Raw genomic sequence first — 112231 nt, forward strand, 5'->3', positions numbered from 1 at the left:
AATGTTAAAAGTTATATATTTATATGTTAATGCAAACATTTAATGTTTTGTATTAAGCAATAAATGTTTTCTATTAATTTAAATAAATATTAAAGTTAATATAACTACAAAATGGGTGTTTGTGCACATCTGACAACTGTATATAAAGAGTCTACTGTATCAGAGACGGGTTCTGTATCAGGAGTAGATTACAGATTTGTAATAGGGGACTGAAAAGGAAGCTTGAAAACAAAAAACCTTTGATAACCTGCTTCTGATAATATGCCAGATGTAGAGGCAAATCCTGATCGAGTAGATGGGGAGACATCTGAGAAAACAGACTCAATTTTCCTATTTTTCCAAATTAAAAGCTGAACTAAGAGCTTATTTCTGATACAAAAGTAAACAAAATAGAGCAGAAATGGGTTTAACTTTTATTTCAAATATTCAAAACTTTAATTTAAACAATGCAGTAGCAGAACATTAATCATTTCCTTTTTAGTAAAATACATTATATATATACATACCCATTACCTGTCAGATGTTTAATTCTCAAGAACAAAATATGAAACCTCAATTATCTAAAGCACAACTAAACCAAATACAGCAGTGAAGATTATAACAAAGAAATTCAGGTGTTTTAAAGATAAAATTCAGAGTGAAAAAGGCATGTGACAATGCGACAAAAATTAAAGCACAGTCATTTAATAGAGAAGTCACCCTTTATAGTGTCTGGTTAAAATGCACTTTTTGCCACTGTTCCCAGTGAGAGATTTCAGGCTGGGCTGTTCATTACAGACTGTTTAGTCCTTGATCAGACATTTGACAAGTGATTAATCAGGCAGGTGGCCTCTGTGGAGCAACTGAAAGTTAATTTCCACACTTCTGTGTGCGGAGATGAATTGAAAGGATGTTCAGACAGGGTATCTGGCTTCGTCATGCTTTCAGGGTGGCCTTTGGCCTTTACTTTGGCAACGATTACATCCACCATGACAGATCCGCTGCTCTCTTCATCATGCATCAGTACACAGCGCACATCTGAGCAACGACAAAGAGCTAAGACATCAAACTGAGAAAATATTGTTTTTGGAAACACAACATCCTCCCTTACCAGACCAAAATGGGTATCTGTGAGAAAGAACTGGGCAATTTGTTCACTATGAACGTGGCAACTCAGGTGCACAGCCACACTGGTGTACATCAATAGCTGCAACTCTCCAAGAGCGACTGTCGCTTGATTGATATTACGATGAATAAGATGAAGCAGATCAATAAGACTTTTCTGAAATCGACAGTAAAGCCTTAAACCAGAGTCCAGCTGCATGTCGGGCACATGGACCTTACAGTCTAGGGACAAATCCATCAAGTTATCATGCAGCAATTGGTACTGGTGGTCCCTGCTGTCCCCAGAACAGACAACACTTACTATGTTCCAGCACAGCTCTTTGGTTTGCTTCTGGTTGTGGGTATAAACACCCAGAATGCTTTCCTTTGTAGTGCCTATTAAACGTAAACTTTGGCCAGCAAAGCCTATCAGTACGTCCCTCAGCTGCAACAAAGGGAGGTGATGGAACAAGACCAGGGCCCCAGAGTTGGCAGTCAGTGTGTAGAGATCTGTTTTTGTAACAATCAAGAGGCCAGGCTGTGGATCAAGTTGACTACATTTGGCTACGTTCAACCAGTGAAGTGCTATGATCCTCTGGGAGGAAGGCACTGAACGAGAGACTGACTGTACAACACCCATCAGATCTCCCGGTGGCAGAGTCTGTAGCTTCAGAAGTGGATTAGGAAATGTTATCAATGTCTGAATGCAAACAACAGTTTCTGCCTGATCTACATCTTCAGTTGCTTGGATAACATCCATCTTGCAACCTTTGCCGTAAGACAGAGGGCTTCTTTTTTTTGGCATCAAAGGCTCTGAAATAACTTCATCTTGTTTTATTTGAGAATTATTCCCATCTTGCTTTTCTGGTGACCTCAAATCTCTCTTGCAGAAATCCTCAGACACTTCCAGCACATCACCTTCCAATTTTTCTGTCACGCTTTGTCTTAGTGTGAGGGTTGAGAGTTGTGTGGTGTTGGAATTATTGAAGTCCTGAATCATAAGAGCTGTCTCTTTGGGCTGAAGGGGCTGAGATGTATTCATTTGGGTGTGCTGTATGAGGGGCAGAGTTTTCACAGAGAAAATGGGACTCCTCCTGATAAGTGAAAAAGCAAAGCTCCCTCCGTTCATGAAGATATGGCTGCCCTTCACTTTAGACAGAACATGGCTAGACAAGCAGGTACTAATAGGTTGTAATTTTGCAGTTGTCAGCTGGTGCAAAAGTGCAGGAGACCTCCTAAGTAGACTGTGTGCATCATGGACCATACAGGACACTTTACTAAACAAAGAGCCCAGCCCTAATTTTCTAACTGGATTTTCTGCAAGTCCTTTGATTGCCTTCAAACTTCCAGTTTCGTCCATCTCACCACAACTGTGCTGGTTCTGGAAAGCAGCATCTTTGAGTGGACAGCAGGCCACCTGCCTACTAAGTGGTTTTCTGTTGAACTGAGAATAAGAGCTGGTCTGTGGGAGGACCAAAAAGGAGCTACTTCCTTCACTACTCTGCAGGTGGGACATGCTGCCTAATGAGTTCCCACCAGAGTTGGGTCTCCCCTTATAGCAGTCTGCGTCGACACCTTGGATCTCATTAGCATTCCCTTCTGGCTTCATGCCACATCCATCACCGGGGCCCAGGACACATGTCTGTTGGAGGCTGCCATCCCCTGATGAAACTTTCTCTGTCTCACAACTTGCAACACCAGCTCCACTCCGAGACATCCTCTGTGGGCTCTCAGACACAAGCCCTGGCCCTGATTTATGACACAAGTCCCTCTCCTGCTCCTGGCCATCCCAGATGCTTCCTTGACCCTGAAGTGCATCTCTGCCCGACTGGAAAACTGTTCGAGGGACGGGGTCTCTTTCAGGATTGGCCTAGTTTATGTAGTGAGGGGAGAGAAGAGAAATTAAACTCAGATACCAAAAACAAAAACCCTGATTTATGTAAATGATTACAAATTTCTGGCCCTGCTGAAAAGAAATCACTTTAATTCAGTTCACTTTGGAGGCTAACTTTTATTTATGCATTCAATTACATTTGGATGCACAAAGACAAAATGAGGGGAAATGAAGTGAGGAATTACACGGTGCATTTATAAAAACAAACACTTGTGCACTCACTGCTCTGTGCTTTCACAAACCATAATTTCCTTTAAAGCCCTACAGGAACATGTAGACGGTTCTGAATATGTGCATAACAAGCAATGGGAGAAAGTGCTTCATGGCTCATAAATCTGCATTGGGCCTCGATGGAGATGGGCAAACCTTTGAAACTCAGTTTTGCCAAGACAAATGAAACTGAATGGAGATTAACTTTTAGAGCCAATTCTTATACCTTTAATAACTAGGCATTGGCAGTACAAGTTTCTCAAAATACAATGAATGAGTAAACTGTATACTTTTACTCATATTTAACTGAAATCAAATTTTCTGTTTATTTTTTTTCTACCCATTATAAAGTTTTGTTGTAGTTTCTATGGTCTCGGTTGATCAGTACAATTTTGCTAATCTGCTCTTTATAAATGGACTGAACTTTTCCAGTCATTTTGACCATTCAAAATGGTTTACACTAGAGTCACATTCGCCCACTCACACAAATGCACACGCATTTATACGATACACAGATCGGTAGGCGATTTATATAGACCAACACAAGTACACAAAACTTATTAGGCACCAAGCTGATTTAACCATCTAAATATCTAGTGATTGAAATTAATTCAATCTGCAGTCTAGTCTAAGGTCCATTGCTGAAGGTTGTGAATTCAAATCATTATCCTTGGGCCAAATTAGCCTTCTAAAAAAAATGTCAGTTCCTCATTTAAAGGAAATCACAAAAATTTGCAATATTTAAAAAAATATATATAGAAAGGTCCAATTTTCACCCCATTGAGCATAAGGGGACATGACAAAATAAGTTACACTGTCTGACAGTATTGATGCAATTTATCATGGGGTTTTTATTGCAAAAGATAAAATTGTATGCACACAAACAGATCACTCAATCAAATATGAACAAGTGTATAGAAAATGCACTCGGCTCAAAAACTGCTGGAGTAAAAATATGGAGCCATTTTGAATTCGACTTAAGTACACAAAATTCAAAAACACCCATCCAGACAAGTTGTGCTCAGCAACATTGATATTTGTTTCATATTTGCCAGATGCTAGGTTCAGTTTGTCAATTTCAAGAACTTCATCTTAAATTTAGCAAATAGTGATGGATGGTGCTCTGTGTTTGATCTTTTACTTCCTCTGCCACTGTCCATGACACAAAGGGCTTTTTTTTTGCTCTTTGGGGGCCTAAACTTGCAGAACTAGTAATTATGAATCTGTGCAAATTTTTGTGGTTTTAAAGTGTGACTTTTTCATATTTCGCTATAACTTGAAACTGGTAACCAGCCCACACTAATTACTTCATGACAAGTCCTTAAAAAAACAATCTTCACTTAAAAATACATAAAGGGTGGATTTTCAGGTTAGTTTACTAGTTTTGAAAGCATGAGTTAAAACTTTGCTATACTTTGATAAGCCCATTCCTTAAATTAACTTTACCTTGAGTGCAGTTTGTTTAAAGTGCAAGAAAAAAAAATACCTACTGTAATTTGGATCTCTGTCGGAGTGGATCCAGGACTAATTTTCAGGTCTTCGGACTTGCTTTCGAGACCCAGCACATCCATCTGACTGCAGTCAAGAGTAAAATATGTTTTAGTCTTTCACAGGACTAAAAACTGTATTCTGATTAGACGAGAGAATTATACTTCTGAAGTCCTATTCTTATGTTGTGATGCTGTTTAAGAGCAAATTTAATTATTTAAAGTAGTGTTGACAGCAGAGACCCAGAACAGTTGGCAAAAGAAAGCACCAATAACCCTCATCACCACCACACAAACAAAAGAAATATTCATTAGATTTGAAAAGCAAACACCCCAAATGGCTGGATGAGATTAGAGACACTCTACTAGCTATGAAATTAAATAGAATCTGTGCATGATGATTTGAGGATTTACATACAATGCGCAGAACTCCAGAGGGAGGAACCAGGAACCAAGTATATAGCCCAGAATGATTTTTGACAGTGAACCACAGCTTTAGCAGGGCTTGGTGTATGTATCAGCAGATTGCCAAAGTGTGGAAGCAGAAGTGAAGCGTTGGCAGCATCAACAAGAGGGACACAGTTCACGTTCTTGTAACGATTAAAGGATTTTTGCAAATCCTAAGGATCAGCTCAGAGGATGTCCTATGTGCGTCGATGCTCGTCATCTCACAGCAAAAAAGCGATTTGTTTAGTTTTTTTAAATGTCCAAATTCTGAGGCAAAGGTTTGCAGTGTTGTCCTTCAGGTCCAACAGTGCAACAACTACTCATTCCCTGAGTATCACAGAATATTTTTTCCCCAGCTGGCTTCACTTTTATCTGGATGCTACAGTTGCATCTGGTTAGGCAGACATTGCTAAACAGTTTTTTTTCTCTTTTAGTCAGAAGCTCCCTTTCAAAATTCAGTGGGGTTGAAAAAGTTATATCTAGTGTATGCCTCTGTGTCTCATTTTATAAATTTCCATAATGGTTGATTCAAGAAGATGAGCTTACAGTCAACTCGAAAAAGGTGAAGGCCAAGCACAACCATTTAAAAACCTAAATCTCAAAAAGTCACAGCAGTGACATACAAGAACAGAATATGTAGAATGAACTTTCAGCTATGCTACAAAATTTCTCCTAGTCACCCTGAAAGTAATGCCAACTGTATTTAAAAGGACAAGCTATAGTTTGAGTTATCCAAAGGTTTTGCATTTGTTCTCACTTAGAAGGCTAATCAGCACCAGGCATTTCATTTGAGATATTTATCTGAATACAAAAATAAATACTGATCAGTGCATGCAATCCAGAAAGAATGCAAGACTGGAAATAGGCACTGTTACACATCCCTACCTAGCCTTTTATGTCATTCTTGGCACCAGGGTCAGTCTTACAGATGTATCGTTGTACATATATCTTGTACAAAGCAGCATTTGTAGTGTCCACTATCAGACAGTACAAATGGCTGTTTCCCTCAAACAAGTCTTGACTTACAAATTGAGGGATGGGCCAATCCCTCAATTTTGTGCACAGCAAGAGGACATTTCCAACTTTTTTGGCATAAAAAGAATTGTTCTAAAGATTGGCTTCACATTAGTTCAAATATTGCAGGAAATTGACACATTTTTGTACTTTGCCATCTGTCAAGGTGAATGTAAAGCCTTAATGTCAAAACTACATGCCAAACTTGAATCACATTAGCAGGACTCTGAATAATCTTTTCATACAAAATTTGTCCTTTGATTCAGGTGTGTCCATCAGATCAAAAAATTGCAGACCCTAGAGTTTAAAACTCCAGTTGTAAACATTCCTGAACATTGTGAAACCTCCAAGAGTCTATTATTCAACTAAGATTTCTGCATAAATCTGATAACCTGTTTCTTCTAGAACAAAGACTCTTCTGTTGTAATGTTTTACCCTTATACTGGACGAAGGTTTTTGCATCCTCCTACCAAGCAACCCACTGGTGTAACTTTGATTTAAATTGATTTTTGCGCAAATGTATTGTCTACATACTTTTTCCAAGTATGTAGACAATTTAAATTTGGGTCATTTGCAACATTTGGTCCTTTATTAGGCATCAACCAACAGGATGTCAATACATGTCTGGCAATTTCACCAATTCATTACAAAAGGAAAACCGCTACTTTACTAAACAGAATTTTGCTATAAACTGACTAAAAGAATTAAATTATATGAATTAATTATTTGTAGAGTTGCTTAAGGTCTTTAAGATTTTTGACCAAATACTTGAGGTTTTCATTATAACCATCACTCCTAAAAGCATAATAAGGTGTGTAAATCTGTGCTGAATTTCTGCTTACCAAAGTAAACCATATCTGGATATTCCCTTAAAGTGAAACATCATTATTGGTTCACAGCAGGTTGGACTTTAACAGTTACCTTCTTAATAACTTTCAACTCAGGGCTATCAGGAATTCAAGTGATGTGGTCAATACTCGTCAGGCTGCTTTTGTTGCAAAGGAGCACTTTCCTTGAGCGTCTGTGGGTCAGTTCATTGATATCTCGTGTCGCTCCCAGAGAGCAACACATCCACAGCCGGCGTTTGAATTTAAATTTGCTCTTACTGCTGAGGGTCATTTCCAAGATTATTGAGATCAATTCTGCCCTTGCTGCAAGGGAGTTTATGCCAAGTGAGGCAAGAAGTGGAACAAGAATAGAATATATATTTGAGCTCACGGGTCGTCTCGAGAGCCTAAATACATGTTGGAGGGTAGAGAAGGAAAAGTAAATAAATGCAATAGTTTAAAATTGAGTGTTGGATGTTCAGTACGAATTGACACCACCACTGGAATACTCCTGTCTTTAAGATTATATCATATTTTTCAAATTGAAAAGCTGAGCCAAAAGTGCTGATGCTGAGCTGTTAAACGTCCTCAATCTGCTTCAAGTAGGTTGACTTCCTTCATCAATATAAATACAATATTTATTGTAATACTTAAGTATGACTGAAGTATTAACACCCATTGAAATTTTTTTCCAGACATTGCCACTAACATATTAGAATTGGAGACTAATGCAAAGTTCAGCCCAAATTTGAAATTGGAGGAAGAACAGGCTCAACACATTACAATTTAATGTAAAAATAAATAAATGTTTTCAGCTACCTTTGATCTGATACCCTGAAATAAAATGAGGGTATTTCAGTCACTAGAACTGCAATGCAGGTAGATTTTTGCAGCTTTAAAACCACGTAAAGGTGGTTCTATAAAGTAATGACTCTTCAATATAAACAGAAATGGATTGAGATTTCTCGTCCGACCTCACTTCAATAACATGCAGCACGTTGTGCCGATCCAATGTATAAAATCCAAGTAAATTATATTGCCAAGATAAAAGCAGTTCAATAGGTATGAATACTTTTGGATCGCACTGGAACAGCCTTGAAGTAACCATGTGTAAATTAACCATTTCACATCTAAATCAAAGAGCAGTAGATCTCAGAGAGCTCCAGGTGTCACAGTGAAAGCTATATTAATCACACCAGCAGAAGGTTAACTTTTTTGGAGGGTTGCTGCAGTGTGAAGGAAATTACACGTCAAACTTCCCCACGTGCTGTAAAACATCAGGGCTAGCAGATCAAGAGAGACAAGGGGAGGTGTCTCAAATTGCTTGCTACCTCAGGCTGTGATGAATCACTGACGGGAGAATTGGATTGTGGACACTAATTCAGCGAACACTGAGACAGTGACAGATCAATGAACTGTCACACAATGCCAAGGCCGTGGCAGGGCATAAAGATGTCACAGAATGCCTCAGACTGTCTGGTATAGTGTGGAGAAATAACAGTCAACTCAAACTGATAAAATGAGCTTTTGACAGTTTTTGCGAAAGCTCAAGAGACAGTCTGGACGCTCAATTATTCTGATATTTTTAGAACTAAGAACTAATTATGTACAAAGATGACATTTTACAGCAAAAAGATATGCCAAATTCAAATTTGCATCTCCAGGTATTTGAACTTTGACACACTATTTCACAACTGCCATGATGAGACAAATTAATCACATTTAAAAGGTTTGGGTCACATTTTTACAGCACTTTTATCTGTCTCATTTTATTTTTGATTTAATTATTTTATTAGCAAAAACATAAACAGTAGAGAAGGAAATGTGAGAACAACCTTAAACATTAACCACAATCCGACATGATCAAAAGATTTAAAGTGATGAATGTCATTGTTGCAACCATAAAACTAGAGAAATGAGGTTTGTCGATTTATTCTGGGTCTAAGATGCTATCAAGAGTCAGGCAAAATGTGAAGTTAACACATTTAATGCAATTACAATGAAAGTTCATGAAAATCTGCAAACAGAATGACTGCTTTTAAAGGAATCAGTCCTTGAAAGCTTTCTTCAGTCAAATATAGTTACCACAAAGAAAATTCAAGAAAGTCGACTTCTTTCAAAGCATATCCAAATCAACAATTTCACATTTACAACTTCAATAACAACTCCAAAGGAAATTAACAAATGAGTTGCCACTACTGCAGAGCTTACTTGAAGATGGTGTACAAGGTATTTCTTAAGTCGTTGCAGGACAAAGGTCTTAGAATGCATGTCTGGTGTAAAGGAGGACAGAAAACCACTTCTGTTCTAGAACAGCATAGAAAACAATTACTTTCCGCAGAAAGCCCAAGAATTGGCAAGCCTCAGATTTTTTCTGAAGAAACCACTAGATCATTTGTGACACCTGGAGAAAAAAGGATGAACAGCATCCAAATCAATGCAAATGCAGGATGATTTGCATTAGTCTTGAAATATTAAGGTCTAAACTGTAAATAAGTATGCTTGATAAACTTCAGGCACTTCTGGTTTTACAAACAATATTGCACTTTAATTTACTATGCAACTTTCTGATATGCTTTTAAAGTAGTTTTAAAATGTCTTAAAACTTGTGGCCTCAGCTATAAACAATGACTGATGAAAGAAGTAATTTCACATTCAAAGCTGCAGTATGAAACTTTTATTAATGTTTTTATACAACTTAAAAATTCCCTCAGCCTTCTCCTTCCTCTCTGCAATGGAGCTTGCCGTGAATGCACAGACTAGTTAGCATGCCCACCAAGGAAAACCATGCTAATCTATGATCCAATTTTGGGTTTCTGTCAATGAATCAATCAATCCCACCCTTACCAAGCAATCCTAGAGAGTTAGCAGCTTATGTTATTAAAAAAAAAAAACTGACTCAGATCAGACTGTTCTGACCATCTAAAGTCCTCTCCAGATAGTCTGATTTGTTTCAGCTCCTTTACAGAACAGTTCACATGGCAAGCCTCACCAGTAGCAACCCATTAAACTATTCTACACAAAGTTCAGAGTGAAATTGTTAAATACTTTATTAATGGTGAAGTAAGGACCATTTCTAAGGCATTTTGGTAGGTCAGTTGTTTATCAACCATTTTACTGAAGGTCCTGTCAACTACGAGCAAGATTTTATAAATATAAATACTATATCTTGGGACCTTGTCAGAGATTTGAAAGAAGAGGTGATTATGGAAATGTCACATTTGGCTGTTCACTTTAAAAAAAAAAAAAAAAGTAAAGATTGGAACTTGGTTGATTCCCACTCAGCACAAAGCGCTGAACAAATACTTTTTGCATGTTCCCTCCACTTACAATAATACCGCCTTGATTTATAGCTTTGATTTGATCCACATACCTGATGAATGGTGCTATGTGAGTTGGTATTGTGCAGACTGAGGAAAGAGTGAGGAGGGTTTTACAAGATGCCAGAATACTGCATGTTTTACCCAGAGTTTTGCAGCTTCACTTCGGATAGAATCTCAGCAGATTTGGACAAGTCAGTCAAAGACCGGGAAGAGGAAGACAGCAGCCCGCTCTGCAGATAAGAGGGAGAAACAACTAGAATAAAAACCTGTCTCAGAGTTTGAAATGACTGACAACTGCCTATGGTGGATTTAAATTATACAATGCCTTGCTTTTGGTATGTACTGTATATCAGTATTCCTGACAGTTTCAGAGAAGAATCAAAAACCTTTGGTTACAAAAAATATTACTAAAATCTGACAACTTGGGATTTTAAGATAATCTTAAAGAGCAATTATTGGACTCTTGCAAATATTCTATTTAGAGCAAATGTTAAACAACAATTGACTGGAACCCCAAGAAGCAAAAGAAAGATCCTACTAGTACGATCACGCCTGTGTACTCACTACTTATTCCCTTCCCCTCGCTCTGCTACGCTACAGCTGGTAGTGTAGTGGAGGCAGAGGAGCAAATTTTTTTTATTCAAATCATGTCTCATACCATTATGACATAGCAAGTTTTAATTTATTGTTTTTAGTTACATACTACAGCTTTCAGCACCTGAAAACTACTGCAGTGTACAGACTGACTTAATACACAAAAATGCATAAATTCAATATCTTGTGTCAGTCATTTCGGAGAAATCGGAATATAATTACTATTTTGTATTACAGCAGTTATATTATGGTATACACCTCTGCTTTTAAATTATTGCATCAATACAGTGAAACTTGCCTTTTTACTCTAGGCCATTATACTCTGCAAAACTCATATCGACCCATGCTTTCTAGTGATTCATTTCAAGCGATTTCTTTTTCCTTTCTTACAAAGTCAAACTCCTCTGAATACTGAGAAATACTTTCAAGGTTTCTTAAAAATTTACTGTTCTGTATTAGATAAGGAGCTGCAGGTGGAGAAATTAAATTAAGCTGTTTAATTCTGCTGCACCAATTCAATCTCTACATAAACAATAGAAAGATTGGAGTAGCGAAAACAGCTTTTGAGTCTTCTGCACCTTGGTCCTTTTATAGAAAACATCTGCTTTTTAATAACATGCAAAATCAGTTGTACCACAGTATGATTTTGCAATTGCGACATTAAATAGTGATGATTAAAACAAATCACCACAAGGAAATAAGATGACAAAGCAATACTGATGGATACAGAGTTTACAGTGTCAACAATATTCACTGCAGGTTGGAGGCTTTCAGCTGTTAGTCATGGCAATAGAGCACAGGATGCTGACTTGCTTTGTGGAAATTAAGATTAGACAATGCAGATGACGCAGCAATGTTTCTTTTGGGTACCGACTGTACCTGCCGTTTCGCTTTCAGTTGTGAAGCTTTAGCTGGGTGGTTAAACCGCAGTATGGGTCCTCCTCCTAGCTGTATAATTGCACCTAAAGGGAACCAAATAAGTAAAGTGTGAAAAGTCAGAAGAAATTATGGTCGAAAATCAGCAGGAATCCCTCACAGCACAGACTGACAATCTTAAACATCGTAATTATAAATGCAGCTCTAAATGCTTAAATAAGCATTGCAAATATGATTTTCCTAAATTGGAGAAAATGAGTTCCATCTCTAGTGCCTGTAATGCATAGAAACAGCAGGGATCTGGCCGAGGGGAAGCTTTCCATGACTGATACAGTAACTTATTGTCGACACACCAAACTTTGAAAACTCACTTGACATTTGTTGAGTTTTTCCTGGAGTGAATTCACTGCTGGAGAAAATGAATCAGCTCTCATGAGGAACATAATCCCTCCAATGTGATTGACAGTGGCCTTGACCATGAGGATCAGTTGTCAGAGGAAATGGTCCAAGGAAGCTTCCAAGTCTTGTAAAGCTAAAGAATTTCGGTGATATATGGGTTTATATATCAGACCTGAATTCATACAACCGTATCCACAGATTTTCTCCAGGTCTTTTCTCTTCCTCCTCCACAGCAAATACTAATCCTGCAACTACTAACGACTTCTGACAAGTGACAAAGCACCAGAAAACAACCTGTGATAGATTCTACTTGCGTGGACTGAAAATTACTATCATTTGTGCAAAAAAAAGAAAAATAAGCTTCAGATGCAGCCGCTTTTGACAGGAATACTGGATAAATTGAAAACCTTACAAAAACAACAACTACTATAGACAGGCTGCACTCTGGCTGGTTCTGTGTGCAGCTTTTCTCTCTTGAAAACCAAAGCAATATGGATGAGGAGTCAGAAAGTACTTCAAGCTCCCAGCCTCAACAAACAGGGGCCGCTCAGGGGGCCAAAGTTTCAACTAGACTCTCTTCTATCCTTTGAAAGGTTAATACTCCGGCCCACTTCAAAACCTGTTGCCCCTATCAACTCCATCTGCCAATTAAATTGAGGGCTTCAAGCTTTGTCTAGAGCTTTGTCCAGGGCCCCTCGCCCTTAAAAATGTTTAGTAAGAGAAATGGCATCTGCCCTGTGAAGAGCAGCGTTCACAATCCACTCATGCCTTAAGTGCGTTTCCATGGGGAAGCCAGCAACAAAGTGGATTTCATTTGTAGATGAGATCCAGTGATGTCATTTCACCTCACTCAAAATGGATAAAAGGGTTATTGACTCCAACATGCCAAATAATTGTGAATCTAGGAGAGAAATCATTATTATAGTCATGTCTTGCACCATCCCTTCCCCATATTTATGCAAGAATATCAGGAGGAAAATTAGATTTAGCTGAAATGCTTACCCTGAGTCAGCTGACAGGGATGTGTAACCGCAGAGCCGTTAACTGAACACAGTGTGCCATCCTGAGGGAAGAGAGTTACAATCCCACCACAGTTCTCAAGCAGACAATGTTCACGGGGGAGTTCAGGTCCCGAAAGCACTAGAAGACAGTTTTGAAAGCTTTGATAACCCAGCCGCAGAAGATTCGATGTGAAGATTTAAGTGTAGGGACCTTCCCTCACCAGTTTCATGACAACATGAGGCTTCATTTTGAATCCAGGTTTTTCCCTCCTATGGAGAAGGGGGAAAAAATGAAAGCCTAAGTTTCTAAATACACATAGAAGAAAGGGTGCATTCTGTTTTTAGTGCCATAAAACTTAATATCCTTAAAAAGTAGAACAAATCCATTTTGGTTCTTTCAAATGCAGTAATTCTGAAACTTTTCTAACAAAAGCCTATGGAGTCATGCCTCAAACAGAAAGATGCTACTGCTGCTTTTTTTCCTAGGTGACCAATCTGTTATGTTGTGCATAAAGTCACTTATCAGGAAGATTTGACTTCTTACTTGTCTATACAATATACAGTTTGTTTTATGGTTATTTACATATTTTTCCACTCTAACACAAAAATTAATATGATCATCATAATCTACAAGCCTGAACTCAGTTGATATAAAAAAGAAAAATAATGCAACAATTTGAGAATACAAATCAATCCGTTTACTTTCAAATAATACAAGAGGATTCCTGTTGTGAGGGAGTCTTCTTTGAGGCCTATCAGATGAGGAAACTGGCAGTCCAAGATGACCCTATTCCCCTCCTTTCTCAGAGAAACACCTTCTTCCTGTGGGAACACACCCAAAGGAAAACAAATTCATTTAGTAGCCTTTAGCTGAATGATGCACAATAAAAATGCTGACAGACATTTAAAGGCAGCTAGCAGAAAACAGATTTTTTATGACTGCTCATGGACGCCTGAAGGCCACAAAGAATATCATGGTTCCAGCCATGTGTCACCATGAAACAGCAGAGAGGCCAACGGCAAAAGAGACAACATAAATCATTCAGATTATGGTGGTGAAAGTCAAACTGTATTTTGTGTTCAGTGAGTGAGACCGACGAATTTCCACTGACTGTTCTCACACACCATGCACCATTGCTTTTATTGGTATATTGAAGTCGACTCACTTTTAAAACTGTGGTATTTTAAGAACATGCAAACTACAGCAAACTTTAGATTCATTATTTATGCAGTGAAGACCGTCATATTGAAGGTCAAAGTGAAAATTATTTACGTTCTAGTGAGACGGAAAGCCAAATATATTTTAAATGATCCTACATTCAATTTCAATGCCAAGTCAGGCATGTTTACCTGTGTAGCATCCATCACCCAAAGTGTTTCAAATGGTTTTACTGGTATTAAAAACATAAATAAAAAATTTACAATTCAGCCTAAAAGTATTCAACTCCCACAGACAGATTTGTCTTCCAATTTCAAGAAATATTGGGTGTTTTGGAGTGGTCCAGCCAGACTCCTGACTTAAATTTGATCAAAAACAAAAATTAAATTAAATTAAAAATAAATCAGTACAAAAGGTAAAGACTAGAGTAATAGCAAAGAGGCTTTCCAATTCTGAAGACTTTGAGCTCTTCACTAAACCCCAAACTACCAATGGAAACATGCAAAACAAGTCTAATTATAGGAAAGGTTTGATTACTGGATTGTCAATGTAGCTTAATTTCCTCATTAGGCTTTAGGAAAGGCCGACTCACTGGTATTCTAGGCTTCCTTTCACAGTGCCACATAGATGTTAAGTAATCAATTTGGGTATGATAAAAGATGTCGCAATACTAGAGTTAAAGATAGAGTGAAGGCAGAATTTAAAGTACTCCAAGAATAGAGTCTTGAGGCACCCCACATGCAATATTAGCTCAACAACATTTGTAATTGTACAAATATACACAACGGAGACTGTTTCAAATTTACAAGTGTAAATAAATATTTTTTATGAAAGCTCTTTGCTATGAAAGAAATTGCAGAACATTACAACTATTAGTCATTTATTAAAAGAAAAGTTGTAATTATATTAGCTTTTCCAGATAAATCTAGTCATTTGAGTCTGCTGTGCATTCTGGAGTCTGATTTGGTACAAGAGTGCATTAGTTTAAACAAAATTTGAGACTTCAAATTTTGTTAAAAGTGAGTAGACATACCACTGAACAAATTTTACACAAAATTTATAGTGTTATTTGTTCTTTCTTGGCAAAAATGTATTCTAAAGCCTGTAAATTGAACATTAGACATTCAAAATGTTACAAATACAGGGTTTCCCCCAGTGTATTATAATCCTGTCAGGTCTCTAGGCTTAGCATTGCTCTTTTTTTTTAATGTCTGCATTTTTTAAGATTTTATAGTTGGTGTTCAGATAATCTTTCAATAACACATAATCATCTAGTGATATTTTCAAATTTCCTGTCAACTTTAAACATTTAACTCAAAAACCTGGTAGGCTGCTGAATGAGCTCACCAGGCTCAGCAAGTTTTCAAGGAAGTATTGAAATATTTGAAAGTTTTGTATCAAGGCAACTTGAAAATTTCTTAAAATAACTCACATTTGTTTGAAATCCCTTCTAAATTTGTATTTGATGGTGTGACGTTCCCTCAGACAGAAGTGATGGCATAATCTGATTTAATCCCTGAAAGTCTTTTGTAAGGAACTGGAAAGCCATACTTAAAATGTCTGATCTGCTTCTTAGACCATTTCACTCCCTTTAGCAATGGTTGCTGTGGAAATCTGATAACAAGAGTCATAAAACATATGGTTGAGAAATACATTTGTAAAAAGCAAAAGACCAAAATTGCTCCACATTGAAACATTTTTATGATTGTTAATTTGGAATTAAGACAAAATGCATAACCCAGATGTGACCTGCATGTTCAAACAATACAAACCATAAGAGAAATCTCCAACCGAGTGTTTAGGCACTGATAACCTTTACACAAAGCATAATCGAAAGTCTTGCAATGTGCTGCTACCAGAAGTATCCCTCCGTTAAGCCCTCTGTTAAAATCCATATTGATGCTTATTGCATCAATATGGATTTTAAAAAGGCACTTCAACGAGGCCTAGCAGAAAAATCTTATGATGAATATAGAAAATATACTTTGCATGAACTGATCGCCCCTGCTTTTAACCCTTCCGTCTGCTCTGTTGTATAGATTGGACTGTACAGAGAGAGACATGTGCAGCACTAGCACCTCATTCATTGGCAGTAGCGAGATGGGAGAAATCCTTTTTTCTAATGAAGAGGGAGAGGCATCGACCAGAGCCCCCTGTACTTAATTAAAAGGGATTTTTCACCGACTTCATTAGAGGTGAGGAGCAGCCTGGCAGTTTAATGCAGTATGTCACTTTCCTTTAGACCCTAGCAACAGATAATATCTACTTGTATATATTCCCAAATGCTATAAAAGTTTATTCAACATAGCAAACACAGTGTTATCAAAAACATAGGACAAAAAAATGTTTGCTTCCAGACTAAAGCAGCTGGTGAGCATACTGTAATTAAATGTGGCCTAGACCAGCAGCCAAGCTCAGAAAGTGCTTAGGCTTCCATTAAAAGCCATCATTTTGTAGTTGGCTAGAATTCTAATTAATTTCTTTTTTAACCTTTTGGAGCTGCAGCATGCATTTCAAAACAGCATTGCACAAAGCTGGCTAAATCTCCTGACTATCAACTTTGTCAAGTAGAACAATCTGCCAAGAGAACAGAATAATACAGAATTCAGAACAATTGAAACACTTTCATGCTTAAATTGCTGTGTCACATTAAAAGGTTAATTTTCCTAAACGAATTGCATTAATATCCCAGATTGCTTGTCTTTAAAGAAGTTAAACCAGCTTCTATATAAAGGGGAGAGCAATTATGTGACCAGCTTTCAAAGTGACTCGGCCTTTTGCTTGGAGTGACTGATTATATACTTCTGTTAAAGAATTGTCACCTTGTTAACAGCCATTCCTTTTTCATGCTCCTTTTCATTAGTTTGTTACATGCGAGAGCAAAATTTTAACCAGAAACCCATTTGATAGTAAAATAAACTGTCAAATTAGCCTGAAAATTCATTTCAGCCACCAGAATGCAATTAAACTTGGACTAAAATCTAGGAGTGCATTTCTGGGATTATTTTGGTTTCCCAAATCTTTCTGCTGCACAGCCAACATTATGGGCATAAATCATTTTGTGCTTGTAAATTCAGTTTAGCAAAATGCCTTTTTACAAAGCACTGAGATTTTAGCAGAGACTGCAACTCAGTTTTATACAATCTACAAGCCAATCAGTTTGCAGATTGTATAAGTTGTATCTTTAAATCTACATTTTAAAGATATAGATTTATATATTTAAATTAAGATATAAAGCTAACCTTTGCATTTTCCTTTTGAGCTACATATGGGAATTTTGACAGGCTCTAAAACAACAAAAAGCCTAATCAAAAGATTTATTTTAAGCAAGTTAAATATTTCTGTATCAACCAATTCAAGGCCTGATGCAACATTATGATTTTCAAATTAAGCTGGACAAGTTGAGGGCAGAAGAGCTGCACATGTAGATTACCCCTGTCTGATCATTTTTCAAATCCTTAATTTCCTCAATATTAGAGTTCTGTGTATGATGTTATAGTTGAATAGTATCAAATTAAATTCTAACAATAGTGTCCATAATAAAACTGTTCAATAATTTAAAGAATGACTGAAATGTGAAGTTTTGTTGAACTTTGAGGTCCAGCAAAATGATGTTTCAAGTGCTTGATATATTTTATAGGTAATCAATTATCTTTGATCCACTTAAAACAGTTGATTAAATTTTTGGCAAGACTAACCTCCCAAAAGGAGGAAACACTAGTCTTTATAAAATGTGAGAATACGCAAAGGTTATAAAATGCTATAAAGACCATGATGTAAATTTGCTGACTATGTGGTTCAAACTGACAAACCAGAGCAAGGCTTAGAGCATGTAGAGTTTAAGTTGTGCTGATTATAGCATGTTTTGAAAATGCAACGAACATCAGGATCAAAGAAAGGTTTTGGTTCATTTATCTCACAGAAATGGAGAATCCTCCCACACTGTGTCGCAAGGGGACCTGAAAGTATCGCTGGGAGAACTAGATGCAACTCCACTCAACATAAAACTGCCTTAGTGTAGGAATGTGCATCTCTATATTACAAATATATAAGCCTGCAGTGGAACATGATTTCACTTTATCCTGTTCCTTTTTTATTTTCCCAATCTGTTACTGCCTCAGACTTGTAAGCGGCTGCTCTGAAATCTCTCATATTAATTACTTTCTCTTTGCCACATGCCCTGTAACCAATCTTTGGAAGCTGGCACTGCATAACTTTGCATTCCAAATCTCCTTTGAATATAGAATCCAAAACCCAGTTTATAACACTCGGTCAACTTTTCTTGTGCAAGTGCTCAGAAATTTTCATTTTGCTTTTGCCAAAAGAATCACCTGAATTAAACGCGAAGTAGCTAGAAATGAGGATGTACATGTCATATGGAGAACATAAACTTTGCATAAGATAACATGCAGGGTAGAGTGGAATATTTTAAGACATATCAAAGGCCATCTTTGAATTGAGACAAGAGCTCCAGGTAAAGGGATATAAAAAGCCTCAAACATTTTTTTAATCACAGTACAGTCCATTTTAGCTAAGTCCAATGCTGCCAATCTTAAGCCACAGGTTGTGACCTAAAATACGTTGCACTCTAAAGAACCCTGTACTTTTGGAAGAAGGAGTCAAAGAGCATCACAGATCCTCCAACATCTCATAACCAAAATTAAGATTGGAAGCAAAATGCTTTCCCATATATTTATGCTTTTGCACCAAAGACGAGAGATCTTTTCACTGAAAAACTTGATGCAATTCTCAGACCAAAACTATTCAGATAAAAGTCCCAGTAAGGTGTGACAAACACCACATGTTTATTAAGTCACATACTCCAGACCTGCTTGCCAAGGAATGCCATGAAACAGTGGTACTTTTACTCACGGCTAACATAACGTAAAAAATATTAGCCAATGTCCACGTAACACTTAAAAGTAGTAATTTCAATAGCATGTTTTAAGCTTATATGCATCTCAGTAGAAACATTCTACATCAGAAATGCCATTTATTTTTTCCTCCTTGGCAGAATGCAAATCCACCTGAAGACAAATGTCAAATCCATAAAGTCATTCATTAAACACTTAGAGATCCTCCAACATCAGTGGGCTCACTAGTCATCAGCACAGTGGCATTTTCGCATGGATGTTAAATTGAATCATGTATAATAAAAGATGCAGATACATGAATGGATAGATTCAAATACAACATATCTGTCAAGCTCTGAGTGGAAATGGACCAGCCTTCCCTCTGAGCAAAAAGAAACCACAAGATTACGCAGAGACATTTACAGCGCTTTAATTTACAGCCAAACCAAAGTGCCATGTGTCAATATTCAAGATCTCTTAATTAGGTGCAATGACAGCAGCTAATGAGTCCAGGGCTGTCAAGCTACTAAAAGTCACTTGCTAATTATCCTATGTCCACGTGCAGACCTTGGCACAAAATATCCCCCTCACACCCCCAAATGTAATCCTAAAAGTAGCAGGACCCTAAAATCTGTTGCTGAACACTTTTCAAAGACAATTTCAACTTTAGCTTCAGGACTTTCACAATAGTTTCAAATTTGATAAAGAATTTTAAATTAAGCATGTATGGTTGAAAGGTCCCTCTACATTTTTCAGAGTTACTGGTACACTTCTGTTTGATAAATAATGCAAGACACGCCACAGCTCAATACGGCAAGCTCCAAATAGTGACATTTGGTATTAGTTCAAGAGTTGGGCACAAATTTAGCTGAACTAAGGGGATGTTCAGTGTAAACTCGGCGCTCGCAGCAATGGCTATGTTGAAACATTGGGCGGTTTCAGGATGATACCATTCTGTCTCTGCCTCAAGAGAAGACACGCAGTTTGCTTAAAATTTCCATACAAGCTTTCCAAACACACCATCTCCAACAACTGACTCAAAAAGTTGGCTTTTGGATGCCGTTTAAATCCAGATGGTTAGAAAAATCAGTCTGAATGTTCAGCTGACCCCTCTATGAGGAAGTTATTCACAAGGCTCACAGTGACACCAGCTGGCAGGAGTTGGTTACTACAAGCATCGACATTAAAGCAGAAAAGGGGATCATTTATGTATTTTAGATCCTTCCTGAACACCTGAGGGAACCAAAGTGGAGCCTTTTCCAGAACCAAAATACAAATCTTTAACTTGGCAGGACAAAATTCAAAAACATTCATCCTCGTTTTCAAAATGTTTTGGCTTTCTTTTGTTAATATCCAATTAGTCATTTTATTAATCTAGTTAGTTGTGACATAATTAATATACAATTCTATGCTTTATCTTGATTTATGGATAAATATGTTTGCCATTATGAGTTTCACCATTGTACCAGCAGTCTCCTGTAGGTCTGAGGATGGCTCAAGAATGCAGAAATCTAAAAACATTCATACATACCAATAGAGATGCTTACACAAGTAATATTTTGTGTACAGTTTGTTTAATTTTTATTTTTTTTAAAGTAATGCAATTTTTCCTCTGTGTTCTTTATTTTGGAAAATTTTATCCTGATCTTATTTTTGAATGCGTTTTCTTTGACATCTTGTTACGTTTGACTTAAAGAGACCCCCCTCCCCCTTTTTCTGTTCAAAAGTCCATCCAAATGTAATCAATACAAGGTCAAAATTGCACGTGTGTGTGTGTGTGTGTGTGTGTGTGTGTGTGCGTGTATATAAAGCAAGTAATCTTTGTACCTCCAGAATGCTCCAAGCACCCCTCCACTCAGTGTTCCACTGTTTGGCAAATGTTTTGACCTGATGGAAAAAGCAAAAATATTCTGTATGATATCAAAAAGAAATCTTGAGTGTGTCTCTGTTTGACTCGCCTTTTTTTCATTGTATTTCAACTTCCCCCTTTGCTTTACAGAAGTAGCCCAATCCACATCAGTAACCTGCATTGTTGGAGGAAACCAAATAAAATTTAAAAAAATCAGCACACTGTTGCTATTTTGGATGGCATTTTGTATTCCTGACAAATTGCAGAACCTGAGTGGCTTCAGCTAGAAGTGCTCGAAGCCTGGTGACCTCAACCTGCAGCTTTCTGACCACCTTGGTGCTGCCGTCTTCATTCACTGTTGGGGTGTTTATTATGTTTTTAGCCCGGCTGGCGAAGCGCAGAGTGGTTAGGGTCTCCTTGTAGTTCACATCAGCAGGAGAAATGGCTGCCAAGAGAGGTCACCATGCAAAAATGACAATTAGTCAGACAAATTAAAGGTGGTGAACAAAGATTACTTCATTACATTTCCAATAATATAAAAAGATAGAATGCAAATAAATACAGTGGAAATTTCTTCAAAACACATACTTGCTATAAGTGTAGTTCTGGTGTTTCCACCAAGACTGTCTTTCAGTAGCCATGTCAGCACAGAGTCTCTGTAAGGAATGAAGATCTGCTTCTTTTTTGCAGACTGTCCACTCACTGCAAGGTCAGCTACGGGTCAAATTGAAGAAAAAAAATATATGTAAAAATACAATGACCCAAAGGAAAGTTTAATCTTTTGGCTCTAGAGATCAAATTTAGGAACCAAAAGGTGTTGGCAATTAATTTTTCTATTGACCAGTCTGGTCAAAGTTTTATTCTGCTTTTTGTCCTTTCCAATAAAAATGAAATGCTTGCATCACTGCTTTTCAATAGTAACCATAACCCTAAAACCCATCTACATACAACTGATCATGCTAAAACCACAAACTTCAATGTTTTTCTCAGAAGATTGTGTGGCAAACACCATGTAGCACATACCGGTAAATAAGATAATTCTGGCATGTTTTTTTTCCACCTCTCTTCATTCCCACACCCATAAACTCAACTGCAGAGTCATCATCAAATCATCTGTAAGTAATCTTATGTCAGTAAAAATTCAGTTCCATGAAGGCCAGGCAAAAGAAAGTCATGGAGAAGTTCAGAGGGTTACATTATAAAACAGTAGAACACCAAAGAGTTTCATACATTATTGCATGCTTTGTAGTTGTAATAAAAGTGCTAAAATACTTAACTTTGTTCAGAATGAACTAACAATAATAAATTGCTAACCAGCATGAGATAAAACCAATTTATTAGTCAAGCTGAATTTACCAAGAGCTGAGATCACACTGCTCAAGGTGACCAGAGATTTGTTGATGTTTGCACTTTCCTTCAACCTGGTGCCCGTGGCCTGCGTGCCATCAGCTCTCTCACTGCCAGCCAGGTCCACCAGTTGGATCTTACTTTGCCTCTCATGGGGCAACTCACCATCAAACCATCCCTGAAAAATGAGGGTCAAAGAGCATTTCATACAGCATTGCATACACTTTAAACTGAACAAAAATATTGCTTTAGATTTTCGAAAAAAAAAAAAAAAAATGAAGATGTAGGCCTGTCGCAATAAACAATGAATCAATTAATCGCACGATAAATTAAAACTATCGACCTCATGTCAATTATCGGCTATATCGTTTCTTCCTGTCTTTTTCTCTTACTGTTGACACTGAATGAAAAAAGGCTCAACTCAAATAATAATTTTTTTAGACAATTAATCACCCAGCAAAATCAGTTATTGTGACAGGCATAAAGAGATGTAATAAGTGTTTAATAAGCAGTGATCTGGGTTGAAGTAGGACTTTAAAAACTGTTTTGAAGTGTTTCTAGAAACCACAGAAAGCCAGCAACTCAGCTTGCTTTCTGAGTTGCTTGCTCACATGTCACACCTGGGTAACGATGATGGTGAAGATTGTGTGTGAACGACTGCTGAAGTCATTCATGCTGGTTCTTGCGATGGTGCGGGTGGCATTCCCAAGCGTGATGAGGCTCTCCACATTACTCTGACTGAGCACCATATGTTTTGATAGATCTACACAGGCATTAGAAATGGAAATTCTGAATGACATTTGAAACACTTCATATAAGACTCAGATTAACAATTAAAATTGTGCATTACTCTCAACATAAGGTCCATCCGTAGGGTGTTCTCTCACTTTCAAGGCCCCATCTTCTGAGCATGGCGGCCTCTTTAGGAGGTCCTGTACACGCTCATTGTAAATCTCCAGATAACTGGTGAGGAAAAAAAAAAGTTTCACAAAAAATTTAAAAATTAGTGACTGTTGGCCTATCAATTGTGTACGACCAGTTTTTCTGAAGAGCCAAATTTAGGCATGCATACGCATAAATTTGTTTTTGTGGCAAAGACAACTAAGATTTCTTTAAGAAAGATCTCCAGCTGCCCACATGGACAAGTCACAGCAATTATCAGACCTTTTTGTTTTGTTTTTTGCAGCAGAAAGCAGGTGATGCAGTCTCCAAGTACTCGAGGCAACCAGGAGAAATGTATCCTTCTTCCCATACAAGTAAACATGCTCACAAATAAAAGGAACATTTTATTTTCCAGTTCTCCTCCGATACAATTTTGGGACTGTTTTTTGTTGTGGAAGTTTCTTATTTCATTGTGTTCATCACTCTCCATGTTGAGCCTGTATCGCACAGTTGTGAACTAGATAACCCTCCTCAGAGAAGAGGCTTTTAGGTCAGAATACGTAGTTGACTAATCTTCATTTTGTAATATTAACGCACTCAAATTTTCAGATTAATTGCTTGCGTTAGCAGCCCTGAAATAGACTATTTTTATGCAACACGTCATCTCAACCAGTTTTCTGTATTTCAGATTAATAGGTACAAGTCATGCTTTCTAATATGCCTATTCCCAGGTACACAGTGGCCTACCCTACCATTGATGGAATTAACTTTTCACAAAGTCCAGCAGATTTTTCAGCTGAATTAAGGTCAGATCATGAATTTCTCTTATTTTACTTCCCAAGACAAAGGAAATAGTGATTCTTTGTGTACAACAGAATGAATCAATGATCAGCACAAAAATATCCCACCAGATAAGTTTATATCTATTTACAAACCAGGAAAAGAAGTGATTAGCTCAAGCTACACTCAAGTTAAAGTGCAAAATTATCACCGTCTTTGCTGATTTTGCATCTTTTCACAGGCTAAATATTTAACCACCATCCAATGCAGCACAGGATGAATTAAACATTATAAAATTAGACCATTTGTATTTGAGTCCACTGCAATCATTGCAGTCTAAATGGATTCTCAACACGCAGACCCCTGGAGAGTCCTTGATCCAAACATTCTTCGAATGTTAATTGCCAAGCAGCAGTTATTCATTTCCCCTCCTTTACATCCAGTTTTAATCAGTTCATTCATATAATAGGCCTTATCCAATAAATCATGATCATATAATATTTTCTGGGCTCTTATCAAGTTCTGTCATTGCTCAGTAAAATTGCCTAGGTATCAATTTTCTGCTTCCTTCAAGATGAGGAACAATTGAGTCGTCTCTTCCTTACATACAAAATATTGAAGGATTTTAATAAATTTTGTTCCAAGAACAGGTTGCAAATCAATTCAAGTTTGTAAACTGTTCTGGTAAGAAGTTTAAAGGTCAGGTTTATTTTTGTTTTTTTATTTTTATTTTTGCAGTGAAGTTGTACATTAATTTATTTTTTAAATAGGATTTACTTCAATTTACTCAGAATTTTCTCCATTACACACAAGGTCAACATGCATACATCATATTTGGTTAAAAGTTAGTCACCTCCAGCTCTTTTGTAACAATCACAAGACTTGTGGGATAATTCCAGCTGATATTTAGCTGTTTTCATTGCCAGAAGCTCATTAAATTTGTTTTCTGCCACAGAACTTGCTTTATGGTAAACTAGATAGTTTTGAAGTGGTTTGAAATCAAATAGTTTATTTAACCTTTACAGAACAAACTGCTCTTTGTGGACATATCTGATTAAAATTTTAGGAGCAAAAATACTGAATCTCAAAGAGTCTTGTACAGACACTGTATAATTGTAGGGTAAGGAAAGAGGCATAAAAATGTGGGTTAACTCATCAATTGAAAAATAGCCTGTACTTGTTTAGCACTTTATCAAGTCCAGAGGACACCAAAGTATTTTACTCTACATTCAAATGCTGAAGGAATTGAATGTGGCTATATTGTAGCTACAGCTGCCCTGGGACAGACTGACAGAGTGATCAAAATTGTATTTCAAATTTCAGTCAAAATGATTACCATTTTACTGCAAAGTGACGACCCCATCAGACTACAATGGACCCCGTTCCTGTAAATCAATCTTTGAGGATTTACCAATTCACAGATTGTTTTTTTGGAATGTTACTCCAAATTACCCACAAAAAATTATTCAGATTTCTCCAATGAGTATATAAAATATTTTTAAAAAGTGCTTTAAAAAATATTTCATAAAGCTATAACATCAAGGTATTTTAGCTTCCTCTGTTGCCATGAGCTTGTGTTTGCAGAGAAGCAAATCAACAACCTCCACTTTTTCTCCTTACTGCTGATTGACTGTACCCCCTAACAGCAGATATGAGACTGTGGATATTAGACACTTAGATGTCATAGGCTGTCCCAGTTTCCACAGTATGTATTAATGTATATTTAGGCAACACCTGAATGAAAAGGCTAAATTAACTGTGGCATGTTAGCTAATGTTGCAAGGCCCTGGTTATTACCAATTCGCTTGATTCAGGTTTGTTGAAAGAGTGATGCATCCAAAAATTGAAAGACAGCAGCACCCAAGGACTGGACTTGCACTCAAAAAATAAATAAAAAAAGCACTGTAGTTGCATGTTGCAGGATTACATCATACAAGGAAAAACTGAAATTAAAGACAAAATAAATGATGTTCATAACTCGTGGATGTTGATGTCTCAAGACTTGGTGCATTTAACAAGAACTTCCACTGTGTAGTTTCTTACCTGACCTCCATTTGAAATGACATGCTGCTACTCCTCCTTCTGTTGGATATCTCCAGGAACAATTCTTCACAGATGCGTGGGATTAAACCTTTATCCACCTTTAATTGAGAAAATGTTGACAGAATCAAAACACCAATTTTAATCTCGCATTAAAATCAGCTACATTTTAATCCTATGACAAAGTGTTTACACTTTGCTGCAACCAAAACTCAGCACATGCAAAGACTGCTGAACACCACAATCGCCGCATCCGATAGTCATTGATGCATAAAAGCAATTTCAGTCCGAGCTGCTTGCCCTCTTGTTTTTAATTACAAAGTAACAGACAGTAGGCATTAAGAGCCATATATAATTATCTGACGTTGACAGCAACTCTACTGATGACCTTGCATGAGTCCCGTCAGCAGCGAAGTAGAATCCTCCATCATAATGCAAGACTCTCATTGTGGTGAAAGGAATTGAGGTTTTACTGCACATCACATTTTCTGATTAATGCAAAGTGAGAAGTCAGTATAATGAGGCTGCAGACTGTCAGTTTAGCAGGCAAGAGGTCAATGCATGCAAACCCAGCTGCTTTCATTGGTGTATTTAAAAATGCATTTTTCAGCCTCCTGTGTGACTAAGAATTGTAGCCATAAACTAGAGCTAAATGAATTCACATTTTTTATTGGAAGTCTGTGCCAACACAACCAGCTGTGACATCTGAAAGAACAGATGACAATTATCTTTCAGCCAACAGTGCTTTTAACTCTTCAGAGTACTTTTTTTATGAAGTACCTTGAAACATGTGAATTGGCCCTATAAAAGGATTTTAGATCAACACAAAGTAGTGCATAGTTCTGGGGTGGATGGATACTTGTACACACTTTTCATCTTTTCTTTTTTTTTTTTTTACAAATGAATTTAAAACATGTGTAATGCATTAGCCTTTAAGCTTCTTTATTGCAAATTCTCCAAACAAAATCCAGGGCAACGTATTACTTTCAAAGGTTATCCAATTGGTAAATAAAGGTCCCTTGTTTTTAATTTGATCTCTGTATAAGAATTACTGTTCTGTGAACACTTCAGGCATTGGTTAAACCACTTTAGTCATGAAAATGACTAACAGCTCAAGGATAACATTGTGGATAAATTAGGGACAGGTTATAAAACAATAACTCCACCTTAAACGAATCGGTATAAAACACTAATCAAGCCGCTACAGAAAAGGAAAATAAAAAAATGGGACAACTAGAAATCTACCAAAACTGAAAAGCTGAACAAAGAGCATTAAGCAACAAAGCTTTTATTAGTAACTCTGAACAAGCTGCACAGTTATGGTGGGATAACTGATGACTACTATCAGTCACCAACTAAATAATCTTTACGGTCAGAAGCCATTTTTTGTTTAAACAAAAGAAAAAAAAATTCCAACACTATCCAATTGTGAAACATGGTGGTGGCAACATCATGCTGTAGGAAAAAGGAAGCTGGCTTGAGTAGATTGACAGAAGAATACAGTCAAATAAAGAGAAATCCTGCAAGAAAACAAGTTGGAGGCTGCTTTTTCTGATGACACTAAAGCCAATTTATGAAAAACTTACAAAAATGACAAGATATGCAAAGATGGCAGAGACAGAAACTGATGAATTTGCAACAGTAACTGCAAAGAAAAGTGGTCACCTCTATGTTTTTACTCTCAATATAAATGAGTACAAATGCATATGTATTTAAAGAATTGAGACTGAAACTATGCATTGTTTCCTTCTGGTTCACATTAACTCATTGTTTGGTGTCGATCCAACAAAAACTTCCAATATCAAAAAAGAAAAAAAAAAGTTAAGGTTTTATTGTTACAGAATGCGAGTTAAAAAGGGACCTAGATATTTTTAGAAGGCGTTGTATTCAGCAGTAAGACATTTTTTGCTGAAACCAAATGTAGAAATTATTCTTACTTTATTTCCCATCATGGTGTAAGATTTTCCTGAGCCCGTTTGGCCATATGCAAACACACAAGCATTGTAACCGTCAAATGCTGCTTTCAAAACGTCTGAGCCCAAGTCCTTGAAAATCTGAGAGAAATGGAAAGTTTATTTTATTTAATATTTAAAAAAATAAAAATAAAAAAATGATTATTTCACATCTGTACAACGCAAAATAAGAAACTTATAAATAAAATTCACCTTTTCCTGTGATGAAAACGTGGGACTGCCTGCATCGATTGAGTCAAAGGAGTAGTCGTATGAAAACATTTTCCCTCTGTCCTTCAGTTTCTCCCCTCGCCCAGCTACAGGCTGGAATGGAAAGTGAATAGTCCACTTTAGGTGATAACTTAATTAAACCCATTCTAAACCTCGCTCGTTTTTTAATAACGTACCTTATGAACAGATGTTGTGTTCCCTCCCATGTGAATTATCACCTTCGAAGATAGAAGCTTTTCTCTGTCGAAAATAAATGAGTGATGTGACGTTCAATTTTAAAACGTTAAGATAAAAATAAAAGAAGAAATTCCATTGGACCCACCTTTTACTCAAAGGACGGACTCGGACCGCGACTCTCATCGCCGAAGAAATTATCAACCAAACAAATGCCTCTTCCTCCTTTCTTCTTTGGTAAAACGTTTGTCTTTCCTCATTAGCCACACCTGGGCTTTCTTTATTCCCCCATGTGGTCTAGAAATTAGCCACTAGAGGGTAGCAAAGCACGTCCCATTTTTTTATGTCCACCGTATAAGGCCTTTCCGAGAGAAAAAGTTTACACTTTTTAGAAGTTTTACTACACCTTACTTTTATGAAGTATTGCTACGCCTACTTCAGTACTTGCCGACCTGTTGTCCGACAAAATCAGTAACTTTACTGATTGAAAAAAAACAGGCGTTTACCCAAAAATGCACCAGAGACAGCGCCGAAAGTTTATGTTTAAGTGAGACGTCTTGTTTTTACACAAGCTTTGTTGTTTTAACGTTATTTCAACCTGCTGAGGTTCTTGTGCCATTTCGTGGTCAAGCAGATGTACAGTACAACAAATAATATATTGTCTCTTGGCAATACTTTGTACTGTTCTAACAAAGGTAGCCCACTATTAGCAAGTATTATGTTCAAAAGGTTGATGTTAGAAAAGGGTTTCTCCTGCCTGAATTTCTTTTGGTGCAATGTTCTTTTTCATAACTATTTTATTTTAGACTATAAAACACTAGAATTTGCTCATCTGTATGTTTTTTTTTTTTTTTTTTAAAATTATATACTTTCAAAATGTTTCAGAATATATTACATTCATTATTCAGTTAAATTAAATTGATGAATAAATTAAATTAATCACAACATAATATAGATTTAATGAATGCTTTTAGCATACCTAAGATTTTCCATAAAATATGTGAACAACTATTTCAAAATATCTCAAAAATTGCATTATTGCGAGGAATGCTATTTTCCCAATATTTCCGCTTAACGTGAACGCAACATTCAATGGATTTCCCATGATTCTGAGCGGTAAGAACGAACCGGGCGCGGACGTTCAAAAACAATGGCAGAACAGTGTGACACTTTACAACCAATATTGAACTCAGATGATACAGACGGTTCGACCACTGTCCACAGCGAAGACGGCAGAATAGAGCGGAGATTCTCCTTTGCCTCAGAGAGGAACAGCAGCACCACCGAAGAACCCAAAACGACATGTAGACGACTTAGCTTACAGAGTGTGTCCGACGATTCAAATTTATACCGACTCTCGTCGGAAGTAGTCGAAGAACGCCGAACAGACCCGATCAAACTAAGTTTAGAGTCAAATAATGGCACTGATGTTAAAGGTGTGCCTCTGGACGAGCACAGTGTGCCCAATGCAGAAGAAAAGGAAAACTCTTCTGAGCTTTCAGATATGATTCAAGGTACGTCTTTAAACTCCAAGTCTATTCTGAATTCTGTTAATTTTAGAAGTTTCTTTAGTTGCCAGTTATGTACAGGGTGATTCAGTACTTAGGGAAGTAAATAACTAAATAGTGCTAAGCACTGCAGGCCTATTTGTTCCTTGAAAGAAACAGAAATTATTTTATGTCAATTGGTTGATCAAACAATTCTAAAATATTTTTTTCTTCACATCCCTTCTATGGTTTCTACACTGCTTATTATACAGTATTTTTATGGTGAAGCTGCACAATATGTTGAATTGCAGTATAATTTCTTTGCAATATCAGAGGCTGGCATTTTGATATTTAATTTGCATGCAAATTCTTCAGGCCAGTAATATAAATACCCTGTTAAATTCCCTTTATTGTCCTTGGAACCCAACCTTATTGTATATTTTTAAGTCTGTAAATATTATAGGCAAGTTGAGGTTTCTCTGGAGCCATTTTATGAGCTTAAATTATCATCACATACAGTAGGGACTATTGGAATGTCATTCTCCATTGTCTTTCCCATTTTGAAGAGTGGTAACCACTAAAGTACCTTTGTGCTGTGATATTTATAAGAACTCACAGAAACTCATTAATATTTTGAGGCAGAGTCACTTAAAATGTAGAAGTTACAAAAAATAATTTCCTTATTTCACTGTAAGGATGGATATTCTGGTTCTGTTCAGATAAAACGTCCTTGGAAACAGAAGAGACTTCTGGGCCAGATGTCAGAAAGGACACAAACACTGAGGAACAAGACGCTGAGGTGTTGAGAAAAGCTCAGGAAGAAGGCCGCGTGGACGTGGTCTTCCCCGGCGCCGTGACCCAGGACGGCTGCTACCGTTTCATCAGCGAGATCCTGAAGTGCATCCTCTATCAGAGACAGCAGCTGCCCATGACGTATGACCAGCTGGTTTACTCCCAGAAAAAGCTGCAAACGTCAAAGCAGGTTTGAAGGAAGCTGTCTTGGAGCCGTTTTCCTGTCAAAGTATTGTTGATTTTAAAGAAACTCACTTTGCTTTTCAGGACAGAGGCGCAGTGACTCGAAGGTCATTGCATTCTGCAGATCTGGATCTGCGCAAATGTCACCAGACTCTTCAGGAGCTGGAGGAACTTCTGCAGCAGCTGGAGGTGCTGTTTTCTTTGAGTAGAGTACCCAGAGTTTTACTGTTGATGGGCGGCTCACTCATTCTACCTAAAGAAATGTATGAGGTCAACATGGAGACCCTGGCCCTGGCTGCCAGGGATCAGTCTCTCAGAGCCTCCTCCTGCTTGAGGCAGCTCTTCCGCACTCTCTTCGTTGCCGACCTGTTGTCCGACAACAATCCTGTTCGCCTGATGCCCACCACAGTCCTGGCGCTGGCTCACAGGGAGTGTGGCGTCGGTTGGTTCCGACCTAAACTACAGTTTAAAGTCCCGACTCGAGTGAAAAATAAAATTATTACTCTGTCTACGGAGGGGCATGGAGCCGAGGGAGCAGACTGGCAGGATTATGTGTGGTTTCAGGCACCCACGGCTATTAAGGGCTTCACCAACTGACCCAGTTCATTTGCCAAATTTAAAATTTTACATTTTTTAAAGTTTTGTGTTTTAGAACATATGAATTTAAATGTTTTGATTTGCTCAAATGTGTAAAGGGATCTTTTTAAAGTCTTTAATTCAGTTATTATTTCATCAAGAGACATTATTGCAGTTGAGAACATCTGAATTATATATATTTATAAAGCATTTTCTTTCATACGCATGAAGCACAATGACACACTCTTTCATCAGTGCAATATACTTTTACTGAACATAACTTGAAAGGTCTATTGCTTTCTTTACATTCTAACAGAAATCTGAACGTGCAAATATGTTTACATGTAGTGAACCATTAGCAATTTTAATTATAACAGCAAAATGTTGCATGGAAGAAAAAAACATTTTCTGTATTTGTGGAGCTTACTATGTTGATTGTAATAAAAACCATAGAACTGTTTTAGTCAGAATACATTGAGTGGTTCAGAGATTTTCTACTGCTTTGGCAAACTGGATGACGTCGTTGGCCAGGAGCCGGGGCTCCTCGAAGGCGGGGAAGTGTCCGCCTCGGGGCATGAAGGTGTAGGAGACGATGTTCTGGTACCGGATCTGTGCCCAGGATTTGGGGCAGTGCAGGATCTCTTGGGGGAAAGCAGCCAGTCCAGTGGGCACAAATATCCCCGTCCTAAAACATGTGATTATTACACTTATTAGAGAAAATTCTGTTCACATTTGGATAATGGCGAAAAAAGAAAAGAAAAAAAAAACTCGTACCTAGCATCAATCCTGTTATTAATGTTGCTGCTCAAGTTCTCTTTGTAGAACCGCATGGAGGAGATGATTGAGCCTGTGGTCCAGTAGATCATGACATTTGTCAAAAGATCTTCCAGGCTGAATTTTCTGTTCAAAACACAAAGTCTGATTAGCTAGATACTGAGATGATGCATGGGATTAAAAATCTGAAACGTGAAACACACTTGCAATTAGTTCTATCGAATTAAATATTCTGTAAAACCACCTCCATAATGACACTTTTGTTTGAAAATAGCTCAAGCTCAGGCAGATTGGATTTGAAAGCATCTCTGCACAGAAAGTTTACCACAGATTCTCAGATGCCTTTACTTCTGGGCTTTGACTAGGCATTTTAATCCATGAAATGGTTTAAAATACATGTATAATCAGCCTGCTTGATAATACTTATTATATATTTGTGTTGGTCTATGATAAAAACTGTTTGAATTTATGATTCTAACATGGCAAACGTTTGTGGGGTATGAATATTGTTGCCAGACATTGCAAATGCACAAAAATTTTAATAAAATCAGAAAATAAATCCCAGGTGTGATTCTCTTAAGATTTTGAAACTGTTCTGATTGAAGTTGGTTTAAGTGCCAAAATAGAACCAATTACCCTTTGCTATGACATCAATAAAAGCTAATTTGCTGAAGAATTAGCTTTAGTAAAACTCAACTCATTACATGTTTAGCTATCAGCAGTCCATAATTTTATTACAGTAGTTGGGAATGTCAGTAATTTTTTTAGTAAACTTGAAGGAAAATAGAGTCAAGGAAGGAGTGCCATTCAAAACAAAACACATTTCGCTGTTTTACCTCTCCAGCCCACCGTCCTCCAGATCTTTGTTCTTCTTGTGAGTCCAGGTGGAAAACTTTTCCAGAATGTAAGCCGCCAAGGCTACAGGCGAGTCATTCAGTCCACATCCTGGCCAAGCATCCCATTGTAATAAGATGTAATGGAAAAAACTATTTAAACAGCAGGCTGCACTCTCCAGGAGCTTTAACCTGTCTTTATAGTATCAAGCTAGATATTTTTGTATGTTCTCACCAGCTGTGTCAGGTTTAGTTGCCTGAATGTGGAGGTAGCCAGATTCCTCCAGTATCTCCCACACATTCTTCTGAAAGAAAGGGAACAACCTGCGAACGTCTTCCTGGCTAAAGCCGACCAGGAAGGGAAGGTAAGGCCCGATGATTATGGAGAGAAACACTTTGAAACCCCTATTCGACATGTAGCTGTTTAGGTGGAGCCCTTTAACACAGCTGGAACAGAAAAAACAAATATAAGTTAGTGTCACCTCAAGATAACCACGCCTATTGTCCCAATGTCCTGGAAAAATCTATGTGTACTGGACAAGCTTCATTTCACAGCCAAATTACACAATGTCTGTTGTGAAAATTCCACAAAAATGATGATGTGCTTTTTCTGATAGGCTGTTTTTCACTTACTCGGGCCTCATCTGAGCCATGTTAGTGGTGATGAGGGAGCCCCAGTCTCCTCCTTGTAGGTAGAACTGGGAGAAGCCCAGGCGCTCCATTAGTGTGAGGAAAATCCGGGCAGCAGCCAGACTGTTAAATCCTTTAACAAGTACAACACAAAATTATTCAATGTTTTAAGGTTTTCACATTTTTTTCATGTTAGACCTATAAACTTTGTTTGCTTTTGTTAGTTTTTTTCAAAATATGCAAAAACGCTGTGAGAAGAAAAGCATTATGCTGCGAGGAGAGGAGACAGGCAAGCTTATTCAAGTTGATAGCAGATGGCTGGAACTAAATACAAGGGAATATTGGAACAAAACCTGTTACAGCTGCTCAAACGTTTCTTCTTTAATTTATTATAAACTAAAGAGAAAACTTCTGTCAAGTACATAAGACAAGAAGAATCCAAAGACAGCAAATAAACCATATAAAGGAAGATAAGGCTAGCTACAACTCCAAAACAAAGGTAGAATCCAAAAACGAGAAACAGGTCATACTAAAAATAAAGTTAGGTACAAAACTAATAGGATTATTTCCCCAAACATCACCATTTCCACCCTCTCAAGTAACCGAAAACCCCAGCACCTCAGTTTCAACCACGACATATGACATACAAAAATACACCCAGGCCTTACAACTATCCTCTGTCCTAAGAAATGGCTGAGGCTCAGTTTGCAGGAATCCCCTTCGATTCAGGTCATGACTATCAGAAGAGAAGGAATATTTAGATTACACAATTTAATGTGTGGTGGAAAATTACTACAGTATCTGCTGATCATGTTATATGAAGTGTTGTGAACTCTCACCAAAAGAACTATTTGGGTTACATGTAGAAGGTTGGAATTTGCTTTCTACAGCTGCATCAGAAACAGAGTGTCGTGTTTTGAATTCCTTATCCTTGGTATACAACTCATGTGTTGTTTCTGCCTGGCAGAGCTTTTCACCCAGATATTTCTTACCCAGTAATTTTACTCTTAAACGCCATCTTAATTTTCTACAATTGAAACTTGGGAAGGATGAAATAGCATGAATTAAATATCTAATAGAGACTGGAATTCACAATCTTAATGTTGTCCCACAAGTTTTTATAAAGGATTTTAGTTGTGTTACACCTAACATATTGCAGACAGTAAATACTTCCTTACATCCATCTTCACTTCACAGATCCAGAGGTAATCTTCAGAAATTCAGAAATGATGGAAATCCTCACCTTATCTCTAAGAGTCCAACCATGCTACGGTTGGCAGTACTAACCAAATGTAGTTTGGCAGTCTGGATAAAATAGGCCACTGAAAAACTGGGGCATGCTTTATGTTTATTAGTCTATATTACTCAAATTGGCTTTGCAGCTCGTCAAAAAACACTGGTACCAGATACCAGACAAACACCAGTACAACATATCTCCTTACTTCTGAAGTAGTAAGGAGATAAGTCCCACTTCATTCAACTCGTTCCTGAGTTGCTCGTCAGAAATGCTGAAATCCCTGATCTTACCAGAAACCAGCAAACTCAAGGGACCAGAGCTAGAGATCCTAAATTTTGTTTCTATGATCCTCTGCACTGGAACAAACTCCCTTAAAATCTGAAATGCGCAGAAGCTACTGGTAAAGCAGGACTTTTCTGTTAAGTTCCACTTTAGCCTGTTATTCCTACATCTCTATTTATTTGTTCCAAATTACCATTTGCAGTTCATTTGTATAGAATGTATTTTTGTGATAGATTTTTTTTATGCTTTTTCTAAAGTAATTGAATTGGCCTGTGCATGAATGGTGGAACACACATAAACTTGCTTTTCCTAAAATGATCTACCTTTCTTATGAGGGGCTTCTGAGAAGCCGTAGCCAGGGATGGAGGGGATTACAACCTCAAACGCAAATCCGTCGTGGTTCTGTGTGAGAAGTGGAAGAATCTTGTAGAACTCATAGAAGGAACCAGGCCAGCCGTGAACAAGCATGAGCGGCAGAGCCCTCTGGTCGCCCGTCTGTAGTGGGCGCACATGGATGAAGTGCACGTCCAGTCCTGCACCGCAACAAAAGACATAAAACAGATTTTACAAGATAGAAAGTTAAGCCAGCTGCTGTTCATTATGCAGCGGTGCGTACCTTCTATTTTGGTTTTGAAATGCGGATACTTGTTCAGCATTGCCACTTGCTTCTTCCAGTCAAACGTATTTCTCCAATAAGAAACCACCTTCTTAAGATAAGTGGAATTGAAGCCATACTGGAAGCCAATGTCCTCTAAAGGGTCAGTGAAGCGGGTTTTGTCAATGCGGTCATGGAGATCCTGGTAAACAAAATCCTAACTGAGCATTGTACATAAAACAATGCCTTGCAAAAGTGTTCTCACCCATGAACTTTCTCAGTTTATCTCCACATTTACTCTGATTTGGTGGAAGAATTGTGAGGAAGGAAAGTGTTACACGTTTTCTAAAAGTTGGTGTGAGCCAAACTACCTCAATCTCTTCATCTGACGTTTCCACTGAAAAGGGGTATATTTTTTGATCCTCCAAGAGTGGTTTTTCTCCTGCTCCCCACCATCCCTCACCAACAGGGATAGTTCTCACTTTGCTGCTTCTCTGCATTACATAGGTCAGGAGTCCAGCTGCTGCCACAGCACAGCCAATGAGAAGCTGCTGCTGTGAAACATCCAGCCCAAAGAACGTGTCCCTGCAAAGTTTGAGAGAAAAATGGCTGAAATGCAGGTAAAAGTAACTTATACTTGGTTAATTTTGAGGTTAAAGTGCTCACTTCAAAAGTTGCAGTCTCTGCATTGTGCAGTTTAAAATGTGAACCCTCGCTCGGCCTGCTTTACGCTAATGGGATAAAGGTCGAAAAAGTTTCATTTCCAGCAAAACAGCTTTAAAAGTTTAGACCTCCGCGTGTGACAAACCTTGTTTATTGCCTTTGTCCCCCTCCTGATGAGATGGTGTTTACGGTTCTAACGCCAGAAAGACGAAACAAATCTTGGGAGACTATCCGTTCATCCAAACGCGGTTAAATCTCGACGAGCTCCAGGAAGGACAGGAGAAAACACAAGGCTAGTTGGTCCTTCAGAGATTGTTTATTGATAGCGAGGTGCGTCACTCCCCCACTAATCTGTGAGCAGCATCGTCATTTCTTGCTTTATAAAGAGCAGACCGCTTTACACAATCAAACACCGTCCAATTTTTTTCTCCCTCCGTGTAAGCAGTTCAACCTTAAAGGAGAAAGATGTGGAAGTCTGTTGTTCCAATTTTTGCGGCTATTTTCGCCGTTGGGCTGTGCGGCACGCCTGGGGGATGGCAAGACGTCGACACCCAACAAGAGGATTTCGTGAATGCGCTGAATTACGCCGTCGCCCAACACAACAGAGACAACCAAGGTGATACATCCCTCCACAAGGTGGTTGAAATCGTCTCCGCACAGTTTCAGGTGAGTATTTTTTTTTTAAACAAAACTTTCTGCATGGACTTTGCACGTTCTCACCTAACCGTCAGGTAAATTGGTCCCTCTAAATTCTCCCAGGTGTGAGCGCATGTTTTGTTGTTTGTCCCGTCTGTCTCTGTGTCGCACCAAATTTAACTTTAGATTTAAGCATTTTGATGACGTCTTGTCGTTACACTCCATGTAAAAAAACTTTTCCGACAATAAAAAGTGCACAATGGTTTACGTCATGCTAGAATTAAATGGAAATGGGAATTTAGAACTGGCAATTTCTTGGTGAAATGAATTGTCGCTTTAGTATTTAGCTTTTCAAGTACATTATGTATGTGCGCTGTATGACTGCAACCATATATGATATGTTCTTAATAAACTGGATCAGTATGATCCCTCTTCTTCTCCATAATAGGTGGTCGCAGGAGCTAACTACAAGATCGTTGTGAAATTGGGACGGACAAACTGCCGGAAAGGCGAACCAACCACCGACTGTACTGTCTATGTGCACCCAACTAAGGCTCGGGTAATTATATTACATTATTAAAAAGATGTTGTAAAATTTATGGGTGAAAATGTTAATTATATTCCCATTTTCCTCTCAGACATGACAAATACAATGAAGTACTATATATAACAACTGTGACATGATATTATGTTAAAAAATAGTACTCTTTGCAGCTCATGTTTATCTGCATAAATTATTATATGGCGGTATGCTACTATAATTGTATTCTGGTCTTTCTTTTTCAGATTTACCAGTGCACATTCAAAGTGTGGAGCTGCCCATGGCTCAATAACATTCAGGTCACGGAAAAGAAGTGCTTGGAACCTCAGCTTAACTAACCGTGAAAGAAATGCTACTTTTAACAGTGTAAACATCTTTCCATCCTCTATGTGATGAAGTCCACTGTTTTCACAACTACGAAAGATGTAATGCAACATAAAGTTGATAAGTTACCAGAATAAAATTGTGTAATGACTTGGTTAAAAAAAATACAAATTAAAGAAATAAAGTAAATTTGACATATCAAAATCTGTCCTTGTGATTATTAATCATTTTTGTTTGTCTTCCTCTGTGAGGTGAGCAAATAGAACATATTTTTGGTTGATGTTTCATTATTATACTGCGTGAAGCAAGTTGTGGTAATTGGTCCAGCTAGGTGTGGTATTTGATATTTTGAAGTGTGGATGCTTGTTGGAGCACTGTTGCCTTGCAACAAGAAGGTTCTGCATTCAAATCCTAGTCTGGAATCTTTCCACACAGAGTTTTCATTTTCCAAGTGAACAGATGTCTCTTGGGCAATACTGCCTTAATCATAAGTTTAAAGTAAAACTGCATGGTGTTCAATATGTTAATGATAATAATTGCGACATGATTTCAGGCCCCATAGTCATTCTTTGTGGAACAATCTTTCACTGCAATTACATCTGTAAGTCATTAGGTGGCATGCTTCTACTAAATTTCCTTTTAATTCAAGTCTTTGTGTTTGAGACTCTATCAATGAATATTCTTTGATTTAAATGAGTCCATATAGCTACGGTTGACTGCTCAAATCAGGGTATTTGTCCTGCTATAAATTTAAACCTGACCCGGTTGCAAGTCTTGTGAAGCCTGTAGTTCTGATGAATACTGTCTTCAAGACTACAGACATGCCTTGAAGAAATAAAACTGGATCAAAGCAACAGTATTGCCAGGCCCAATGTAACTTGAATAAAGGGAACTAAAATGGAGACTGTAAACATAATAGCAACAATGATCCAGGTATATGCAGGACAATAGAGACTTCTCTCTGGGTACTTCCAGTTCTCAAAAACATGTCAGATGACTGCAAAGTCCAGACTGTTTGTTTGTCCTTAGGGACTTTTGACCAGTGGAGATAAGCTCTGGCCTTAATGCTTGACAGCTGATAGATTATCGATTGGATGTTAAAATATAAATAGTCCCATCACTTCTGCTTTCAAAGAGCAGGCAGAAAACATCCAAACTTCTTGTTCAGAGCCTTTAGGCAATTTCTCCTACGGAATAATGATGCAGAAGGTTATTGTTCCTTTTTTTGCCGCTCTTTTGGCCTTTGGCTTTTGCCAAATGATGGCTGGAGGCTTACAGAAGATAAAAAATGCCGATAACGATGAGGGGTTCCAGAGAGCATTGCAGTTTGCTGTTGTCCAACACAACAACGGGACCAATAACACGGTCCTCTACCAGGTCCTCAAGGTGGTCTCGGCTGAGCGACAGGTCGGTACAGTTATACAGATTTAAATGTTAGCATCAAATGCGGATACTTGACAAGGTTCGGGGCCAGATGTCACATATTAAAATATTTAATTTTAACTAGTTAATAATGTTTGTGTGAATAACAAAGATAAAAAATATTTTAACATTGTTTTTTATCTGTCTTTGATGTTTCACTTCTAATAAGAGTTTTTTCATTGTGTCACAATAAGCTGGATTTTCTTTGTCTTGGCTACCTCTTCTAAAGGTGGTAGCTGGGACCAACTACGTAATAACTGTGATTATGGGGAGAACCAATTGTGAGAAGGAGGCACCAGCAGATAACTGTGCTGTCCACAAAATGCCTGGATTCGCTAAGGTAAATACACAAGATAATAAAAACTTGACTTAGGTATTTAAGAAAAAGAATCTCACACATATCAACTCTGTTATACTAACACTGTCTAATGTTGAATTGTAGACACTGCTTTAAACTACTGATAAGTAATGTTTGTCTGGATAAATGAACATGTATTCTCAGTTTTATTGATATATTTTGTGGGTTTTCATTTTCAGCCTTACCAATGCAAATTCAATGTGTGGAGTCGCCCATGGCTTAATGATACCCAGCTGACCAAAGAGGAATGCGGTGATATTCAACCTGATATTGAACCTGCTTCACAATGAAAAACATTTTTCTTTTGAAGATCTATGAAGTGATACTGTCTTAACACCTTCTTTCTACTTTCAAACTTAATAAATTTTTTCTGCAAAGCAAAATAAAAGTCTCACTGTGATAGTATCCATTAGGACACAAAGTACGCAGCTTTAAATAAAGCAACTTTTAAACTTTCCTGAATATGTTTGTGTTTCTGTTGTGGAAAAAACTATTTTACCAAGCACTGTCAGGTGAAATCACTCCATCAGGTTTATTCATATATTGTGCACAATACAGAGGGCTTATAGGACAATCAATTATGATGCGTATCTGGGTGAAAAGCTCTGCCAGGCAGAGACAACACATGAGTTGTATACCAAGGATAAGGAATTCAAAACAAGAGACAGTCTGGTTCTGATGCAGCTGTAGAAAACAACTCCCAGCCTTGTACATGTCACCCAAATAGTTCTTCTGGTGAGAGTTCAAAAGCATTTAATATAACATGATCAGGAGATGTTAAATTGTAGTTTCTGATATTTATTTGAAACATTACACTAAACTTTCTAATATTTTTAACATCCAGAAAACATTTTATGCATTTGTTGTTTTATAACCAGATGGTTCCATTTCTTTGTTGACAGGAAGTCCAAAAATGCAGTTAAAATATATTGTTTTTCTCAAAACCCAGCTTTTTCCAACTGATTTAAAAGGGGGAATGTTTAGAATTTAAATTCTCATTCTCATGTAACCCTTTACAATCAAACTTCATCATACATCAGAAATCTAATTGTTTCTACACTTTGCTCTCACAGTGCAGGGTTATGAGTAGTTCACTTCTTAGACTTACTAAAAGTAAAATGGGAGGCAAATTGTTTACTTATCAAGCTCCTCACTTGTCAAACCAGCTCCCATTATTACTGTCATTAACTTTGTGTTCCTTTTTTTTTTTCTTGGGTTGGTGTTTCGAATTTGGTTTATTTACTTTCATCCTACAAATTTTACAATTCGTTCCACTAAAGAAGGTAGTACCTATTTACTTTTAACTTCACATTGAAAGTACTCCTAGAACAATGTTTCTGTGTTTTTTGCAGTCCTTAACCAGAAAGGTGAGAGATGTGAACATCCATAAAGGCAACAAAAACAGAGACATTAAGTTAAGTTATACATTAAGACATTAAGTTAAGTATGTTAATCGACTGCAAAGTCCAGACCACCTGTTAGTCCTGTGAGTGTGTGCATTTTTACTTGTCTCAGAAATGGACCGTTGACTGCTGGAGATAAACTCCAGCCCCCCAGCTCAACAGCTAATTGATTGTTGATTGGATGATTCATTCTTCTGTTAATGTACAAATGGTTGTACAACTTTTTTAAAAGAGCAGGCAGAAAGCACCAAAGGTTTACTTCTTGTTCTGAGGTTTTAGGCAGTTCATGAGAGGGTTATCAATGCAGCATTGTACAAGTTTAGTTAATAAAAGAATATAAAACTAACTGGTTGCAGTGTCTTGCAATAGTTTTCATATTGCTGGTCAGTTTCACATTTGTGGCTAACTTCAATTGATCATCAGTATTTTATGTTGTAGAACAACATGGATAATTCTCCCCCTCTTTACTCTGCTATCCCCTGAATAAAATTATATTTCCAAAATGTCAAAACATAACTTGTGAAATAAAATTAATCCTACACATCCTCCTCTCCGTTTTGCCTCCATTTAGGGCCATTTTGCACTAGGGTCTGCTCAGGATAGCCTGACTGCATTTGGCCCGCCACCATCGTACCTCACCGATATTGGTTGTGTTTGAGCAGAGCGCCATTTTAAAAATAAGCAGGGGTTGTCAAATCAAAAACTATTAAAAGTAGTTGAATAGATGTAGAATGAAAAGGGCAAAAAAAGTTGGAGAGCCTGTAGGGTAAAATAGATTGAATAAAAACCATTTCTCCAAGTTAATGTCTCAGGCATGTCATCAACATACAACATATATAGACCATGTTATTGTTATTGTGCTTGCATAATCAGGTGATCAAATGCACTCTTGTGTACTTTTTAATTCACTGTCCATATATTTCTGATTATCCATGAAATTTTTCTGTAAGTGTGTCATCAAGTTCTGATTGAATTACACAAATATTTGAGGATAATGAAACAGTTTAGACCTTTGTTTCATTTGCACTAACCAAAAATCAATATTGACTCCTCAGGAGGTCACCAGCAAACCAATGACACAACAACATGAGAGGTCCTTTGGTTATTTAACATTTTTGAGGAAGAAATATAGCTGTATGTCCAATAAGGTTCCTGAGAAGGTAGTGTAGTAGATTCTAATTCATCTCACTTTAGGAATAAAACAAATATGTAAAACTTCATCATCATGTGATACTAATCCTTGTAAAGAAGTAAACAAATAAAATCAGAATTAACAACACTGGAGTAAATTCTCAGCCGGGTTGAAGAACAACGAGGCTTTGTGTCCTACGCTTCTGCTGGTTAGGACTGGTTAGGACTGGGAGAAACTGGACAAGCCAGAGTGATGAAATGAGAGTGTAACAGAGAAGAAGCTCGGGGAAAAATGATGATAAGGCTGTTTGGAACTGCAAAATTAAACAAAAGAACTTTAACGGGAATACACAAGCTGCCAGTGGAGGAAAGTCAGGAAAGTGAATGGGTGATTATGAGATAGAGTGAATCACAACAGTTGCATACAGTTAATAAGCAATATTTTTCTTTCATTTCATCTTGCTCTCTTGTAAAATAGTAACAAAAAAACAATAAATACAAAATTATTTAGAATAGCGTTAGGCTCTGGTTGGACTTTATTTTGCACACACCAACTGGAGGTGATAATAAAGATTGACTTTTTCAATATACTAGAATTTTTCACTTCCTCCACTGAACAACATAGATCTTTCCATTGTACACCAGGAAAATAATCAGCAAGATAAAATGAAATAGCTTTATTTGAATAAAAAAGACAGTTTAATTCAATTGAATAACTGCCACGGCAGTGAGTATTTTAGGTTAAAATTACAAAGTTGTGCACCTCCTGATTAATAGGAAATGAAAGCCAAACGTTTTTCAGTATGAATTATTATTTTAGGAATACCTGCCTGATGAGGTTAGATATGAATTAAAAACAGATGAAGTTCAAAACTGAACTAGTTTGACATGTTTACCAATCAGAACACTGTGATTAAGATGCCTACATAACATAAGAGTATTGTGGTTAATCTGTATATTGTTCTGTTATTTTAACTCGTGTAATGAGATTTTTTTTTCCTTCACTTTGCTTTTAAAGTTTCAGAGAATTAAAATATTCTGTTTTAATAGGTTGTTGCATATTTTCCATGACTGACGTTACCTTTGTGCTCAAGGTAGTATTTCTTTAATTCAGCTGTCCACTTTTGGAAATTACCAGAATTTTACAAAAATCAATTAAATGACAACTTGCTAGAGGAAAAAGTAAAACAGAGATAAGTAGTCACTGCTCAGATTGATCTTTGACTTTGAAATAAACTTCTCTGACACCAGAACACATGTGATAAACCCATGGACAGCGACTGGTACAAGAATTAATACCTTTACATTTTTTCCTCCCTTTGTTTTCCTGTTACAAAGCTCGGGGTATTTTACAATGACTTTTGATGATTGATCAAAACAAAATGGTGCAGAAGTGGAAATAAAATAAATAATTTTCAGATTTTCAAACTTTAAAATCTGGAAAGTGTGTTGTGCATTTTTAAGTCAATACATTATAGAAACACTTCCTGCTGTCTTATTTTTCTCCACTGTTTTATAGACATTTTATTTTAAATGAGGACCTATCAGCAGTTATTTGCACATGAAACATCTCTATTGGCATTAAAATGCTGACCAGCATTTTGCATGTCTCCACTTGTATTTTAACAGTTTAGTGTTTAGTCAGTTCCAGGTCTGACAGGATGGAATGTCTCCCTGCCATCACCCTAATGCTGATCTCCATTTTAAATCATCTATTTAATTTGATATTCTGGATATGCTACTTTGAATACTTAAAATTACTTCAAATCAACAAACAAAAAAATACTTTAAACATTGATCAGCCAAGGTAAGACAAATTTGGTCATACCTATATGGCATCTTGGTTCAGAAACCGAACCAAAATGCTTCAGTTTCTGATTTATTACAGCTGATATTCCAAGAGCAACAGCAGTTTTAAGTGAAAGAACGCTTGATGTAAAAACCTCAAAGATAATTTAATTGTGCAGTTCTGAGTCAAAAAGTATTTTACAATTAATGAGACAAGGCAGGGAAATCCAGGTTGCATAATAATGAGGCGCGCCCTGAGTCACACACCTTTAGAAACGTTTTGTTTGGTTTCGTTTTTGTTTTTGTTTTGTTTTTTGCAAGAGAGAACTTGAAATGAAAGCAATCACCATAAATTCATTCCAGAGGTCTGTGGAATTATTTTATCATTTTTCTGCAATCCAGCATACATAGAGTTATAGGATGCCCTCTACCTAATAAAAGATTTTATTCAGTTTGTAATTATGTCTCTCACTCCACAATGTTGGGTAGCTGAACAACCTCAAACTTCAAATATTGCTGTTTCATCAACTTGCTTTAAAACCTTTGCTTTTTCGCTGTTTACTTTGAAGTTGTGCAAATTAAGTGAAGATCTAACCTTTACCTTTTCCAAAAAAAAATTTTCTATTTGTGTGACCCAGTTTGGTGTTTAAACTTGATAAACCTCTTACAGGAAACAAGTTGGTAAATAATCACAGTTACATACATATTGCATCAAAAAGTGTGCAGGAATTGTGCAGCAAAGGAAAGAGATTGTAAGGTGCATGTGATTACCTGACCATGTGATCACCTCAAAAGTAAACAACTCCATGTGGACAAGATACTGTGTGTTAGTCCATGGCAAAAGATGGCAGCATCACTGTTTACTGTGTCTTTTAAAGCTCTTTTCTACCTCTTACATGCAGTGTTTTAAGTGGACAGATAATTCTTTCTTACAAGAAAATTCAGAAAATTCGCCATGTCAGTCTTTTCATAGATGGACATTCCAGAAGATTAGTAGTGAGGCCAGAAAATGAAATGCTTTTCAGCCTCTAAAGGGCAACGTTTGTCTGTGAAATGTTCTTGTTATTAAATGTGCAATTTAATAAATTACACATTTGAAATGATTAAACCAGCAATAAAGTGAGAAATTCTGAGATATTTATTTTTTGTTATTTAGTGGCTCGCTATTTTATTCTGTTGTCATGAACTGGAAAATGTAACAAAAACAGACACTTTCAAGGAATCTTTGAATCCTGCTTTCCACATTAAAGCTACACTGCATTGGACTGAGAGCGAATTCTCCAAAAAGAACATAATAGCTTGCCTGAAATTTTCTCCTAAAACTGATTTTATGTTCAAACCTGCACAGTGCACTATAGATAAAACAACCAGACAAGTGAAATTCAACTAAAGCTCAACTATTATAAATTTGTGGAATATGCTTAAAAGTTAGCCATTTTAAACAAGCAATCAGACAGAGCTGTGAAATATTCAACCACAATTTAGCCAGGAGTTTTTGTGTTTTATAAGTAGGAAAAGCTGAAAGGTTTCACCAGAAACATAAGAATATGTTAGAGGGGCTTACAACTTTCTTTAATTAAAGTGTATCTAGGTAATTTTGTGACTATCTTGATCATTTTGCGACCTCTTGTGGCCGAGTTTTCACTCTGACATTACAGTGTGAAAACAATTCAAACTCACAATAATTCACGTTAGTGGTATATTTATGTTTAAAGTAAATTTGATCAATTTGATCAACATGTTTTTTGAATAGAAAGTAATTGAGAAGCGGAGATAATAATAACATTAAATCTATAAGTTGTTTAGATGTAATGTTTTACTTCCATGATGTGTAGTATCGTAAAACTATACATTAAAACTGTTACAGTGAAGAAAACTCAAACAAAGGTATCATGGAGACACCCATATAGTAATACTTACACATAATAATACATAGTATTAATGTATTTATGATAATAAATATATTTAATAATTATTAATAAATTAATAATCTGCTTTTTTGTGAAAAACTGACTGGGTGTCTCACAAAGATAGAATTCTTTCTCCACCTCTCTGTCTCACACAGTTGGCTGAGAGCTCTGCTCCCCTTCAAAACTACAATGATGGTGGAAGTTAATACAGGAGGCTGAGCAGAATGTTGGAACTACAAACATGGCAGAATGTTTTGGGCTATATATACGTGATTTAAAACAACCACTGTAACACATTGGATTTCTCCACATGCCATGCTGTAATTGTTAGCTAAGCTTAGCATTGATGCTAATTTTTAGCATCAGAACGCTGGGTTCCAACCAACGAGCACACTTTAGCAGGCCCAGCGAAATTTCTTCAGGAATTTTCTAGTTATTATTATTATTATTATTATTATTATTATTATTATTATTATTATTATTATTATTATTATTATTATTATTATTATTTGTAATACAGATTAACTCGACCCGGGTGAAATATGGTTTAATACGTTTTAGTGCGGCGGAAGCGGAAGATGTCAAATCAAAACAAGGTCATAACTAGGATGTAATAGGGAGGCGGGATTTGTGTCGCAGAGAGACTGTTGATTGGCTGCGTCCTCTGCCTATTATTTACGTACAGGGCGGGTCTTGTTTACATAACAGTAAAGTCTTTCCGCCAGTGTTTTCCTGCTTCCCTTCTGTCTCACCGCACGCATGACAATGATGTGGAAGATTGTTTTTGTGTTACTTTCAGCTCTTTTAGCTGTGGAGGGGTCTTTGATTGGTGGCGTGACAGATATAGACATCCACAATGACGGTGTCCAAAATGCGCTGAACTTCGCTGTTGCCCAACACAACTCAGGAAACAACGACATGTTCCTCCGTCAAGCAGCTGAAGTGGTCAAGGCTCAGGTTCAGGTATGTTGTCCTTTAATACTTTGAACTGTTTGTATTTATTTATTTTATTTAAGTCCGATAAGACGATTATCACAGGATACCACTAACTTAGCCCCCGTAAACAGTCCCTTAACTGCCTGAAAATTGGGTCTATAAAACAGTAAGCCGAGAACAAAGCATCTGAAAGGTATAGCCTTGCTTTTTTTTGTCTGCCGACTTTATTATTTACTTCTCTTTAAAGGTGGTCGCAGGCTTGAAGTACATCTTGACTGTGAAGATGGTAAAGACCTCCTGCAGAAAGAACAATGTTAATCAAGTGTGCGACGTCAAAAGCCTGCCAGCTGATGCTCAGGTAAATGTTGCTGATGAGCCTGCAAGGCCTCTCCCTTCATCTGCATTAGGAAGTATACAAAGCTAAAATGATTGTATTACACATTCTCATTCTGGGCTTTGTTCTTTTCAGCCTTACCAGTGCAGATTCACCGTGTGGAGCCGCCCATGGCTCAATGACATCAGGATGCTGGAAGAGAAATGCTAGAAAGGAAACTTCTCAGCATTACTTGTAGAACAAACATCATATAACATCTTTCTTTTAGATTAATTAACATAGCCATCACAGGAAATCTTTTCTATATTACTTTCTGTTTCTCACCTAATTGAAATTCTGTCTTTACTAAACATACTAGTTCCAACTGGAAAAATAAATAAATACAGCATTAAATTGTTTATTTAACTTGTAAACTCTTCACAGTTTTAAAATAAAGTTGCTTTGGAACTTTCATAAATGTGTAAATGGAGTTATTATAAATATATTCTTTGTTTGCACTGTAAACATTATGTTGGACAGTAATGCGGCACGGAAAACATCATCAAATTGTTTTGAAATAAACTTCCTCTTGGATTGTTTTTGAAAGTCCCCATGCAAATACATCTTCCTCTTTTGCTTCACAAATTAGTTTATTATTAAATAATCTGTCAGATTTTCTGCATGTTAAATGACAACATCAAGGCAAAAGGGATGTAGTTAATTATCAAGAATGGGAAATGTGGTCTCTTGTTACTTACAAATTTGTACAACTAGTAGGAGGCGATTGGATTGCTTTAGTTTTAACTTTAGATTTATTTTTCGTAAATGTGTCACCTGCACACCCACGTCATGACACCGGCAAGTATATCAGGAAACTGTGGATGGTATTGGGAGTTCTGTGAGATCATTTTCATGTTCAATAAACCAGGTTGAGGTGTTTTGTGTTTTGGTAATTTAAAGTAGGCCACACAAAGTAGGTATAAGAATGCAATGAAGCAATCATAATCAGGAGAGATTAACAAAGCCCAATTGGTACTACGGGACCCAAAGAACACCAAAAATAAACCTCTCACAAGGTTACACCACTGGGATAAGAAAGGATAAAGTTTTATTTCTGTGATGTTTACGCCATATTTGTCCAATTTGATATTGTCTATTATAGTTTTCTGTTGCTGTAGCCCACATGCTTCTGTCAGCAATATCTGTGTTGCTGACAAATATTATATGCCAGTCTTTGAGCTGCCTTTTCTTTTTTTATTAATATGGTATTAATTGAGCTGCCAGAGCTAAGCTGAATATGTTGAGAAAGGACAGCAGAACCGTTTTTGTTCGTTTCCCAACTACTGAGATAACAATTCTTCACAAGCTTAAATTGTAGTGCATTAGATTCTTACCTGTTTTTAATAAAAAGGCTTTCTTTGTTAGATTACAATTTTATAAAGAGAACAATTCATTATGTCAAGTTTTAAGTATAAAGAAACCTGGAACTCTTGGTTTTTCAGGACATATGACCTCTTAACCAAAATGTTTCTTCAGTTCTCATCATGTACTATAGGAGTTATTTGTTTAGAACAATCTCACTAATAGCATGATTAAGGTCGCATGATTCTCTGACCCAGCTGTTCAGCCTGTGAGTCATTTGGGTTGCTGAGCAGTTATTCCAAACAATCCAATACATGAGGTGTTTTTAATGATGTAAATGATTGTGAAACTCCCTGGGGAGTAAACATTTCAGTACGCAGTCTTACAAAAGTATTCATCAGACTTCTTGGAGATTTTTTTTTTTTTTTTTTTTTACATTTGGTAACATTGCAATCATAAATTCCAATGTGTTTATTTGGATGTCGTGTAGTAGACCATCAAATTGGACAATGTGATAGAGAAGTAGAAGAAAAGTGATTGAACAAACAGTATCATGAAGACCAAGACACACTCTGGTTAGGTCAGCAATAAAGTTGTGGAATAATTAAAGATATGGGCAAATCCAAAACTCAAAAATTTGCCCTCCTGACACTATATATCGTGAGTTTTCAGTGTCACCTGCTGGAAAAAGCACAAAAAATTCTTTCAAGTTGGAATTCTGTTTGGTAAAATTAGAATTTACTAACAGTCATGAGTTTTATACCCAATATGGCTGACTTGTAATACAATGTTGCAAGTCTTCACTTCTGAAAGTTTGCATCTTATTAACCATTCTGTTAAATTCCTATTCCTGAACATTTCCTTTTGTGTTTGAAAACTTCTAACGGAGTGCAATACTTTGTGACTGGACTCGTATTGTTCATAGAAAATAGTTGATCTCACTATTTTCTACAGCTAGAAAGTGCTGAACACTCCTGCTTCAAGACGGAATGTTCTTGTGGCATGACTCATTCACTCTACAAATCAGGTCTTTATGAGCAAGTGGCAAGAAGGAAGGCATTTCATGCCAGACTAACACTAAACAAGAAAAAAAAAATCAAGGCTTTTATTTTCAAAAACTTAAAACAGGAAGTTGTTTAAACTCCACAACTTGAAAAACCATGAACCGGTGGTTAATCATTTATTTATACAAAAAGCTGAAGTGTTGAGTTGATCCAGGGTTTTCAACCTGAGACACGCCATAGAAACTGGAAAAACAAGCCGCACGTAAAGCAGACATGAAGGTGCTAAGTAAAGACGAGCTTCAGATCGCTGAGGGAGTTTTGCTAAAACATTTCCCGAGGAGTTACAAGGTAGCCTTTATTGGTGGCACTTTTCTGCTTAAAAAATAAAAAAGAATATATCACCGCTGTTTTGCTTGTTTTCAGGTTTACGGTTTCCTCTTCACTTGTAATAGGAACAAGCCGAGCACTTTGGAGGTTGTTGTTGATTCGTGGCCAGAGTTTAAAGTGATCCTTTTGCGTCCGGATCCTAAGGTGAGTTCACGGCCAGCGCGAATTTGGAAACTCTGTAGAAATGTGCTGTCACTGATTTGCACAATTGTACATTAGCATTATTATCGTGGACCAAAAGAGCCACAAAGAAATATTGATACATTGAATAATGTAAATAAAATCATCATAACAACCTGAAATTATTTGTTATTACTATTTGCCTTATTATTATTATTATTATTATTATATTATTATTATTATTATTATTATTATTATTATTATTATTATATGAATATTTAAAGCTAAAATAAATATAATTATTTGTTCAATTCTATTTTTTAATTATAATTTTGATTTAAAATATTTTATTAATATTTGCATAAATGTGTCAATTTATTAAATACACAAAATAATACATCTAGAAATCATTTGGAATAATCAGATTCTAAATAATTGAAAGCAGTTGAAGTTATTTCACTCCCACTAGTGAAGTGAAAAAACTTGAAGTTGTCCACTAGTTTCCGACTGAAACAAGAGGAAGGGTTCTTCTAATATTTGATTGGCTGATCTGCAAATCAGTGTAACTGCAGATATCAGTATTAGTAGCGCCCACTGACATTGATAGTTTGGGTTGACATAGAATAAATCCACATCTTACAAAACAGAATGATCAATATTATTAAAAAAATACAAACATAACTCATAATTCCAATTTTATTCATTTCTGCATTTTATTATTTAAATATAATTTATTAAAACACTAAATATGTAATCATAGATACATTTGTTTGGTCAGTCAATGTTCACATTTCCTTTTGTATCATATTTAAATATTTTAAATTATTTATTTATTATTTACTTTTGGTTATTAATATAGAATAAGCGATCCAAGGACTTCAAGAAGAGGGTGTCCTTCTTCAGCACAGATGAGGAAGTTTTAAGGAAACTGCTGAGCGAAGAAGTTGACTGGAGCAGTTATTTCCTAATTGGAGGTCAGTTGTGCTGAAAACCAACAGTGTTCTCATTTCAGATAAAATCATGCAGGATGCAGTATATAGCTTGATGAGTTGTCAATATACCAGACAAAATTACAGTAGCATAATTCTACTACCTAAAGAAGGAACTTATCAAACAGCACTTATTCATTTTCTCTGTGCTTTTTTGCTATTTTGAACTGAAGCAGCAATACAAGAAAAGGACATTTAGAGATTTTTTTTTTCTCCTTAGGTTTTGATATTTCCCATGCTCCCACACTCAAAGAAGTGTCTTCAGAAAAAAAAGTGAACAACAGGACCTACACATTGGTGCATCTGATGTATCTTCCAGACATCAGCCATCTACGTGCACCAGATGTTGACAGGTATGCTTCAAAACACAATTAGCTCAATATAATCCATCCATCCATTTACTTACACCATTGTCCCTCGTGTGGTCGGGAGGGATGCTGGTGCCTATCTCTAGTGAACATTTCAGGCGAGAGGAATGGTAGACCCTGAACAGGTCGCCAGTTCATCACAGCTCCATATTATAAAATAGGAAAACTTTAATTTTGTTTTCTCTTTTTTCCCCAGTCAACTGGAATCAAGGATTTCATCTCTCAGCCTCTCCCACATTGACATGGTGAATAAAACCTGGAAGTTTGGTGGGGATGAGAAGGGTTACAGACACTTTAAAAACATAATTAGCAACTTTCCAACTTGCTGCATATTGGACACTCATGGTGTGCCTGTGGCCTGGATACTGTTGTATGAATACTGCGCTTTGGGAATGTTGTACACGCTTCCTGAGCACAGAGGAAAAGGTTACGCCAAAGTTTTGATCAGCACCATGGCCAAAAAGATCCATGCAGATGGCTACCCGGTTTTTTGTTTCATAGAGGAAGACAACATGGTGTCCTACAAACTCTTCCAAAACATGGGCTTTGTTGAGGACACTTCCTACAGAGCAGCATGGTTTGAGTTTAACTTCTAACCTTGGAAATGACTGTGAAGCAGCAGCTTTTAATTTTTGTCAAAATGTGATTAAACCTAAAGTGTGTTATTCAATTATGCATTAAAAGATGGATTTGCATTGGCATCCAATTAAATAATAATTTAGATTCAAACATGATTCATAACCATCAGTGGCACTTTCAATGTAACTATAGTGCATTTTTATACTAAAAGCACCACATGTATGAATGCAAACCAAGACATGCTTTTCAACAGTCTCCACTCAATCATCTTATTTATTCCTGTGCAATCTTCAGTAAGCCAACAAGAACTTGATTCTACTCCAGGACTTGTTTTGACTTTTTTATTTTTATTTTATTTTACTAATTTTCAAAAATAAAGATTTCACAAGATTTTAAAATGTCTCCAATGTCCTATGTGTCAGTCTAGGACGTTCTATGATCAATTGTTTGAGATTGGGATAGTGTTAAAACATGACATATACAAAACAAAAATTATAATAATGCAGTTATTAATAATAATGTTGTTAATATTAATAATCTAATATTATTACCATTAGTAGTAGAATTGGTAATAACACGTTTCTATGTAAGCATTTCCAAAAGCATAATAACGATAATAATAATGACGTTATAATTCTTCCAACAAGAACTTGATGCTACTCCAGGACTTGGTGCGTTTATTTGATCAAGAAGTCATTTTTCTCGAAAGTGCGAAAGGAAAAAGAAGTTCGATAGCCCCGCCCCTCTCCACTGGACCTTGAGACACTGGAAGTTTTCTTGTGAAATACTGCTGGTTTAGCATCATGGAGCTGACTGAAGACCAGCTGAAAGTTGCAGAGGCTGAACTGCAAAGCCAGCTTCCTCAGTCACTGAAGGTGTGTTTGCTGCATGAATTTATTGGCTGCACGTGGAGCCATTTCGCGACTGCATTTCACAACTTAACCGTTTTTGTGCCGCTCTTCACCAACGTCTCTAGACTTCCAGACTTAAAACTGTTTTATTTTCCAGACTTACGGTTTCTTGGTCCTCAGAAACAGAGTGAAATCAGATTCTTACATCGTTTTAGTGGACAGATGGCCACAGTTCAGCGTAATTATCTGCAAACCCCAGTATAAAGAGGTAATTACTATTATGGACGAAATGCATGCAGACTTTGTGTATGTTAGTTTTTTAAATTCTGCATACCTGTTCTTTCCAGAAAACGGATTTGTTCAAAGACACATTCATTTTTGCAAATGATGAAGCTATTCTCACAGAAACAATAAGGAACTCTTCTGTACTTGACTGGAGCAGGTACCTTTGTCTTGGTAATAACATGTTTCTTTTGTTCTTTTTATTAAATTACACTGAATCAACACAGTAATGATAGACTGAATTTGTTTTTATCACCCCAGAGTTCAAATTAAAAGGTTACTTTGGTTTGAATTTGGTTCAAAGTTCCCTGTGCATAATTCAGAGGAAAATATATGTGTTGTAAACTCACTATCGTATAACTACTAGAAAGATTACAATATATAAGAGCATATTGTTTTCTTATCTGTTAGGTTTCAATAAGCCTTTTCATATTTATTCTAGAATGCTCCACTTGTACTCAAAAGCCTTTATTACAGAAAGGTTTTGCTGGTGGAACCAACACAAAAGTGCTTCCTTTGTGAAACAAAACCAGATCCTTCTTTATATGATCACTGAGTGAAATTTGTAGTTTTCCCACACTCTATGCACCTCCTTTCCACCATCATGTAGGAAGGTTGTTCCTGTACTGATACATACATACATACATACATACATACATACATACATACATACATACATACATACACACACACACACACACACACACACACACACACAACACACACACACACACACACACACACACACACACACGTATGTATGTATACATACATACATACATACATACATACATACATACACACACACACACACACACACACACACACACACACACACACACACACACACACACACACACACACATACATACATACATACATAAAGAGTGTTTTACAAATGTATTCACACCTCCATCATAACCAGAAACTTAAATGTTGCTTTTTTGGGATTTTATATGAAAAACCACCAGGAAGAGGTTCATAATTGTGAAGTGGAGATATATATGCCTATACAGTATGTGTACTAAGGACAGCTGCAAGTTTTATTTAAGTCTGCGTCTATCAGCTTTGCACATCTAAACACTGAACTATTGACCCATAGAAATTGCGTGATGTTTAGTGTGGTGTGCAATTTGTTTTCCACTTGTGTTTTGCAGATATTCTAAAAAGTAAACGTTGGTGTCTTTTTACCGTGTTACATGGTCTGTGTCAAGCTGCAAATAGGACATATCATGGCGGTTGTGCCATACGCTTCACTTTTTTTGATAATCTATCATTACCTTAACAGGTATTATGATATGGTTTATAAAGTGTTTCCCAGGTTTGTTCCTGATCTGTCTGATCCTCATGATGTCTCTAATAAACCTCTAAGACTTTCACAGAAAAGCTCAGTTTATACTGAAATTAAATTAGACATATGTGGGTTATGTTTACTAATTAAGTGACTTCTGAAGGTAATTTTATTTAGGAGTATCAGACTAAAATAAACTGAATAAAATGCATACATTTTCAGATTTCTGTTTGTAAAATGGTTGACAACTTTGCATCATTTTCTTTCCACTTCACAATTGTCCACTCCTTTGTTTAGGTCTATCACAGATAAATCCAAATGAATTGGGATTTGTCTGTGATAGACAAATCCAAATTCTAAAAACCAGTGGTTTTAATTTGTGGTTGTAAGGTGACAAACTGAAATAACCAACACAATGCACTGCAGGCAGAATAAGATTTTATTTGAATTTTATCAGTAAAGCAAAGAAATAAAAATGCAAACCAAGTTTTACTCATGTGAGCTATGATTGCTTGTGTTAAAGGAACCAGTCTTCCCCACATGGAGATAGTCAAAGCAGTTGCAGCAGAAAGGAATGTTCCCAGCAACCAACTGTCACTTTGTCACATGATGATATTGAAAGAGGCATCCAAGCTTCCTACTATAAACAGGTATAGTAATCAATTAACAGATTCATAGAATCTGTTGACTCACAGAATCAATTAAAAAAAGCTAAAGTTCTGGCAAATTATTCATAAAACAGCATCTCATTACAAGAATAAAAATCTGCTCTGAAATGTCAGTTTGTTCTTCTGTGCATCAGCTCTGGGATCTGCCTCAGCACCCTGGACGAATCCCACATTGACTTGGTGAATCGGACGTGGAAGTTTGGAAATAATGAAGGCGCTGCCAGGATGATCCGCAACATGGTTACAAACTTCCCCTCCTGCTGCGTTCTGGGTCCTGAAGGAAACCCTGTTTCCTGGATTTTGACCTATGTGTACTGCGCCCTAGGAATGTTGTACACTTTGCCAGAACACAGAGGGAAAGGCTACGCTAAAGTCTTGATTAGCAGCATGGCTAAAAAATTATGTGGTCAGGGCTACCCAGTATTCTGTTTCATAGAGGAAGAGAACCGAGCCTCTTACCAACTCTTTAAAGGCATGGGATTCTCTGAGGATCCCTCATACAGAGAAACATGGTATGGATTCAATGATTTAAATGCTTAAATGACAAAAGCTAAGATTATAGAAAAAAATGCATTTCATAAATTTACAATTATAAGGTCTTTGAAAGTTGTTTGACTTTCATTCAATTTAACAGGAGAACCAGTAATAAATATATATATATAAAAAACATTCCCATTTCTGATTCAGGTTTCAGTTGTTAAGGTGGAGCTTTTCAGTGCAGAAAAAGCTCTGCACTTTTCTGCAGATGTCACTTTTCAGGAGACATACTTGATGAAGCATTTGACCTGAAAATGAAACATTAGAAGATGTGAGATTATGGGAAACATTGCTTGATTATTGACAAATAAATAGCTGTTTGAGAAGAGACAAAAAAATGTTTTTTTGTGTGTGTTTGGATGTGGTAACATTTAAAAAAAAAAAAAAAATCATCTGCTTGGTTACACCCAGATAATTGCTAAGAAGTAAACTATAAATAATAATAAGAAAGTCATACTTTTTTCAAACAATACTCTAGATGCAAACCAAAACAGCAGAAGAGCTAAAATCTCTATTTAAGCAATGTTTTTTCATTCCTCTGCTTTAAAGGATTAGTGTAATGACTAGTGATGCTTGAAGCTGTTTGGTTAGCTTTATATCAATTATGTACTCGTCTGTTAACAACTGTTATACCGCAAAATGATATTTACAAATAATTCTTTACAAAAAACATTAGGAAATAAAGTGTTACACTTATTGCCACTCCCGGTGTGTAAAGAAAGCATTAGAGGCTAAAAATAACAAATTAATAATAAAAAGAGACTCATATTTTTTTCTTTACCTGAGCTCTTGGTAGTCTTCTAGGCGTAGCAACCAAGTTTTCCAGTACTCTGACATCAACTCTGAGTTTATCTGGTGAGCGTGAGCAGGGGAGCCATCTTTGTAAACAACGACTATGAGACCATTTTCAACCTGCAGTGAGAAGACATGAGACAGTGCTGGACAAGAAATTCAGAGAAGACAAAAGGAATGTAACTACATCCTGTTACTACAACACGAGTAAATATAAGATGTGTCATTTATCAAGGTAGACCACCTGGTATTTGTAGTTGCCATCATTGTTCAGAGCCCCAGCATATGCTGCAACTTGAACAGGGTTATCATATGTGTTGCTCAAGAATGGTTTAGGTTTTTCAGAGGTTTTCCAGTCTATGACACACAGCACACCCCTGTGGAGAGAAGTGGACTGTGAGAGACATGAAGGCGGTAAGAAAAACTGAAGTCCAGAGGAGTTTTACCTGTAGCGCGCGATGCAGTCCACAATTCCCAAGTAGTTCAGGGAGCCATGCTGCACAGAGCTTTCAATGGCTCTCACTGCACTGATGTCCTCCAGTACGTGAGAGATGCTCTGGATGTATCCTTGCGCTTCAGGAGGACACTGTGGTGTCTCTGAGAGATTCTTGTTCCTCCATGTGTCGGCAGAGGTCAGAATGTCCTCCAGAACGGAATGGAAACGTTTCCCTTGTTTAAATACATCTGGGGAAAAACCATATCAACTTTGATTACCAGGTATAATGTACAACGATTTCACAGTATTTATCTGCTTGAGTAGTCAGGAAGCATTAACTGCTTTGCATTTATACTGCTTGTAGTTTGTCAACAATAACATTATGGTAGTGTTGCCTTAAATGCAGGACTCTAGTGGAGCAACTTTGTTTTAATCATCCACTGTACTGGTCATGTTTTTCTTGGACAGAAATATTTACATATAGCCAAATTAACCTTTCTGCTATAGGCAAAAGAGAAGTACTGGAGGTATTTACCAGGCAGTGGTCAGTGATAGGTGGGGGAGAAGCAGCACTATGTTGATTTATGCCTTGCAGAACATGTAAATAAAATTTATGTATTATGTCTCATTCAAAAGGACTTCAAACCCCGGTTATGTGTCGGAACATTTTTAACACATTATGTTTGGTTACAAATATAAAACAATGAACTACACTGTGAATTTCAGCAGATTTCAAAATGAGACACCAGAATAATAAATTGTTCTTATGTATAAAGAATATTTTATGACAGTGGAACATTGTCAATTGTTCCACTGACAATAGAACTGATAGTTCCATTGTCCATGATTTTACACCATCCTGAACACACTTCCTGACTGCGACAGGTGAGACATGGTAGTGGCTGCGGCATGCTGTGGAGAAGTTTTTAAGTGTACATTTGGGTGTGAGAAAAACAGTTTACAATAACTTTAAGAATCTTACTTTGACTATATTCTTTGAAGCCCTCCTCTCCCAGCTCAGCGATCATCCTCCTCTTCCATCTCTCCAGGTAGAAGATCTGCTCTGGAGAAAGTGTCTGCTGAAGAATGCGAGTCACACTCGGGATAAACGGCCTACTCTTACCCCGATTTAACAAAATCCGGGCTGGAGGTCCCGCCTCTGGCTCCTCCGTTTCTAGAGTCCTTTCAGAATTTAGGAAAGGATGAAGAGTTTTGGGGAGCCTCGGCTCGGTTCGTGGAGGCGTCTGAGCTTTGACAACTGGCCCATAAACATGGTCATCTTCCGCCTGGAGGGTCTCCGGGGTCTGAGAGCTGACAGTGGAGGACATGATGGATTTCACCAGAGAAGAGTAGCGCTCACTGTCCACAGAGCTGTAGGGACTGTTCCTCCTGGGGCATGTCAGCCGGTGAACAGCAGAGAAGTGGCACACTATGAGGGAGGTGCTCTCAGGGACGATGATGCCACCAGCGAACAAAACACGATTCAAAACGAACATTCTTGCGATTTCAATACTGCACACTCAGATAACGATGTTATTTGCAGCAAAACAATATGAGTCTCGGGTAGTTTTGCGTTTTAAATCAAAGTTTAGCACTTATATAACTTGGGTTATTGCCCCAACATGTTCCGGCTAAAACTAGGCCAAGTAAACAATTGTGTTTCTAGCCGGGGCGCTTTTTTGGTGGCACAACGACTTGTAGATGGGAAGTGAAGTTTATTAATGCTGCTTTCTGGTTGTAGTTTGATACAGGAAAAACTACATTACCTATGTGGGTCGGTGTAACATTGAAATGCATCCCTGAAGACGATTAAAAGAGTGGGCGCCAATCGCCTTATCGAAACAGTACGTACAGCGCTAATTTGTGTGTCATTTTATTTTGGCAACAAATACTCGGAAACTATGTTCTCCGGAAGAATAAACACTGACGTTTCTGGTTGATTAATGTTAAGTATAAATGAGTAATTATGATAATTGAAAAAAAAAAAAGAAAATATAAACCTGACAGAAGGATTACGTTAAAATTAGCATTTTGTCTAACTTCTGAAAATATACCAAACCACTCATTTGAGCAGAAATTCAATTCAATTAAAAATACTGTACTGATCTCAAAGGGAAAATTTATGGAAGCCCGTTTCCGCCACTCTGTTAAAAAATTAAATAAAATTATCTCATTATAATGAGATAGTATCTCAAAATAATGAGATAGTATCTCATTATAATGAGATAATTTTATTTAATTTTTTTAACAGAGTGGCGGAAACGGGCTTCCATAAAAATTATATGTTGTTGACTTAAAGAAATTAAAATTCTGTGTATTAGCTTTCTACAATTAAGGACTATCATAATTAACAACTCTGGTGTTTTATTTTAAGATTTCAGAAATTAAATATATATAACGGCTGAAGTGAGCTGCACCGTGTAACTTTAGACATTTTTGGGACTTTTTTAGCCGAAGCTTTGTACATGATTTAAAATTATTATTATTATTAAATGAACATATCATGGGTATTTATTTGTAATTCCATTGGAAATAGAAGTATGCTACTAATGCCTTTCTTTACTGAGTTACTACGATTAAACTTCAACCCCCACCTCCAAACTGTTTGGAAGTGTAAAAATTGATTCCCCACTCACATTATACGTTCTGTATTTGTGTAGCACTATTACATTATCTCCTTGACTTTTTGCTACTTATATTTTTCAAATATCACTGCTTTTCATTTTTATTGTTCCCAAAAGTTGAAACACCGTTATCTAGAATAATTTGAAAAAAAAAGTTTTCGTGAAGCGAGCATGTGACTTGATTGATTAGGTATTCATCCAATAGCAGCGTTAGCGTTTCAGATTTCTAGCCAATCAGGTTGAATCAAGGCGGGATTTTTGAGCTTTCATCACCAGGAAGGGGGCGGAAAAATTGTTTGACAGTTTGTTAGGAAGCTAACGCAGCCTCCTAGAAGACGGCTTCCTGCATCGAGTTTGATTTAGTTTGACCTTCTTTTTTTCTCTTTTTCGTTAATTTGAACACTATCATGACATCCATAGACGAAAGTGACAAAGAAAAGGTACGGTAGCAGCTTAGTCATATGTAATTTGAGACGGTTAGCTGATGTTAACGGTTGCTTTTGTTTTTGTAGCAAAGTTATTGACTGGCGGTGTTAGCCTCTGGCTAAAACTCGCCAACGGTATATTGATAGCCTAATCAATGAGTGAAATATCATTAGGAGGTCTGTAAGTCACAATAGTTGATTGCTTTTGATTCCTCACTGAATAAAAATGTCGGTGCTGAAAACTTTAGGCACTGTTTTTATTGTTTTTCCCTGCTGTTTGACCGATTAGCGGTAAAGTACTAATTTTTTAAACGACCAAGTCAATGAATTTACTCTTTGTATGATTAAATATGTCTTAATATGTCTAATCCTAAAATTGTTGCCTATTTTCTAACTTGTGTTACTAGTGAAGTCTAAGATAGCATGAGGGTTTAACACTTTCTTCCTCGAGAATCAAAGAATGATTCTGCAAGTTGCAGCAGAAGTTATACTTTGTATCCAACTAAAACATTTTTGTCAAATAATGAAAGTTGATAATAAGTAGCATGTTTTTCCGCGTACAAAAGAACTGGCTTAATTCAGCTGGATTTGCACAAAATGGGTGTGGGCCTTGCTTTTAAGCTCAAGCAAGTTCCTCCATGCTTGCTGCTTACTTTAGGGATGAAGTACTTGGAAGTGTTACAGTTTGATGCACATCCTGTGGTGGTGGTTGGCTAACCAATGGTTTCTCAGAGTTGAGGTTGTGAATCAACAAGTGTGGGGTATATATATCTTCTTCAGAAAATGAACTTGATAACAGTGGTGCAACATATCTATGTATAAATTATATCACTTCTCTGAAATAGATGCAGATATTTGCTTTAGTATATTTGCTAATCATGTTATTTTTCCCCCCCCTTTGTTGCATGTTTACTTTTCTTAGCAGTCTGATATATTCTGTGAATAGGGGTCACAAGTCTCTTGCATTGTTTTTCATTTTTGGAGCCAGTAGATTAATTTATATTTCACTTTGCAGTGTGTTTTTGTATTGTCTCACCCAACAATACTGGATGGTGATGGTGAGAAATAGCTTTTGGCATGCGAAACTAGTGTCTGCAAACAGAGCATTCTGTGAACAGCTTGTGCGTTGTTGGGCTATAAAAATCAGCAGGCTGAGGATTTGAAGAGATGCTTTACAAAGATTTTGCTGACACATTTACAGATGCATCTTGATAAATTAGAATTAAAATTGGTTACTGAAAGTGAAAGTCCATTATATGAAAGGAAATATAGGTGAAGTTTTTATTACTTCTAATTTTACTTATTATGGCTCACAACTAGTAAACTCTGGGCCATGTTCTACTTTTCTACTGAGAAAAGTAGAATAAAAAAGAAAAATAAAATGTTGATGTAGAAGTGTTTTTTTTTTGTGCTCTCCATAATCATTTGGAAGACTTTGCACTTGTACAGCTGACAGTTGTCGACACCTTCCACAATGATGGTAAGCCACAAAAGGTGATTGCTAGAGTAGCTGGCTATCTAGAAAGTTGGATGGAATAAAGAAAGTGTGGAAGAACACAATGGAGATAACCTAAACTTAAAAGGATTGTGAAACAAAGCTGGGATCAGACTTCAGCCGGAGTTGTTGCTTTGAGAGCAACACACAGACATATTTATGACAATAGTTTGAACTGGGATGCCGCTTGTGTTAAGCAACTCTTGAACCAGATAAACTTCTGGAATATTGTACCTGAGCTAAGGAGAAAATTAACTGAAATGCTGCTTAGTTGTCCAAAGCCCTCTCGGCCCAGACCCTCAAGGAAATACTAAGAAGGGAAATTCTAATTGTTTGATGTCCAGAGTAAAGTTTATACAGTTAGTGGTGAAGCTGTGTCTGCTGGTGGTGTTTCCCTCCTGTGTTTTACAAAATACAAATTAACTGCAGCCTTGTGGGAGGACATTTTGAAGTGTCTGTGCTCCTCTCTTTTGACAAAGTTAATGGAGAAGCTAATTTGATTTTTAGGCCAGATTTGCAAAAAGAAGTCTCAATTAAATCTTAAGTTAATTTCATTTTGACTTTAATTGTAATCCATGATCATCAAGATTAACAGAAAGACTCAAGGAAAATATCACTTTGTGTAACGAATATAAATGGATATCTTTGTTAACAAGTTATTTTATTTTCTTCCTTAGCTGCGCTCTGTGTCTGTAGACTTGAACAATGACACCTCGCTTGTCATTGACATTCCTGACGCTCTGTGTGAAAGGGATAAAGTCAAGTTCACAGTCCATACAAAGGTAAAGAAAAAAAAATCCCCAACATGAAAATGCTGCACTTTTTTTCCTAATCTAATTCTATTAAATTAATTTATAAAGAATATTTCTAACAAAAGACATTATCCCTTTACTCAGACTACACTGAGTTCCTTCCAGAAGCCAGACTTCTCGGTTCCCAGGCAGCATGAAGATTTCATCTGGCTGCATGATGCTCTGGTTGAAACCGAGGACTACGCTGGTCTGATTGTAAGTTGGACTAATAGGGACTGAAGTTATTTCATAATACTTTGTCTCTGGTGGCTGCATGTACCACAGATGAAGCACATATTTAGCATGTGAATTATGAAGCATTCATGTTATTACTGTGCTTTTGATTTGGTTAGAATCCTGAAGCAATCTTATGCTTTCAACATTTCTAGATCCCGCCAGTTCCCCCCAAGCCGGATTTTGAGAGTCCAAGAGATAAGATGCACAAACTGGGGGAAGGTGAAGCCACTATGACTAAAGAGGAATATACCAAAATGAAGCAGGAATTGGAGGCGTGAGTTTAATATTATTTTATGAAATGCTGTTAAAATACATATATGTATATATTTTTAAATTCTATAATTTCTTGTCGCTTTCCAGTGAATACCTGGCTGTCTTCAAAAAAACAGTTCAAGTTCACGAAGTCTTCCTGCAGAGATTGTCTTCTCACCCTGTTTTAAGCAAGGACAGAAACTTCCAGATTTTCTTAGAGTATGACCAGGATGTGAGTTTCTCATCTTGCTGACTTCCTTTTCCGAATCGTCGGTTGGGAAGAAAGGAAGAGTTTACCAGAAACGTGTGACACATGGCGCGCATCCTGCTGCGATCAGCAGTTAGACTTATCTGTGTTTGCTGGCCAAACTCAGTCACTTTATGTGGTGTAATGAAGAGTGCAGCAAGATAATAAAACTTTGACTACTGTTAAATATGACTATGCCAAGATAACTCAGTTATGGACACCAAAACCTTATCTAATTTAATTTTCTGAAGACTTTATCATACACATAAGTTTGTCAAATATACACTCATTTCTAACGCTTTCTGAATTCTCTTACTTTAGCTCAGTGTGAGGAGGAAGAATGCCAAGGAGATGTTTGGAGGCTTCTTCAAAAACATGGTGAAGTCTGCAGATGAGGTCCTCATCTCAGGAATAAAGGTGGAGTTCATGAAAGATTAACTGCTTAGTTTTTATATGGCAGTTGCTGTGTTAAAGCGACTTCCTCAAATAACATTTTATGTTTCTGTTTCCTGAACAGGAAGTAGATGACTTTTTTGAGCAGGAGAAAACATTTTTGCTTGACTACTACAGCAAAATAAAAGATTCCACTGCCAAAGCGGAGAAAATGACGCGTTCACACAAAAGTATTTGATCATTTTAACATCGCCAAAAAAAAAAACCAAACTGCTTTGAGTAGTTACGTTTGCATAATTTTTATTTTGATTTCTGCTTTTGCAGGTATTGCAGATGATTACATTCACATTTCTGCCACTTTGAACAGCCTCTGTGCTGAAGACAGTACACCAAATAAGAAGTGAGATTAATACAGCCATGACAGTTATGCATTAGCTTATTTTGCACATAGTAAAATTAGTTTTTAATGCTGCTGCTTAGACTTTTTTCTTTGTTTGCTTCAGAAACCTGGAGAAGCTGTCAGACTTGTTTGAGAGATTAAGAGTAAGTATAACTATGTCAAACAACAATCTGAATCCCTATAATTCGCCTACAGATTTATGGAAGCTGAGCTTGGCCTTTTTTATGCATCTGCAGAAAGTGGAGGGAAGAGTAGCATCAGACCAAGAGCTGAAACTCACAGAGCTGCTGAGATACTACATGAGGGACATCCAGGCAGCCAAGGTAAGATGTTCCATCCTCAATGAAAATGCTTCATTTCGTTTTACTCCATTACACATTTACTTAGCTTTTGTTCACATAGTTCAATGCCTTGGCAAAATAATATGAAGTAGTTTACCATTGTTTTGAAGGAAAAAGATGCAGGTATTCATTTATCTTCTCTAATAAAATTATGAACAATATGGCATATATTCAGCCTGCCTTCATTCTGATTCCCCTAAATCAAATTAAGTGCAACCACACAAGTCAGGAATGAAGATGTGTAGAAGTTTAATATAGGGTTAGGTCATAAGAAATGTGCAATGTTTAAAATTTTTAAGGACCTTCTGTACCGACGAGCCCGAGCATTGGTTGACTACGAGAATTCGAACAAGGCTTTGGATAAAGCCAGACTGAAGAGCAAGGACATTCCCCAGGCAGAGGAACACCAGCGACAGTGCCTGCAGAAATTTGACAAGCTGTCAGAATCTGCCAAGAAAGGTTTGTGTATTAATGTGTTTCAGAGGCAATTCAGTTCACTTTATTTCTGCAGCGCCAGTTTTAAAGGCTATAGGATGAAAGAGAGTACACAGTCAGAGTGCGAAAGATAAAGTCAATCGCATCATTTAGAGGAAAACATTAAGCAGGTGTCGCAGCTTAACAGAACTCTGAAGAGTAAGAACTAAAAGCTGAAATCATTAGCATGGCAGCAAAAATTTTAAAGCAGTCGTTGGCCCAAACACTGTACCCGGTGGTACTGCACAAGTAACTATGGAGTGTGAAGAAGATTTATCATGTACATAAGCCTGTTCCTTTTGTCCCTGCAACATTTTCAAGTCTGCATCCTTGATTAGATACAACTCTAATCAAGGACACAGACTTGTTCTGTGGTTGTTTCTTTAACTCTAAAATATTTGACACTGAGCAAACGTTTTTTTTTCTACAACAATCTATTTCAGAACTCACGAGCTTCAAGGGGAGACGAGTTGTGGCCTTCAGGAAAAACCTCATAGAAATGGCTGAGCTTGAGATAAAACATGCCAAGGTAAGCGGTGTCCTTTTTTTCCTCTGCATTTCTCTAGCTGTAGTTGAAACCTCTTGCTCGGACCACCGAATTGAATAGTTCTTATATGATTATTTGTGTCCTACTTGTAAACACGATATACACTGTCAGACTGAACATTAAAAATATTCATGATTGGAAAGTTTCTTAAAAAAATTTTTTTAAACCCATTTATTTCAGATCAACCATATAACTTCTTCTATTTCTGCAGAACAATGTGGCTCTTTTGCAAGGATGCGTTGATCTCCTCAAGAACAACTGACATGTCTTCAAGCATTAACGTTCCAGCATCACTAAGTGACCAATCTTTACAAATGGAATCCTGGCATCCCAGGGATGTTGCATCAACATGTCTCCAAACACCATGTCTGCTCCAACCTGGATCTGATGCGACTTTAAAGCCCCGCAAGATACACCTGTATCCTCTAAGCACAATGTCCTCATGTTTACAGAGTCCCTGTCTTCTGCCCTTTGGTCCATCTGTCTTATTTAATGTGGAGCTATAGCTCAATGTGAATGTCTCCTGAGAATTAGGCATGGCATGGAGGTATTCATGAAGGCCTTCCATAAATATGCACCTTTAATGGATGTGATATCTTTCCATTTCTAAGTTTTATGCACATACTGGCATTTTTTTGTCTTTTTTTTCTCTGCTTGAACTCAGTTTACCATCTAACTTTCACCTTCATTTTTGCTTCTAGATTACTTTAAAAACAAACTTACACCAGTCTTATTTTTCATCGTTTATGTGCTTCATGAGGATTTTTGTTTTGTTTTCCAATGGAACTCTTACATAAGTGAAAGGAGTGCCGAGAATATGGTTGTATTCAAAATGATACACTGATTTACAGCTAAGAAAATAATGACTGAATTTGGAAAAAATTGAATAAAAATATTAATCTTTCTATGCTCAAAACTAGATTCGCACTTGGTCTTTGTTTCTTAGGGAAGTTGCCTCATATTCAACATTTATAGAGGATGTTTATGCAAAATTTTGAAGAGCAGCATAAAAGAAACCGGAAGAAAAATCGACAGTAAGCAATTTGTAGCATGTTTGAGGACATTCACTTCACCCTCACTGCCAAATGTTATTCACCCAACCATTTTTTTGCAAGTTACTTCTTTAGTTTTGACAATGCAACTTGTCTGTCTTTACTTTCCCCATTTCATTTGATTATTATTATCAGTCTTACAAAATTAACCAGGTATATGTAGAACCTCCTGTAAACAGTTTGTTTATTGTAAATTGAAGAAAATGCACTTATGATGGAAAAAGGCCCTCTACAATCGTCTCCTACTCATTGGAGTGTTACAATGCATTATAGTTTTTTTAAAGAAATGGAATGTATTTCTAAAAGATTACAACTGTTCACATTCTTTTTCATAATACCTTTTCTTACAAACAATAGCATTTTATGGATTTGTAAAGGCATTGAATAAATTTGTCAGAAGTATAATCTTTTTGAGGTTGAGTCAATTTTTCTGCGTGTCCCATGTGGACTCCAAAGGTTCATCTTAATAAAACATATTTCAGTCAATAATTTTAAGGGATTCTCAAAGATGCGCTTTGAGAATCAAAGCGCTTTTTTTTTTCTAGTTTTTCGTGATTATGACTTCAAATTCAATTTTCTGAAAAGTAAAATTTCTGAAGATCATTACCGGACTTGTTATATGGAAATGCTGATTTACTAAAAAGTATGTCAATGTGCTGTACAGTATATACACTGAATACTTTGTCTGCTTTGCATTAATTACTGCATCAGTGCAGCATGGCATGGAGGCAATCAGCCTGTGACTGCTGAGCTGTAATAGTTGCCCAAGTTGTTCAATAGTTTTAGATCTGGTGTCTAATGCTCGTTAAACACCCTGTGCAGTACAGTTTGAGAACAGTTTAGTCTACCACACTTTTTTCTTTTCGCTTAACTTTACATTAGTGTGCTTGGTTAACAGCTAGCTTCCTTAGCAACGACCTTTTGTGGCTTACCCTCTTTGTGGGTGGTTTTGGTGTCAGGTCAACAGTCTGCCCTTTGATGTGTGGAACATAACATGGTAATTGCATAACATTCCTATGTTAAACATATATTTTTTATTAGTTTTCTGGGATTAAAATCTATTTTTATGTGAAGCTATAACATTTTGGACTTGATCCCTGAAATAATTAAATGCTTTGGTGACATTCTAATTTATACTACACTAAATGTGGTTACAAACTCCACCAGGGGGCAGTATATATTTATTCTGCAGTGTATCCTGCTCCCACTAAGTTTAACCATATGGGTCCTTTAAACACAGCTGTGTGCATGCTTGTGTTAAATCCATTGACCACTTTGAATCTCGGAATGGGACACCGTGGTGTGTTAGGTAAACTTTAAGGAAATGCCAAGGATCTCATGGGAATGATGTGCAAACTGCACACACTTGCATGTCCTCATTCATGAACAACTGCGACCCAGGATAGGCTAAAACATTTTTGTCTGCTGTCTGAAACAGTATTAACTAATCTAATCTGTTAAATCATAGCAGCATATAGCAGTATTTTATTGTTTTTACCATCATCAAAACCTAATGTTTTAGGTTATACTGACTTATCCAATCAGGGCTGACATTCCTGGACTATGGTGGCAAAAGGTTATATGTGAGACTTTCAAAGTTGAGACTCCCACACAAGCAGAATATATGTCCTTGATGGATTTGTCAATAGTGATGACCCAAGTCCTTCAGTCACAATGACTTCTAAAGTTTGGTCTGTTCACTGATTGGATAACACCAGAGACTAGCCAATGAGCTGATGACAAATTATCTGTGCAAACAGATGAGTTTGCCAGCTGTGGTCAGAGCAAACAGTATATAAAAGTGCAACATTAAAGAAACATTACCATGCCGAATCCAAAGAGCAAGGCCTGCTTTTGTAACATCAGGAGTAATGAGGCGCAGACATTAAACGAGCAGCCTTTGTTTCATGTTTTTACTCCATGAAACAAAGGCCTTTATTTTTAGCTATTGCTTCATATCACTGCAGCTTCAGTTTTGGAATGTTCTATATTTGGTCTTTTCATGTTTATTTTGTGTTGCTATCTTATTGTGACAAATTATGACAAAAGCAGCAAAATCTAAAAATACAAAGACTTTCCCAGTCTCAGTCAGTTATTTCATGTTGTTGAATGAAAAACAGCCAAAGCTTGTTACTACTCTGGTCTGCTTCATGGTTAAGTGACCTCTACCATCATCATGCTCTTGACAGAGGCAATAAAGTGCTCTCCTGATGTCCCACTGTTCTACATGAGGCATAGGCTGAAGTACTGAAGCAGGACTTGCAGAAACTATGCATAAAAACCTCCTCAAATAGAAACTGTGTCCCCTGAAGGGCCTTTATTAAAGAAATGGTGCACCTGCAGGCCTTGCTGATCTAAATGATTCATCTGTGCTTCCTTACTGAAACAGAACCAGATGTTTCATCCAGATACAGATTTACTGACTTTTTAGTGTCTTGTTTCTGTCAAGTCAGAGTAAAGGATATGCCTTCCTTTGTGACAAAGTGTTTGTCACCATTTTTTTTCCATTTTCTTACATTACAAACAAAAACTTTAATGTATTTTATTAAGCACACAAAGCTATATATAATTGTGAAGTGGTGGGGTAAAATACATGGCTTAAACATGTCATAAATGGAAATCCAGAAAAGTGTGGAGTGTGCAGGAATTAAGGCTACTTGGGTCAATACTTTGCAGAGACAATTTTGTTGCAATTACAGCTTCCTTATTGCAAATCACCTCAAACTCAGTTACATTAAGTTTAAAGCATAGGAAAACAAAAATAAGCCCTGCCACTAATTCTCAACAGACTTTTGATCTACTTTGACTATGTCCTCCTAACCAATGGATATGGTTAGGATGGTTTCCTGTTAGAAAGTGAATGTTTTAACCAAGTTTTGTAAGGTCTGATTTCACCCACCAGCTCTAAAAATCTTATTTGTCCCAATAAAGAAAACCTCCTCTAACCATAATGTTGCTTCAACTGCATTTTACAGTGATGATATTTGACACCACAAATAGAAATTTATATGACCAAAAGAAGCTTAGTTCTTGACTCAAGTGACCTGATCACAGAACTTTATTGACGTTTATGTAAGTAATAAATAGTAATGGTTCCAAAAGATGATTCATTTACCCACTTCAGTGTGTAAAATATATATTTTAATAAACAAATCTGCACAGATTGAAAAGAGTTTATTCTGGGTATATTGTCTAATATTAACATTGTGTTTTACTGAGCTGAAATGTGTAGCTGTGATAAAAAAAAAAAAAGAAATCTGTTTTCCACAGTATTGTAAATTGTACCGACAGGTATGTTCAGTATGCAGATTCTTTTGCAGTGGAGCCTCGCTGCTATGGAATGTGCAAAATGTGATTTGGCATTTTCTCTCCAACATAGCACAGGATTTTGCTGAACAAGGCACTATCTGGGTGGCAGCATATCTCTCTCTGAAGGCTGCATCTTCATCATAGATGCCTTTAGTTTATTAGCTGAAACAAATTATATACTATTTTTCTTCAATTTGGAATAATTTCTACATTGATTTTTAATTGTGATTACACAAGGCATTAGCCTTAAGTTAAAGGATCACTTCTCACTCCGCACAGAAACTTACCTTTTCCATCTTAAAACTTTAGCACTGGATGTAGAGACCTTTTTAAATCTGCCAAAAATATTCATCCTAATGAAAAGTGGGCCGCAGTTCCACCACAAGGATGGTAAATACTGATAACATCAAAAGGCCTTTCATAACTGCTTTATTTAATACTATCTCTGAAATTTAATTTTGTTTCTTCTAAAGGACATATATATGTGAAACAGGTTGTTTTAACAATATGTGAAGTTTGTCAATTTGTTTATTATTTGAACTTATTTCGTTCAGTCAGTAAGTTGCTTCTCTAGTCATTTCCTAGTGTTTTAAGTTCTGTTATGCTATTTCAAAGCACGTCTTAAAACCCATTTATTTCACTTGGCTTTCAACTCCAGCGAGATCTAGTTTTATATTGTAAGTTTGTTGTTTTAAACTGTATTTGTTTTTATCTATTTTATGTACAGCACTTTGTTTCAGCTGTGGTTGTTTTAAAGTGCTTTATAAATAAAGTTGGTATGGTATGGTATGGTCTCTTGACAGTTGGTGGTTCCTGTAGGGTTTTCCTCTTTTTCTGTTGCTGTCTCGTAGTTGTATGTATTAGGATCAGCTCTGTGTTTTCTTACAAATATTATATTTTAACATGTATTTTAGACAAATTTAATCATATGCCAAGTTCCATGAGTAATTTTGCCATATTGGATGGACGGATGGACACACAGTCAGACAGACAGATTAGCCATTACTGGACTACTGAAAAACTTGATGTGGTGACTTCAGTGAAAAATATAATTTATTCTTTCTTCAAAGATGGTTTTATATAATTTTTATTATTTTTATTCCATCCTATTATTTATTCTAAATATGCGTTTTAATTTATAGCCAACCCTTTGATACTTTGAAAACATAATTTGTCAGATTGCAACGAGAAATTTTAAGTTTCTCACGTTGACATCCTTAAGACTACAGAAGAAAAAAACCCGTTCTGCAGTCTGTCAAACCCTTTAATCTTTCCTTTGTACGGAAATCTGTTTTTATTTCTAAAAAATACTGCTACAATGAACTTAAAGTATTTGAAAATACTGTTAGACTTTGGAAAGTCTAACAGTATCAATCGCTGTGTTGACGTGATTGTGGAAGTAGTCTACCCCATTCAAAAACAAACCGCTTTTGTTTGACTTGACAGTGAAGGACTACAACTCCCAGTAGGAACCTCTTCCGGTCTGAGCTCCTTTTCAGCCAATCAGAGCCCTTCTAGATTTATGGTAGCTGTAAGGGGCACGGGGCCAGCGCGTCTAGCCAGCTCGAAGTGCCACGACTTCACAGCAGACCACGGATCCAGCGGAGTGAGGGGGGGGAGCGCCGTTAGAAGAAAAAAGAACAAGATTCAAGTTATCTGTATTACAGAGGTAGCTTTCCACAGAAGTCGCATCATCTCCAACCCAGAGCCTGTTTTCTTGCCCTCAACCAGTACCTTTTTGAAGCGAGCAGCTGTATCTTTACCAGGAGCAGCAGCGCAGTAAGTATGGGATTCTTGGAAAATTTTATTCATTGAGTCAGGCTTAGCTAGCTTGGACAGCTATCTTCGAGCTGAACTGTTAAATAACTACCTGGACTGAAAGACTGCGGGTAAAACTTAAGAGGGAATTTTTAGACTTTTGGTTCTTGATTTATTTTCAGGTTTTATTGTGGGCTTTGTAGCGTTTTCTTGCGTAGACCAACAGTTGGTATGCTGGACATTAGCGAAATCCATTGATTAATACTGATAGCGCTACAGCTAGCTGTTAAGTAACGTTTTAAAGCTTTATGTCTTGCGATCATTTGCACCATGTCATTGTTATGCTGGATTTTGTGCATATAATATTTCTTAACAGCCTCTACTCCCCCCTTTCTTCAGATCCCTTTAAATGTGTTAAATTATCTAGTCAAAAACTTCGTGGAAACACTGCTTTTATTGTGTAATAAAAACTGACGAGTTGTGCTCAGATATTGCTAACAGTACGCCTGAGAGAGAAATAAATAGCGGATGAAGACTTATTTTAATTCCCACAGAGGGAATCCGGTGCACACGAATGCAAGGCAGGGAGTTTGGAGTTGGAAAGTACACGTAGCCTGTAACACATCAGTAGGTTGAGTCTCCTGTCGAGGCTGAAATCATCCTTGGTTGGGTTTTCTTGAAGTCCTCCTCTTCTGCTCAGTCTGAGTGGAGATGCACTGACGTGTGACACCGCAGATCAGGAAGCAGCACATTCTCCTTTCAGCGTTCTCTATTCCCTGCAATGAACTGGGACTCTAAACTCTTGAGTGCACTAACATTGCTAAACTGTTACCTTTTTATAAAAAAAATATATATTTTTTCCCTTTGTGCAATGCATTTTTTATCTTTTTTTTTTTATTTCTTGGATTTTAATATATACATAGACACAAATAAAGCCAAGACTGGTGCTGGGATAAAGTAAAGAAGGTGCTTTAGTGTATCTAAGGCAGGTTTTCCTGCTCTGCAGGCTCAGCATTCTGGTTTGTGACTGGGGTTGTAGGTTGAAAGCCTTCCAGGCCTTTTTTTGTTAACAGGACAGAAAATAAATGCGAACCACCAGCCAACTTTTGAGGAAAACATCTGGCTTTGTGTGGATACTCATTAATAATTATTAATACATCAAATTATAGTGTTTGCTACTAAAAATACTTATTACATTACTTTAATTATTTAATTTGAAATTAAAGATGGAACAGATCATGCTCTATCTTTTCAGAATTCTTTGTCGGTTTAATTAAATATTTAATAAAATTTCATAAAACAGTCTACATTTTTGACATTAGCATAAAAAATAAGTGCCAACAAATATGGACTACCAATGAATCTTTGCTATATATTTTGAAGGAATAATAAAATATTTTTACATTTTTTAGAAGAAGTGCACACATTATTATAAACATGCATGTAAATGTATGAAAAGTATAAATAATATTTTTTAAAATTACAAATAAACAGCAAAACAAAATATATCTCTCCACCACTCACGGAAAATATTGTATTGGCTAAATAGCTGTTGGGTCATACAGGCTCCTTCTTTGTTTGTTTTCCTGTTTTTGTTCTTCTTGCAATGTTTATTGATGCTGTTCTTTTGGTCAAACAGCATGAAGAGTAGTTTTGTTATTTAAGCAGCTGCTTTACTCCAGTAGAAGTGTGTATTTTTTAGGTACAATTTGAGCTGCACAGTCTGGCCACACTGCAGCCCTCTCTCACACATATTAGGGATATTAGTGACACCTTGAAGTTGGTAAAAGAAAAGACCTTGTCAGAGCATTTCTTTTCATGTTTACTGCTGTTTTTTTTTTTTTTTTAGCCTGACATGCAATATCATACTACCCTAATTACTGGCTTATGTAATTGCTGTAAATGGTATGTTTGATTGTTACTTATGTTCATAGGTTACTATTTCTCCTTTTAGGTTTACTGAAAGCAAAAGATGGATATCTACGACCCCCAGACTCTTGGGATTATGGTATTTGGTGGTTTCATGGTGATCTCTGCCGTAGGGATTGCCCTTGTTTCCACCTTCTCCATGAAGGAAACCTCTTATGAGGAGGCCCTTGCTAAACAACGCAAAGAGTTGGGTAAAATACAGTCAGTTCGCTCGGAGAAAAAGAAAAAGGACAAAGTAGCCGAGAAGAAGAGCCGTGGGAAGAAAAAGGAGGAAAAGCCAAATGGAAAAATCCCGGAACAGGAGAAAGCTGAAGAAGCTGCTGACTCTGAAGGCGAAGCAGCCATTGAGCCTGCTGCTGCTGCTCCAGCTGTATCTGATGTTCCTGCCCCTGAGCCTGCTCCAGTCCTCGAAGTTAAACCATCATCACCCCTGGCTGCGGAGACACAACCCCAAACTGCTGCTGAGCCGTCGCCTGTGTCCTCGCCTAAGGACAAAAAGAAGAAGAAGGTAGCGAAGGTTGAGCCAGCCTCAACTCAGCAAGCTCCGATGGTGTCTGCTGCAGTGCCAGTAAAGTCCTCAGCAGCCTCTCCTGCAACCCAACCTCCCCCAGCTGTGCAGAGCAAAGCAGCCGCCCTGTCCTCTGCACCACCTTCAACCAAGTCTGCTTCTGGATCTTCAAAATCCACTCCTCCATCCGCGTCAGCTCCTCCGTCAACCAAACCTGCCTCTGCTCCTGCCCCTGGGTTGGCTAAATCCACCAATGCTCAGGCTAAATCTTCGACCCCCACACCAAACAAGTCTGCCCCGGCACCAAGCAAGTCCGCTACAGCCCCAGCCAAGTCGGCAGCAGCTCCATCCAAGGCCGCCCCAGTGCTGGAGGTGGTCACCAAAGATGTCCCAGTAATGGCTGTGCCTCCAGTGGGGTCTCAGCAGGCTCCTGCTCCAGCTAAAGCACAAGAACCCAAAAAGAAGGCTTCCAAGAAGAAGTCTGAGCCTGGTAAGCAAATATAATCAGGGCAAATTTACTTCATTCTGCTTTAGAAGCCATGTTGTTTGGTTGTATTTTAAACATTTCAGAGTTCCTACACTGTCTGTGAAAAAATGGAGCACTTAATAAATATTTCTCCAAATATGGATAATCATGAAAAAAAAGTTATGGAAATGTTTTCTTTTTATATTGTCTAAAGACATCCATCATGTCATCTGTTTTTTTGTTTTGTCGGTCCATTTGTCCTTTTGTCTATTGCATTCATCTGTCTAATTCTTGTACCCATCTATGTCTTTGTTAGATTTTCCACCTTACTTCTTTCAGAAGTTACAGTTTCTACATTCAAATAATTATCTGCCATAAAATCACAGAAAACTTTTGCATTTTTTTTTTATTTGCTGGAAGGATCGGAAAAATTTGAGTCTGGAAAAGTTTGGAATCGGAGATAGAAAAACATGTAGGAAGCCTGATTTAATGGTGTCAGTATGGCTGTATTTCCATTTTTAAATGCGCCACTATATATTTTTACTTAGTTTGGTAATACATATGAATAACTAAAAGGAAAATGGTCACTGATCTTTTACCAAAAGCTCAGAGCTGCTGTTGCTTTTAGAGATTCCATTGTAGAAATTAGTCGTCTCCTCTGAAGTGCAGGAAGCGGTCGTGGGGCCAGGAACTACATTAGCCACAACACTGGTGATTATGCGTTTTATGCTGCTGAATTGAGAGCGAAGGCATGCCTGCATAGTTGGGTTACATAATTGTGCAGTCTAGTGCAAGACAGAAACAACCTGCCAGTACTGATGAGCTTCCAGCTGTGTACCCACAGTACCAAGGGGCAGCGGTGGGTAACAACTGGCACGCCGCTCTGAGGGGCGTAGAGCACAGGAGCTTGTCCAAACACTGTTGGCCCTGTTTGGTTAGCTTACAAAGCTTTTCAGTGCCTCTGACAATGAGCAGAGAGGAGGGGTTGACCTTCTTCTTTCCCTGCAGCTGGTCTCCGCCTGGTGCCACAGTGACCCAGCATTTTACCATCTGAAACTTCCCAGTACTACAGACTCAAGGGACAAGTCTCAACCTTGTCCTTTTTCCTCATATGTAGTGACCTTCAGAAAAGCCTGAAGCTTTCTAAAAATAATAAAGCCGTTTGTTCTTATCTCTCAATTTGCTGCTATCATGTTTATTTTTCTCCAGCAGCTGTAGCGGCGGCAGTCGACTGTGCTGATGCTCCGCTCTACCTGCCCTATAAATCTCTGGTTTCCACCATCAACAGTATGGTGTTCAGTGAAGGGGAGGCGCACAGGCTTATCGAGATCCTCTCTGAGAAAGTCGGCATCATCCAGGATACCTGGCACACGGTATGAAAATCAGCAGTTGGTGATTGAAGGGAAAAAAGAACCACAACATAAAGAGAGGTATGTACTTTTTTCTGTGTATTGTGATTTTTAGGCCACTCAGAAGGGAGATCCGGTCGCCATGCTGAAGAAGCAGCTGGAGGAGAGAGAGAAACAGCTGGCAGCAGAGCAGGAGGATGCTTCTGCAGCTAAGAATCGTCTTCGAGAACTGACCAAGGTTCAAAACTGAAATGCTCATCACGACACATTTTCTGTGCTGGGATCCTTCAAATCAGGTTTTGCTGTTCAGATTTGCTCATAGGCTAGTGTCGAGATGAACCCAGGCACAAAATAAACCAAACTTAAAAAATGTATGTCAATCTCATTAAAAGTCCTATTAATGAGATATTAGAGATGGTTTTAGGAAACCAGAGATTTCTCCATACAGTGTTGTCCCTCCCCTACCTGCTGGCAAACATTAAGACACTTCACTTTTCCCTGAGAATCTAAGAAAATAAATCATAAACAATCCCATCTTAAAAAATAAGTCTCGTCATACCCAAGCTGATCAGAGTCTGCAGCACTGAATCTGATAATTTTTTAGCCTTTTTGTAAAGTTGTGAAGTCAAAGATGAAATTGCAGAATTACAATAAATGAAAAAAGCAATCTTTACCTACTTGGATAACTATGAAACATGACATGTTGGAAGGTTTTTCCTCTCAGAAATACGGAAAACAAGTCAGAATGTAGTTTTTCTGTATCCAGAAAATGGATTTTGAATGAGTCAATGGCTCAAACATGCTGAAAGGAAAGAGAAAAATAATGAGAATTTAAAATTAACACAATGTTGATTGAAGTAAAACAATAAACAAACAAAAAAATTAAACAAAAAAAATCCAGGCAGCCAGAAGGGTTAAATAAAAGCAGTCGGTTGATAGTAAACACTTCTGCTTTAATGTGGCGTTGCAGTGATGTTTTTACTGAAGGTTATCAGAGTCTCATATAGACTCGTGCATACTCTAAATTTAGTTTTTGGTTGTTTTTTTTGTCCTGAAGGTGGCATTAGAGTAAAGCATACAGGATAACTTGCTAATTAAAACCAGATTTCTTATTGGAACAAATCTTCATAAAGCTCCTGTATTAAAGGTAGAATCTATCCAGAGGGAGGTGGGGGTTTGTTAGTACATAGCTTTAATGTTTACTATAATTTGAATTGCAAATCTAAATTTTGCAACCTATGTGTTTAATAATATTAGCAGACCAAAGTCTGCTAAGATTAAAAAGTGAAATTAGTGTTATTTTTACATTTCTTCACTCTGAAGTAACTCTGCAGCTGCAGAAACATGAAGTGAACGGGTCTGACTGTAGTTTGCGTTCATCAGGAGCTGTCGTCGGAGAAATCCAAGGTGGCCAGCGTGGAGACGCGGCTCAGCTCTCAGCTGAGTAAGAGAGAGCAAGAAATGATCGCTCTGCAAGCGCGCATGCAGGCCAGTTACCAGGACCATGTAGCCCAGACCCAGAGGCTCAATGCAAAGGTTAGTTCAATTAATATCACTATTCATTTGGTAAGAACTTGATCTTGGATCCTTAGCTGCTGAAATATATTGTGGTATAAGTAAATGTGTTTTTATTTGCCAGTCTTTCTGCAGTGTCATTGATTAAAAAAAAAACTTTAAACTGCAGATCCTGAGCCTGCAGGACCAGCTGGAAAAAGGTCCTAATGCCCAACTTGCTCGTCTGCAGCAGGAAAATTCAATCCTCCGTGATGCTTTAAACCAGGCAACTAGTCAAGCTGAGAGCAAGTGAGTTTGTAACTACATTTAAGTATAGACCTTATATGTAGTTATATGTGGTATAACTGATGTTTTGTGTTTGAATTACTTGGTTTCTAAACTTTTTTTTGCTTAATCTCGCTCCTTTTTTTTTCTTTTTTTTTTTCCGTCGTTCTCCGTTCAGGCAAAATGCAGAGCTGGCCAAGTTGCGTCAGGAATGTGCAAAGCTAACCAAAGAGCTAGGAGAGAAGACGGAAAGTCTCCTTGCTGATGAGCACGTCAGGAAAGGGCTGGAGTCCAAGCTCTCTGCCGCAGAGAAGCAGCTCTCACTGCTGCAGGTTGGCCCGGCCTGTGGGAACAGCACTTTTTTATTGTCACATACAGGAGACGTACTCGGGTTTCCACGTGGAAGCAGATTTATTCTTGTTTTCTATTAAACCCAGTATTATGTTTCAGTAGCCACTTGGTTATGAAGTGGAGAAAAACAAAATTGGCTTTTTTCCTACCTAATCCCTGACCTTCTCGTGTTCAGGGAATGGGTTACAGCAGGGATTAGGAATCGGTGTAGATGTGTAATAACTCACCTTCAAGAAAAGTACTGTAAAGATTCTAAATCTGGTAAGCTTTTATAAAATATTTCTGTAAGGGCCATTCATATGACAGAAAACCATTTAAAACATAGAAAACCATTTAAAAACTATGCTTAAATGGCCCAATATTTGTTTTACCAAATATTAAAAGGATTTTTATCAATCAAATTTAATAAATATATCTTTTAAATTTGCATAAATTCAAGCAAACAACAAAACCTCTGATAGTACTAAGAAATGGATGGAAGTAATTTAAGATATGATGGCAATGAGAAATAAGATAAAACAAAAATCAGCATATAAATAAAATTTCAATGTTTTATAGTTTTATTGGAAATGGGATACAAAAAGCTGAAATAATTCATCAAAGATAAAGTTTCACAATTAAAATTGAGATCAAAATAAAAGCTTAAAGTAAACAAAGAAAATGACATGCAATGAAAATATCAGGAAAGATACTAAATTTCACAAATGGGCATATTTTGTTCACTTTTAAACTCGCCAACACCGTCAGCTGTCCTAGGAAAGAACTGCAAAAGCCTCCTGTATGTTTTATTCTAACTTTTCTATTTCTAAACCCATCCTCATACCTGAGGATTCTGGAGGACTCTTGAGATTAAAAACATCTCAAGTAAATGTGACGGGTGATAAAGGGATTTGTAGGTGTTTATAAAGAGCTTAACCCTTTAAGCCTGACAGAAAACATGACTAGGCTCTTTGTGGTTTCCATACACAATTTAACATTTTCACCTGCTCAACAATAAATGAATAACAATAGCTTAATAAAACAAAGTATCATATCAAAGAAAGGCACTTGATGTCCTGAATTTTTTTAACACATTGTTTTCTTGTTCTAGAAATCTTAAGTTATTCTCAGCAGGAAGAACAGGATATGAGTCACAACAAAACTGCTTGCTTTATTAAACCAACTGTAATCATTGGTGTGTCCAGTTTGGGATCCTCCTTAAACTTAAAAGAAAAGCAAAAGTAACACAAAAAAAATGTGCTTTGTATTAAACATTTTATATGAAGCGTCTATTTTGACGGTTTTTTTTGTTTTGTTTTTTTATTACACTTAAACATATTTAAAAATGTGTCTGTCTGCTCTAATCAGCAAAAATTTGACCACTTTAGTCAAAAATAATTCAAAAGGATGCAAATGGCCCCCATATTGCACTTTGGACACCTGTCTTTATTGCATGCTTTTACAAAACCAAAAATGTTAGCACTTCTTTTTAAACATTAGAATTTTATGGTTGAGGAATTATGATCCCAAGAAAACTATGTCTCAGGAAAAATAATCAGAACTCAATTATTTACAGCTTCCACATATCTCAAGTATCAAAGATGAAAAGTAAATAAATTGCCCATGTAGACTTTGAAACTGGTTTTATATTTGTTCACTTCCTGGTTTCAAGTCAAACCCCATGGTTTATTGAAAGGAAGTGCATCTCAGTTCATTTGCAACTTGTCTGTACTGTCAGTGGCTCACATGCTGCAGCTCTTCCTCTATTACTGGTTATTTGTAGCAACTTACTCAGCACAGCTGACATGCCCTGTTGATTAATCATTAACCTACACTCTATCACAGCTGTTTTACTTTTTTTCAGCAGCCCTCTAAAAGGCGGGAGCCCTTTGTCTGAATCATCTCTAAATTCCTTAATATTCAGTGCACTCTCTGCAAGACAGTTGTGCAAAAGTGTTTAAATGTTAACTCCTCCCTGCAATACTGATTCTAATACTTAGGGTATGGCTTTTTTATGTTTATTTATTTTTTGGGGGAAAATTTAATTAACTTTTTCCTAAGTTCATATCTTAATCAATTTTTCAGTAAGCCTTTGCTGCCCCCTGCTGTTTGACACATTTTAACCAAACTCCCCCAGGCGAGCCGTGCAGAAAGTGAGGAGGCGTTGCAGAAGCGACTGGAGGAGGTGAGCGAGGAGCTCAGGAAGACGCAGAGCAGAAACAACAGCCTGCAGGCCACTCTGGAGCAGAGCCAGAAGGACAGCGGTGCAGTGTCAGGTCAGAGAAAGGCATGGCAGGGTCATGTTCATGATCTTTTTCATGCTACGCCGTGGAGTAAGTCGCATTTTGTCCTTGCAGAGTACCAAGTGCGCATAGAGAGGTTGGAGGCAGAGGTCAAGGAGCGTTCTGCTCAAGTGGAGACCCTCACTGCCCAGCTTGGGGAGACGCAGGCGGAGAAGAGCCAGCTCACACAGCAGGTGGCCTCCATCAACTCATTGCTGGAGGCTAGTCAGAGCAAACAGGATGAGGATGGCAAGCAGGTAGGACATTTTTGTTTCGATCTTTCAATTTGACTTTTGCTTGGACAAAATGCTGAGTGATTTTTATCACTATATCAGCAGGTGAAGCCAGCAGAACTGGAACAGCTAAAGCTCAGGTAAGTGGATCATCTTACATGATATGTGAAAGGGAAGATTTTTTATTTTTCTTTTTTTTTACTGATTTGCTTTTTGTTTATTTTGTTTTATAGCCTTCAAGAAAAGGACAGCCAATTAAGTTCGCTTCACGAAGAACTGAAGCAGCTGCAGAAAAAGCAGGAAGCTGCAGTGAGTGTAACAATCAGTTGGTACTAAATCCACTGTCCAGTGGACCCAGTGCTTTTCCTAATGCTAACAATGAGAATCTCATCCAATAGGAGAACACTATTACTGAGCTTGAGCAAAAAAATAAGAGGTATGGCATTTTTCTTTGTTTATCCCTGCTAACAAAGGGATAGAGATCCCTGCAGGTTAGGCTCAAATGAACTGATTCTAATCTGTTTAGTGAGGATGCCAGCCTCGTCAGCTCACTTCAGGAAGAACTCAAAAACCTCAAAGAAGAGATGGTGCAAGTTAAAAATGCAAAAGTAAGTTTCTCTGTGTTAAATATAAATAATTCTGTGGCCAACACGGTGTTACTGAACAAAAATTGTTGTTTTGTGTTTTTTTGTTTTTTAGTCGGACAGTTCAGCAAAGCTTGCACAACTACAGAACAGGTAACATACTGCGCCTGGATTTTACTTCATTCCTTTTTGTTGTTAAAAGGTGATTTGGTAATACTTGTGAAGATTCCAGGGTTCCTTCACTCTGCTCATAGTCTGGATGTGTTGAAACATGGAAATAAGCTGGTGTGAGGAAAAACTCATCTCGCCTCCGACTAGACCAAACATCCACAGAAAAAATTTGACATAGCTAAACCTGACAATTTACTACTTTATGTTTTTATGGTTCTGTAAACCTTCATAGATCAGGGCTTGATTTGTTAAGTTATTTAAATTTAGCCAGTCTAAATATATTAAATATGTTCTGTACTACGTATTGTTGCTTATTGCTTTTATCGTTGCCATTACTTTTTTTTTTTCTTAAAGAAATGCTCTCATGACTTCCATTTGGTCTCTGATTTTTGTGCTGTGGGAAAACGATATACTATATGTAATTGAAATATGATGCCGGAATCTATATGAATATGAAAAATTTATATCTCCAGAGTTTATTCCCTTTATGTAGTGGTCAAAAGTTGCTTTTTTTTGGTGAATTTATTCCTCTTTTTTATTGCCCTACCACTGTAGGAACATCTGTCATAAATTCGTAGAGAACTGTTGTATCTGTGCTTTAATTTGGGTTCAACAGAACTGAGGAACTATGCTGTTGTTTTCAGTCTGTCTGAGAAGGATTCCCTTGTTGCATCACTGCAAGAGGAGTTGAGGGAAGGAAATGCTGCCACAGAAGCTGTAAGCTTTCATTTTGCTTTTTTTTTTTTTTTTTTTAACATGATTGACTTTATGACTTGATGTTTATGAGCCAACTGATTGGATCGTCCTCTGCTGCAGAAGCGTGTTACTCAACTAGCAGCTCTTCAGAACGAAGCCAAAGAAGCTCTTCAGTCGCTCTTCCCACAGATACCAGTGGAGACAGAGCAGGTAAGTAATGGAGATCTCTAGCCAAGACTGCTACAGCGATTCAATTCACAGTGATGATCTTTCTGTTTTCCTTCTCTTTTAGCCCAACTGGTTAAAAGCATTTACACAGAAAGCTCAGGAGGCCCTTAGCCAGCAGAGTAATGAGTCTCATTCAAGCACAGCATCGCCAGTAAGCGTTTCCTTTTTTTTTTTTTTTTTTTTTTTTTCACAAATGAACATAAAGTTAATGACCATGTTTCCAGAAGTAGCTTTGGATGTTTTCGTTAATGTTACAGGAGTTCCTGGAGAAACTGAAGGAATCGGAGGAGAACTACAGTTCCCTTCAGGCTGAATGTGACCAGTACAGGACGGTTCTGGCTGAAACCGTAAGTGAATGAAATCAACATGACATGGAACAGTGATGAGCTTTTTGTATGAAATAAATACTACTTGTGTAATTATGATACAGGAAGGAATGCTGAAACATCTGCAGAAAAGCGTGGAAGAGGAGGAGCTGGTTTGGAAGTCAAAGATGGCAAACTCAGAAGAACAGCTGAAGGAGGTATGGGGAAGCTTGACCTTTGGTCATTCTCATTCTGAATCCGTCTGAGACGTCGCTCTTCCCTTTGTGACTCTGACAGGCTTTGCAGAAAGTCAGCAAGCTGGAAGCAGAAAACCAAAGTGTAGAACAGGTTAGTTTTTCTTACTGTAAATCACATTTTTAGAGAGTTTGTGAGTAAAAATATTAAATGTTCTGTTTTGTGTATGTGTTCAGTTGAAGGAACAAATGATGCTGCTGGAAGCTCAGCTTGAAAAGCAATCAGACAACCTAATGACCTCAGAGGAAGTGGAGCAGGTACACAAGCAGAAAACAATCTCTTATATAAATACACAATAAATACAAGCTGCATTTTTATTAAATCTCCATGTGCTACTCCTTCAACTTTGACCCCCTTTTCATCAGGGTTGAATTTGTGATTATAAATCCTTACATTTCCCTTTTTCTTTTTTTTTAAGCTACATAAAGTTGTCATAAACTGACCTGTTTAAAAGAATCTTAGTGTAAGAAACCATTCCAGATGTGACGACTCTCAATGACATCCAGCCCTAAAAAGCTGTGAAAGAAGCCAAACACTGTTGTGGTGAATCATGACTTACAACATTTGAATGTTAAATGTTTTGTACTCAGTTTTTTTTTTAAATATCTTTTTGATTGAAAAGTTCAGTTTTTTTTTCCTCATGTGGCCAGAGCACCTTTCCTCTGCTGTGCTCTTTATTTATTTTTTATTTTTTTAGATGAAGTGAGTAGACCTCTATCAGAGGATCAAAACTTACCATATTGTTTTATAACCTGATGCGGGCTGATCACTAATGTTCAAGACAATTTTTTTTGCCCTGGATCTTATTTAGGAATATGAGTGTAGATGACGAACCTAAATCAATTCCATCTGTTTTATATTTTTTATTTTTCCCCTCTATGCTCAGCTGAAGCTGCAGCTGTCAGATTGCCAGAACCAGTTGGACTTGGCCCACAAGGATGTACAGGCACACAAGGAGGAACTCCAACAGGTGAGTTTTTATTATGATGCTCCTTTGTTTTTTTCTTTTTTTTGGCCTTCAAAGACAAACATGTACAAATCCAAATACCTGAGCGGCTGCATTGAGAGGGGAGGCGTGAGGAATTAGTAGAAATCCCTCCTTTATGCTCACAACCTGCTCTGTAAGGTGTCAGTGACGTCAAGGAATTCACCCACGGCGATTGCATAACGAGTGACTGGCGACGGCTTCCTGTTTCAGGTCAGAGCACAGCTGGGCGAGATCACGAAGCGGACTCAGGGAGAGCAGAACGGCCCAGCTGAGGCTGAACCCAGTCAGGTCAGGGTGCAAGGATCACAGGGCACCCTCCACTTCCTGTCAGAAAAGTACCATACAGCGACTGGAACAGCAGCCCAGTACTCGTCCCATAGGAGCTGGGTCTAATCTGAAATGAAGAATCTTTTTATTTGCCATCAGTTTTTTTAGCTTAGATCCCAAATAATAAAGGCACCATGTGTAAACACAAACGGATGAGTTTAGATTCAGGGCGTGCTTCATTTCCAGTCTGTCCAGTACTCCTCTGACAGCGGCTCTGTATGCTAATCATTGTTTGCGTCGGCTAAGTACACTTAACCCTCACTGCTGCTCTTCCTCTATCCTGTTAGCATGCTCCCCTCCATCCTGTTTTAACTCATTTTCTTCTCCATTAACAGAGTAGAACATAAGTTCTCTACTTGAACATTTCAGCTAAAACATATCGACAAGAAACTAACTTGGACCAGCTTCAGTGTGCTGATTCGACACATGCGTATCTGGAAAAGTGTGTATTCACAGTGTTTTGATGGTGTGTGTGCTGCCAGGTTCAGAATGAGTTGAATCAGACAACGGAGAAGCTGCGTGGAGAGGAGATTCAGAGGCAGCAGCTGTTGGAGGAATTCGAGCAGGTAGCAAAGAAGTTACCAGTGCACTCGCTGGTCGCGTGTTCTTGTGAAGCTGTAGTGAGTCACACTGAGATGCCTCTTCAACTTCCAGGCCCAGAAGACTGTGGGGGAACTCCAGGCCCAGCTGGATCTTTTAAAAGACGCGCCGCAATCTGACACAGAAGACGTAGCTCAGCTCAAGGTGTGTCAGGATATCCGGATGTAACTTTTAGCTCAGTACAGCACCTTTTCATTCTGCTGTGAATGAATTTTTTATGTTTAGTTTTTTTTAAAGATGTTTATCGTACGGTATACATACTGTACACATTTGTCAATGACAGCATATAACTTTTTCCCCTCATAACATGAACAATTTCAGCAGAATTTGCAAACACATCAGGTCACACAGTAACAAACAACTTTAAAGAAAAAAAACAAATTACCATAAACAGACCAAAGAAACGGCACCATGGTTACCATATATTAACAATCTTACCATTGTTAATGCTAACATGATTACCCAACTTGCATCCTGTTGGGTGCAAGTTAATTTTGTGTAGCGCTGCACAAGACTAAGTCGTTTTGTCGATGGAATCTTCTTTTATTTGAGCTGCGGACCTCTGCAGTTCCTTCAGATTGACCATGTTCCTCTTGGCTGCTTTACAGATTAAGGTAGAAATGTAAAAGCAAATCTACCCCACATTTTTCAGATTATAGGTGTTCAAAAACAACCAGTTAATGTTGTCTCCTATGAAGTTCCTTATAGCTTGTTGTGAAAAAACACTTTAACTGGTGTAATAAAAAACGCTATGTACTTGACCGTCAGATCAGTACAAATTATGTGGTTGTTGGAGTTAAACACCAGCATCTAAGCATCATGTGAAACAAGACCCTCTCTACAGTTGGTGACAATTTAACAATAATAATCTTATAATCTTAATAATCTAATAATCTTAATTACATTTGACAACCTTATCTGTCTAAGCTTGAACAGTTTAGTTTGTTCTCCTCAAATCTTTGAAAAATTTTAGAGTTTAGACCATTCATAGTTATGTTTGCTATAATTTATTGTTATTTGAACAGGAGCGCCTTGAGAAAGAGAAGAAGCTGTCCAAAGACCTTGGCCAAGCAGCCACTAAGCTCCAGCAGCTTCTTAAAGCCACTCAGGAGCAGCTGACCAAAGAGAGAGAGACTGTGAGAACACTACAGGAACACCTGGAGGTGAAGGTGCATCTCATACTGCTATAATACACAGATTGGCTTTAAATTTTTCCATATTTTGTCACTTTTTCATATTTCTTTTTTTCTTTTTCTTTTTTTTTAAGGGAGAATTTGTGGAACTGAAAGAAGGAACATCCGTCTGAGTTGAAGCTCACCAGGAACGCTACAATAAAACCGCCAAATATGCCTTATAATTACCTAGTTATGCATTCCAAATTTATTCTTTCTAGTACTGTAGTTGTATGCATTTCGTTGCAACTTTTAGGGATCAAATATTTTTGTGTAATGAATATTTCAAAGTAAGATTAGAGGAGAGTATCCTGCTGCAGTCTTTACTGAAGCCCACATACCATCTACGATTCTGACTATGTCAGAAGTTATTTATCCCTTTGCCTTATAGTCCAAACATTTCCCCCATAGTTCAGTGTTAAAAAGGGAACGTGAATGCACGTCAGACGTGCTTCAATCTGTGCAATTACTTTGTATGTCTTTTCTATGTGGTTGAATGATGGGAACACTTTATGGTTCATTGTAGAGCCTGCTTTCCTCTGCAGCTGGCTGACCAACACATCAGATTTGTATGAATGAATAAACTACAGTTGAGCACTACCGATTGCATGTCTGTGAAGAGGCATGAAAGAGTGGAGAGAGAGAGAAAGAGAGCAAGAGCGGGAGCGCTGAGTTTTCATACCGGAAGTAACAAAGTTGTATCAAGAAGTACGTCTGTAACCAATAGAAAACTTCAGCAGCTTGAGATCGGTGAGACGGTTTTAGGCAGTTTTAGACAAAAGTAATGCCGAACTAAAAGAATTACACAAAAATGTCAGAAATACAAAGCTGGAAACCTAAATAATGCAGCAAAAAAGTTGATTATGGACATAGCCTTAACTTGAGATGATTAAAACATTTTTACAGATTCTATAAAATGGCTTGCAAATTGTAAAAATAACTAAAGAGAATAAAATTCCTACTTTTGTCAATATTTTTTATACATGTGAATATCAAGAAGACAAAATTTCAGTCATTAATTCCAAACTTTGAAACCACTGTGCTCAAAACTATATTGTTCATGCTAATTTTTTTTTTAACAGAGAATGAAAACAAACTTTTCTTAGATAATCCAGATATTCCATTTAACAACTAAGCATTCTTAATAGAAAAACATTTTATATTAAAGAGTATTTTTATATTCAGAATATGTACTTGGTTGAGGATCCTTTTGCATAAAATACTGTATAAGTGTGGTGTGGCATGGAGGCAACCAGACTGGTTTTCCAGAGATGTTGGCCCACACTGCTTTAAAACAGGCCTTCAGGTTTTGTTGGACATTGATTCTCATCTTCCTCTCTGCTGTCCTCCAGACGCTCTATGGAGTTCAGGTCAATAAAATTTTGCTGCCCAGTTCCACCCAAATCAGTGAACCAGCTGGATACCAGCTGTTCTACAGCTTGAAGCACTGAATCCAGCCACAGTCAAAACTCTTGGAAGAACTTTATTTCACAATCATGGCTGCGGCTCTCCCTGTCTCGGTGTGAAACACTTTCTACCACACATTTTTCTTCCAATAAACGTCCATCCTATGGTTCAGAACTGAATGTTCAGGTTTACTCTGCGTTTGTTGTTCACTCTGCCATGGAGGATGTTGGTGATGGTATACTGGACAACTTTCATATACTCATTCTTCCCCATCATTTTATAGCTTGAAATTTATATAGCAAACTTTTCTGACAAGCTATTTTAACAAATTTAGACTCAATTTTTATTGTTTCAGTACTTCTTGGTTATGGATAGATAGCTTCCATCTTACTTTATTCCTGCCCCAATGGCTATTTAATTGTACAAGTCACAATAAAAACATCACATTACTATTTAGCTAGAGGGCATAGGACTAAATTCCCCTGCTTCACCCAATGGGGTTAAAAACACAAAACATGTCAATAACATATGGGTGGTGGTATGCTTGAACATGAACAATAAACTACTAAATACATAATACTTTAAAAAAATCCTCATGAGACAACTCACTGTTTTTCTCAGTGGTTAAAAACACAAACCATTTCCATCAGCCTTAGGACTATGAAACTAATAACATCTTCCCCTGTCTATATTAAGGAGGAAAAAGGCAATAGGAATAAAATCATTTATAGCTATTGCTTCAACCAAGGAGGACATCCAAGCTAAAGGGATTATAAATTTCATACCGCTGAAATAAAATGATTTGTATGCAAATAAAATGATTTGTATGCAAATAAAATTAATTGCATATACAGGACTAAGGCTTGTGTATGCAGGCCTTAGTCCTCAATGCAGGTTCAAGTTCTGGCTAGGTGACCTTTGCTGCATGTCTTCCCCCTCTCTCACAACCCGCTTTAGTGTCTGACAACTGCTTTTTTAAAAAAAAAAAGCTTATTTCCCCTTAGATGGTGCTACATTTAGATGAAATGTGCATTTTTTGAGGGTGAAAAACCAGCAAAATTGATTCTGCACTGCATCCCGAAAAACCTTGCTAATTTAAGCAGCTTTGATGACGGTAGTATGATTTGTGATATGGCATTATTGTATGTGGTCACAATTCCTGAAAGATTTTGCAATATATCAGGACTAACATCAACAATGGCTAATATTATCCATGTTTGTATCGGTCTGAGAAATAAACTTGGGCTGATATTAACTGAACTTTATTTCCAACCTATTAGTGTTTGTTTCTTATGGTAATATGGGAATGTCTAAATAAGTTAGACATTTTGTTTGGTCATGTGACAGTAATAGTGATGCAGCACAGGATTGTGGGGAGTTTAGCTGAAGAAGAAAAAAACAGGATGGTTGTTTTTTTTCTAGGTTTTGAATGGGTAGTGAAAAAATATAATATTGATAAATATCAGGTAATCAACTAAATACAAGTTCTTACTTTTTGTGCCATGTTTGAATAAAAGTGAAATTTTAAAATACATTTAGAGATGTAAAAAAAAAAAAAAAAAGTTGCTTTAATGCCTAAAGAACTTTACTGGAATTGTGTGTGGTTTCTGATGGGGCCTTGAAGAATTTGCCCTGTGTGGCATTCATGCAACAAACACTCCCATTAACAGTCACACATCCTGCCTGGGTTCAAAAAAAGGAAAAAAAAAAAATCAACTGTCACAGGTCTGTTGTCAGGAAGTATTACAACACTGCAACGTTCTTGCTACATGTCAAATTTGGTCATAAATATAGCACAACGTTAAAATAGTTTCAGCCTCTTTTTGCTCGAGTTACACCAGGAAACATTTTGCACAATGAACATTGTGTGCTTTGGTTTCAGGCTTGATCCATATCTGCTTGTAAAAGACTCTTTGTAGAAGTGAAACTAAAACCCAGCATTGTTTAAACTTGCAACAGAAAGCCGTTGTGGTGCATAGTTTCACACAGAGGCAGAGTTAAAAGCAAAAAAAGCAGGTCCATTTTGACTCGAAGATGAGTTCCTGCCAAACTATTCCTTATTTGGTTCGAATCTGAGAAGTGACGTCACTGAGACACTGCTACTCATCAGTCACTGAGCATTTTCAGTTTGCTCAGCCCTTCATGGTCTGAAGCAGGAAATCTCATTTCCTTAAAGATGCAATGACTTTTGGGAAGTTAGCTGCTGAGCACAAAGCTTTTAGTTGCCTTATTCTCTCACTATATTGCATTAAAATTAGGTAAAATCTCAGAATTACTTGTTCTTGGGTTAGCAGTTTGCTAAAGTCAATTAACGTGCTTTACTTTTTCTGCAGGTCATCCAGCTTTCTGGAGGTATAAAACGTAAGACGCTGAACCTCAATGTGCAAATTTAACCACCAGACAAATTACTTAAACTTCAAAAATAAAAAAAAGCAGATACACAAAGTTGTTTCACTTATTTTATTTGATAATTGACTTATTTTCTTGTAACTTTTAGATACAAAGATGTACAGTATTTCCTAGTGGCCATGGTGTAATAGTCTATAAAAATGCAGATACTGTAAGCCTGGTCATACTGAGTTTGTGAACCTAAAGGTATTTTACAACATATGTACCCAGATCAATTTAACCATATGTACAGAACTTTAGACGAACAAGAAGGATATGATACCTTCATCCTGCCCCCATTTTATTTTATTTAAGAGACCAGATTAAACAAACTGAATCAAAAGATTAGAAACTGTTGTGATCAGATTTGGCTTTTCAAAAGCAGGATTTGATTTTATTTGACATCATGGCCTTCAACTTTGATAACGTTTTTGCTGATCTTTGCTGCAAATTGGTCCCTGGTGCCGTAATCTGAGAGGTCGTTCATTTGCAGCTCGTGTTTGATGCCTGAGAAGATATATACACATAAATTTTAAATAAATTCCCTCCAATAAATGTGAAAGATTAAGTCACTCACTGTCAAAACATGGAACTTTTACAACACTACCTAAATTCTTAAGAATGAAAAAAAACTTACCTGTCAAGACCTTCTTAAGCGAGTCTTTTGAGCTAGCGTATTGCATTTTGGACTTTATGGGTGCAGTTTCAGGAGCCCTGGAACAAAGAAATAGTCAGCCAGCTTGCCAATCCTGTTCAATTTTTATAAACACAGTAGCCCCACATTTTCGACGACTTAAAAATGATTAATTTTTTTCTGAAAGAAATATCTCTAAGTACCACATCACAAAGACCAGCTCCTCTTTCCTGCTCGACTCCTTGGTCTCAAAGTGGCAGTCGTACAGCAGGTAGCGACACTTCTCCTTGTCCAGCTGATTCAAGAAGAACTTGAAGATGTCGTCCTCCCCACTCAAATCCTTTTCTCTGAAGATGTTCTCCACTTTGATAAAACCCTCTTTGATTTCCAAGACCACAATTCTGATGCGCTCGTTTGCATCCGCGTCGCTCTTCACCACTTTCATGTCACTGATGATGTCCTTCACTTGGTCATCGACTTGGACTCCAGATGCCTGAGAAATAAAAGAATTCACATGTCAGGGTTGAAACGGGTATTCCCGACAAAAAGGGGGAAAAATGCTTTTCGGAGGAGTGTGCTGAGATTAATGATCAGTTTTGTGCTATAAAAATTTACTGATACATTAGAAATTGCCACAATCCAGACCCTTCTGTCAAATTTGGGCCTGGATTGGAGCTTCAGTAAATACTCTTTACTTGTACCCTGGTGCTGAGAAGAAAAGCAGAACAGAGATGAAGAAACAGGAAGCTCTTCACAACTTCAAAACTGAGTGCAAAAAATGTCAGTCCAGTTGGGGCAATGAAGTTCACAAACGCTCCATTAACTTCTTTCTTCCTTGAATTAAAGCGTTGCTTCCCAGCCCATTTTTGGTTCAATTGCATTCCAGTCATTGTGGAACAAGTTAGCACAAGAAATCCTGCCCTGAGCGACCCTCAACAAGTTTCAAACAGGTTCAGAGCTCCCTCCATTTTGGAGGCAAACCACACCTTGTACAAACCCTTTTCACCAGCAGGTCCATTTTCACCCCCTTAAATAGTTCACACCTGAGAAGTTCCAGACTAAACCAACTTTAACTTTAAATTATTTAAAAACTGCATTTCTACAAACTCACATGTTCCACATATTCTAAAATAAGGAAGTGACTAAAACAAAGAAGACATAATGCTTGCAATTCCTTTGACACAAACAAATAAAACTGAGCTCTTAATCAAGATCACATTAAATCTGAAATCCACTACAATCTCACAGGAAGGGTGATCGATCGCTCACTCACTCACTCACCATTGTGCTTGTGATGTGTGAAGGAAAGAGGCAGCAGAGAAAAAATGGCAGCTGCCGTCAGACTGCTGAGCGGGTTATAAGAAGGAAGAGCAGCAGGTTGACTCATAGAGGAGGAGCTGCACTAAGTGAGCACACCTCCAACAACCGACCCGCCCATTTCCGTGCAGGTGTGATACAGTTAAAGCTGCAACCTCGGCTTTTAATTATATCTCGTGCAAACCCTGAATCACAGTTTTTTTACCATTGCTTGGATTGCATTACAAAATCCAAACGTTTAAGTCCCCATTATAATTTGATTAATTTGATTTGTTGGTACAAATCCATAAACTCCAGGTGTTGAGCAACTCATAGCCTAATACGGAAAGCAAACCTGTTCACGCTTAGTTTAACCCATCTACTGCTGAGAGCAGCTAGATCTCCTTTTAAGGTAACCATATATATTCCTTAAATGGTTAAGGAATTTAATAAGCTACCTGTTGAAACTGGGACAGCACAGGCCAGTGATAAGTAGGATAAACAAGAACATGAACGGTTCAGCTCCAACAGACCATAAATCTCTGCAAATAACAAAGATCCCTCCCACTGTGACAGCTGAAAGAAACAACTTTATATACATTTTATCCTACTGAAAGTAGCTGATGTAATGCAGTACAGCTATTTAATCCAAATAAGATAATTGTATAAGCTTTTACAACACAGAGATACAAAGTGGTACCAATATGAGTGACCTGCAATGAGGCACTTACTAATCCATCCATCCATCCATCCATCCATCCATCCATCCATCCATCCATCCATCCATCCATCCATCCATCCATCCATCCATCCATCCATCCATCCATCCATCCATCCATCCATCCATCCATCCATCCATCCATCCATCCATCCATCCATCCATCCATCCATTTTCTAACACCCTTGTCCATAATGGGGTTCAGAGGGATGCTGATAGCCTGTGTCCAGGTTCCGGGTGAGAGGCAGGTTGCCAATCTGTTGCAGCAACACAGACAACAACCATGGACACGCACGCTTACACCTAGGGAGAGGCTAATTCACCTAACAATACCCGGAGAGAACCCACACATGCACAGGGAGAACATGCAAGTTCTCCCTGTGCACTATGCAGCCCACACTAACTCATATGGAGTCCCATTCTGATATCATGTAGGTTTTACCATCTGCAGCTCTCGGTTATGAATACTACTATAATGTTCTATGAAATACCTCACCTCAAACTTGTTTTTATTTTTCTTCTACAATACCATCATACTCAATAACGTAGAATATGAGTTTTGACGAGGCTTTTTTTTAAATCAGATTAAAAATAACCTATTCGCTGTAGTAACTTTTGTTTGTAGTTAATCTGTGACTTGTTTCACTTTGGAAAATGATTTACTGAAATAGGTGAAAATTTTAATAATGTCATTGGATGAGGCCAGTTTGGGTAAAAATACAATAAACAGATGGGCATTTATTGTGTTATCATTTATCATGAATTTCTTATCCTAATAAAAATTTTAATTTATCGTTGTCACAATAAATTTTAATTAATGATGTTCTAAATCCTCCAAAGCTATCCGTATTGTCAGAAATTTTAGTTTTATAGTTTTTTCCACTGTTTGTCTAATGAGCGAATCAATACTTTTTAACATATGATAAGATGCAGTTACTGTGTGCAGTTTAGATACAAATTACACTTCTTTATGTGACCAGTGTTCTAAAGAACGATACTACTAATGGGAATATTTTTCCCCATTTAGAAAAAACAAAGAAGCTCTTTGCAGCACTATGATTTCTGTACCATAAAATCACAGTTATACAGATACCTTATTGTTACTTTTATTGTTTTCATAATAGTACCACAAAATATTGTCCTGCAACTTTTAGATTTGTCTTTGTCAACACACCTAAATCACATAATCAGGTCATGAGATGGACTCTCGAGGTCTTGGATGCGTGAAGAGGTGACTCAGTCCTTTGATGGGAGATGATTGAACATCATAACATTAAAAATGTCATAATGAATCAAAGACACCAGTTATAACCATCCTTGATCATTGTTTTATTCCAGTGTTTTTCTGAAAATGACTATAAAGAGATACAGGTTATAAATAGCAGGCTATAGTTGTCATTTCCTTGACCAACAACACCCTTAATTAGAAGGAGCACTGGAAGAAAAATGCTCCTTATCTTTGCTCAGGGTAGACTGAGTTCATTTCTTTTTATCCAGTCCAACAGCTTTGGTGGAGCTCCCGCCTCTTTCTGAGCAGAAACTAAATACAGATCCTCTGCCTCATCATCACAGCGGCGTTACTTCCCCTAAGGGTGGATTTATGGTTTTCAGAGTAGCAGTCCCGCCTCACATCCGGACAAAAAGCAACAATTTTACTGCAAGCACTACGTCCTAGCTTACCTACTAACAATATTATCCTTAAAGCATTAAGACACAATTTATATATGTCAACCACTTGATCATTTGTTTAGGAAAAGAATGATAAGAGAAAAGATTTTGTGAAAATGTGGTCAGACTGGACTTAAATTGCAGACGGCAGCAACAATAGAAGCACCAAAAGGGGAAATGCAAGCCAGAGCGGAGCAGGGCAGGAAATGACTGCTGCATAGCTCTCTGTGAGCTGAAGCCTTCATGCTGCTGCAAGCATTCTGGGAGCTTGGCCCCAGCAGAGGCAGTGACATAAGAGCAACGACTTCACAAATCTGTGAGAACTGGGACATCTGCTGGCGTATCATAGTACTGAAAGAGGAGCAACCCAGTTCAAATCTCTCACACTTGTTGCAATTTAAGAGAAATTATTCTAAAATCTGTTTTATTTTTGGTTGACGATTTTCTAAGTAGCATTGCAATGCGAATGACTAGCACTGGCATTGAAAACCAACGTGCAGGAGAAATTCAACTCCTTAATTTTTGTGTTCTATTTTCAAAGAAAATAGTCTCATTCACTGGTACAAGGATGTTTCTCACCCACTCCAAACCTCAAAATGAAATAGGACTGCCACATATTTAAGACTTAGTGAGGCCGCTGTAATGACATGTACATTTAATTAAATTCAATGACACCGATGTCATCCTAGTGGAGAAAAAAGATATTGCAATAATTCTCATTACACAAGTTTCTTCAATGAGTAATTTAAATGTGGTTAATGGTGTGAGCAGCAGGGATCTCCTGTAGCAGTCTGTGGTGAAACGGTTCTGAAGAATCATCTGACTCCAGTGATTCTGTTGCTTCATTAGCAGAGGAGGCTTTGGGGTTTCCATTAACTCCATTATTTTATGGGGTATCCTTTGCAAATCAGTTATGGCACTCCCTTTCAGGTCTATTTTTTAAAAACATAGCATCTCTTTTTCTGTTCTGGCTCCCAAACTTTCGAATACATTGCCTTTGAATGTTAAGAAGGCACATTTGCTTCCTGTTTTTAATTCTGTTTAAGAAGTGCAACTCTTTTCTATTTCAATTTGAGATATTGAGAGTTTTCTGTACAGCACTCTGGATGAACTAGTTGTTTTTAAATGTGCTATATAAATAAATTGGATTTAGATTTATTAGGTCTTCTCAGAGCCCAAATTCAAAGTATTTGAACTCTCTATCGGCATGGCATCTTTTTTGTGCACTAAAACCAGCATAATAATATTTTCTTTACTTAGGCTACAAAAACTCAATGTTTAAAGCTGACAAATTATTTTATTTGGGTTATTTCTAAAATGTATTGCACAGAAAAACACCAGCCAATTATAGTTCAGATTTTGAATAATATAAACACAGGAAACCTTGGTCCGTAAGAGAGCTGAGCTGATGCACTATACACACAGTCTTCATATTTACCACACTCACCAGAGGAAAATATAGATTTTTCTCATCCAACTGTTGACATGAAAGCCAGTAACTACATTATGTTTTATGACATGTCAAACCATATTTATGTTATGTCATGAAAACTCAGAAAAGAAGAGAAAAAAGTGAAAGTGCCGTATTTTTCAGCCCAGGCAGATCCCTCTGCTTCCAAAGAAGTACATGATATTTGCTGATTGTCCTTTTTTTAATGTGTTGGTAAGCATTAACAATAATTGTTCCCTCAAAACTAATCCCAAGTGACTAACTCATAAGCAAACCTCTCCCTGCAGTTAACGAAAAACAAACAAAAATTCGGTGTTGATGACTCTAGGCAATTTTGTTAATGCAAATCTACAAAGCATCTTGGTTCTTCTTTTGCTTGCAGCTCTGTTACATCGTCACATTCAGCCACTGTGGATGAAAGCAGTAGCAAGTTAGTCTTCCAGCTTTTCCATCGAGCCAGCCATTTCTTTTTATTGAACGCACATCCTGGCTCTTACCTCCATGAAATTCAGCTCGATGGTTCCAGAACCATCTTTGTCCAGGCCATCAAAAGTGTCTGTAGAGATGTGAAGTAACGATCATAACTTTTATGTTAGCTTCCAGTCAGGAAGTGAAACAAAACCTCCATAAGGGGAACAAAACTCACTGAAAAGTGTCTCCAGGCGAATCAGGCAGCCCACAAAGTTGTCAAAGTCAATGGTGAGGTTCGCTTCACTGTAGCGAGCCACAATGATCTGATGGAGAGCGTTGTTCAGAGAGAAACCTGTAGAGACAGACCAATCACACAACTGATTTTCTCTTACTTAAATTTCACAAGTAGAAATATAACTTGATAAACATGTTTCTCACCCGCCTCCTCGACGGCCACCCGCATCTCAGAGGAGCTCATGCACCCACTCTGATCTACATCTCTTGATCTGAACAGATCCTGAGTGGAAAAGCAAGAAGTTATCGTCTGATATCAGCAGCTTACTACTATTGTAGATATGTTGTGAAGGTAAAAATAAATAACAAACCAGAAATTTCTCAATCTTTGTCCACAGGATCTTAAACTCTACCAGGCCCAACTTACCAGTTCCATCTTTCTTTTACATAATTGTTAAGGAATATTTTACCAAGATCACAAGATTAAAACTTCTCTATGATCTCCCACTCTTCAATTCTCAGTATTTTGTGAATTCACTGGTATTTTTTTGGGTTGTTTTCTTGTTATAGAGGCCAGTTCTGCTTATGCTTTCATTATTTTAAAGACAAATTCACAATTTTCCCAAGCGTCCTCTGATAAACTTGTGAATTTGTGGAAAATTGTCATTTCAGAGATTTTGTTTAGAAAGGATACGTCCAGCAGGTTTATCATATTGCGACAAGTTGCAAGACCAAACCCACTGGTTTTGATGTCGTCTCCTGAAAAAATGCATAAAGAAAATGTGAAATTGTGCCTGAATCTAAAGCTCCTTACTGTCAAATCTAGACGATTAAGAAAGCAGGAATCTCTTACTTCTCGTCACCACTCTGTTGAGGATTCTTTGCAGCTCGAATGCAGAAATTTCCAAATCCTGAGCGATGAGACAAACACTATTATTTTAATTTGGAAAGCAAATATTTGGGAGTATGAGTCTGTAAAAAACTGTTTAGCGTGCTCACTTCTCCTGCAAGCTGTCCAAAAAGCCTCTTGAATCTGTCACTGATGTCATCTTCATCGATATCAATCTAAGTATAATGAAGGCAAATTTTCTTTTGCTGTCAAAATTAAATGAACATCACACCACAAATGCAAATTGAAAACAATACCTGCTCCACATGGCTTTCTACCGGATCATCAATCTCTCTGAAAAGAGCAAAAGATTAGATCAATATTGCAGAAATTAAATTATAGCACGAATGACTGTATATGTTGGTAGCACTTGCAGCATACTGGACATTTGCTTGTTTCTCAGAGAACACCCGCACATAGAAGTCCCCGTTTTTGTTGGGCTCAAAGGTGGAGGGAACAATGAGATACTCTCCAGGGGGAAGACAGAAGCGGTTACACAGCTCCCTCAGGTTGATGAAGGTCTCAGAGCGTGCTGCTGAACGGTTGTACAGAAAGAAATTTTTCTTCAGGTGCACCTGTGTCTTGCCAGAGTACTGCAAAAAGAACAGGATAGTGTACTTTTGTAAGTAAGCCCACATGATCCGCTAAAATAGCGCAGCATTTTCTGGAAGTTACATGTTTACATGCTGCTGTGGCTGTCAGCATGAATTGGTCTGAATTGGACCGGTATTTATGTCTATATGAATTCTATGAATTTTAATCTTTCAAACTAATGTTTTTGTCACAACAGGTAATTTGTACATGGGTCCTGGCTTGTTAGTTCTCCAGTAATTTTACTGTTGTTACATAACATTTCTCTTGTTTTTCTAATCATCAGATGGAATGTTTTTGACAACTTTGTGCTGTTTTACTTTTTTCACATATTTGTCTGTTTTGGTCCTTTAATCAAGATATCTAAAAGAAAAAAAAAACCCAGCCCTGAACACACTTTGATTGTTTACATCCTTTCAGACATAAAAGTATTTTAGAATTTTAAATATCCCAGTGCACCCAGTAGCCTCTCTGGATGATGTACCTCCTCGGGAAGCTATAAACAAAGAGAAAGAAAATCCAAGGTTAAAATTCTACACATTCTCAAACATTGATTTCATTTTTATTTTATCCCATCACATCATAAATTGCGAATCCAATAGTCTCCATGTCTTCTCCCATTTCCCTCCTACGGCGCTTGTTTTTCTGCATCAGGCCCACGATGACCGTGCATCCCTCCTCCTCACCATCATCGGGGTCGTCGTCCACATCGTCCAGCTTTATCACAAACTGAGGATTTGTCCAGAAGGTGTCTAAAAAGGGGAGCAAGTGTTCGTGGAACAACTTATGGGCATGTTTGACATTTTGGTATAAAACAAACACAGCATTTCCATACTTATTTGTTCTACTGGGAAAGATGAGCAAAATATCTCAGAATAAATGTATATTTTATTCTTTACTTGTAATTAAAGAAAATATATATTGTAGAGGTATAATATTGCTCTAAAAAAATCCAACATTTTAATTTAATTACATATTTAATTAAATTTATTCAGTGGCAGTAGTCGGAGTAATTAGCACACACTCTGTTACAAGAGGTACCAATCAATGTGAAGCTGTTAAACTGGGCCTACCTGGATAGTTCCTGCAGCCGCCAGCTGACACACCTCTCCTCCATGTCTCCTCAAACTCTGTCTCTGCCCATTTCTGGCATTCATCATCTGTCAGAGTGTCAGGGGTAAGGTTGCAGATCTCAAGCCGGGAATACTCACGAAGGAAGTCAGAAAAGGACATCCTGTGCAAGCAAAGGTGAAAACACAGAAAAGAAAAGTGAAAATGGTTTCCTCCATGAAAAGAAAAAAATATATACAAAATTTTGTAGAGTTACCAGAATTCTCCATCCTCAGATCGGTTGGTCAGTCGCTCCCGATCCTCACTGCTCACAGATCTCCATTCATAAGAGCTGGAAGAAAGAAACATAAAGAGTGACACTTGAGCTAAGTGGTGGGGATGGCTCCACACCTACATAGCAACAACAAACCACATTGAAATGGCTGTTCAAGATTTTCCAGCCTTTCCAATGGGTGTGTTTGTCTATGTGTGTTGTAACCATGACACAAGCATGTGTCATATCTGGGCAGCTTGGGAAGAACAGGAGAAAAGAAGAGATTTAGAAGAAGCAGTTTAAGAAATTTAACAAAAAATGTTGACAATTTGTGTTTGGGTTGTATATAGAGATTTCACATAGGGAGTGTTTGTCTTCACCCTACATGTTCTTCCATTGGATTGCAGCATCATCTTGCAGAATACTATCTGTTTTAAGCTTGTGGTCAATTCTAAATTTGTTGCATGTTTATCTTCTATTCTAGTTATCCTTCAAAAGCGGTGTACAGTCCTCTTTTAATGTTAGATAAAGGGAAAATTGAAGCGGAAAGCACTAGATATGAATATATAATGCGTTCTTTTGTTAAAATGTGAATCAACTGTGATTAATTTGATTTTCTTGGGTCAATTTCACTAGCCGCATTCAGACCTGACAACTCCTCAGCTTGTAGAATAGAATAGAGACATTGCTTTAATGGAACCTGTCTGACAACACGAAGTAGGCTCAACAGCAAATGTCATTAGCTGTGTTTGTATTTGCCACAAAATTGCGCAAATTGGAATTCTGAAAATAAATTTGCTTAACACAAACATTCCAATTTTTCAAAAATTACATTCTTTGATAAAAGGTTTTTGTGTTATTCTACAGACTGTGGAGAAAAAATCAAATATGAACATTTATTCTCCTCATGCAAGATTCAGAAGATCAGTAAAGTTGTGAAGCTACATCATCCTTGCACCCCGGATATTTATGCAGACCAGAATACTCCAATTAGCAAACTTCACAGACAACATGCAGACTCGTACTTGTCACTCCATGCTCCTGTCCACTCCACTTGACCCCAGGGGTTTCTGATCCTGATCAGCTGCACCATGTCTCCTTGATACTCCACCTAATGCAGATCAGAAAATCAAACAACTCTGCTTCCAGTAGGAGGATATGTTTTGACCAAATAACTCCTGGAGTCCCACCTGGTCGGCTCCTGTGACAGAGTAAGCGTGCCCCTTCACCAGCTTGTGATGCGTGATCGCCTCAGAATCAGCTGCACTAGTGATCTGCAAAACAAAAAAAGTTCATGTGAAAAAAATACCTCAAAGATTGCAAACATAGTACTGATAAAAGAACACAGACGAACATCAATGGAGCATCCCAAAAGAGAGCCTCTCTTCAAGGCCTTTTGGATTATTTTGAAGAGACGTGGATCTGGTCTCGCCAGTTCATGTCGCTCTGCGATGCCCCCAGTGAAGTCCTCAAAGCCCTCAATGGTGCTGCCTCCAGAGAGAGCTTCATAACATCCATTTACTCTAAAAGCAAAATAGCTTAGATAAGGACTAGACCTACAAAAAGATCCAGCAGTTAAATATTCAGTTTAATCCATACTTAGCGTAGGCTTTCTCCAGCAAGGCGCTCCAAAACTCAGAGCCCTCCGCTGAGTGAACAAACAGGAGTTCCCCATCTCTGGTGGGCAAGCGATCATCAACAACCACATCTATCCAGTCACCAAACTGCCAGAACTGAGAGCAAGAAGAGATGATCCCACCGGTCAAATCTAACTTTTTGTCTCTTAAACCCCATCAAGACTCTAACTGAGGCAGTGTTGTACCTGGAAGTGGAAAATTCCAGCATAGTTTTCAGTAAAGCTTTGGTCATGGGGCACAACACGGGACAAAACCTGCTTGTTGAGAGTAAGGGAGGCAATAGCTGCCAGGAGCCAGCAGTCACCTGGGAAAGAAAATCACCAGTGAAGGCTTAATGAAACACACAGAATAATTCACTGCGACATATTTCCAAAAATCATTTCCATCAAACAGATCTGTGCTGGTGGGCCTTATGTTCTTTTAATTGAGATAAACTGTAATGTGAAACTGTGCATTTAATTTGTTCAAATTACTAATAGGACACGACACAAATACATGTTATGAAATGAGTTAATCAAATTAAATTAAGAAGAATAACTGCACTGCTAAAAGCTAATCAACCATCCACATGTTTTCAGATGCTTTCTGTGGTGATTGGAGGCACAAAAAAAGTAAAATCTCAGCCTCATCTTTCAGTAACATCAGTTTGTTGAAAATTTCTGGTAGACTGAGTGAAGGCACAGAAACAAGATGGAGATGCTGTGATCATCGATAGCTGATGTCAGTATACAAATATGTAAAAGAAACTTTTCTTTAGGTGTTTTACCTGCACACAGAATAGAACAAGGAGACTATCAAGTTGTGATGTCAGGTTAAGCAGCATCACTGTTCATGGACAGTCTGTGTCAGGGTGAATGTGTTTTTGTTGAAAAGCTAGATAAACATGCAAACACATCTGAGGAGCTGATTTTAGAAATATGTTGCATGTAAAATTTTGATAGTTAAATTTTCTAGTGAATAACTTTTGAATGTGATTACTTTCAAAGAGAATTGCCATGTGTAGGTCATGTTCTTTTGTGTGTGTGTGTGTGTGTGTGTGTTTGGGCTTCTCACCAAGTGCTCCCTGACAAATATCAGTCCTTGTAGCATCTTCAGAGATGAATTTTGGATTTCGGCACAACTCCTGTAAAAACAGAATCAATAAGACAAGTCATACTGTGGTTCATCCTTGTTTACCCTTCCTATCCGACCCTTTTAACGTGTTTTAAAAGTGACAGTTCAGAAATTTTTGAAGTGGAGCTCTGTTAAAGGCTATACACGCTGCCATTTAAGGTAAACCCAGATTATTTTATCCCTGAGGCTGTCAGGAAATGACTGCTCCAACAGAGACCAATTTTCACTGTCTCAAAACCCTGAGGTTAATGGAAACAATGTTTTCTGAAACCTTGTTATTTACATAAAATCTGGAGGTTGGAGGTTGGAGGTATCGCATCACAAAATGTCTTCCCCTTTGAAACAAGCATTAAGCATGAAATGTTTAAACCCTTTCTGGTCGGTTGAAAGAGGGACCTAAAATGATTAAAATAGGTTTTAATGAAAAACATTTTTGCTTCTAACAACCAGATTATTCCAGAATAATCATTCCCTACCTGCAAAAATCACTATTAAAAGCATAAAAGTCTTCTTTCATCTTCGATTTATGCTCTAAGCAATTTCTATCATGTCTACAGTAGCTTCCCATAAACCTCCATTAAATAAGACTCACAGTGGGTCTTGTCCAGGTGACTCCCCGCACTTTGTAGGAGTTTGGTCCGAGCTCATTGAAGCCTAAGGATGAAGGCAGAGCTTCGAAGCAGTCATCCTGAAACAGCTGTCCTCTCTCCAGACAGCTTCTCCTCAGCTCCTCAAAGTTTTGGTTCAGGTATTTCAGTGCGTGAGAATTGCTTCCAATTCCCTTGGATTTCTCTCTGAAATGCTGAAGTTTGGCTGCAATGCCTGACATCTTGAATGGGTTTTGAACAGTTTTCGGTTGCCTGTGGCTGGCTGCCTCTTCCTTGTATGTTACTGTGTGTTCAGTTAAACAGGCTTTGTGCGATATGTGGCGATCAAATGTTTCCACACCCCTTACTGTTCACGCCAGACAGTAAGGGGTGTGGAATCATTGTGGCATATCGTGTTAAAATTTCCGATCTATGCGCTTTCTAGTTCGCATGTTTGCAGCCAGTTCAGTCACCATAATTCTCACTTCAGACATGAGTAGAGACAGAAAATAATATTGTTCAAAATCAGACATCAAGAGTCATTTTTATTTTTTCTTTATTTAGTGGGAAAAAATGGATTAGTTAAATTCACTTTCTTTTCAAATTCTTCTTTTTCTTCTCTTCCTTGTACTTGAATATTTCTTGTGCTTTTCCTAATAGATTGCCAGGCACATCCACTGCAAGAGGAAACAGAAAAATAACAAACTCAAAAATCTCTTAAATAGTCATCACGTAAAGACATTTTATTATATCTCCCACTTGTTGTATGTTCAGCTCAATCTTCCCCGAGTCTCCTCTCTCCAGGGACTTAAACATTTCTGCGGGAGAGGCGGACAAACAGATAAATTACTAATGTAAACACCACTATGCTCTCTGTCGGCTCAATTGCAAAAAAATTGCTGAGAAATTTCCTTATTTGCTCTGGTGTCACTCACTGAACAGCATTTCCAGTTTAATGAGACAGCTCACAAAGCTGTCAAAGTCGATGGCAAACTGAGCATCCGCATAGCGATTGACGATGGCCTGCAGCACAGCGCTGTTCACATGGAATCCTGCAAAAAGAAAGATGAGCTGTGTGTTATCGTGTAGCTGATATGGCTCACTCTTACAGATAATGGGTGCGAGTCCTCAACCTGCTGGTCAAGTATGGTTATCGAAAGGGATCAGGCACCAGCACCTTTTATTGTTGCGCCAAAGTTTACATGCATGAAACAAAATCTAAGTGCTGGGCGGGAGCTGCTGAACTGGCTTTTCCAGTTCTGCTGTAACTGCCATCGCATGTCTCTTGCAAATACACACACACACAAACATCTGAGTCAGAAGTTCCATGTGAACAGTTTGCTATTTGTTCCTGCAGTGCTTCATCAGAAACAACACAGAAAAAGAAGCACAACCATATGTTTGCAAAGCTATGTTGGAGAAATAGGCCTGCAAGCAGTTCAGTGAGAAGACAAAATCTTAGAAATAATCATTCAGCAGTTTATTTCAGCTTTTGTTGTTGTTGTTTTATCTCAAGCTTTTACAGTGAACATTTGTTAACATGTCTGTTACCTGCTTTAGAAGCAGCGGCTCTCATTTCGAAGGAGCTCATCGTACCTGAGTTGTCTGTGTCGTGGCTCTTGAAGATTTCCTACATCGACACATTAACAGCTTGGTCACAAGGCCAGGTTTTACAGCGTGGTTGACATTTATTTGTAGGGCATTTAAAAACACATTGGAAAGCTAGAAAATGCAAAAATCACAATAAATTACAATTTACATTCTATGGTTTCAAATCAAATAAACAGTTTATTTACTTATTTATTTAAAGACCTTAATTTATTATCAACTTGACAGGAAGCAGGTAGGAAATTGCCTGTGGTCTATTTGCTGTATCACTGAGTCACAAAACACTAAGTAATTTGTAATAACCTTTTTCTGAAACAAAAGCTCTGCCATATAGATGATGATATTGTGTATGTAATGGCACCACCTTGAAGAAATATGCCATACATAAACAGGTAAGAGTGTAGATTATAGCTGTTCACAAGAATTTCTTTTCACAGTGGTGGCTAACAGACTTGGCTCACGACAGTGAGCTTTTAAATGCCTGCGTAGAGTGCCTGTCTATTAGGACTACATTTTTCTTACTGGATAAATCATTATACGTTTTCACTTCATTAACTCAAATGGAAACTTTGCTGTTACTGCCACTGACTTAGGTGATGGTTGTGTTATGCACTGATACCCATGTTCAGCAATTCAAACACAATATTATCAACCTCTGGCAATGTTTTGATATGTTCATACTCACCCTTCTTACACAGTATTACATATTTCTCAGTTTCAAACAAGGAAATCAATGTTTTGAACAGCAAGCTTGAACCCTGGGTAAAACTGTAAAAAAATATTATAAATGCCTTTTGAGCGGAGAAGACCATGTCATACCAGGTATTTTTGAAGTTTGTTCCAGAGAACATGGAATTCCTTCAGCCCCAACTTGGCACTTTCATCTTTCTGACAATGTTAAGACTTTAAAGGTCTATCAGTTCATGTTAACATCAAGAGTTTTAAATTGTTACAGAATTACTGCTTTGAGTGCCATCTTTAATTGAGGATACATCCAGCAGACTGACTATGAGACGCGCCGTCTCAAGGCTGAATCCGTCTGTCTTGATGTCAGAGCCTGGAGAAGAAAGACACCAATGAGTTGCTCACTACAGTTCACAAATCCCTAAAAGAATCAATAATTGTCACCACTGTTATAGATGTATATCAAACTTTAAAATGAATTAATCTTTTATCACAGCTGCATTACCACACATTGACAAATGTCAAAAAAACAAATCTTAATCAGTGCATTTATTCTATTTCTAGCCTCTGGCATAAAGCTGCATAAAAACAAATATTTATATTTCCTGGAAACATCTCCAAAGATCACTTTCAGAGAAGTGCCATAAAGGGTGGAATCGTGTGGTTGAAATGTTTTCATGCCAACCATGAGATGCTGTGTCATTGGTTAGGTCCTATCAGAAACACAAATATCTGCAGCTTAAAAGGACTTTAGCTTGGACAATGATGTTTATTCAGATGAGACCGAGTATGTTGCAAGATTTTCAGTGTGCAGTTATTTCACTGCAGTGAAAAAATAATTCACTTTAAAGTTTTTACACACTTTCAGCAGAAATTCTGTAACACATGCGAGACACTTTATACTTAACTTCTCAGCATACTTACGGTGAGAGAAAATGTTGTTCAGAATTTCAACTAACTCAAAGGCAGTTACCTCCACGTCCTGTTCAACAACAAAAGGGCAAATTATGACTAATTAGTTTCCCATAATGGAGTTTGAAAAAAAATTATTGAAACCCTAATTTAAAGGGAACATGTCTGCTTCTGGACCTACATTGCCAGCAATTTCCTTAAAGATTTTCTTGACGTGCGGATCAATGTCCCTTTCAGACACCTTCTCCTATGAAAGAGTGATGAAAACAAATGAAAACACCAGCATTTGAAAGCTCAGCAAACCCTTTGTTGAAGATAAAAGAAGCTACAAGTTACCTCTTTGATTTTAGCATCGATCTTCTTGTCCAGTCGACTGAAATATAAATCTAGGATTATTCCTGTTATCGATCAACTGGAAAAACAGCAACACATGCAAAAGTATCACAGATACCTGGTATTGGCCTCTTTCTCTGAGAACACCCTGAGAACAAATTTGCCATTCTTATGAGGGTGAAAGGTTGAGGGAATGATGGCATATTCTCCAGGGGGAAGTCTGAAGCGTTCGCACACTTCACGGGTGTTGATGAAGGTGCTGCTCATCGCCACGGCTCTCTGACGCAGCAACACGTCTGGGCCAAGGCGAATGTTGCTGCAGCCTTTGTACTTAGAAGAGAATTTTTTATTTTTCTTTAGTAGTTTTTTATATACAATTTTGAGACTGAAATGAAGGAGAGAAAGTTGAAAAACTAAGCAAACACAAACCTGATCTGGAACCTGCAAAACAAAATGACAAATGTTTTAGAAAAATCACTTTGATAAAGTTTAATGTTTTTAAATCGGGTGTCAAATGACTTTATGAGACCTTATAAATGGCGAAACCGATGGTCTCCAGTTCGCAATTAAGCCTCCTCTTCTGCCGTCCGTCCTTTTGCATCAACCCCACTAGGAAGGTGCATCCGTCCTCCCCATCAAGAGGGTCATCATCCACATCCTCCAGACGCACAATGAACTGAGGGTTGGAGGAGAACGTGGCTGGAACAGATTGAGGAGGAGAAATGTCTTTCAGAGGGAAGTAACACAGAGCTTTGAGCTCTGAAATGCAGACATTTTTCCAGGTTTCTGTCCAACCTGCATGGTTTCTGCAGCCTCCAGCGGTGGATCCCACCCTCCACATCCCTTCGAACTGGTAGCTGTTCCAGTGGCCAACATCATCGCTTTCCAGCGTATCTGGGGTCAAGTTGCAGATCTCCAGCTTGGAGAAGTGCTTGATGAAGTCTGAGTAGGACATCCTGAAATCAAGAGTTCCATTGTTCACAGCGTGTTGCAAAGATATTTAAACCCCTTAAGCCAATTGCAGGCAAAACTGCTGTAACTTGACTGATAAAATATTTAAGAACACAACTATTATCCTGAAGCTTTAATTTGTAGAGTCTACAAGACCATATATAAACGTATATGTGGTGTCATCTATCACATAACCCACAAAATGCAGTTCATAAACATACCAGAACTCTCCATCTTCTGCCACGTGGTTCAACTTTGATTTGTCAGCCTCACTGACGTACTTCCACTCACAGGATCTATTTTACAAAAATAACAGTGTCAACAAGCAGTGAATGTTTTGCTTATTTTTATTTAAAGAACAATTTAAAAGCAAAATGGTGTGAAAAAGTGTTTGCCCCCTTCCTAATTTGATATATTTTGCATGTTTCAGAACATGTGATTTAAATATTATTCAAAGGCAACACAAATAAACATAAAACCCAGTTTTCAAAATAGCGTTTTTATCATTAATGCAGAAAAAAATCCAAACCTACATGGTCCTGTGTGAACGAAGTGTTGATTGGCTTTTTTTCTCCCTTAATAATAAAAACTTCATTTTAAACTTGCATTTTGTCTTAGCTTGTGCTGTCTTTAACTAATACTTAAATTGGTTTGATGTTCTGAAACCCTGAAGTGTGACAAACATTCAAAAGATTATACGAAATCAGAAAGGGTGCAAACACTTTTTCATACCAGACTAACATGAAAAAAGAACCAGTTCTGTGTATTCCTTCTTTTTTATTTACCCATCACTCCAAGGACCTGTCCATTCCACTTCTCCCCATGGGTTTCTGATACGGACCAGTTGAACTTCCCTGCCTTGGTGGCTGACCTGGAAGAACAAGAGTGTGCAGTATGTTTGGGCATGAAGCAAAACAAGAAGCTAAAATAATTACCTCTTCAGCACCAGTAACAGAGTATGCATGTCCTTTCACAAGCTTCAAAGTGGTTACTGCTTCTGACTCATAGGCGCTGGTAATCTAAAAAAACCCATCAGAGATAAACACTTTAATCAGGTGTCTTCATGACTGTGTTTTTGTCCGTTTTCCAAACTGAAGTGCAGTTAAATATGAAAATGAGACTTGCATCAATAGAGCAGCCCAGGAGTGAACCCAGACTCAGGGCTTTCCGAATTATTTGGAAGAGCTTCGGTGGAGCTTTGCTTAAGGTATAAATCTCAGCAATCCCTCCCGTAAAATCCTCAAAGCCCTCGATGGTGTTTCCTCCAGACAAAGCTTCGTAGCAGCCGTTCACCCTGCAAGAGAGGATCAAATTTAGCTCCTCAGTTTTACACTCCGCTAAAATAAACAAACGTACACCTGTGAGTGATTTATACTTTGCGTAAGCTTTCTCCAGGAGAGCGCTCCAGAACTCTGAGCCCTCTGCTGAGTGAACAAACAGAAGCTTCCCGTCTCTGGTGGGTAAACGATCATCTATTACCACATCCACCCACTCACCATACTGCCAAAACTGAAATAAACAATAAAAACACACACAAAAATATAAATCTGATCTCATTAAAAAATAATGAGAAGAATAGTTGTGGAATCCTTGAAATATTTCAATATAAACCTTTAGAGGGGGCAAAACAGACCCTCAGCAGGTGAATTTTCTGAATTATTAATTATTATTATTTTAAATTATGTATCAAAAATACCCTGTTGGGTAAATGTTAGTATTACGTTTTCCTGACCTGAAAGTGAAATATCCCAGCATAATCCTCAGTGAAGCTCTGCCCAGTGGGCACCACCCGTTCTAGGATCCGCTGGTCCAGAGTAAGAGAAGCAATGGCAGCCAGAAGCCAGCAATCCCCTGCAACATAAGGGCAAATAACTGTGAACTGAAATGCACATAGAGATTGAAATAGACACTTGTTATCAGCTGCGCATTTATTTACATTTTGAAAACATGAAAAATGTTAATATTTCAATTAAGTGTTTTTTGTGAACTAACATTCCTTTAATTCAGGAGCTACTATTTTTGTTGCACACTGTAATACTATTTTCAGATTAAAGTAAATATATAACTGCCTTAAAACTAATATACACCATTTATACAGATGAACTAACATTTGAGCCATAATTTTGCCTTGGATGAACAATGAAATTTGCACCAAAAAATTATAATGTAATACAAGGTCATTGCTCTTCAGCGTCATTCAGCTAAAAAAGAGGTAAAAGTTGGAATAAAAACAATTCTATATGACTTTAAATTATACTTTTAATAAACCTTAATTCTCAAAAATTACAAAACAGCAGCAGCTTTGTGCACATTTGGCTGAATCATGTATGGGTGATTTAGTAGATCCAGGTGTACTGTCATCTCCTCTACTAATTAAACTAAAATTGTTTATTTCTGGTATTAATGTAACCCAAAACAAAATTTTAAAAGTAAAATCCAACTACACTTTTTGTTCATTGATAAAGATCTGTTTGGATCTGTCAGGTTATTTTCAGAGTTAAGAAATGACGCAAAATTAAGACATGTTGCATTTTTTTAACAAAAAAATCTGCAAAAAGAACATCCCCAAAATCTCTTGATGGGGGGGTTTGAAAGAAGAAGCAATTTCTATATTTTTGAACTAACCAGACTGTTTTAAGCTTAAATCTGTGCACAGCTGAAAGAAATTAAATAAATATAATCAGGTCAAAACTACCATTTTTAAACTGATCTTCACCAAAAAAAAACAACTAAGAATCAGTCTTAGCAAGTTTAAGTACATCAGCATAGGATGTATGCAAATAAGAGAGACATTTTAATATTTATTTGTTATCAAATAATGAAAGCACATCTAACTTCACGTGCCTGTGAATAAAACTTACACCACTGAGCTTCAAGATATGAGACTAAATGTATAATTGTCAGAAGTGCTGAAAGTGCTGAAATGTCTCTGGTGAAATATACCTCATAGAGCATCACATGAAGGTTTCTGAAGCCTTGAGAGTTAAAGGGTTAAAGGGAAAAGAAAACTCATTGTGTGTTACCACACACTGGAAATGGATCAGCACTGGTTTCTTAAATGCAAATTTAATGGCAGCAGTTGGGGGAGGTATTATTACAGACGGATTGTTAACGCATTAAAAATGGAAGTACAAAACTCACCTAATGCTCCCTGACAAATATCCGTCCTTGTGGCGCCATCGTCAATGAACTTTGGGTTTGAACACAGCTCCTATATGACAAATAGAAAAATTTGAAAAAATCCATTATATTTGTGCAATAGACTTATTATTTTAAGTTGCTCCTTACCGTTGGCCTCTTCCAAACAATGCCTCTCGTCTTGGATGAGTACGGCCCCAGCTCGTTGTAGCCTAGTGACTTGCTCGTGGCACCAAAGCTGTCATCCTCAAACAGGCGTCCCCTGCTCAGACACTGCTGCCGCAAGGCCTCATAATCCTGATCGCAAAACTTCACTGCCTTCTGGTTGGTGCCGATGCCCTCCGCCCTCTGCTGCTGGTGGGCCAGTCGATCTGCTGTGGAGGTCATCTTCACCCTTTCTGAGCGCTCACTTGCAGGATTTCCTTATTTAATAACAGGGCTTGTTTGCCTAGTTAGATGCTCTTCTATGAAGGGACGCTTCCCAGAAGTGTTTTTGTGCTGGAGTCCTTTATAGCTGCCTATAGTGATGGAAAGATGGAGTCGGATAACAAACAGGGAGGAGCTGCTTGTGGACAGGTGAGACAGATGGTGCAGACAGCAGCAGGCGTAAGCAAATCCACGATGAGGTCGTTGTGACCACAACCGAAACAAAACAAGGACACACCTTGTTTTGTGTCCACTACCACCTTTTGTCATTTCATTTTCAGGACTAAATGTAGATATTAGACACTGGAAATGTTTGTAAAAGCATCTATGTGATTTGACAGAGTTAACACACTATAAAACTTAACACAAATGATACATAAAAGTACGTTTTCAGAATGTAGTTGGTTGTAGAAACAGATTGTGTGCTGTAAATACAGGTGGGAGTTGAGGAAAAGATCCCTCAACATATTGAAGCAACAGTTTAAATAGGCCAAATTTAAGATGTCGTGTTTCATAACCTGAGGCACGTACCGACACACCCAGTCAGGAGTTGTAGCGTTACATCCTCATTCTGTGCTTACATTCTCCAACCGAAAAACAGGGCACCAAAGCCCTAAACAAATGTTATTTTTAACTCAGTTTAATCAGGAATTAAACTGATGCTTTTGTGCTATGTCAGATTTGCGTTCTATACCATAACATACAAGGAAATTTGTATGTTATGACAAAATATGAAAATAATTTTGTAAAGTAATGCATATGTGGTATTATAATTAAAAATTCTTAATAATTATTCACTGATGTCCATAGACATCAGCAAAGATGACCATATTTCCTAGAAAATAGGAATGGCTGCTACCTCGATGATACCAGTTTTAGATATAAATTGTTTATCAGTGTTTTGAAAAAAGCTGGCACCCTGTTTGGGGATGCACACCACTCCCTTCCTGCTCTATGTTGGAACAGCTTCCAAACCCACTGTGATTCCAGACAGATAAGGTAGAAGAGAGGGCAATTTGTCTGGTATCAATAACAAGCAAATACGTGGTTAAATAACTAAAAGTTCCCAAAGACAGACAATAAATCAGTTAATAGAAAATCAATTATATCTCAAAATGAATTCACCTTATGAAATTGATCACTTTCCAGGTAGATCAAAGTTAACCTTTTGTCTCCCTTCAAAATCCTCCTATAGGTTTAAAACTCAAAGGCATCATTTAGCATCTGTGTGACCTGTTTTTGCTTTGAGCAAATAAGTCTGGGGACATTTATTCAGTCTTTGAAGTCATAAAAGAGGTGTGGGTGAGCTGCAACCACAAGAGGGACTGAAAGGGGCGAACCTAAAAGAAAGCTTGTTTCAGCTGTGGACAAATTCAAATCAAAAGGTGATTCTTTATAAATCAAAAAGCCCTCAGCAAGAAAAAGATGATCAAACTAAGGAGAAACAATGCAGAAGCTGAAGCAAAGATACAATAAATGAGCAAAGGAACCTGACAGAGAACCTGTTGAAGCAACAGAAACAAAGATGAACAACAGGTCTGATCTGAGGGCAGGTTAGCTGCCTATTCAAAGCAAACAGGAAAACAAAAGAAACCAATCACCTATAAAAAAGGACAGAAAAATGGCAAAAATAATAAACCTTAAAAAAGGCAGGCTTGATTATTTTACGAACAGCAGATTCATAAAATAAATGTCTGCTATTCTTTGCTGGCATGTTTCCTCAACAGTTTAAACAATGTCAGATGTAGAAGTTTTTTTTTTTATCTCATGACAAGATAGCCTGATGAACTTTAATTTTTAAAAAATTTGCTGCCATTTATCACACATTAAATCTCAAGTGATAAAAACCTGATTCAGTCTGCAGTAAAGAGCTGAATGCTGCTTTGTTTAAAGTAATACACTTAACTCAAGGTTAACAGTTTTTCCTGAAAGCTTGTATTCAACTTTGCTAGTATAATAGCTACAGCCCTCTAAAAACTTGCATCTGCAAAATGTTTAGAGGAGCTCAATACAAATCAGTGTCACACCTTCCAGATTTTATTTGTAGAACATTTAGAAAACCATGCATCACTTTCATTTCATTTTAAAAATTTGATGAGCTGCTACATAAAATCCCAACATAATGAAATTTGTAGATGTAATGTGTGAAAATATGGAAAACTTCAAGGGGTGAGATTGTTTTTTCAAGGCACTGCTTATGTAGGGTAGAACAGGGCTGGGAGGCTGTAACAGGGGCTGTTACAAAATGTCGGCATGTACTTAGAGGCCACGGACAAGGTATTGTCATTCAGCAGTAAAGTACCTGACATGGAGGTGATAGAAGATCTGTGACAAGATCTGAACATTAATTTCCAATTATATTCCCCGTAAAAATTTAACTCAC

The 112231-nt window shown here is 37.5% G+C and overlaps 14 protein-coding genes across 21 annotated transcripts; 8 read left to right on the forward strand and 6 right to left on the reverse strand.

The window, feature by feature from the left end:
* Positions 1-461: 461 nt before the first annotated feature.
* On the reverse strand, positions 462-28697 carry kif16bb (kinesin family member 16Bb). The gene is made up of 19 exons (XM_055030016.1): positions 28571-28697; positions 28425-28488; positions 28231-28341; positions 28003-28119; positions 26069-26166; positions 23214-23326; positions 22984-23126; positions 22373-22541; positions 21605-21730; positions 21286-21461; positions 21126-21191; positions 20995-21054; positions 13858-13977; positions 13377-13425; positions 13157-13294; positions 11759-11841; positions 10427-10515; positions 4678-4762; positions 462-2953 (listed from the first exon to the last, which is right to left on the reverse strand). Exons 1-19 carry the CDS (start codon positions 28606-28608, stop codon positions 794-796), a joined length of 4005 nt encoding a protein of 1334 aa, XP_054885991.1. The 5' UTR covers positions 28609-28697; the 3' UTR covers positions 462-793.
* An 863-nt stretch (positions 28698-29560) lies between these two features.
* mad2l1bp (MAD2L1 binding protein) lies at positions 29561-31920 on the forward strand. Its single transcript, XM_055030013.1, has 3 exons — positions 29561-29936; positions 30629-30891; positions 30969-31920. Exons 1-3 carry the CDS (start codon positions 29573-29575, stop codon positions 31479-31481), a joined length of 1140 nt encoding a protein of 379 aa, XP_054885988.1. The 5' UTR covers positions 29561-29572; the 3' UTR covers positions 31482-31920.
* Positions 31876-36735, reverse strand: ephx5 (epoxide hydrolase 5). The gene is made up of 10 exons (XM_055030011.1): positions 36620-36735; positions 36478-36542; positions 36183-36396; positions 35833-36013; positions 35540-35749; positions 33701-33830; positions 33303-33514; positions 33071-33179; positions 32235-32360; positions 31876-32145 (listed from the first exon to the last, which is right to left on the reverse strand). Exons 2-10 carry the CDS (start codon positions 36498-36500, stop codon positions 31944-31946), a joined length of 1407 nt encoding a protein of 468 aa, XP_054885986.1. The 5' UTR covers positions 36501-36542; positions 36620-36735; the 3' UTR covers positions 31876-31943.
* On the forward strand, positions 36691-38179 carry LOC129359991 (cystatin-like). The gene is made up of 4 exons (XM_055030015.1): positions 36691-36804; positions 36920-37140; positions 37559-37669; positions 37897-38179. The coding sequence occupies exons 2-4, from the start codon at positions 36940-36942 to the stop codon at positions 37987-37989; spliced, it is 405 nt and encodes a 134-aa protein (XP_054885990.1). The 5' UTR covers positions 36691-36804; positions 36920-36939; the 3' UTR covers positions 37990-38179.
* A 910-nt stretch (positions 38180-39089) lies between these two features.
* LOC129359990 (cystatin-like) lies at positions 39090-40211 on the forward strand. The gene is made up of 3 exons (XM_055030014.1): positions 39090-39382; positions 39627-39737; positions 39935-40211. The coding sequence occupies exons 1-3, from the start codon at positions 39173-39175 to the stop codon at positions 40043-40045; spliced, it is 432 nt and encodes a 143-aa protein (XP_054885989.1). The 5' UTR covers positions 39090-39172; the 3' UTR covers positions 40046-40211.
* A 6469-nt stretch (positions 40212-46680) lies between these two features.
* On the forward strand, positions 46681-47714 carry LOC129359796 (cystatin-C-like). Its single transcript, XM_055029688.1, has 3 exons — positions 46681-46950; positions 47171-47281; positions 47393-47714. Exons 1-3 carry the CDS (start codon positions 46747-46749, stop codon positions 47465-47467), a joined length of 390 nt encoding a protein of 129 aa, XP_054885663.1. The 5' UTR covers positions 46681-46746; the 3' UTR covers positions 47468-47714.
* Positions 47715-49744: 2030 nt separating this feature from the next.
* si:dkey-76k16.5 (uncharacterized protein LOC566887 homolog) lies at positions 49745-52437 on the forward strand. The gene is made up of 5 exons (XM_055030082.1): positions 49745-49950; positions 50026-50133; positions 50969-51083; positions 51319-51451; positions 51663-52437. The coding sequence occupies exons 1-5, from the start codon at positions 49876-49878 to the stop codon at positions 52060-52062; spliced, it is 831 nt and encodes a 276-aa protein (XP_054886057.1). The 5' UTR covers positions 49745-49875; the 3' UTR covers positions 52063-52437.
* Positions 52438-52802: 365 nt separating this feature from the next.
* Positions 52803-55677, forward strand: si:dkey-76k16.6 (uncharacterized protein LOC566817 homolog). Its single transcript, XM_055030085.1, has 5 exons — positions 52803-52920; positions 53054-53164; positions 53244-53352; positions 54993-55119; positions 55272-55677. Exons 1-5 carry the CDS (start codon positions 52849-52851, stop codon positions 55675-55677), a joined length of 825 nt encoding a protein of 274 aa, XP_054886060.1. The 5' UTR covers positions 52803-52848.
* Positions 55678-55706: 29 nt separating this feature from the next.
* mgme1 (mitochondrial genome maintenance exonuclease 1) lies at positions 55707-58715 on the reverse strand. Of its 2 annotated transcripts, XM_055030083.1 has the most exons (5): positions 57885-58715; positions 56913-57150; positions 56711-56843; positions 56456-56586; positions 55707-55922 (listed from the first exon to the last, which is right to left on the reverse strand). In XM_055030083.1, the coding sequence occupies exons 1-5, from the start codon at positions 58396-58398 to the stop codon at positions 55886-55888; spliced, it is 1053 nt and encodes a 350-aa protein (XP_054886058.1). In that variant the 5' UTR covers positions 58399-58715; the 3' UTR covers positions 55707-55885. The 2 variants fall into 2 exon arrangements, with proteins under 2 accessions (XP_054886058.1, XP_054886059.1); XM_055030084.1 differs by lacking the exon at positions 55707-55922 and having other exon boundaries at positions 56462-56612.
* A 1087-nt stretch (positions 58716-59802) lies between these two features.
* Positions 59803-66585, forward strand: snx5 (sorting nexin 5). The gene is made up of 13 exons (XM_055030107.1): positions 59803-59966; positions 62124-62228; positions 62343-62453; positions 62627-62748; positions 62835-62958; positions 63295-63390; positions 63491-63596; positions 63691-63766; positions 63870-63909; positions 64003-64089; positions 64407-64566; positions 65025-65110; positions 65340-66585. The coding sequence occupies exons 1-13, from the start codon at positions 59934-59936 to the stop codon at positions 65388-65390; spliced, it is 1197 nt and encodes a 398-aa protein (XP_054886082.1). The 5' UTR covers positions 59803-59933; the 3' UTR covers positions 65391-66585.
* A 4435-nt stretch (positions 66586-71020) lies between these two features.
* rrbp1a (ribosome binding protein 1a) lies at positions 71021-86049 on the forward strand. Of its 5 annotated transcripts, none has more exons than XM_055029743.1 (27): positions 71021-71268; positions 73202-74174; positions 75360-75523; positions 75615-75737; positions 76883-77035; positions 77184-77302; positions 77457-77610; positions 79746-79884; positions 79966-80147; positions 80226-80263; positions 80357-80432; positions 80522-80559; positions 80650-80731; positions 80823-80860; positions 81523-81595; positions 81695-81784; positions 81867-81953; positions 82060-82149; positions 82233-82325; positions 82405-82455; positions 82539-82619; positions 83249-83332; positions 83561-83638; positions 84160-84243; positions 84332-84421; positions 85303-85446; positions 85545-86049. In XM_055029743.1, the coding sequence occupies exons 2-27, from the start codon at positions 73220-73222 to the stop codon at positions 85581-85583; spliced, it is 3345 nt and encodes a 1114-aa protein (XP_054885718.1). In that variant the 5' UTR covers positions 71021-71268; positions 73202-73219; the 3' UTR covers positions 85584-86049. The 5 variants fall into 5 exon arrangements, with proteins under 5 accessions (XP_054885718.1, XP_054885721.1, XP_054885720.1 ...); XM_055029746.1 differs by having other exon boundaries at positions 85303-85440; XM_055029745.1 differs by having other exon boundaries at positions 80229-80263.
* Positions 86050-89302: 3253 nt separating this feature from the next.
* cfl1l (cofilin 1 (non-muscle), like) lies at positions 89303-91269 on the reverse strand. Its single transcript, XM_055029662.1, has 4 exons — positions 91160-91269; positions 90082-90371; positions 89882-89958; positions 89303-89751 (listed from the first exon to the last, which is right to left on the reverse strand). The coding sequence occupies exons 1-4, from the start codon at positions 91160-91162 to the stop codon at positions 89639-89641; spliced, it is 483 nt and encodes a 160-aa protein (XP_054885637.1). The 5' UTR covers positions 91163-91269; the 3' UTR covers positions 89303-89638.
* A 3568-nt stretch (positions 91270-94837) lies between these two features.
* Positions 94838-102142, reverse strand: LOC129359661 (calpain-2 catalytic subunit-like). 2 transcript variants are annotated; one of them, XM_055029445.1, is made up of 21 exons: positions 101802-102142; positions 101150-101219; positions 100282-100400; positions 100059-100192; positions 99814-99982; positions 99650-99733; positions 99485-99570; positions 98463-98537; positions 98209-98369; positions 97715-97887; positions 97620-97631; positions 96926-97137; positions 96802-96838; positions 96655-96720; positions 96509-96566; positions 96350-96414; positions 96027-96095; positions 95860-95938; positions 95657-95773; positions 95508-95566; positions 94838-95418 (listed from the first exon to the last, which is right to left on the reverse strand). In XM_055029445.1, the coding sequence occupies exons 1-21, from the start codon at positions 102036-102038 to the stop codon at positions 95398-95400; spliced, it is 2103 nt and encodes a 700-aa protein (XP_054885420.1). In that variant the 5' UTR covers positions 102039-102142; the 3' UTR covers positions 94838-95397. The 2 variants fall into 2 exon arrangements, 1 of the variants encoding a protein (XP_054885420.1); XR_008605934.1 differs by lacking the exons at positions 94838-95418; positions 95508-95566; positions 95657-95773 and having other exon boundaries at positions 95861-95938; positions 96509-96585.
* Positions 102143-102335: 193 nt separating this feature from the next.
* Positions 102336-109965, reverse strand: capn8 (calpain 8). 2 transcript variants are annotated; one of them, XM_055029444.1, is made up of 21 exons: positions 109573-109964; positions 109426-109495; positions 108017-108135; positions 107660-107793; positions 107410-107578; positions 107220-107303; positions 107070-107155; positions 106506-106580; positions 106129-106289; positions 105863-106032; positions 105763-105774; positions 105452-105663; positions 105337-105373; positions 105182-105247; positions 105013-105070; positions 104397-104461; positions 104224-104292; positions 103348-103426; positions 102732-102848; positions 102556-102614; positions 102336-102473 (listed from the first exon to the last, which is right to left on the reverse strand). In XM_055029444.1, the coding sequence occupies exons 1-21, from the start codon at positions 109807-109809 to the stop codon at positions 102450-102452; spliced, it is 2103 nt and encodes a 700-aa protein (XP_054885419.1). In that variant the 5' UTR covers positions 109810-109964; the 3' UTR covers positions 102336-102449. The 2 variants fall into 2 exon arrangements, with proteins under 2 accessions (XP_054885419.1, XP_054885418.1); XM_055029443.1 differs by lacking the exon at positions 102336-102473 and having other exon boundaries at positions 102483-102614; positions 109573-109965.
* Positions 109966-112231: the final 2266 nt, after the last annotated feature.

This window comes from Poeciliopsis prolifica, unplaced genomic scaffold (assembly GCF_027474105.1).
Source record: "Poeciliopsis prolifica strain line A6 unplaced genomic scaffold, Auburn_PproV2 SCAFFOLD005, whole genome shotgun sequence".
NCBI classification, from domain to species: Eukaryota; Metazoa; Chordata; class Actinopteri; order Cyprinodontiformes; family Poeciliidae; genus Poeciliopsis; species Poeciliopsis prolifica.

Bases quoted from the DNA above. Each gene is read 5' to 3' on its own strand.
- kif16bb (XM_055030016.1), bottom strand. From the start codon at position 28,608: ATGAGAGTCGCGGTCCGAGTCCGTCCTTTGAGTAAAAG. The intron at 28,489-28,570 runs GTGGGTCCAATG...TATTTTCGACAG, and splicing joins GTCCGTCCTTTGAGTAAAAG to AGAAAAGCTTCTATCTTCGA. The intron at 10,516-11,758 runs GTACAGTCGGTA...TCTTATCTGCAG, and splicing joins AACTGAAAGCGAAACGGCAG to AGCGGGCTGCTGTCTTCCTC.
- mad2l1bp (XM_055030013.1), top strand. From the start codon at position 29,573: ATGGCAGAACAGTGTGACACTTTACAACCAATATTGAACTCAGATGAT. The intron at 29,937-30,628 runs GTACGTCTTTAA...GGTTCTGTTCAG, and splicing joins GCTTTCAGATATGATTCAAG to ATAAAACGTCCTTGGAAACA. The intron at 30,892-30,968 runs GTTTGAAGGAAG...TTTGCTTTTCAG, and splicing joins AGCTGCAAACGTCAAAGCAG to GACAGAGGCGCAGTGACTCG.
- ephx5 (XM_055030011.1), bottom strand. From the start codon at position 36,500: ATGCAGAGACTGCAACTTTTGAA. The intron at 36,014-36,182 runs GTAGTTTGGCTC...TTTGTTTACCAG, and splicing joins CGTCAGATGAAGAGATTGAG to GATCTCCATGACCGCATTGA. The intron at 33,180-33,302 runs GTGAGAACATAC...ATGCTTGGCCAG, and splicing joins AACTAAACCTGACACAGCTG to GATGTGGACTGAATGACTCG.
- LOC129359991 (XM_055030015.1), top strand. From the start codon at position 36,940: ATGTGGAAGTCTGTTGTTCCAATTTTTGCGGCTATTTTCGCCGTTGGG. The intron at 37,141-37,558 runs GTGAGTATTTTT...TCTCCATAATAG, and splicing joins TCGTCTCCGCACAGTTTCAG to GTGGTCGCAGGAGCTAACTA. The intron at 37,670-37,896 runs GTAATTATATTA...TTTCTTTTTCAG, and splicing joins TGCACCCAACTAAGGCTCGG to ATTTACCAGTGCACATTCAA.
- LOC129359990 (XM_055030014.1), top strand. From the start codon at position 39,173: ATGATGCAGAAGGTTATTGTTCCTTTTTTTGCCGCTCTTTTGGCCTTT. The intron at 39,383-39,626 runs GTCGGTACAGTT...CCTCTTCTAAAG, and splicing joins TGGTCTCGGCTGAGCGACAG to GTGGTAGCTGGGACCAACTA. The intron at 39,738-39,934 runs GTAAATACACAA...TTTCATTTTCAG, and splicing joins AAATGCCTGGATTCGCTAAG to CCTTACCAATGCAAATTCAA.
- LOC129359796 (XM_055029688.1), top strand. From the start codon at position 46,747: ATGACAATGATGTGGAAGATTGTTTTTGTGTTACTTTCAGCTCTTTTA. The intron at 46,951-47,170 runs GTATGTTGTCCT...TTCTCTTTAAAG, and splicing joins TGGTCAAGGCTCAGGTTCAG to GTGGTCGCAGGCTTGAAGTA. The intron at 47,282-47,392 runs GTAAATGTTGCT...TGTTCTTTTCAG, and splicing joins GCCTGCCAGCTGATGCTCAG to CCTTACCAGTGCAGATTCAC.
- si:dkey-76k16.5 (XM_055030082.1), top strand. From the start codon at position 49,876: ATGAAGGTGCTAAGTAAAGACGAGCTTCAGATCGCTGAGGGAGTTTTG. The intron at 49,951-50,025 runs GTAGCCTTTATT...GCTTGTTTTCAG, and splicing joins ATTTCCCGAGGAGTTACAAG to GTTTACGGTTTCCTCTTCAC. The intron at 51,084-51,318 runs GTCAGTTGTGCT...TTTTCTCCTTAG, and splicing joins CAGTTATTTCCTAATTGGAG to GTTTTGATATTTCCCATGCT.
- si:dkey-76k16.6 (XM_055030085.1), top strand. From the start codon at position 52,849: ATGGAGCTGACTGAAGACCAGCTGAAAGTTGCAGAGGCTGAACTGCAA. The intron at 52,921-53,053 runs GTGTGTTTGCTG...TTTATTTTCCAG, and splicing joins AGCTTCCTCAGTCACTGAAG to ACTTACGGTTTCTTGGTCCT. The intron at 53,165-53,243 runs GTAATTACTATT...TGTTCTTTCCAG, and splicing joins GCAAACCCCAGTATAAAGAG to AAAACGGATTTGTTCAAAGA.
- mgme1 (XM_055030083.1), bottom strand. From the start codon at position 58,398: ATGTTCGTTTTGAATCGTGTTTTGTTCGCTGGTGGCATCATCGTCCCT. The intron at 56,844-56,912 runs GTAAAACTCCTC...TTCTCTCCACAG, and splicing joins GACTGCATCGCGCGCTACAG to GGGTGTGCTGTGTGTCATAG. The intron at 55,923-56,455 runs GTAAAGAAAAAA...TTTCATTTTCAG, and splicing joins GAAGACTACCAAGAGCTCAG to GTCAAATGCTTCATCAAGTA.
- snx5 (XM_055030107.1), top strand. From the start codon at position 59,934: ATGACATCCATAGACGAAAGTGACAAAGAAAAG. The intron at 63,391-63,490 runs GTGGAGTTCATG...TTTCCTGAACAG, and splicing joins TCCTCATCTCAGGAATAAAG to GAAGTAGATGACTTTTTTGA. The intron at 65,111-65,339 runs GTAAGCGGTGTC...CTATTTCTGCAG, and splicing joins TTGAGATAAAACATGCCAAG to AACAATGTGGCTCTTTTGCA.
- rrbp1a (XM_055029743.1), top strand. From the start codon at position 73,220: ATGGATATCTACGACCCCCAGACTCTTGGGATTATGGTATTTGGTGGT. The intron at 80,433-80,521 runs GTGAGTGTAACA...CTCATCCAATAG, and splicing joins AGAAAAAGCAGGAAGCTGCA to GAGAACACTATTACTGAGCT. The intron at 83,639-84,159 runs GTCAGGGTGCAA...GTGTGCTGCCAG, and splicing joins CTGAGGCTGAACCCAGTCAG to GTTCAGAATGAGTTGAATCA.
- cfl1l (XM_055029662.1), bottom strand. The intron at 89,959-90,081 runs GTACTTAGAGAT...TCTTTGTTCCAG, and splicing joins GAGCTGGTCTTTGTGATGTG to GGCTCCTGAAACTGCACCCA. The intron at 89,752-89,881 runs GTAAGTTTTTTT...ATATCTTCTCAG, and splicing joins GCTTAAGAAGGTCTTGACAG to GCATCAAACACGAGCTGCAA.
- LOC129359661 (XM_055029445.1), bottom strand. From the start codon at position 102,038: ATGTCAGGCATTGCAGCCAAACTTCAGCATTTCAGAGAGAAATCCAAG. The intron at 97,888-98,208 runs GTAGGCCCAGTT...TCCCCTTTTTAG, and splicing joins CGGCTGCAGGAACTATCCAG to ACACCTTCTGGACAAATCCT. The intron at 95,774-95,859 runs GTGAGAAACATG...CTGTCTCTACAG, and splicing joins GGTGGCCGTCGAGGAGGCGG to GTTTCTCTCTGAACAACGCT.
- capn8 (XM_055029443.1), bottom strand. From the start codon at position 109,809: ATGACCTCCACAGCAGATCGACTGGCCCACCAGCAGCAGAGGGCGGAG. The intron at 105,248-105,336 runs GTAACTTGTAGC...ACTCTTTCATAG, and splicing joins TCGATGCTAAAATCAAAGAG to GAGAAGGTGTCTGAAAGGGA. The intron at 104,462-105,012 runs GTAAGTATGCTG...TTTCTTCTCCAG, and splicing joins GAACAACATTTTCTCTCACC to GCTCTGACATCAAGACAGAC.